Source organism: Leuciscus leuciscus, assembly GCF_965113295.1.
Source record: "Leuciscus leuciscus genome assembly, chromosome: 2".
NCBI classification, from domain to species: Eukaryota; Metazoa; Chordata; class Actinopteri; order Cypriniformes; family Leuciscidae; genus Leuciscus; species Leuciscus leuciscus.
The window spans coordinates 14,912,647-15,030,184 of NC_138726.1; the positions used below are offsets into that span (position 1 = coordinate 14,912,647).

The 117,538-nt window shown below is 42.2% G+C and overlaps 2 protein-coding genes across 3 annotated transcripts; both read right to left on the reverse strand.

Annotated features, from left to right (window-relative positions):
• Positions 1–9,441: 9,441 nt before the first annotated feature.
• LOC309485530 (E3 ubiquitin-protein ligase TRIM21-like) lies at positions 9,442–41,464 on the reverse strand. Its single transcript, XM_082152427.1, has 7 exons — positions 41,359–41,464; positions 23,639–24,231; positions 23,209–23,304; positions 15,335–15,568; positions 15,083–15,224; positions 10,745–10,771; positions 9,442–10,401 (listed from the first exon to the last, which is right to left on the reverse strand). Exons 2-7 carry the CDS (start codon positions 24,191–24,193, stop codon positions 9,845–9,847), a joined length of 1,611 nt encoding a protein of 536 aa, XP_082008553.1. The 5' UTR covers positions 24,194–24,231; positions 41,359–41,464; the 3' UTR covers positions 9,442–9,844.
• Positions 41,465–44,612: 3,148 nt separating this feature from the next.
• On the reverse strand, positions 44,613–103,967 carry casq1b (calsequestrin 1b). 2 transcript variants are annotated; one of them, XM_082152653.1, is made up of 12 exons: positions 103,587–103,967; positions 65,716–65,748; positions 55,431–55,524; positions 53,290–53,390; positions 53,104–53,215; positions 52,883–52,956; positions 51,680–51,810; positions 51,513–51,558; positions 50,635–50,689; positions 50,442–50,542; positions 48,639–48,713; positions 44,613–45,231 (listed from the first exon to the last, which is right to left on the reverse strand). In XM_082152653.1, exons 1-12 carry the CDS (start codon positions 103,821–103,823, stop codon positions 45,034–45,036), a joined length of 1,257 nt encoding a protein of 418 aa, XP_082008779.1. In that variant the 5' UTR covers positions 103,824–103,967; the 3' UTR covers positions 44,613–45,033. The 2 variants fall into 2 exon arrangements, with proteins under 2 accessions (XP_082008779.1, XP_082008780.1); XM_082152654.1 differs by lacking the exon at positions 65,716–65,748 and having other exon boundaries at positions 103,587–103,965.
• Between the last annotated feature and the right edge of the window lie 13,571 nt (positions 103,968–117,538).

The following is a 117,538-nucleotide window of genomic DNA, read 5'->3' on the forward strand; positions in this document are numbered from 1 at the left end:
TGACAGTTTTCAGCATCCCTCCACCACCCCAACTCCTCACTCTTGGCTTTTTCTTTCACAGCCAGGAATACGGGGGGAGTACTCTGGGTTCGGGCCGAATACCGAGCCCGGAGCCCTCTCCTCGGACAGCACGCCAAATACGCATTTATTCTATCTGATTTATTTGTAAGTGTGAACTCGTGAAATAGGGCTTATTCATCTTCTTTCCTACATTTAGATAGGTGGGCAAATGCATTTTTGTCTCAGTGCATGCATTGTTTCAGTTTGCGCTAGCTTAGCTTAGCTTAATGAATGGAATCCTTTGTTGCCAGCTAGCATGTCCTGAGTAAAAGTAAAATAAATAAATAAAAAAACACCTAATTACTTCTTGTGGCCTGCGTATTCACAACAAGTACAAATAGCGATGCAGATTAACACAAGGCGATTTCCCAGGCAGATATTGACTTGGGACTATATTAGGGGGAAGCACAGGCGAAGCACTGCTGCTTAGGCGAAGCACTGCTACTTGGGCGCAGAGATATCACACAACACATGAAATGTGAATATGTGCTATAATATGTGAATGTGAATACAGGTATAATATGGGTCGATCTATACATGCGTGTTACGAACTTTTAATGTCTAGAAGGTATTTCGCAACACTTATTTTGAAACCACTGCTGATGTCTGAGTAGGGTGGAATAAACACATGACACACTCGATTTGATGTACAGTAAAACAATAGGTTACTGTCGTAACCCCGGTTCTCTGAAACATCGAGTGGAGAGATCCACCTATGGGAAGGGCATCCGGTACCTGACCTCTGTAGAAGCATCCAATTGCACCAAGTCTGGTTAACAGACAGAAGCGCGCAGCCAATGCCCGGTAAGGCCACACCCCCTTACCTAAGGCATATATACCCCAATGCGCGCTCATGTACCTCAGTAAGTATATTCGCTTCTCGTGCAGCAAGCGGGGCAAAGCTGGTGGATCTCTCCACTCGATGTTTCAGAGAACCGGGGTTACGACAGTAACCTATTGTTCTCTTTCATCATCTCGTTTCGAGATCCACCTATGGGAGACCTGGACAGCTCCCCGATTGCCCAATACACCTACAGTGAAATTCTGCAACCAGAGAAGGACGGTCACCTCCGAGAGGTGGTGCCTGACACGTCCTAAAAGAAAAACATGACCCTGCCAGCATAACGCCACGCTGACTGCAGTGGACAAGCAGAGCATGCACCATGCATGAGACACATACATGAGAATAGCCCCCCATTACCAATGCACATAGCTAAACCCAAGAAGGAATGCAAGTGTTTGGTGACTGGAATGAACATGACTGGCCCGCCCGTTCACTCCTTGTTGGATACCCAACGGAGCTTGAGGGAAAGGGTTAAGAGGACCCTACCCCTAGGACCGAGTGTGCCACCGAGGTTCTAGTGACATCTAACTGGTAGTAACGCACGAAGGTATGAGGAGAGGCCCAGCTGGCAGCGGAGCAGACGTCCTGCAGTGACACTCCCCTGAACAAAGCCCAAGAGGTGGCTAAGCCTCTTGTGGAATGAGCTCTGATGCCCTCTGGGGGCTGCACTCCCTTCGCTTCATACGCCATAGTTATCGCATCCACAAGCCAATGTGAGAGGCGTTGCTTCGAAATGGGACTCCCCCTGTGCGGAGGAGCCCATGAAACAAAGAGCTGGTCGCTCTTACGGAAAGCACTGGTCCTGGTCATATATGCTCGCAGAGCACGGACGGGACACAGAGCATTCAGCCTCTGATCCTCCGGGGAAGCGAAGGGTGGAGGGTGAAAAGCGGACAGCTCCAAAACCTCCGACGTGAACGCAGGGAAGCATTTCGGCATGAAGGCCGGGTTAGGCTTAAGAGAAACCTTATCTCCACTTAGGGAGAATTTAGCGCACGAGGAATGAACCGAGAGTGCGTGTAGCTCACTGACCCGTTTAGCAGATGCCAAGGCCAAGAGCAAAGCTGTCTTGAGGGACAGCAGCTTAATGGAGATACTCCCCAGCGGCTCAAAGGGATGTAGAGACAGCGCTTCCAGCACCATGGAGAGGTCCCACTCCGGAACAAATCTCCTGGTGACCGGTAAAGAGCGGCGTGCACCCTTCATAAACCTGCGGATTAGAGGGTGCTGCCCAACCGACGAGCCCTCAAAACCCACATGGCAGGCTGAAATCGCAGCCAGATAGACCTTAATAGTGGAAAAGGACCTGCCCTTCTCCATGAGGTCCTGCAGGAAACACAGAATATCGGGCACCGAGCACTGATAAGATGTGAGACCACGCCCATCACACCACCCCTCGAACACTTGCCACTTACCACCATACAGGGATCGCGTGGACGCGGCCCTGGCATTCTGGATCGTGGCAATTACACGCGGCGGGAGCCCCAGTGCATTTAGGTTTGTCCTCTCACGGGCCAGGCCCAGAGAGCCACCCTGTCCGGGTGGGGGTGGTAAATCTCCCCGTTGGCTTGGGACAACAGGTCCGTGCGAGGGGGGAGGCGCCATGGCTCGGCGTATAACAGAGGGATTATCTCTGCCAGCCACGGGGCTTTGGGCCACCTGGGTGCTATCAGAATAAGAGACAGGCCATGCTCCCTCACCCTGGCCAGTGTAGGAATTATAAGGCACAGGGGAGGAAAAGCATACAGCAGCACTTTGGGCCATGGGTGGGCCAGTGCGTCCGCCCCGAGGGGCGCGTCCACGTCCTTTAGCGAGAAGAACATAGGACAATGGTGGTTTTCGCGCGAGGCGAATAGATCTACGGCTGCCTGTCCGAATCTCGCCCATAAAATCTCCACTATCTGCGGGTGAAGACGCCAATCCCCGTAGATTGGGTTTCCCCTCGATAGCAGATCCGCGCCTCTGTTCAGAATGCCCGGAACATGAGTCGCGCGTAATGACAGAAACACCCGTCTGCTCCACACCAAAAGCTTGTACGCTAGAGCGTGGAGTTTCGACGAGCGCATGCCGCCCTGACGGTTGATATAAGCCACTGCCGTGGTATTGTCGCACCGTACTAGAACGTGATGTCCCTGCAGGCGAGGCAGAAAATGATTTAGAGCTTTCCAGATGGTCAGGAGCTCTAAATAATTTATGTGCGCTGAACGTAGTCTGCTCGGCCACAGACCGTTCACCGTTCTGCCTTCCTGGGTGGCTCCCCAGCCTGTTAAGGACGCATCTGTCGTCACAACTTTCCGCATCGTAACCGTCCCGAGGGGGGTTCCCCGTGCGTAAAAGTCCTCGCTCTCCCAATGACGCAGGGCCGCCGAGCAGGCGCGCGTCACCGTAACTGAGCGGCAGAGATCGTGAATCGGGCTGAAATGTAGTGACAAAACCCATTTCGTGAACGCTCTCATTCTCAGTAGACCCAATGGCACCACCTGGATAGATGAAGCAATGAGACCCTGCAGCCTGAGGCATGTACGGTATTGTACTCTCGCCCCTTCTCTGAAACGAGACAGACAGTCCATCAGAGAGCGAACGCGCTCTTGAGAGAGACGCGCTCGCATGGAGACTGAGCTCAATTCCAAGCCCAGGAAAATGACATTCTGACTGGGAGTCAGATTGCTCTTCCTCATATTCACATTGAAACCGAGGGATGTGATGTGCGCGAGTACCCGGGTGGTGTCCCGCGACACACTCTCCTTCGATTCGGCTATGATGAGCCAATCGTCTATGTACGTCAGAATTCTCAGCCCTGATAGTCTCAGGGGCGTCAAACCCGCTTCCGCACATAAACAGAACGTTCGGGGACTCAAACTGAGCCCGAACGGCAGAACTGTAAATTCGTAACATGTGCCTTGGTAGGCGAAACGAAGATACTTCCTGTGTGGGGGGTAAATGCTTACGTGAAAGAAAGCGTCTCTCAGATCGACTGATGTGAACCAGTCGTTCTGTTTTATGGCGCGGGCGAGAGAGCCTTGTGTCAACATTCTGAACTTGTATTTCCTCAAGTGCTTGTTCAACACTCGAAGATCCAATATGGGGCGGGGTGGGCCGCATTTCTTTGGAACAAGGAAATACCGGGAATAAAAACCCTGGTTTACCAGATTGGGTGGTACCCTCTGAATCGCTCCCTTGCTTAGAAGAGAGGAGATTTCCTCTTTCAGAATGTGTGCGGCGTTTTCCTCTGTGTGAGAAGAGAGAACACCGTTGAAATGTGGAGGTCTCATTGCAAACTGCAGCCTGTAACCCTTGGTTACGGTACGCAACACCCACTCGGGAGCTGAAATGGCCTGCCAAGCCGCTTCGTGGCTCGCGAGCGCCCCCGCTCGGGCTGGAGCGGAGCTGTGAGCGTCCAGCTGGTTTGTCAATGATGCAATGCCGCCATCCAGTGGGCACACTGGGGGCGGCATGCATGGATTCGGAGGAATTTCCTCTTTCTGCAATGAGATGGGATCTCTCTGCAGAGAGGGGATTTCCCTCCGAAACGAATTTATGTGATTCGTGTTTTTTTGAATTGTGTGTGTTTTGTGCTGGACATGCACTTGGGCCGAAGCCTTTATTGAAAACGTGAGGGGAACAGAGGGCGAGTGGTGCTTTGGTGCCACTACACATGAACGTAACCTCACAGAGTGCCCCCTGAACGTGGGGGGAAAACACACACTTGCACCCGCGAACTGGGCAGTCTCGCGGCGCGGTGAGCCGAGGGCACCCCTGGGTCTTTTCGACGGGGGTCCTGAACAAAGAGGGGAGTCCGACGGGTTTGTGACCCGCGACTGCAGACTCGAAGCCCCCATCGGAAGAACGTCAGGCAGGCCGCTTACGTTTCGAGTCGGTAGAAGTGGGGTTAGCCTGTCTCCCGGCCACGGCCGCGGGGGGATTAGACTTTCCCCAGCGCTTGGCCGGCGCTGGGGCTTGCTGCCGTGGTGGAGGGATGCTGCGGGGTTTTTCCTTGCCCTGAACAAACTGTCGACCTATGGCAGGTGGGTTAGGCCCACGCGCAGGGGGCACCTGGCGTGGGGCAGCCTTCCTGGGAAGGCACAGCTTAAACGCCTCATCTTCTTTCTTTTTATCATCGCACCGTTGTTGCATCAGTGCGACGGCGGGACCGAATAGAGCCCGGCCGGGCTCCACCGGCGCGCCTGCGATGCGCCGCTTCTCGCTGTCTGGCAGTCCTGACAGATTGAGCCACAGCGCGCGCTCTCCCACTACGGAAAGCGCCATGGAGCGCCCGCAAGCTTGGACGGCCTGCCGGGCGTTACGGAGAACGAGGTCGTTCACCGTGAGGATTTCCTTCCAGAGGGTATCCGAAGGATTTCCTTTCGCCAGCTGCTGTCCTAGTTCCTCGAGAATCTCCGCCTGGTAGGCGGAGAGGAGGGAAGAAACGTTCAGCGCCCTGACAGCCACGGCCGAAGATTTATACGTGGCTTGGTGAATGGAAGCAGCAAAACGGTCCATCTTGTTAGGCAGGACCGGCTTAGGCGGGGCGAGTAGCCCACCCTGAGCGGGGTTAAGGTGTCTGGCGATGGACGGCTCGACAGCGGGGGGGTCGCCCATACCGTGAGCCGCCATATCCTTAGCCTCGAGTCCCGAGAGACCGTGTCTGAAGTCGAGCGGGTCGCTCCAGTACGTTCTCATGTGCTTAGCGCACGCCGGGAGGATGGGGAAGAGTTGTTTCCTCGGGCCGGGAGGGGGTCCCAGCACTTTCCCATCATAAATGTCCCTCTCCTGGTCGGTGACGTTCTGGGGAGTTGGCCACTCAACGTTGAGACGAGCGGCCGCTCGCTCACACACTTCCAGGAGAACGGCTTGTGGTAAAGCCGTGTGGGCCGTGCTAGCCTGGGGAACACCGGAGGGCGGGATGGCCTCCTCGTCCTCGAAGACCCCAAGGATAGCCGCATCATCCTCCTCGCCAGAACCGGCCGGTTCGTGGACGAGAGCGAGGCCGCCCTCCTCGAAGATGTCCTCTTCGGGGAAGGCGGGATTGGGCTGGTCAGCCCAAACGAACTGAGTCGCGCCCCGGGAGGCCCCCGGTAGCGCGTCATCACCGTGTCCTCCGTCCGAGTCCGAAGTTAGGGAGAGCTCGGCACACTGTGTCACAGCTACCTTAAAACGGCGCTTCAGCAGCTTCCTCGGCAGCCTTAGACAAAGGCTGCAATTCTCAGGATACTCCAAGGCTTCGCGAGCATGCTTCGGACCCAAGCAAACCACGCACAGCTGGTGAAGGTCCTTCGCGGCAATAAGGGCTCCACACGCGGCCGGGCAGGCCCGTGATAGGGAGTCCCCCGACGAGGCGGCAGGCTTGGACAGCGACATATCCGCAAAAAAGCTGGAGAAATCCGTGGCGAGCAGCCGTTATAGGAGGAAAACGGAGATGGAGAGCGTGGGCGGCTCCGAATGCAACGCAGCAACAGTTGAAAACACGACTGTCACGTCCGGCGGAGGCTGATCGAGTCGATATGTCCTCCTGCAGACACGCGGTGAGCAGTGTGTAAATTTTCACTGAGCTGAGTAATACAGAGATCGCGAGAAGCGAATGACAACTGAGGTACATGAGCGCGCATTGGGGTATATATGCCTTAGGTAAGGGGGTGTGGCCTTACCGGGCATTGGCTGCGCGCTTCTGTCTGTTAACCAGACTTGGTGCAATTGGATGCTTCTACAGAGGTCAGGTACCGGATGCCCTTCCCATAGGTGGATCTCGAAACGAGATGATGAAAGAGAACTGGAATTTATTACAAGAAAAGCCGAAGCCACTAGATCCAATTCGTTAATGTTAATGTAGTGCGCTATGTACAGTTTCGAGGGTAGAAAATAGTGTAAAATAAATTGTTGGTAAGAGAACATAAAGTGGCGCCAAAGAAAAAAACAGAGTATAATAAAACAATCCTTATGCTAATCCTAATCCTAACCAAAGAAAAATGTGGAAAGAAAAACCGAGATCTTCAGTGCATGCGGACACCTAAATAAACTAGCTAAATAACAAAACGTACAGGGAGTGGCGCTCACTCCTAACCTAGTGTGTCTAACAAATTAACACTACGGGCATTATGTATACCGCGGCATACTAACCTGACATTCTCTTACCAAAAGAGCAGCTTGTAGGCAACCTCGTAGTGCTGAACTTGAACACACAGTTCTCAGTTTTGCTATCTCAAAAGTAAACGGGTCAAATTCCAAGACAACAGATGAACAGAGCGACACGTACATATCCCACTAAATTATCAAGTACAGGATTTCACATCGTTCTTAGCTTAAAACAAGTGAGTCATGATCAGAATAGTGACGGTGAGCAGAGCCGCAAACAGAGCGCTCAACACGCTGTGAGAGAGAGAGCATGAATGAACCGGTCGTTCTTTTGAAGTCATCTGGCAAACTCTCATTGGTTCCCAGACGCCGCCCCTAATGATGGAATGATGAGTGACGTACCGCTAGGCCAGTCACAGTAGAGTGAAGACTAAAAACACAGAGAGAAGATAATGAGCACCAATCATTCACACGTGCAAAGCACACTAGCGTGTCGCTAGTCTCTAGACTAAATGAAAACAAAACCCACGTGGAACGTAACAATGCGTCATGTTTAAAATAATCACTTACTCTGTGGACAGTTGTCCATTTGGTCCATTCGGCGTGGGGCTTTTTTTCCAGTTCACTTTATCAATATCTGCCTAGGAAATCACCTAGTGTTAATCTGCATCGCTATTTGTACTCGTTGTGAATACGCAGGCCACAAGAAGTAATTAGGTGTTTTTTTTTGTTGTTTTTTTATCACTTTTACTCAGGCCATGCTAGCTGGCAACAAAGGATTCCATTCATTGTGCTAAGCTAGCGCCGACCCTGTCAAACTAAAACAAAGCATGCACTGAGACAAAAATGCATTTGCCCACCTATCTAAATGTGGTAAAGAAGGTGAATAAGCCCTATTTAAAACAACGGTGGAGTGTTCCTTTAATCTAAATAATCTAACCCAACGTGTGGCTCAAACGCGATATCCGAGCCTCCAGATTCTTTATTGCAGATTAGTTTTCTAGGTGTTGCCTCGGCAAACGCGAGATCTGAGCCACTTCACTCGAGAAGAAAGCCAACAGGAGCGGAGCTAAAAACTCCAGATAGTGCATGCTTCTTTACACGTTCGGAAATTTTCTAAATGACATACATGCTCATACATGCTCCACTCCCAAAAAAACAACACATAAATTGCATTCAATTGATTCAAAATGCTGTTTGCTCATCATTATTGTTTGGTGTGCGCTTTATAGCTGATAAATGATTTTAGTGATAGTTTATGGTTAGGGTTGGTGACGATACTGTTAAATGTTTATTTGATAAGGAACAACAAAACATGTTTATCTAACTACGCAAAATCATGGTGACAAAGTGAATGTGATAATATTGTCATGATGAACAGTCTCACCTAACCTGACCCTGATGCAGCTTCTACACAGAATCCATCATTCATTCGACTTGCATGGCTGCCAGAAAACCCAAAATAACTCTGTTAGGAGTGCCAAGGACTGGCTGACTCGTCATTTCTCAAAGTAGTTTGCTTCTTGAAGTCTTTAGACGCACTTAAATGCTGACACTTCAAATGCTTTCATCTTGAGACATTGTCAGGATTTTTCCTCAGCAGTCTTATCAAACCTGACACAGATTTTTCCTCATTCAAATGTTAAACTCAAGCACGCATTTCAGAAAGTGACTAATAAAAGTTTTCAAGTTAGAAATAAAAGAAATAATTTTCTTTCAGCACAACATTCAGCACTCTCAAAGCAAACACTTCCCTGTGGATTTGCATGTGTAATTCACTCACCTGCACTGCTTTTGCACAATTTATATGTACAACAAATCACAGTGTGAAAGATGTGAATATCTTGAGTTTCTTGCGAGCATTCAGCACTCTCAAAGCAAACACTTCGCTGTGGATTTGCATGTGTAATTCGCTCACCTGCCCTGCTTTTGCACGACTTACATGGACAACAATGCACAGTGTGAAAGATGTGAATATATTGATTTGTTAATGAGTGTGTGGATAGAAAATATCTTCCTCTTAGTACCTACAATTATTATTTAATCATCAATTATGTCAATATAGAAAATGAGAAAGTAATCATAATAAATGAGTAATGAGAACAATTAACTTCAGTGTCACTTGCATGAACATTGGTCAATTCCATGATGATAATAATACCTGTTTAGCAATCATGTTCAACAAACAATCCTCACTGGTGTTAACTGTACAACTTAGAACAAAAGTAATGTAGGTATAAATCATCTATCCTGTGCAGTTGGTTGACAATCAAAAAGCTGCAAAGCAAAAGGTAGCAATGCTATTGTGCCTCTTCATTTGCTAGATTGTAGATATTACAGTAATAGCAATATTTGGACAGAAAGCATAAAACATACACACACACACACACACACACACACACACACACACACACACACACACACACACACACACACACACACACACACACACACACACACATTCAAAACATCATTTAGCATGCTTTATTTATGTTGGGTTTCCATGGGGACTTTCCATAGACATAATGATTTTCATACTGTACAGACTGTATATTCTATCCACTAACCCTACAACTAAACACAACACCAAGATAAAACTTTCTGCATTTTTTCATTTTCAAAAAAAAAAAAAAAACAATAAAACATAATTAGGATGATTTATAAGCTGTTTTCCCCAAGGTCCCTACAAGATCAAAAAGCAAGTTTAATTTCCATTTAAAGTTACAGGTTAGATAGATAGATAGATAGATAGATAGATAGATAGATAGATAGATAGATAGATAGATAGATAGATAGATTAATTCGATAATTAATTCGATAAATTACTATATCTGATTTCATTTGTTTCAAAATCAAAATTTGCCCTTTCTCTCACACAGAGACGTCAGTTTGATTGACAGCACAAATGACCAATGGACTTGAGTTGTTCCCGTCTTTGTTGGGATGAGGATTAAAGTATGGACGGATTGCACCATGAAAACTACACTTATTAAATGTGTAAATATGTGACTGAGCCACCATATCATAGAAGGAGACCAGAGCCTCCTCACAGTCCACAAACACTCCCAGCTTCTGGGGTTTGGTGTTGAGATGCAGCAGGACTGGAGGGTCTTCAAAAGCTCCATACATGTTTTGACCGCAGAGCACAATGGACCAGTATCCCTCGCTGGGTTTGTAGGAGACTTTCCCTTTCCTGTTCGCGCCTTCTCTGATCACCCCGAGTTCCCAGCCCACCTTCTTCCCCACCTCCACGACCCAGAAAGCTCTTCCCGACGTGATGCGAGGCGTTCCCAGGACTCCTCCAACCAGGTCGAACTGTTGTGGACTGCCTGGGATGTCATGGCTTTTTCCAGTGTCTCTGACCACTTTGCCGTCTCTAGTCACCTCTAAGTGTGGATGTGCCGTTTCTGCATCCAGAGTCACGTCCACTGAGCAAATACAAGATTCTCAGATACTTGATGTTTGAGCTTCATTTCAATTGTTAACATTAGTTAACTGCATTAGTTAACATGAACTAACAATGAACATTACTTTTAAAGCATTTATTAATCATGTTAATTTCAACATTTACTTGTACATAATTTAAATCAAAAGTTTAATGGACCTGAGCTGACACAAACAAACAGTTGTATTTTTTATTAACGAACGTTAACAAAGATGAATAAATACTGCAACAAATGTATTGTACATTGTTAGTTAATGTTAGTTAATGCATTAAAGTTGACTAATGGGACCTTATTGTAAAGTGTTACCAATTATTACTACACATACCTGAAAAGCTGTGAATTCTTCTAATTTCTGTAATGAGAACAGATAACATCACAAAACCAATCATGACAACAGCTTTACATTTAAAGGATTAGTTCACTTCAGAATAAAAATTTCCTGATAATTTACTCACCCCTTTACTTTAATTTACGCTTTCTTTCTTCCATCGAAAAGAAATTAAGGTTTCTGAGGAAAACAATCCAGAATTTTTCACCATATAGTGGACTTCAATGGCAACCAATGGGTTGAAGGTCCAAATTGCTGTTTTAATGCAGGTTCAAAGGGCTCTACACGATCCCAGCTGAGGAATAAGGGTCTTATCTAGAGAAACCATCAGTGATTTTCAAAATAAATATTAAATTTTATATACTTTTTAGCCACAAATTCTCATCTTGCAGAACTCTGTGATGCGCCCCGCATTACGTCATCACGTTGGAAAGGTCACGTGTGACATATGCAGAAGTACCGCGGTAGGGCAAAAATCGTCCAACATCGTTGATTTACCTTCTTTTTTTTGTTTTTGTAAAGGGCATTTGACTTAGTCTTTGCACATTCGCTTTGTAAATATTTGATGGTACTTTCGTCTACGTTGCTATTGACCTTTACAACGTGATTACGTAATGCCTGGTGCATCGCAGAGTTCTGCAAGATGAGCATTTGTGGTTAAAAATTTTTTTTTTTTTTTTGTTTAGAAAATGACAATCGTTTCTCTAGATAAGGATCCCTCGGCTGGGATCGTGTAGCCCTTTGAAGCTGCATTGAAACTGCAATTTGGACCTGCAACCCATTGGTTGCCATTGAAGTCCACTATATGGTGAAAAATCCTAGAATGTTTTCCTCAAAAACCTTAATTTCTTTTCGACTGAAGAAAGACAGACATAAACATCTTGGATGACATGGGGGCGAGTAAATTATCAGGAAATTTTAATTCTGAAGTGAACCAATCCTTTAAAGGTACTGAGCCAGACACACCATGAACAGATATCTGATTTTTTCCATATACATATTCATATGATACATAAATGTTACTCAAAAATACATTAAATAATACCATGGTATTACCATCATTACCACTATCCACCTCTCCTTAACTAAACACAAGATTTGAGGTGTCATTCATGACTGTACACCCATGTGAAAAAGAAGTGCGCTTAATTGTATTGTGCACTTGTAGTGTAGGCTAGAGTTCTCAACGGGCCTGAAAATTACAACCCGACCCGACCCGGCCCGTGGCTTTTAAAGCCCGGACCCGATGTAACCCGACACATCAACATGAATTATCTGCCCGAACCCGGCCCGACGCCGCGTCAGAATTTTTTTTTCTCATACACGTATTATCATGACCAGCAGACGCGAATTCAAATCAACCTTTAATGCCTGTTCACGCCTTTTAACAATACAAACAACTGAAACAATAAACTTTAAATATATAAATAGTCTGTAGTAGCGACGGTGAATTCACCTGCGGCAAGTTTACTTTTCACCAACTCCATCTTCTTCTCCAGGCTAAAGGCGTGCACGCAGCGGCGTCAGGTCTGCCCCCGCCCCTCTCCATGATGTTGCACGCAGCAGCCAGACTTTCTTTACGGTGAACAGCAGCGATGATTAATAAATGTTTTGTTTTTTTACTGAGCAGAAAAGATTAAGCCCGAGGTCCGACCCGACCCGAGTCATTTGCTTATATTTTCGACCCGAACCCGCGGGTCCCGTCGGGTTTGTCGGGCCGACCCGACCCGTTGAGAACTCTAGTGTAGGCCTACTCCAAATCTTTAACCCTACGATGGTCTTCGTTTGGAGTGACACTCGTGGTCTTTGGGGTCTCCAGGGACTCCAGACAATAACATGTAATTTTGTAACAGAATAATAGGTTTTTTTTTGTTGTTTTTTTTACAAATGTAATTTTACTCTGTTTATTAATGTTTTACTCCGCATTTGTGCAGTTTTTGGAGGATTTATGATATATTTTAAATTTATATAAATAAATAAAATAAAAAAAAAATTTTTTTTTAAATAGGTTTTTCAGGGTATATGCAGGAATCATAGAGATGAATTTACTACCTTTTACTACCTTTTTTACCACCTCCACAATATTTTTTACTACCATCACGACATCAAGCAGCAGCCCTTTTTTTGGGGGTGTGGTGGGGTGGGCGGGGTATGTAAAGCACCACTTACTACTTACTATAAGGTATAAGTGTGACACTGTCACACCCATCATACATATTAGGTACACTAATGTTTAATTGTTATCATTAAGTAGGCCTATTGTCATTGTCAATTATGTTTTTTTTGTAGTGTCGAGTTGAGTTTCAGTTGTCCTTATCTTAACCCTAGCCCTTGAGTTATCCTAACCATAGCCCTTAGCCCTAATAAGGTGAATAATAACCTTGGCACTTTGTCATTGCTATCAACTCCGACTCACTCAGGGCTCGACATTAAGCCTTTTCATGTGCTTGTCCTCTGGACAAGTAAATATGTCATTCACTTGTCCGAGTAAAAAAGTTGGTGTCCGGAATGTTTTTGGTGTGTGTGTGCTGTAAATATAATTTATTCTGAAGAAATATCCTCATCTGTGTTCAATCAACTCTGATATATTTAAATCTGCATATTGTCATATCTGCACCTTTAAAGGCTGTGAGATGCGTTACGGTTCTGCTGTGATCTTTGTTTGGAACTATTTTAGCTGCTGAAACAGAACAAAAACAGTCAATATTGTGTCTAAAATGTAAGTAACTTAATTTGAACTGTTTATTGAACTGTTGTATCAAAAGCAATGTCACATTTTCAGTCGTGATGGTACTCAAGAAAACAGCACTCGTCGTGTGAGGTTGCTAAACTGTATCATATGTTAAAAATATTCAAACACATTTTGAATTTTGGCACTGGCAGTAACGTTATGTTGTTAACTGAGTTTAAACTGAGTTTACATTTGTTTGGATTTCTCCTCGAGAGGCTGCGCGAGCCTCAACAGCGCAACCTTGTTACCGTCAGTAGCCTAATACATCCACTATCGATCGCAACTTACAATAAATATAAATACAATCAGAATCATTCTCTCATTTTAGTGATTCCCTAGTTATTTATAATTTTTTTGTTATTGACGTTTAATTAGGCTACTTGTCCGGTCGGGCAAGTAAAATTCTCTTTTACTTGTCCCTTCAAAAAATCCACTTGTCCCGGACAAGCGTTAATGTCGAGCCCGTCAGGTCCTGTTAGCACCGTATATATATTTTTTAATTATGCTAGATGAAGTTAAAATATATGGAGACACAAAAAAATGGAAACTCATATATTGAGGTGGTGATGAAAAATTTACTACCAAGTCAAATTGCGTTTGTTACCTTTTACTACCTTTCAAGGGCCTTAATTTTGGTAGATTATTTTTACTACTTTTACTACCTTTTACTACCGCGCGGACACCCTGTTTTTATACAAAAACAGCTTTTTATGTAAAATTAACTTTATAAAAGACCCAAATTTCTAAATTGCATTTATGGGGATGCAATGGATGCATTGTTTAGTGTACAATTTTTGCCCATATTTTGGAAAATTTATTTTTAAAAGTAAAAAATGATAATATTAGCCACTAGATAGAGCTCCTCTATATGCTATTTGCTAGTTGACTAATTGAAAGATAGCTTTTCACAAGTTTTTCCAGTTGGATTCATATCTAAATATTATGAAATCACAATTCTAACAATAAAAATGACTTTTTTGTCTAAGTTTAGCATTGAGCATAATTAGCAAATAGCATATAGTGGAGCTCTATAGCCATCTAGTTTGAGCATAAAAACGATCTAAAGGGAGACATTTTATTTAAAGGGCCCTATTATGCAAAATTCACTTTTACATGGCGTTTGAACATACATTTGTTTTTGCAGTGTGTGTACACAACCACCCTATAATGATAAAACTCCACCCAGTGCTTTTTCTTTAAATCCCCATAAATCATAAGCACTGTCTCAGAACAAGCCATTCTCAGATTCGGGGCAATGTGACATACTTTTGCACACGACTGTTGACTGACACTCCAGTTTTAGCGTAGACTCGCCCTAAGTGAGCCACATCCGCCATTGTTTATTTTACTTTTTTAATTGTGTTTAGTAATTGCAATTAACATGCAATTAAGTGTTCGAAAACATTACATTCAGTTCATATACTTTTACAGTATTATTACTGTAATAAGTAATATTTTTAAAAGTATGCTGAAGTATACTTCTTTTTCACAAGGGCTCACAAACAGTGCAGGACATCTTGTCCAAATTCTTAACTCTATTTATCAGCAATAACAATAGGGAATGTTTGCTAATTATATCACAGCTCTCAGACATAATCACTCACCAACAGTGCAAAGTTTCTCCAAGTGAGTCTCAATCTCTGCCAATAAGGCTGCCTTTAAATTTCTCATTGTGCCAAAATTTAATTCAGTGTCAATGGAAATCATCCAGTCATCTCTGAACTCAGTTGGTACAGATGGGTAAGACTGAAAAGGGACATAAAATAGTATTATTTGGGACACATATTAACATATTAATATAAATAATATTATTTTGTGTTTGTAAAAAATTAGTCAGTATTTCATGATTAACTGACCAGCAGGAAGAAGATGCCATCTTCCTCATTCATAGTGCGATTCAAAGAGTCGATGGTCTCCTTATACTTGAGAATGTCTTTTTGTATTTGTTGTGTCTTCTCATCCATCTCCTTCTCCAAACAACTCCTTCCGTCCTCCAGAGGAGCCAGCATCACCTGCTCTGATCTCTTCACAGCCTCCATCACTGCAGCAAACACTTCCTTTATCTCCTGCTGCTCTCTTTCTATCAGAGCCTGCAAAGAGTGGAGGCATATAACACCAAAATTAAGCATATTCTTGATCTGGCAAGCTCTAAATCATTTCTCTGAGTCCAGGTCAGTGTTATTATTGTTTAATTTTTTTCACAAATATTTTCCGGGTCAAAATGACCCAAGGGAAGGATGAGGGTTAAGGCTGCTGAAACAAAATAAAATATAAATATTAGATGAAAAACAAACGGAAATAAAAGTGATGTCTTAGCAACTAACTGAAATACATATGTTTAAGTAGGGCCTACAAAATTGCACAAACTTAAAGGGATAGTTCACCAAAAAATGAAAATTAGCCCATGATTTACTCACCCTTAAGCCGTCCTAGGTGTATATGAAATTCTTCTTTCAGACGAATACAATCAGAGTTATATTTAAAAATTCCTTGGTTCTTCCAAGCTTTATAATGGCATTGAATGGAGGATGAATTTTTGAAGTGATGCGTTAGTGTAAGAAAAATGTCCAAAAGAGTAAAGTAATCCTTTAATTTTTGGCCTTTATTACCCCCCATTTTTGAAGTGATGCGTTTGTGTAAGAAAAATGTCCAAAAGAGTAAAGTAAGGCCTTTATTAATAATTCAAAATATTAATAAACACTAATAGTATTGTGAGCTTGAATTGTCTGTAAAATTCAGCTCACAGTCTGACTTTTCTGAACCCTCGGTCTGTAAACTTGCTGACTTTGGAGTAGGCTACAAGTGGAAAATAGGTAGAGGGGAGAAGCCATTTTTTGTTCAAGCACACATCTGTTTTAATGTATTTTTCCATGTATGTGTGTGTGTGATTCTTGGAAGCCAGCACAGATAGGAGATGGATTTGTCCATATACTGCCACATATGCATTTCTCCTTATGGACTTGTTTCTCTCTTTGTCTTGCATTCTATTTGAACTACATACTTTTAAGTATATCTCGATCAAAAGATTGAGTACAAGTACAGGCCAAATATACTCTCTCAGTATAAGTCAAGTACACTTAAGTGTAATTTTAAGTATATTTCTGAGAAGTACATAAAGTATATTTTTGAGAAGTATATAAAATGTAGACTGAAAGTATACTTTCTTATTTATAGTTTAAAAGAAGCACACTAATAGAATACTTAAATTAAACTTATTTTTCGTAAGGGGACACTGCAATTGGAATTTTATTTATTTATTTATGTATTTATTTGTTTGTTTGTTTGTTTGCACTTGAATATTATTGAAGAATATATTTCAGATAATCCCTGCCCCTAAATGGCATTTAAAAACAAAGTGAACTGTCATTGGACTGTGACAGTCTCTTTCTGTCTATATGGGCAGCCCAAACACAAATGTTTGTGAAACTATCTTTGCATGATCTTTGCATATTCTTCTTTACAAGGAACCTGGCTTAAAGATGAATGTAAATACTAACGTTGCCTATCGCATGTGGTTTGCTGAACGAGTTGGTGTTTGTATTGCCACTGAGCTCTTTCTCTTGTCCTTGTCTTGTGTCGAAAACGTGATTCTTCAAATTTAGTGTCTCCAATTCACCTATGTGGCATGTCTTTGGAAACGTACTCGGTTACTAACGTAACCTCGGTTCTCTCTAGAAGAGGGAACGAGTACTTGCATAAGTATCTTACGCTAGGGGAAAACCTCTTTTCCTCGAGATATTGAAGCCAAAAATTATCCTTAATTTTGCAATAATGTAAAACGCATTGCAGCAGCATGCAGACATGGGCGAGACAGCTCGCGCGCCCATTGGCTGCTCTGCTGCAACTGCACCAGCCTATCAATAGAGGCCCCTCAGAACCAATGAGGTCAGAACCAATGAGGGTGCTTCACGCCCATTACGTCATGTCCCGCCGAAAGCGGGTGGGGCTAGGGCTATAAATACGGCCCAGAGAGGCTGGTTTGGTCAGTTTTTCATCTATTCAGCGAATCAGAACATGACGCATGCACGGCAAGATACGCAAGTACTCGTTCCCTCTTCTAGAGAGAACCGAGGTTACGTTAGTAACCGAGTACGTTCTCTTACGAGAGGTCTCTCGTACTTGCGTAAGTATCTTACGCTAGGGGAACACAATGTAAAACGCTGTGCGTGCTTGAGACATAACACTAAAGTCCCAAGGGCAGGTGCCCGGGGCTCATACAGTGCCTAATCACAAGGGACTCACAGAGAATCCGGGAAGAGGGGCTAGAATAGCATCATTCCTGTAATATGGAGCTCTGATAAGAGCATGTTATATCAAGTGTTCCACACAGCCAGGGCGAACTCGGCCTGGACTGGTAAATATGGGGGACTTACGCACTGCCCACAGAAGTATACAGACGATCAGTGATCGACGCTCTAGCAGTTTCAGCATCCTGAGCCGATAGCATCGGGCGGGCAATACTGAAAAATTAAACCGAGAGCAACCTAGCTTGCAAAGCGGGAACCTCGAGGTTATAAAACCTTATAAATGTAGACGGGGAGGCCCAGCCTGCCGCCATACAGATATTTTGCAAGGCAATCCCACTGGACCAAGCCCATGGCGAGGCCATGCCTCTTGTGGAGTGCGCTTTGACACCTATCGGGCATTGCAGGCCCCTGGATGTGTAAGCTAGCGCTATAGCATCAACTATCCATCTGGATAGACTCTGTTTTGACGCAGCTAGTCCCTTAGAACGTCCGCTGAACAAAACAAAGAGCTGCTCCGTCTGACTGAAAACAGATGAGCGAGACACATAGGCCCTTAACGCCCTGACCGGGCAAAGGAAGCCTGCATCCCCTTCCTCTTCAGATACCGGCAGGGCCGACAGGGAGATCACCTGTGCCCTAAACGGTGTATTGAGGGATTTAGGAACATATCCGTGCTTTGGTTCGAGTATGACTCTCGAGTCATTAGGCCCAAACTCCATACACGTCGCGCTCACTGAGAGCGCTTGCAAATCCCCTATGCGAATATAATGTCTAGCACCCACTTCGAAACCCCGGGTAGCCTTGCCCATGCATTTGCACGAATGGCTAGGGGTTGAATGCGAAGTGCGCTCTGGTCGCTCAGCGACAGAGGGGCTTCAGTGTGCTGCAACATAAGCGTCGTGCTTATGACATTTGAGGCAGGGGGCGCGCTGATAACATCGGGCAGATTGCCCGCGCTCGACTCCTCTGCGGTGGTCAACCGAGAGGGGGAGGGCTGGGCGAGTCCCGTAAGACCTGTCATGTCTATGTGTGAATGTGGGCGTGGGATAGCGGGCACATTTACAACACTGAGAGCATTGTCTGCCTGAGCAGAGCGAATGCATGTAGGTTTCGTTTTACAGAAACCTTGAGACATGCAGAACGTAGTGTTTGTGGGCACTGGGCAGTGGGCACATTTACCACATTTAATGCGCAATCGATCTGGGTCGATTTAATGTGCGCGAGCCCTGTGCGACGGGCTGTGTTTCTGTGTAGGAATGAGCACTGGGCAGTGGGCATTTTGTCCACACTCATAACACCATCGGCCGTGGCCGGAACACCAGAAAATACACTCTTATGGGATTTATCTGGGTAGCCGTAAAAGCGGCGTTTGTGTGCAGGCAAGCGGGCTGTGTCGCCGACTTGCTTACTGGGTAGTTGACGTGACGTGGCTTTTTCACCGTCACAGAAGATAAAAAATTATTTTTTTCACATTTTCATCATTTAGAATACTATAAATGGTTAAACATTTTCTTGTTTTACATGAATTTGTTGTTTAAATAAATTATTTTTTTACAACTTTGAGCCAAATCTCAAAATCGTCCTATGGTGTGACGGTAGACAACATTATTTCATAAATATTAACTTTTATAAATAAAGAAAATAATGTTTAAACATCTTAATGAACACTCCTGGCATAATTGTGCAAGTGTCTATTTCACTAAGTGGCCATCACTTTTCCTATACATACTTTTCTAAAAGTGTAGGAATTTAATAAAGTTTGTCACAGAAAAAAATGTCCTTTGGTGTTATGCAATAACCTGATATTAAGTTGGGCAATATCATGGACAACTAAATTTAGTTGAAAGGCCCCATTCAAGGTCATGTGACTGAAGACCCCTATGAAGCCCATGAGCAGTGCACATGGCAAGTATTTCTCTCAGAATTGTTCAAATATTTAACTATGTTTTCAGACCACTGAAATTGTTAAGTTTTTTTGTCCTTTAGTGTGACACTCCTAAATATAATTTTTTTAATAAAAATTTGTATTTTTAACAGCAAGACTATGTAATATTATGCAAATGTATCATGCCAATTGCTAATAACAGTTCAGCTAGTATTAGCATGGTTATTAACTGCCACAAAAGCTCAAATGTCCTTTGGTGTGACAGAAAATGTCACTGGAAATGTCCTTTGGTGTGACACTTTGGCCTGTCACGCCATAGGACAGATGTCACACCATAGGACAAGACCTCCTTAAGAAGCTTTTAAGACGAATATATAAAGTTTCAACAAAAAAAACGATGTCCTCCTTTATTATTGTTACAATAAACACTATATATTCTGACTCTTTTTATGCAATGACTATCTTTGTCCTTTAGTGTGACGTTTTGTCCTATGGTGTGACAAACATAAAACAACAGAAAAATATACTTATTTTAAAATATCTTTTAAAAAAAAAGAGTCAAGTTTGGCATTAGGGGAGTTACAATAATATCTCCTCTTAAATGGGTACAATTTCAAACAGTTTTGTAAGGTTGGCAAAAAAGTTTTATTGACATTCGTAGGGAAAAGTTTATCAGGTTCATCTATCCATGGTGAAAATGATTCTAATTAGTACTTTCATGTAAAATAAATATCACTTTAAGAAAATAATGTTTTAATAATGTTAACAATTCTGTCTCAAGTATTTTTTATGTTATTTAATATAATTTCTTAGTACTTTTTAAATGTCACACCATAGGACACATTTACAGTACTGTTGAGTGAAAACGTGAAAAAAATATGTGAAGTCATTGACAAAATGAGTGACCACTACTATTTTCTGAAACTGCAGTTTTCATACTCCATAAATATATGTATTTTTTCTTAAAAAGTTATGTTTTCCAAAAAAAGTACTTTTTCTTGGCCATTTGTCAACTACCCTACTGCAGAATACACTGGAACAGTCGCATTTACTGGAACTGAACGAGCGAGAAGTTGCCATAGAAACAGAGAGCGTCAACATGCTGGCGTTTGTTTGCAGGTGTGCGTGTATTACAATAGGCTCGTCCACTGCAATATTGACATTTCCAGAGAAATGTGTGAGAATGGAGGTAGTGACGCACGGGAACCATAGAAACGGTGCTTGGGTGCAGGCGAGCGGTGCTTGGGTGCTTGGGTTGTACAACGCGCTCGTTGGCTGCAAAAATACACATCTGCAGTCGCCTTTTCAGGGAACTGACAGAGCGAGCATTGACGGCATACATTTTTTATTTATTTATTTTTTTGCCGGTAGACCCGGGATCGAACACGGGTCTCTCGCGTGAAAACCTGAGAATCTGCCACTGGGCCACAGGGGAAGACACATAGGCATTTAGATAGCGCGAGTATTATCAGAGAGCGTCAACATGCTGGCGTTTGTTTGCAGGCGTGCGTATGACATTTCCAGTCGCCTGAACTTCAGAGGGGAATGAGAAATGTGTGAGAAATAGAATTCGGCCCGGCCGCAGCGGGACATTAACACTCTTTTCTCCTTTCGCCAGTGACGCACGGGAACCATAGAAACGGTGTTTGGGTGCAGGCGAGCGGGTTGTACAACGCGCTCGTTGGCTGCAAAATGCACATCTGCAGTCGCCTTTCAGGGAACTGACAGAGCGAAGCATTGGAGGCATAATTGATCTGCCGTTAGACCGGGATTCGAACACCGGTCTCTCTTGTGAAAAACCAAAAATTCCACCACTGAGCCACAGGGGGGAACACAAAGGCTTTCAGATGCACGAGCATATAAGAGCGTCAACATGTTTTCTTCGGCGTTTGCTTGCAGGCGCTGCAATATTTATATTTCCAGTCGCCTGATCAGGGAACTGAGAAATGTGTGAGAAAATTCAGGTCAGTCCGGCGGGACTAAACACTATTTTCTCCTTTCACCGGTGAGTGACGGGTGAATGGGGCGCAGGGGCAGGGTAGCTTTCTTGTACGTAAAGAAAAACTAACCCCGACCGTCCGCTTCCAGCCTCCCCTGTGAACGGCGCATTTTGCGCGGCTCGAACAGAGGGAGAGAGAAAGCTAGCCCCGTGACCGTCCGCTCCTGACATCCCCTGTGAACGGCGCGGTTTGCGCGGCTCGAACAGAGGGAGAGCAGGTATCATCCTCCAAGCAGGCAAGGCAAGCGGGCGCACCGGCGAGCTTTGCGGGTTGGGGGGGAAAGGGGCGTCTTGAAAAAGACGCCCGGCTCTTTTAGTGCAATGAGAGTGTGTGTCGCGGCGGCGAACACACACACATACACAAAACACAGTAGCAGAGAAAAGGATATGTACACCGGAAAGCGTCAGCAGAAACGGCGACTGAAGGCGGGGAGATGTCGACCAGCAGCTTCAGATGCACTAATCCCGCTGGGTGCTTGACTCAGACGGCGCGGCTTCCTCTCAGGATCCAGCGATGCGAAGGCCCGCAGAAGAGATGAAAAACTGACCAAACCAGCCTCTCTGGGCCGTATTTATAGCCCTAGCCCCACCCGCTTTCGGCGGGACATGACGTAATGGGCGCGAAGCACCCTCATTGGTTCTGACGTCATGAGGGGCCTCTCTCAATAGGCTGGTGCAGTTGCCGCAGAGCAGCCAATGGGCGCGCAAGCTGTCTCGCCCATGTCTGCATGCTGCTGCAATGCGTTTTACATTATTGCAAAATTAAGGATAATTTTTGGCTTCAATATCTCGAGGAAAAGAGGTTTTCCCCTAGCGTAAGATACTTACGCAAGTACGAGAGACCTCTCGTAAGAGAACTCAAACAAACACATGGAGAGCATGCAGACTCCACACAGAACAGCTATATTACAATATCAAAACTCTCATCAACTGTTTATACACAGTATACAATGTGTCAACCATTTAAATCTGCATGATTAATCTTTAAAAGATCACAATCTCGATTCAAACACCTATGCTATCTTATTCCTAAATGACAACAATTCACCTATGTCTTTTAAACATTTGACAAGTATTATGACAATGCAACATTCAAATATATGTTAGCACTGCCGTTGACCCAGAGAGAGCAGTTGTCATGTAGCTATAGGTATGAAACAGCTTTGCAGTATTTTCAACCACACAGTATCATTATTTCTATGTTACAATAATTCAAATTATCACAGCGTGAGTCACTAAATAATTCATTCAAACCCATTTTTAAAAATAATAATTCAAATAAATTAAATATAAAAAAAAAAAAATTGTGATTCTCAGTTTACCCAGAATCGTACAATTTCTTGAATGCTGCTGTTAAATGCTCTGGCGATGAGATAAACATGGCGGACTGTGTACAGCTCACTCATGGCGGGGTCTATGCTAATAGGGCAGAGTCCGTCAGCAGTCGTGGTTAGGGCCTAAGCATTACTAAGTGACGTCACAAAATCTAGAACTGAGAATTTAGCATAATAGGTCCCCTTTAATTTAATGAGTGGTGTCAAGTTATACATTGTAATTTTTTAATACAGATTTGCGTGTTTTGTAGAAAGATGTATGTACCTGGTATTTTTTGGCCGATTCCTTAAGCTCGTCGAGTTTGTTTTCCCTCTGATTGATCATCCTTTCCAGCTCTTCAATAGTTGTTTGCTGCTCAGCCTGTACTCACACACACACACACACACACACACACACACACACACACACACACACACACACACACACACACACACACACACACACACACACACAGCTTTCTGAGTACACTGAAGTGTAATAGATAGTGCTTAATCTAAAGTCAATTAAAATTATATCAAAACCCGGTCGTTAATAAGTTGTTAATTCAATGATTCAATAGTATTTTTTTATTTCTCAATTATTTAAAAAACTTGCCAGTTAAAGTTTTGTTTTATTCTTTTTGGGAAACAATTAAAACCTTATCTCAGGTGAAAAGATGAATCTGTGTTATTTCCCGAGAGCTTGATTTTCTCACCTGTCTCCTTTCTCTCTCTATCTCCACAGGTATCACATCTCCACCCAACTTCACACATAAGGTGCAGATGCAGCGCTCGTTCTGTCTGCAGTAGAGTTCCAGAGGCCTACCGTGCGAATTGCATGCTCTCTGATCCAACTTCTCCATGGGATTCACCAGTTTATGGCCTTTGAATCTCACCATAGACTGGTGCGGCTTCAGGTGTTGATCGCAGTACGAAAGAAGGCAGTTCAAGCAGGACTTCACGGCTCTGAAAGTGAGGTGCTCGTCACAGATGTCACATGGGACCACGCCTCTTTCTCCACAGAAGAGGCTCAGGTCGGGTAACTGCATCTGGTGAAATTCTCGCAGGAGGGCATCGAGCGCTGCGTTCACAGATGGCTTGGTGGACACAGGCTCCTGGCAAAGAGGGCACTGTGGCTCGGACATGCTTATGTGCTGGTCCAGACAACGCTTGCAGAAGGTGTGCCCACATGTGGTTGAGACCGGATCTGAGAACAGGTTTTTACAGATGGGGCAATGAAGGTGGCGAGAGACGTCTACGGCTGTAGTCATTTTGATTGTCTGTCAAAACTAAGGGGAAAACAGAACAGCTGCAACAACAACAGCAGCAACATTAATTATAATATTGATGGCCATGGATTAATTACACCTAAAAAAAAACTGTTCTTGATAAGACTGTTTGCTCAAAGATCTTACATTTAAGATGAAGTAATAACTAGGGGCCAGTTCCAACAAGGCCCTTAAGTCATAAGAAACCTTAAAACCCTAAGTTATGCAACAGTAGTGAAACATCTGTTGCAATAAATAAATAAATAAAATACCTACAGGTCCTTAATGGTCATAAAGGGCTTAAGGTACCTTAAAGGGTTAGTTCACCCAAAAATGAAAATTCTGTCAGTAATTACTCCCCCTCATGTTGTTCAAACCCCGTAAGACCTTCGTTTATCTTCGGAACACAAATTAAGATATTTTTGATTAGCTGTCTCACTCCTCCATAGGCTTCTAAGACATTGTAACTTGCTGGCCCAGAAAATGCATTAAAGACATCGTTAATATAGTCCAAGTGACTACAGTGGCTCAATCTTAAGTTTATAAAGCGATGAGAATACTTTTTGTGCGCAAAAAAAACCTAAAATAATGACTTTATTCCACTATTTATTTCCTTATCTCTGGGCCTCGAGTTTTTTCACGTAGTATAACTGCGTAGCGCTTCTGTGTTGCATGTCACACGCATGGCACACATGACCAGCGTCGGCCAATAGTGAGCCTACGTGGTGACGTGCAACACAGACGTGCTGCGCTAAAACACTACGTGAAAAAACTCGAGGCTCAGAGAGAAGGAAATAAATAATGGAATAAAATCATTCTTTTTTTTTTTTTTTTTGTGCACAAAAAGTAGCCTATTCTTGTCGCTTTATAAACTTAAGATTGAGCCACTGTAGTCACTTGGACTATATTAACGATGTCTTTAATGCATTTTCTGGGCCAGCAAGTTATAATGTCTTAGAAGCCTATGCAGGAGTGAGCCAGCTCTCAGATTTAATCAAAAATATCTTAATTTGTGTTCCGAAGATGAACGAAGGTCTTACGGGGTTGGAACAACATGAGGGTGAGTAATTACTGACAGAATTTTCATTTTTGGGTGAACTAACCCTTTAAGGCCATCATTAAGCCTTTCCCCTTAATTGCTTAAGTGTTCCTTTAGGTTCTGTTATGTGTTGCATAAAAGTTCTTGGAGACCATTTGTTTTTGGTTGTTCCCTGCCGGTCATCCACTTCAGGGCATCGGACATACTTCTCGTAATGCACCAGATGTCAGTCTCAAGAGGACTATCTGGCAACATCGTGACTTCTGCCAAATGTGTCTCAATGGGTCCTGCAGATCATAGGCTACGTTCACACTCCAATTTATGTATCTGATTGGAATCTGATCTAAAATTATTGACGTCCACACTGTGTATCGCAACTGTTTTGTACGATTTGTGTGTCTATGCCTCTCTTTCGTTTTCCGGAATATCTGCATTGGTTTCTATGGTAATGACGTTGGTAAACAACAACAACATGGAGGGGATTGCAATAGAGACGTTGTCTTATTTAAATTTTACAACATGACAATGTTTACTGCATCTTCTGAGGCAGCGGAAGAACCGTAGGAGGCTGGTATGCACAGCTTTTTTCCAAGCTGTCGTTCCGGCCGGTTTAAAACCATGTCTCCATTATATTGTCATTTTCTGCTCGTCATGCACTTTTAGCATGTTTCCTATAACAATGTCTGCTGTGGAAGAAGCCTCAGTTCTTGGTTCTTGTATGTTAGCATTGGGGCCATGGTGGGTCCATAGTGGGCTCTAAGTGGGGCTCAGTTAGATGTTCATTATATGGGCTCACTTAGGTCCCAAATGGGTGATAATAATAATGTGGTCAAGGTGGGCTACACACAAAAATCTTATGGGACCTTTTTTTTTTTTCAAACGAGAAGACGGGATTCGCTGGAAGGCACACGCGCTAATAATTTAGGTTATCCTAAATTATTAGGATAATAGTTTAGGTTAATATTTTAGGTTAGATACAGACAGGGCTTGACTAACTTTTTTGCTCACCAGCCACTGTGGCTAGTGGTTTTCTAAAGTTACATTTTCACTGGCCAATTTTGACACCGATACCATGGGCAAAACTGCCACATATATATTTTTAATATGATCTTTTAGGTCAAGAAGGTCAAGAAGCAGCAAAAAAGAACTCAATTTAGCACTGAGGGGCAGCTTTATGTGTGCACACTTTGGGTGTGACCAAAAAATCTGCGGGAATGAGTTATGCACAATGTGCGCAATCCCATGCAGAAATTCAAGCCCAGTAGCACCAACAATATTCATCCGAAGCAAATTAAATGAGTGGGTGAGGGGAGGCGGGTTTGTGTGTCAACTCGCTGTCGGAAAGAGAGAGCGAGAAAGCACAGCTGGTACCGTGTGTCTATTCTAAGTAAGATACACCAGTGTTTTGCCAGATGAGAAGTTTATTCTATGTATCATCTTTTTACTACTTTAGTTCATTTACTTTAATTCATTTTATAACTGTATAATTTATCTCTTTTAATTCCTTTTATAACTGTTTTAATTACCCTTGCTTTTATTTTGTGTTTATTTTCTATGCAAAGCACTTTGAATTGCCATAGTATGATTATTGTAATCCCTTTCTATGTAAAGCACTTTGAATTGCCATAGTGTATGAAATGTGCTATATAAATAAACTTGCCTTGCCTTGCCTATTCAGCGGAAAATTAGTATTGGAAGCATTTCAGATATTTCAGTATCAATATATATCGAAAAATTTATATTTTTGAAAACATTACATTGCACTCAGTTTATTATTTCAAATGCCTTTTTAAATCACTACAACTGAACAATGTATATATACAGCTTATAAAATTCAACCCGCCAAAGTGGCTAGTAGGAGTGACTGCATTACACGCCACTGCTGAAATCCACCCGCATTTGGCAGTTTGGCCGATGTTAATGTCAAGCCTTGGATACATATAAATAAAAAGAAATGAGTCAAGGATCATGGATTGTTATTTGTATATTAAATTATTATATAATCATATAAAACCAATTAAATACTTAAAATGTTTTCAATTTAAAGGGCACCTATTATGACCCTTTTCACAAGATGTAAAATAAGTCTCTGATGTCCCCAGAGTATGTATGTGAAGTTTTAGCTCAAAATACCCAACAGATATTTTTTTACAGCATGTTTAAATTGTCATTTTTTGGGGGCTCAGAAAAACGTACTCGGTTACTAACGTAACCTCGGTTCTCTCTAGAGAGGAAACGAGTACTGCGTAATATCTTACGCTAGGGGAAATCTCTTTTCCGCGAGATACTGAAGCCAAAAAATTATCCTTAATTTTGAAATAATGTAAAACGCGTTGCGGCAGCATGCAGACATAGGCGAGACAGCTCGCGCGCCTATTGGCTGCCCTGCGGCAACTGCAGCAGCCTATCGATAAGGCCCTATCGTGACGTCATCACCAATGGGGGCGCTTCGCGCCCCATACGTCACGTCCCGCCGAAACGGGCGTGGCCTGGGGCTATAAATATAGCATCGAAAGGCTAGCTTACCGGTTTTTCATCGCCGGAGCGAACCGGAGCGTGCGCAGGCACGGCAAGATACGCAGTACTCGTTTCCTCTCTAGAGAGAACCGAGGTTACGTTAGTAACCGAGTACGTTCTCTTACGAGAGGTACTCTCGTACTGCGTAATATCTTACGCTAGGGGAAACAGTGTAAAACGCCGTGCATGCTATGATCCAGCACCAAAGTCCCAAGGGCAGGTGCCCGGGCTCATGTAGTACATGATCATAAGTGACTCACAGAGAGCCCAGGAAGAGTGGCTAGAATAGCATCATTCCTGTAATGCAGCATCCTATAAGAACAGTTATAGTGATGGTATTTACTCAGTCAGGGCGACCCCGGCCTGGACTGATGAATATAGTGGGTCTTACACATTGCCCATAGAGCTGCGCGATCTAAACGAGCGTTGCTCGCGCTATTTTGGTATTCTGGGCCGGACGTACTCGGGGCAGACAGTACCGATTTCTAGACTGAAAGCAGCTTAGCTTGCAGAGCGGGAACCTCTAGGTTATAAAACCTTATAAATGTAGACGGGGAGGCCCAGCCTGCCGCCATACAGATATCTTGCAAGGCAATCCCACTAGACCAAGCCCACGACGAGGCCACGCCTCTCGTGGAGTGCGCTCTGACACCCAATGGGCACTGCAAGCCCTTAGAGGTGTAAGCCAGCGCTATAGCATCGACTATCCATCTGGATAGGCTCTGTTTCGAAACGGCGAGTCCCTTAGAACGTCCGTAGAGTGAAACAAAGAGCTGCTCCGTCTGTCTGAAAACAGACGTGCGGGACACATAAGCCCTTAGCGCCCTGACTGGGCAAAGGAAGCTGGCGTCCTTCTCCTCGTTAGAGACCGGCAGGGCAGACAGGGAAATTACCTGGGCCCTGAACGGTGTATTGAGGGATTTTGGGACGTACCCGTGCCTTGGTTTGAGTATGACTTTCGAGTCATTTGGCCCAAACTCCATACACGTCGCGCTCACTGAGAGCGCTTGTAAGTCCCCTATGCGCTTCACTGAAGCGAGAGCCAGAAGAAACACCGTTTTGAAAGACAAGTGTTTGATATCTACTGACTGGATAGGCTCAAATGGGGCACCCTTCATGGCCTCCAAGACCGTAGAAAGGTCCCATATGGGGACTGAGGGAGGTCTGGGAGGATTTAACCTCTTAGCTCCTCTAAGGAACCGAATGACCAGATCGTTCCTTCCTAGTGACTGACCAAGCGTTGGTTTGGAAAACGCTGCTATAGCCGCCACATAGACTTTGAGCGTGGATGGGGCTCTGCCTTCATCCAGTAGCTCTTGTAGGAAGGAGAGAACCTCCGTCACTCCACAGTCCAGGGGTGAAAAGCCGCGTGCTGTGCACCAGCTGGAGAACACTGACCATTTTGAGGAATAGAGCCGTCTCGTAGAGGGAGCTCTAGCCTGCATGATCGTGTTTAACACTCCCTCTGGGATATCAGAGGGTACCCGTTGATGGCCCACGCATGTAGGGACCAAAGCTCCGGGCGAGGATGCCAGATCGAGCCCCTGGCTTGAGAGAGGAGGTCCCTCCTCACTGGTATTGGCCATGGGGCAGTGCTCGTCAGCTGCATAAGAACTGGGAACCAAGCCTGGTTCTTCCAGAACGGAGCAACCAGTAACACTGAGCATCTGCTTTCCCTGATCCGCTCTAATACCTGAGGTATGAGCGTGATGGGGGGAAAGGCATAGAGCGGGCAGCGGGGCCAGACGTGGGCCAGCGCATCCCTGCTCTTTGAGTAAAATTCCGGGCAGTGAGCGTTTTCTTGAGACGCAAACAGGTCTATCTTTGCTCTGCCGAATGTCTGCCACAGCAGTTGGACTGTCTGCGGATGCAGTGACCATTCTCCTGCTGGAACATTGTTCCTGGACAGTCTGTCTGGTCCCACATTCAGGTGGCCAGGCACATGCGCTGCTCTGAGCGAGCGCAAATTGTGCTGAGCCCATACCAGGAGGCGTTTCGCTAACCTGTATAGGTTTCGGGATGTGATGCCTCCCTGGCGATTTATGTAGGCTACCACTGACATGTTGTCCGAGCGGACCAAGACGTGGTGTCCTGCTATTTGGGGACGAAAGCGCCTCAGCGCGTTGTCGACTGCCATCATTTCCAGGCAGTTTATGTGCAGAAGCTTTTCCCGTTCTGACCACTGGCCAAAAAACGGTCTGCCCTCGAGCAGTGCTCCCCATCCCGAGGTGGAGGCGTCCGTGGACACCACCTTCACACTCGAGGAAGTCCCCAGGCTTACACCTGACTGGTACCAGTCGGTCGCTCTCCAGGGTATCAGTGCTGAGACGCATTCCTGATCGACCTTGAGACGAAAGAGACCTGAAGTCCATGCTCGACGCGGTACTTGCGCTTGTAGCCAGAACTGCAGTGGGCGCATGCGAAGCAGACCCAGCTGGAGAACTGTGGATGCTGCTGCCATGAGACCGAGCATCCTTTGAAACTTCTTTAGCGGGACTATAGTGCCGCGGCGGAAGGTTTCTGTCATGCGCTGAATAGTCAATCTGCGCTGTAGCGATATTTGAGCTGTCATTGACAGCGAGTCCAGTTCTGTGCCCAGGAAAGATATTCTCTGACTGGGAGACAGTGAACTTTTCGCCCAGTTGACTTTGAGACCCAGATTCTCGAGATGTTCGAGTAAAATGGTTCTGTGTTCTATGAGCTCCGTATGTGACTGAGCTAGAACCAGCCAATCGTCCAAGTAGTTCAAAACTCGCATTCCCCGAAGTTTCAGGGGAGCGAGGGCTGCGTCCATGCACTTCGTGAATGTACGGGGTGCTAGGGACAGGCCAAACGGTAGGACTGTGTATTGATAAGCCTGGCCCTCGAAGGCGAATCTCAAAAATCGCCTGTGACGTGACGCTATTTGTATTTGGAAATACGCGTCTTTCAGATCTATTGACACAAACCAGTCCCCGTGGCGAATTTGCGCGAGGATTTTCTTGGTTGTGAGCATTCTGAACCTGCGTTTTGAAAGCGCTACGTTCAGTTGTCTTAGATCTAGAATGGGTCTGAGACCCCCGTCTTTTTTCGGAACCAGAAAATATCTGCTGTATAGCCCCCCTTCGCTCTGAGCTTGAGATAAAGGCTCTATTGCCCCTTTGCTCAACAGCTTCGCAATTTCGGTACGAAGTACACTTGCTACTTCCTTTTCTACCGTGGTTTCGACTCGCACCGCACAACGGCGGGGACGTCGAGCGAACTGTAGCGAATAGCCTCTTTTTATAATGTTCAGCACCCATTCTGATACACCGGGAAGCTTTGCCCACGCATGTGCGTGCATAGCTAAGGGTTGAATGAGATTGGAGCTCTGGTCGTGACATAGTGGCGACCGGGGAGCTTCGGTATGCTGTATTATAGACACCGCATTTGCAGCGCTCGAGGCGGGGAGTGTTTTGATCACAGCGGGCGGTTCGCCCGCGCTCGGCTCTCTCACGGCAGGTAGCTGAGAGACGGCGAGCGTGGGGGAAACCGAGGGATTCGTCATGTCTGTGAGTGAATGTGGGCGCAGGACAGCGGGCACATTTGCACTGAAAACACCATCGACCTGAGTCGGTTGTATGTGTGTTGGTTTCGTTTTTACAGAAACCAAGAGACATGCAGCGTGTAGTGTTTGTGGGCACTGGGACGTGGGCACGTTCACTACATTCTGTGCGCAATCGACATGAGTCGATTTTATGTGCGCGAGCCCTGTGGGGCGGGCTGTGTCTGTGTGTAGGAATGGGCACTGGGCAGTGGGCATTTTTACTACACTCATAACACCGTCGGCCGTGGCCGGAATACCAGAAAATACGCTCTTTACAGGATTTATCTGGGTCGCCGTGAAAACGGCGTTTGTGTACAGGCAAGCGGGTAATGCAACCGACTTGTTTACTGCAGAGTACACTGGAACAGTCGCATGTAATGGAACTGGACGAGCGGGAAGTTTTGGTGGAAACCCGGCCGCAGCGGGGCTTGAACACCGTCGTTTTCCTAAGCTGGCTAGGAAGACTTTGAGGCCTCGGGCTTCATCTCAACCTTCGGCCGAGTCCCACGCTGTGGGGGGCGGCGGCCGGCAGAGCGAGAGCGTGGTCTCTGGTCCCGGGCCTGTCGACGCTGTGAAGCGGCGGCGGGGGGCGGTGGCTGCGAGCTGCGAGCAGACGGCTGTTTAGAGCGGCCTGATGCGGAGCTAGAGCGCTTTGGCAAAAAGTGCTTCATGGCCTGCGACGTCTTTTGTACCTCAGCGAATCTGTCCGCGAAATCTTTGACGGACGATCCAAAGAGGCCAGTAGCAGAAACGGGGGCGTCGAGGAACACAGAGCGCTCCGAGTCCGGCATTTCTGAAAGCGTCAGCCAGAGGTGTCTCTCAGCAACGGTGAGAGAGGCCATGTTCCGCCCTATGGCCTGTGCAGCGGATTTCGTAGCGCGGAGTGCGAGGTCCGTAGCGCTCCTTAAATCCGCCACGTTGATTGCTTCCGTGCCTTCCTCGTCCAGCTTTCGGAGAAGGTTAGCTTGGAAGATCTGGAGAGTGGCCATAGTGTGTAGCGCTGATGCAGCCTGCCCAGCGGCGGTGTAAGCGCGACTGTGCAGGGTGGAAGTAGCGCGGCAGGCTTTTGAAGGTAGCGCCGTCTTAGTCCGCCGTCCAGCAGAGGGCGGGCAAAGATGGGCTGCTACCGCCTCCTCCACTAGAGGGAGAGCGAGGTATCCTCTGTCTTTGGCACCGTCCACCACGGAGAATGCCGCCGAAGCAGAGGAACGTAGCCTGGCTGAAAAAGGGGCGCTCCAAGACTTTGCCAGTTCTTCATGAAGCTCAGGAAGAAACGGGGCGGGTCTTGAGGGCGTGGAAACGCGGTCCCCTTGCAGAAAACAGCCGTCCAGACGGTTGCGTGTAGGCTCGGCGGGCGCGGACCACTCGAGGCCGAGGCTCTCTGTGGCCTGTGTGAGCAGACGCATCAGCTCAGCTTCAATGCTGGCCCGTTTTCCTGACGACTCGCGGGCAGAAGAAGGGGCGAGGTCCACAGAGCTCGCCCAATCCTCGCTGTCCGAAGCCAGGATAGAGCAGTTGTCCTCCTCGAAAACTGCCGCTTCTTCCTTGTCATCTCCGGCGGAAGCGGCGGCCAGCGGCGGCCACTGTCCGGGAGTGAGAGACTCGAGAGAAGCAGACGGCGAAGCTGGCAGGCGCACCGGCGAGCTTTTCTCGGTGGGAGGCTCAGGGATCCGCTGAGCACGGCGCTTTTTACGGCGCGGCGTCGAAGCGGGGGGTGCAGGCTCGTGGAAAGTTGCCATGCGAGTCCTCAGAGTCGCCATAGGCATAAGCTCGCAGTGAGGGCATCCGCCGTCAGCGAGCGCTAGAGCCGCATGTCCTTCACCCTGGCAGGAAACGCAGATGACATGGCGGTCCCCGTCGCTGAGTGGGGCTCGGCACGAGCCACAGGATGGACGAGACATCTTGAAAAAGACGCTCTGCTCTTTTAGAAAGGGAGTGTGAGTCGCGGCGGCGAACACACACAAAGCAATGAAAGGATATAACGCCGGATAGCGTAGCAGGAACGGTGGTTGAAGGCGGCGCGGCCAGCGACTCCAGGTACCGAACTCGTCCCGCTGAAATGCTGTTTCCACGGCGCGGCTTCTTCTCTCTGGATCCAGCGATGCGTGAGCTCCGCTGAAGAGATGAAAAATCGGTAAGCTAGCCTTTCGATGCTATATTTATAGCCCCAGGCCACGCCCGTTTCGGCGGGACGTGACGTATGGGGCGCGAAGCGCCCCCATTGGTGATGACGTCACGATAGGGCCTTATCGATAGGCTGCTGCAGTTGCCGCAGGGCAGCCAATAGGCGCGCGAGCTGTCTCGCCTATGTCTGCATGCTGCCGCAACGCGTTTTACATTATTTCAAAATTAAGGATAATTTTTTGGCTTCAGTATCTCGCGGAAAAGAGATTTCCCCTAGCGTAAGATATTACGCAGTACGAGAGTACCTCTCGTAAGAGAACACGCTGTTTTAGTGTGTATCCATTTAAATGCAAATTAACTGCTGCTGCCGGACCAGGGGGCGGAGCCTCACGAGCTCGCGCAGCGCTTCAGTCAGAACAATCTCATCTGATAATATCAAAACAGAAACTCTCAGTAGCGTCAGCGTGTTCATTTTGACTCGGGAGTCGGACAATAATGCCCACAGCGCCTGCTTTTATCCACTATTAATACAAGCCTGCTGTAGCAGACCTCGTCTGAATGATGACCAAAATATACTGATGAGTTCAATGAAGTGTATTGTACATCACACAAAAGATGAAGCGTTAGTTTTACTCCAGAGAATCACTGTAAGAACAGCTAAATAAACACAGTATAAGATGTGAGCATTAAAGTCTTATCCATAAACTCTCTCTCTCTCCCTTTCATTTTCATGGAACATACACAGCGAAGTACACAAAACACTCGTTACAACTAACAGCAAACAAATATATACACACCTTTTCAGTCTGTGCTTAATAAACTGGTACACTGTAAATCCGTAAAACTATTCGATGAGCTGTCATAAAATGCGCGCTCTCACTTTCATTTCTGCCATGGGCAGTAACGTTAGTCCTGTCGCTCCGGAGAGTGTAATCTGGATCACGAATAGTACAGATCCACCCTCGAGTAAGAACGAGAGTAAATGAAGACTGATATGTTCATTCTGACATCCAACAACAAAACACCTCAATCGCTTAGGAGACATTCTTGTCTACAGCTGCTCAAGCGTCGAACAATGGCGGACTGTGTCCAGCTCACTCAGGGCGGGTCTATGCTCAAACTGAAGTGTCACTCAACAGTCGTGGGAGGGGCCTGCGCAATTCTACGTCACATTGCGCTGAATCTGAGAACAGCTCATTCTGAGACAGTGCTTATGATTTATTGAGATTGTAAAAAAAACCACTGGGTGGATTTTTATCATTCTAGGGTGGTTTTGCTCACACACTGCCAACACACATTTATGTTCAAACACCATGTAAAAGTGAATTTTGCATAATAGGTGCCCTTTAATTAACTGGTTTAAAACATAGACTGTAAGAAAATATGGACGTAGTGTCCGTGATGTCACCCGTAGGTTTCTGAAGTATGGAAGGCGAACGGGGCCAAAAGTCTTTAAACGAAACGCGTGATTTTTGACCGCGTCAACACGCACTGTTTGTCCGCGTTAATGTACAAATTTTTTATGCGTTTTTTTGTACGTGTAGACACGCCCATTCTGGTCGTGTTTTTTACACGTGTTTTTAACACGACCAGAATGGGCGTGTCTACACGTACAAAAAAACGCGTCAGTTATGGTCGCGTTACTTTAGTACGTGTAAAGACGCACAGTTTTACCATGTTAAGACGACCAATTTGAACATGTTTCTCAATGCGCACATTATAGCCATGTTCGAACTTGTAATATGTTTTTAAAGCAGACTTACTTTTAGATTTACCCACATTTTAATCCTTTAGTTTATTGTGGCCTTTTTTTTTTTTGTTGACTGATATCTTAACTGCTAGAGTACATTAATTCATGTTACATTGTAAATTAAGTAAATGCTATATATTCCATATTATACAATATAATTTATTTATATGGGTTATTAAATGTTTAAGTTATTGGCTTATCATTTTCAAAAGTATATAACTTACACAGCATAGGCTATATTTATAACTGAACACACACACACACAGAGAGAGAGAGAGAGAGAGAGAGAGAGAGAGAGAGAGAGAGAGAGAGAGAGAGAGAGAGAGAGAGAGAGAGAACTTTATTCACTTTAACATAATAATGTTTTTGTAATTTGGTGTTCAACCCAAAACCTTTTATAATCATATTTTTGTCAGAGCTGTTGTGTAAACAAATAAAAATAAAATAAGACAGCAGGTTAAACTATGTCCTCAGAACAAGAGTAGCCTAAAGTGTCTGTTTTATCGGTAAAAGCCAATAACCAACTGGATATACAAACTTCTTAAAATTAATTTTCACTTTGTGAATCACATGTGGTGATAAAAGTTTTTAAAGTCTATAAAATGTAACTGTTTTAAACACAAATTGAGACAGAAATTGAGCCAGAGAATTTTTAACGCATGTGCTGAGATCATTGACAGGGGGAGCTGCGCAATCATATATATATATAGCCTACTATTAATAAATGAGAAACTTGGCCACTAAATATTTAATATTCAATTATTTTAATGATCACAATTAAAGTTTTAATTTTATTAAATTGAACAAGCGCAACAGGCATTCAAGCAAATATTCTAAAAGATGTATTATTAATAATAATGTTATTTCAACATAATATCTCGTTATTTCGACATAATATGTGTGCGTGCAACAAGCAAGATGTGCATTTGTAAATCCGGTGACGCGTGTATTGTTTTTTATTAATAAACGAGTTTTTTCTGACAGTGTCGACTGCAAAGATGAAGTTGATGATCGCCATATTCGTGAACGCGCCTATAGAGAGAAATGCACATAATGGATTACATAATCAGAGAGTAGCCTTTTTCTGTTCGTTTTGAATTATTTCGTTTAAGGACATTTCAAGCTTTGTGTATTTGATGTATTTCTCATGTCTGTGTGAGGCATACACTGAGTTTCGTTAAGTTAGGATGAGATGAGCTCCAGTTAACGTGCAATGCAAGTGACCGCGCGAGCGACTCCATGATTATATTGTCTGCTATATTGGCTTCCTATTTATTAAATCTAGGCAATTGGTTGATGAAAAATTGATTAAAATTAAGATACAATTTATACAAAACGAAATTCACTTTAAAGAAAGGTTTTCTACAAAACAAAACTTAATGAAGTGGTCAAAATCATGTCTCAATCAACCTTTCCATGTCTCTCAATATATTGCGTATCCTATCTGACTCGTGCTGTTCACTTTTTTATAAATCAACATAAATGGAAACAAAATATGAATGGAGAAATGTTCTGCTATGACTATGAGTTTGTTTGTTTGTGCTGTTCTGTCTCTGTGTTTTACAGTAAACATCGTCTTGGATGCTGCAGGCTGATGAGTGCTATAATGAAATTAGTACATTATATTTAAAATATGTAATATATATTTAAAATATGTAATATGTAAAATATGCTCGACATTTACGCGTGTCCGGGCCAAGTGGATTTTTTTGAAGGGGCAAGTGAAAGAGAATTTTACTTGCCCGACCGGACAAATAGCCTGATTAAAACGTCACTAACAAAAAATTACTATTCTGCATTCATTTAGTGTAAGTGGCGACTGATAGTGAATACAATAGCCTATAATATAGGCTTCTGACGATAACAAGTTTCGGCGAGCCTAATTTGGAAACAAATGAAACATTCAAAATGTGTTTTTATATTTATAACATATGATAGGCTACAGTTACAGTTCAATAAACAAGTAATTAATATTAAGTCAGTTGAATGTTAGATACAATATATGTTCTATTTCAGCAGCGAAAATAGTTCCACAGCATGTCTCAAAGGAAAACTCAACTGCGTTTCATTACCGAATGATTCAGTGTTTTGAACGAATCAGTTGAGTCAAAGATTAAATTAATTCCTATTAATTTACAACTGCCTCATCCCTGAATGAATCAGCCGTTTGAATGAATCGTTTGAATAAATGACTCACTCATTAAGACGGTCGCCTGCCGCCTCCTACTGGCGGTTTATAAATATTATTTCTATGTACAAATAATATTTCTTATTTGTATATTCAAAAAAAAATATTTTAAATAATCTTATTACATAATTTAATGCAGTTTAATTTGATTGGTACAGCCCTTTAGCATCTTATTATTCTAATGAAAGATGAAGCATAGGCCTATATTTAAAACGATTAGGGAAAATGCCCTTTATAAAGATTAAAATAGATTAAAAGATTAAAAGATTAAATATGCCGATTTATATATGTTAAAGCTGACTGAACAGTGATGAAAATACTGATTCGTAATATTATATTATGTAATTATATTTACAACACACACACAAAAAAAATCTATTTTCCTGTTCAAACAAATGTTTTTACTCGGACAAGTGAATGACCGACCAAAGGACAAATGAAAAGGCTTAATGTTGAGCCCTGGTATATATTTTTTTTATTATTATTCATTTATTTACCCATAAACCTGTCTTTAGGAAGCCATAAGTTACAGTGGCAAAAATAACTTTGTGAAACATTTGGGGGTGGTGGACAGGGTTTAAATTAAGACAGGGGTATGCCTTAATCTAGTTAAACGTGCATTTCAATTATTTTATTCCACAGCTGATGTGTGCAGTTTTTTATTGCTTACATTAAAATATTTTTCTCTTGTTTTGTTTTTTAATTGCAGTCTTTTTCTTCTGCCATTCATGCTTATCAGCGCTGTGCAATCTTAAGCTTTTCTTAGTTCAGCTGCACACAGTCTGAAAAGTTTTTTTGGGCAGTTTGCTAAAATAAAAGAGCCATTCTAAGAGCCATCGTTTAAGCTGTTGACGTTTCTACCATTAGAAAGAACGTTAAACGAACAACTTAAAAGGGCATGACAAATCATGACATAAGACTGACCTCACTCACAACATACCAATGCATTATCCCTCATGAACAAATATAACGTCTGATGTTTGCATACGTGCATACCAGTATACCATTACGACATCGTTCATGAATCAACATGATGTCTGATGTTTGTATACGTACGCGTCACATATGCAAATATAGTCTCAAATACAGCAATTTCATTGTCTGCTGTGCATGTTGTCGCGTTAACGCGGAAAAACGGTGCGTGTTGACGCGGCCGCTTTTGTCCCCGTCCGCCTGCCATACTGAAGAGCATTTTTGAAGCCTAAAGTGGGCGGAGTCGGCCGTCGCCATCTTGGCCTCGCGTCACCTTGCGTCACTCTCGGATAACAGAAAATGGGCAAAGAGTCGGGGCGTGGGTGAAGCTGGAGGAGCCTGGCTATGAAACCATGCTCGCGGCTCACTGCTCGACGTGATCGAGTTAGCTCAGGCTTGGGAGGTAATGCTATATGCTACTGAAAGTACCCTATGGAAAGTACCAAGTCTGCGACTGCACAGGGCCTCGCGCTAAAGTGACAGTTGATGATGTAAAGCCAATGAAAAGTTCGTGTTTTTGCCCTTCGAAATATTATTAAAAGACATGGCTACAAGTGAGACTGTGTATCGTGATTCTGTACTATTCTGCTAGTTGAAAATGTATTGTGCTGTAACTTAACTATTATTCTGAGAGAGTGTGTGTGTTTATGTGCATAACAGTTACATGTCAGTCACTCTTTTTTTATAGTCTATGGTCCGTCAACGTGGCATCGCTCGTCAAGTTCGTAGAGAGCTTATTCAGTCCATTTTAAATTCTGATTTTGGCCGCCTCTCAAATGGGTTAAACCATAGATATATTACCTATGAAGTTCAAGTAAATGCGCTAGAAAATCCGCGCTCATTCAAGGATGTGCATTTATTGCATGGACGGAGAAAGCGCCGACACCTGCAGGATTTCATCTGACGGTACATAAGCATATTATAATCTATCTGTTCCGTGAGAGCAGAACAAACGAGCCTTTATATCTATAGACGTTTTTAAATCTGAAAACTCCAAAAACCAACGAAATGATCAGACATCCATTAGTGCATGTTCACAGAGGAAAACAACTGAAATACAGCGCTGGTTGTTCTCTTGAACGATACTCGACAACAACGACGGAATCCTAAGCCGTGGGCGAATAATGGGTGTATTAAATTGTATGAAATAATCCAGAAAAAAGCACAAACACTGCAGAGATGGCAAGTTCAGCAGCTAAAATTTGCTGAGGTGAAGTGAATAGTGAGTAGCTAACAGCAAACAAACGGCTAGCTAGCATTGACTTCAGCGGGAATCCACCTGTCACTCAAAAGTGGACACACCCTTAATTATGCAGAACTTTAAATATTAATCAACTAAACGGATGAGTTATAAAAAAATTAATTCCGGGACCCGCTGAGCGCTGCGCTTCTTACGGCGCGGCAACGCAGCGGGCGACGGTGCAGTCTCGGAGAAGGATGCCAGGTGAGTCCGCAGAGTCACCATGGGCATTAGCTCGCAATGAGGGCAGCCGCCTTCAGCGAGCGCGAGAGCTGCATGATCCTCACCCAGGCAGGAAACACAGATGACATGGTGGTCCCCGTCGCTGAGCGGAGCTCCGCATGAGCCACAGGATGTGCAAGGCATCTTGAAAAAGACGCTCGGGCTCTTTTAGATAGCAAAGTGTGTGTCGCGGCGGCGAGCACACACAGCAGAGAAAAGGGTATAAACGCCGGAAAGCGAGAGCAGGAACGGCGACTGAAGGCGGCGAGTAGTCGACTAGCTGCTTCAGGTAGAAGGGCTCGTCCCGCAGAAGGCTTATCAAACGGCGCGGCTTCTTCCTCTCGGGATCCAGCGATGCGTGAGCTTCGCTGAAGAGATGAAAAATCAGCTAGACCAGCCTCCCGAGGCTATATTTATAGCCCAAGGCTCCGCCCATTTCGGCGGGACGTGACGCAGAGATCCTCATTGGATCTGACGTCATGAGGGGTCTCGCTCGATAGGCTGGTGCAGTTGCCGCAGAGCAGCCGTCTCGCCCATGTCTGCACGCTGCCGCAATGCGTTTTACATTATTACAAATTAAGGATATTTTTTTGGGGGGGGCTTCAGTATCTCGTGGAAAAGAGTTTTTCCCCTAGCGTAAGCTATTACGCAGTACGAGAGAACCTCTCGTAAGAGAACCCATGTGGTCATGTTGGCTGGGACATTGCTAGGTCGTTGCTAGGGTCTTGATAAGCAATCCTAGGATGTTCTTTGTAGTTGTTAGGGCATTGCTAGTTGGTTGCTAGGATGTTGCTAAGCATATAATTACCATTTATATTACCATACCATTTATAGGGTGTTCTGTGTAGCTGTTAGGGCATTCCTAAGTGGTTGTAAGCCAGATTGAAAAGAGTCCATTCTCAAGTCTCCATGATACACTGGTCTCTACACACGATATGTGTGTGCATAGTGACAAAAGATATAATGCAGAGGTCTCATTTCTTGTAGAACTTGTTCTTTATACGGCACGGCAATGCAACACATGACGTGAGAGGCTGATAAAACAGCAAGACACAGATGCATCTCAACGACATTTATAGCACATAAAGACAACCAAAACTTAACCCTTAAACCCTGGTGCCATTGATGCTGCATTTTGGCAATCCAATGGTTTTAAATAAAAAAATATTGAAATTGATTCAACAAAAATTGTATTATCGAACAAGTGAACTGCATATTTAATATCTTATCTCTTAAGTCTGATGGCTTAGACAAGTAATATCATGGATTCCTCAACAAGCTGCATGATTTGAGGAATCATTCCCAAGCTGCCAAATTTTAAAACATTTCAATATTTATTGTTTTGAAAAACAACAATACACAAGTAGTATGATTAGCAAGTGTGATGGCTTAGAAAAGCAACATGCAGCGTGATTTCAGGAATAATTCACATATCAAAGTTTAATACTTTTTAATTGTTTTGAAAAACAATAGAATGATGAGCAATAGTAGTGATCCTTTCGTTTGCAAACACCCTAATGATCATGAGAAATAAACAGGAATTCGATTTACCTTAATCAGAAGTATGAATTCTTTATTCTTCTCTTCAGTGACTCTGTTCTATCTCTCTCTCTGTCTCTTTCTCTCCTATTTATGTACAGTAGAGTTTCGTTTCCTCACAATCTCTCTCTGTTGTCACTTTCATTCCCAGAAAAAGAAGCTACACCCTCTGTTCCCACTACACATTTACCACACCCCCTGTTACTACACATTTACACACATTTTCATCATTACTTTGCATGTGCTTTTGACGTGCCTGCATTCAATAAATCAAAAGCAACCGCACTAGTTATTACCAACATCAATCAATGACATTATACATCTTCAAATTCTTTGTCCATAAATGTATTGTATTGCCTGTTGACTAAGTTATAAGGATATTTAGGTAACAGAGCACATTCCCCCCAGACTCTTGGGAGAGTCTAGGGAGTCAGATAAAATGCTTCCAATGAAAAATGATTTACCTGCATAAGGTAATCACATTACAGGATGTCGAGGAAGACCAGGCTGGATGAAGATGAATAGGAAGTGCATATATGGTTAAAGGAATTAGGAGACTTTATAATAATCTGTTCATTTGTTTATTCAATCAATTCCAAAAGTCTTAGTTTATTGATAAATGAATGTGCATAACAAGAAGAGTATAAACTGTGTATTTGACCAATTAACTTTGAAGGACCACAATGTGTGTCTCATACTTTATATGTGGGCTCATATGAAAAAGAATCTGATGTAACATGGATGGAATAGAGCAAAGTTTGTGGGAAAAGATTAACTAATCAATTCATTTTTCTTATGTAAGTGTATGCCCAAAGTGTACCCCTATACTATTATTATACACACAATTATTGTGCTTTATTCTTATATTGAAAGAAACCTGACACCTGAAGCCCTCATTCACTTTTATTGGAAAAGAGCATCCATGATATTATTCAACATTTCTCCTTTTGTTTTGCAGAGGGAACAAAGTCATACTGCTTTGGAACAACACAATTATTACGACTGTGAGTTAATCTGATGTGTTGCTTTACCTTTTTCCCAATCCATGATGTTAAAAAGCAGAAAGTGAAAGTGAAACCAGGTGAGCATGTTGCCAAGAAAAAGAAAGCTTGTGGTGAAATGAAACTAATATGCAGAATGTGAAACTGAGTGAAAAAAAAAAAAAAAGTGAACTGACATTTAAACTAAAAAGGGAAATTTAATCTAAATAAATGTGAAATTTCCGTGAAGGAAGGTGATGAGTAGTTCTCAATCTGAGAATGTATCCTGCTAATAGAAAAACGACTCCAATCATGAGCCCTGGTCTTAGATGTAAAAGGAAATTTAGAAATAAATCCAAAGAGTCTAAGATAGCTGAAGATAATTCGCTTTGGCTGGCGCTGAGCCAGAGACGGACGCGCTCAGTCACAGTGCTTATCACAACTATTCAGTGTTTTCAACCACATAAGGTTTATTTCAGGTTTCAGACATTTAAATACACACAAGTACTAGCAAAACAATAGCCTACATTTGTAGTTTGTAAAATACACAGTGATGTCGGAAGCGGCAATAATAATCCTTGTATTAAAATTTGATGTACCTGTAGTGTTTTATTCATATCAGATACACATTGAAAAGGTAACGTCTCGGGTTACGACTGTAACTCAGGAAACTCGACAGGGGACAGGGAACTCGCACTGTGTCTTGAGACACTTTGGGGAACGCCTCAGCGTGACTGATTCTCAGGGAAAAAGGGTTACAGTCATAACCCGAGACGTTCCCTTTACAAAGGGAACTCGCACTGCGTCCTGAGACACTTTGGGGAACGAAATACCCACACTGCCATGCTAAGGGGATGCCTGTCGATAACTGGCTGTGACAAGCAGAAAAATATTTAACTCCATGGTTACTGAAAGGCGAGACACTACAGGTGAATAGGTAAAATTTGTATCACCATGAAACTTTCCCAGCTGATTACCTACATTAAGATGAGAAAAAAAATTATTACAAGTTTTCTGTAATTTAATGTTTAAATATGCAAATTATGCATTATCTAATTAAATATGTGCTAAATTGCATATATTTAAAAAAACGAAATCTGAGTTTTGTATAAAGCCAGGTTAAAAATTATTTTTTCATTGTGTTCACATAGTAGATGGGGAAAAAAATACAGAGGGATACAGATGCAGATTCTCAGCATGTCGGTTTCCCTGATGGTGGTGACGGTAATGACAGTGCTTTCCAGCCTAAGCTTATCCATAATGGCAAGCATGGCAGAGGCCCCCTCATTAAAAGTTGAAATGGCCATGCTGCTGCCTCAACCCTACTCTTACCCACAAACACTGTTTTTGGACAGCGGACCCATATGACTGAGCTGAGGCACTTATTCGCATTTTTTGTGTCACCATGCTGCATGCGCTGCAGCAGGCTGTCACTTGACATGCGGTGGTACACAGGTATCAGCTTCTGGCCCACCTCCCAAGACAAAAAGTTTCCTGCATGGAGCCTGTGGCTCTCTGGAGTTTCTCCATTTTCCTCTGCTCTCCTATACCAACACCAGGACAGGTTGCACCTGGTGTGCAAGGGGACTTCGTCACAGGACATGCTATGGAGGAGACCAGCCCAGATCTCATTTTTCATTTTGTCTAGGGAACCCTGGTTATTTAGAATTGTTCCCCTATAATAATTTTGTAACGTTTGAAATTTTTTGTCCGTTAATTTTCCCATGACTATAAATTAGAAATTCTACTGACTGCTTCAACTTTTCTGATACAACCCTGTTTCCATAGCCTACCTGTCACTCTCTTGCCGTGTTGTTTTCCTGTTTTCCTCATGGGGACCAAAACATGTCCCCATGCACAAGGTCAAGGATTTCAGACATTTTGTCCCCTTAATGTGGGTATACCTGAACTACACACAGGCTTGTTTTATGATATTAGTGAGGACATTGACTTCCACAGATTTTATCAACTCTTACCCCTATACCAATCACAGAAATATGTGCAAAACACTAGATTTTAAAAAATATATAATTTTGGGCCGATTTTTAACCCTTTTAAACTAGGACCAGTAAAACCAGTCGGTAGTCATTATATTTCACTATATTCTGTAAGTGAGGACATTTGGCCCCTTACAAGTATAGCCAAACACACGCGCACACACGCGCACGCACGCACGCACGCACACACACACACACACACACACACACACACACACACAAATGAAGATTCTTAATCAGTGACAATTTCTTTCTGTCTCTTCTTGTTGCATTTATGTTGGACAAAACCTTTTCCTTTGAATTTTATTTGAGACATTCCAGATTATGGAAGGTTAAGATTTTCCAGTGAGCATTCTTTTTCTGCTCTAAAAAGTCAATAGAAATATCAAAATAGTTGTTACAAGGCTTTTATTGTTTAACAAACACATACTTCTTTAGCACACACACATTCTCATTAGATGTTACATGGGCAGAAAAACAGGTGCAGTGATCCCCAAATACAATGTTTGTTTAGTTTTTTCTGAAGAATGAGTATATTGGTGCAGAGTAGTTAATCAACAAGACAAGAAAAAATGTGTCTCAAGTCATCCAGACTGAAAGACAGAACAGCTCAGTTTGCGAGGGCATGAATATGGAGAGACTGATGAGTTCTTAATGTCACAAAAATGTGCGTATGACAGTGAAGTGATGCCTGAGATAGAGGTAAGAATTTATTCATCATCCTCATCATCATCATCATCATCATCATCCTTGTCATCATCATCATTATCCTCATCCTCATCCTCATCTTCACCATCATCGTCATCAGGGTTGATTTTGCCAGTCATCACGTCTTCGATCCAGGTGTCGAGCTCATCAGCGGTGGGCATGTCCTCTTCATCATCCATCTCCAGCCACACACTGTCAGCCTGAGAACCAGACAGACAAGATGAATCTGTGACAGTACTGAGTAAGAGACAGACAGACCTTTTCCTTTCAAATCATAGTGCTTTAATGTCAAGTACGTCCCTCTTTGTAATGATGGGAAACAATACATAATTATTAATGATATCACAGCGTTTTGTCGATTAGTGATGTTTCTCTTGTAGCAAGGCAAAAATGGCACCAAAATTTATAAAATGCCCTCAAAATTGATTAGGTGGGGAAATGCCACTAGTATGAGTACTTTTTTATGTCCGCATGTCCTCTCTGTCCCCATAGGATATTACGCCCCTGGTTGTATGTAAATTTCTTCCCTGTTTCCCTTCCCTGCATCAAATGTTTTGAAATGAATCGCGTTGATTCGTGTGTAAATGTCAAACATTAAAATTCATAACGATATTTTAATAATTGTTTCACTTGCTGAAGTGGTATATGTTCGGGAGTGAAGAAATCGCGCGCCGACATGCCTATGCGTTTTTCGGGACGGGAGTGAAGACCTATCTCGCGCCTAAATACAGATAGACTGGCTAGCCTAGCTAGCTTCTGCAGCAGTTCAAACACACACATTTGAGCACGTTTCCATCCGACAACCTTGTCCATGAGATAATATAAAACTGCTTGCATTAAGGCAACCATTTTTGGCTTAGATTCACCAAGATACGGACAATATTTGCTTGGTACAGAGAGCTTTAGGAGCTGCGTGAACTTTTAGCTAGCTAGCTAGCTAGACTATGACTTCATTATAGATGAGAGAAACACTATGAACAACCAAATTTAGATGACGAGCTGCTCACAACATTTACCACAAAGCACAACACATGATGATATACATGGAAGTCAAAACCATAGGCAAAGATTAAAGTTGACTCAGCCACTTACTCATTTTTCGTTGACACACCAGCGCCTGCACCCGTACCCGGTGCGTACGCTTTGACAGCTAGTGAAGTGATATCAAAGAACCATAGCAAAGAGCATAGTCTGAACGTACCAGAGAAATGGTACAGCCCAATGGGGAGTGAGGGTTTGAAAATCTTATTTCATTAGATTATTTCCTGAATTGTTGGTATTTGATGGTAATACTGCATTTAAATACATACAAATACAATACAAATTTTGGATAGGCTAACATTATATATTTTATTTTTTCAGTACCACCCCCAAAATATTATTTTCATCCCTTTTGAGAGGGTCCAAGTTTCATCAAGGGGGGTCGGACCCCCCCAAACCCCCGTAATTCGAACCCTGCTCCTGGGGCATATGATGTCCGCAGCGGCAGCTCCGCTCGAACTGCTTCATATGAGACCGCTTCAGTACTGGCTTCGCGATCGAGTCCCGAGATGGGCATGGCAACCAGGCATGCTCCGAGTACCAGTTACTCGTGCCTGCCATCAGACCTTCACCCCGTGGTCGAACCTCTCCTTTCTACGGGCCAGACTACCCTTAGAACGAGTTTCCAGGCATGTTGTTGTCTCAACAGATGCCTCCACCATGGGCTGGGGTGCCATGTGCAAGCGGCATACTGCCACGGGCTCCTGGACAGGACCCCAGCGCCTTTGGCATGTCAATTGCCTCGAGTTGCTGGCAGTATGCTTGGCTCTGTACCGACTCTGGGCGTTGCTCAAGGAACAACACGTACTAGTCCGTTCAGACAACACGGCCACAGTAGCGTACACCAACCGATAAGGTGGTCTACATTCCCGCCATATGTCGCAACTCGCCCGCCATCTCCTCCTATGGAGTCAGAAGCATCTGAGGTCGCTTCGAGCCCTTCACCTCCCGGGAAACCTGAACCGCGCAGCCGACGAGCTCTCACGGTTTCAGCTACTTCCGGGAGAATGGAGACTCCATCCCCAGTCGGTTCAGCTGATTTGGGAACAGTTCGGCGACGCACAGGTAGATCTTTTTGCCTCCCACGACTCTTCCCATTGCCGCCTATTTTACTCCCTGATCGAGGGTACGCTCTGCACGGATGCACTGGCGCACAGCTGGCCACGGGGCCTCCACAAGTATGCGTTTCCCCCAGTGAGCACAGACACTGTGCAAGATCAGGGAGGACGAGAAGCAGTTCATTTTGGCTGCGCCTTTCTTTCCCAGCCTGGCCAATTCCTCTGAGGAAGGACCTCCTTTCTCAGAGACGGGGCACTCTCTGGCACCCTCGTACCGATCTATGGAACCTACATGTGTGGCTTCTGGATGGGACGAGGCAGGTTTGAGTACCCTACCACCTCAGGTGGTGGCTACTATCACTTTCCGCTAGGGCCTTGTCAACTCGACATGCCTATGCGTTGAAGTGGAACCTCTTCGTCAGAGAAGACCCAAGAAAATGAAAAAAAGAAAATGAAAAAGCCAGATCGGGTCTGTGCTCTCCTTCCTACAAGAAGGGTTGGAACGAAGGCTGTCTCCTTCCACCCACAAGGTTTGCATGGCTGCTATCTCAGCTCACCACCTTCTGTATTCTGTAAGTCCTCCCTTCGGGCAGGCATTGTGTTGCATATTTCCACTGATGCTTCCTAGTGTACCTTGGTATTCCTGTGTTAAGTAGGAGTCCTTCATCCGTGCTAGTCTCACGACAGGGAGCTCAGACTTACACAGTGCACTGGAAGACAGCCGAGGTGGCGTGATTAGACTGGGAACCCCATTCGTCAGTCACTGACGTAACTCGGAGTGACTGAACGAAAGGGAACGTCTCGGTTACGTATGTAACCCTCATTCCCTGAGGAGGGAATATTCAACATGTTTAATATTTACGATCAGAAATCCTGGTGTGTGGGGGGAACTCCAAGGACAATGGCGCGCACGTTCTGGAGATTATCACGTGAAACAAAACAATATCCAATCAGAAAGCGAGATGATGGAAGATGGAAGCATAACAAACGCAGTCATGGCGCAGCACAAAGTGAAATTGATGTGGACAGCAGAAATGGAGGATCAGCTTGTTGATAATTCCAACAAGTATTGTTGTTCCTACAACAAAATCATTCCAAACACTATCATCGCAATTTTTTCCTGCATATCGTTCGGTATGCTTATTCTGAAGTCTCGCGAGATTTCCTGTGTTCACACTCAAGACTATGGTTGAAAATCTGTTCGTGTGGTGTGCTGTCTTTGTCACATCATGGCACACCACACACTATAGGAGCAAAACGGTTAAATCTAGGATTTTTTTTCCTCATGTTTGTGGTCTATCACATTTTGAAAATCTTATAAGATGTAAAAAATCTTTTGGTGTGTACCCAGCATTAGGAAATTAGGGTTACATACGTAACCGAGACGTTCTTCTATGACACTGCTGCAAAAACCCTCTTTTAGAACCTTTATTTCCAAAAAGGTATAATTTAAAATGCACTTGAATGATCACCGGCATTAGAGACATTAAAGAAAATTATGTTCTCACATCTTCAACGTCCACCACACCGATTTGAGGGGATGAGAGGTCAATGCCGAAGGTCTTCTCCCAGTACGGCACCATCTGCAGGGATAGAGAGGAGTCAAAGGTCAAACCTCAGTTCATAAGATACAGTACAGTACTGGTACAATAGTTCATTGTGAAATGTCATATTTGTAAATGAGAGTTCACTCTTACTAAACTTTAAAAGGTGGTGACAAAAAAAGGTTTTCACCACCTTTTAAATTGTAATTGTGAGTAGGGGAGCGCGGGGCACAACCTAACGCGGGGCTAGTTGTAACACGCTTGTTTTAAATACTTCCGCACATGCTTGGATGACGAAACTTTGTGTATTTACTAGTTGCCATATCAACACTATATATATAAAAAAAACTCCGCCAAAATTATATATTTTTTTGGAAGATATCCATAGACATTTATTAAACCATAGCAAAAGTAAATTTCTTACTTAAGTTAATTTTTCATCTCTATTTTTTGTGTTTATTTAAAATAAGACAAATCTGATATTATTTTAATCTCCAAGATGTTATTTAACAGTTGAGATAGTTATTTAATGCTTCGCTAACTAGCAGAAGACACTAGCCGGGTTTAAATCCCAGTTGTGCAGGCGGGGGCATGTTGTAACACTGCGTTGCAATGTGCCCCTATTAGAAATATGCTATTATATTCTATACTTTTATTAATTTTATTGGGAAAACGTGAGAAAAAGGTGAATAAAGACTGAGAGTCAATGTTCAGAAATGACTAATTATTTATTTGTTTTGAACTATGTTGTATAGCTGTGTTTTCATGTGTTCGTAGTCAAAACTCAAAAATGTGTTTATATTTAATTATTAAAAATTGCCATTATTTTATATGAAAAAGTTTTTTAATTGTATTTTATTTAGAAAATATTTTAGTTTGTTTTGTATATATTTTTTATTAGATCAGATAACATTTTAAGCTGTCATATGTTATGTTACAATGTGCCCCACACATGTTACAATGTACCCCACCTATGGGGCATGTTGTCACATTTCACTTCCATTCTTTCGGGGTATGTCAAGAAAAAAGTATATACTGTATTAATAAAACAAAACCACATAATTGTACTAGACATGTGGGAAATTAATGTGGGAAAAAAATAAATACTCTGAACCATAAGTAGATTTACACAAACTGAGAAAGTCAAAAAGCGTTAGGTTGTGCCCCGCTCTCCCCTACGCCATTTGTTTCATAAGGGGGAATGGAGGTTTTTTTATGTTGAAATTACACTGCTCCATAAAAATTCCACAAAGATGAATACAACTTATTTGACTGGCTCTAAAAAAGGTTTTTAGAGCTGATGTGTGCTACATACAGTAGCTTACTCATTAAACTCATTCAGTGGTCACTTTTATCCTATAGAGGGCAGCAGAGTCAAACAATGATCGGCAGAGTGCCGAAGTACCTGCTCTCAATGTAATTTATAAGAGTTCATTACATTAGCATGAAATTTTAACAGCTGAACATATTATGTGTTGTATATTTTATATAATGTATTGTGTATGCCATTACATTTATTTGAGGAATTATGAAAGTATGTATCCACTAAATCAACAATAGCACAAATGACAAATGTAAAAATGACATGAAAAATATAGCTCTGTTCAGATCCTGCAGAAAAAAAAGAAAAGAAAAAAAAAATCAGCATTTTATCCAAGGTATCTTATGGCTGTACTGTAAAAGGTACATCATTCAAAAACATGTTCTTGGAGTTATCAAAGGTATATTTCATGTTTCTGGATACAGCATTATAGTGGTTTGTTATACCAGTGGAAAGTCGTCGGGATCAATCCAGATGATGCTTAAATCTGGGTTCTCTGTGTTTTCTTGAGCCACTTCCTTCAGGATCTCCAGGAGCTCATAACCGTCTAGGAAAAGTCAACATTCAATCATTTAGAGTCATGAAAAGTCAGTATATGAAATCCTTCAAAAGGCTTATTATACTCAAATCAGTGTTTACCAGGGTCAGACTCCTCAGCAAAAGCAACAATGTGCTGTCCGTTAATATCATCTTCCTAATGCCAACAGAAAACAGTAACGTTCATGATAATGATAATTACAGGTGTTACAGAAAATAAATGATAAGACATTAACATTTTCTGAGCAATCACTGGATGCTGCCATAATGACTCTCCACTGCCCTTTTCTAATTAAAAACCATTATAAAAACCAGAAACATTACAAACCAGAAACATTTAGATGTAAGTTTTCAAACTGGGGTGCATTTTCAGACAAAAAAACAAAAACATAAAGATAAAAAAAAAAGAAGAAGATTTTAGGACAGTCAAACATAACATGTACACTTAAGATATATATATATATATATATATATATATATATATATATATATATATATATATATATATATATATATATAACAATGTAACATAATAACTGTTACATTCACATTCATCAAATTAAAAAAAAAATTATTTAATAATATTATACAATTAATAATATTACTGTTTTGGTCTTCTTCCTAAAGACTGATCAGAAACCATGAGTCTAACTGACATTATTTTACTCTATTGACATAACTAGTTTATAATGGTGAGAAAAAATGCATATAGTTTTGTACACACACACACAAAATATTAATTTAGAAAAATGTAATTCGTCATAGTATCATACTTATTTTTTTCTCTCACATTAAATGGGTGCACCTGGTCAAAACCTTTTACAATGTCACTCCCTAAATATGATGTCAGTAAGATCAAAACATAATTTATGAGAAAGACTCATATTGCACATAAATGGCAAATAAGATCAAATAAACTATTTTGAATTCCCATATAGACTTTGTTGAAGTTAGTTTTGGATAATGGGACTTTGTCTTACCCAGATCTCATACATGCTGTGGGCCTCCAATTTTCTCAGAGTTGGTCTAAAATAAATACAAAAATAAGTAACAACAAGTAAGATTTTTTTTTTTTTTTTTTTAAGCATCCTTCTGAGAGGACTTTTGAGGAAAAGTGTGATTTTATTTTGTGTTTCTCTGAGTTCACCTGTCGTGTTCCTCAATGTAGCTAATGATGTCCTCCTCCATGTAGGGTTTGCCAGGGATGGTGACAGGTTTGCTCATGAAGGGCTCATAGAAATCCACTTCATTAATCTGCAGTTTTAATTTCTTAGCAATCTGGATACATTCAGAGATTCCACACACCAGACACAATGAATGAATAAAGGGCTCATTAAAGTAACCCTATTATGCTTTTGGGATGTTACCTTTGATAAAGCTGTTTGTGAATGTAAAAGGTTTCAAAGATCAAAGTGCAGATAAATGGAGATATTGTCTCCCAAAAGAAAGAACCGATTCTGAATTGCCTGAAATGAGTCGTCAGTAATTCCAATCATAAGCCCTGTCCCAAATGGCACATTTTATGCACTTTCTTGTGGACTTACAAAGTGCAGACTCATGTAAGACCTCAAGTGTTTAGGGTGCCATTTGGGACAGCGCCTTACTTCCTGCTTGAACCTTTAAAACAAATTTGCATAAAGCCAGCCAATGGTCTTTACTAGCTGCCTGTGAACAGCGTCTACTTTGACCGGCGACCTACTTTGATCGAGTTTGGTTCATGTTGTCGACATGTTGAGAAGATGCTTTCTGCACTGCCAAAGCAAATCTACTTTGATGCACTTCCAAAGGATGAGAACTTGGGCTGGAATTGATAATATAAATTTCACTCTGTATTTGAGCTGCATGATTAGTAGTTAAAAGATCGCGATCTCGATTCAAACACCCACGATTGAAATTCACCCAGAATTTGGTTTCTGACTCAAGCTGTAAGCGGTAGGAACTTTTAAAATAGCAAAACAGGGATACTTTAAAGGTTTCTAGTCTGCTTTCAAGGGTTTATATTTTCAAATTTCATGTTTTCCTACTTAATCCTAATAATAATTTGAATGTGTGTTGTGTTGAAGCCGACAGTCTTGTGGGAAGCTCTGTGACACAGCAGCATTTATTTGAAATGTAAATCTTTTGTAACATTATACATTTCTTTACTATCACTTTTGATCAATTGAAATTAAAAATTTTATATTTAAAATTTTAATTGAGATTTTTACTTGCTGTTTAAGCATACTTTAATTACTTGTCATTTAATAAATAGGGTGTGCAGATACAGGCATCAAAGTCACATGTCAGTTTCCCTTTGTAAATGAATGAATGAATGAATAAATTAAATGAATGAATGTGTGAAAGCACCTACTTTTGGCTCAAAGGTGGCAAAGAACTTGATGAAGGGATGAAATTCCTCAGCTGCGTCATCATACTCAATGAAGTCTGAGAAATAAAAAAATTGGCATTAAGGAAATTGCTTGTTAAAAATGAATTCAGAAAAAAGTATAACCTAAGCTGGAATCATATCTTGAAATGATCTGGAACTTTTATCAGTGTTTGTACACGGCAAACACTCAATGGCATACTAACGTGAAGATTTCTCGCTCTTGAAGTAGCCCATGAGTTTAATGTCCTCCTCGATGTTATGAAAGCCTTTGAGCTCTCTGTCATTACTGATGATCTCCACTGGCTCCTCAATCACCTGATAGAAGAACTACTGAATTACCAGTGACATTTAGGTGTGTGATCTATAATCATGATGTATAAAGCACTCACATCATAGAGGAATTCAAGCAGCGTGTCGGCTGCCAATTCTCCATCGTACTCTATGATCTCATCATCAGCGAAGATGTAGATGCTTTCCACCTCCAGCATGCCTGCAGAAAACAAGTGTCTGATAAATGTTTAAGAGGCGATAGATGGATTGGCTCATTCAACAGATAATAGATGGTCTGGATACTATATAAACATTTGTGCAAAATGATTTGCCCAAGATGGTCTTTATTTATCAAACAATGATAGCCCTAATTTTACTTTTAAAATCAGAAGACAATGTTTTAATGCTTTAATGTTTAGGATAAGAGTGTTGTTCTAGTAACAAAAATGAATATTGATCAAGGAACATGACTGTTCTACTTGTGCAAATTGCATTAAAGAAACAGATCCTTCAACTACCGTGACTGGGAGGGGACGTGTTCGGCTCAATTCCTAGTTTTGTCGTGGCCACGACATATTAACTCATGCGGAACATGATAATATGTTGTGGCCACAAGATATTAATTTGTGGAAATGTCATATTAACTCATGGGAACAGGATAATATGTCATGGCCATGAGATATTATTTCGTGGGAATGTCATATTAACTTGTGGGAGCGTAATAATAAGTTGTGGCCATGAGATCATTTTGCAGAGGTAACAACATCCTTATGTCATGGCCACGCGATGTTAAGTCATATTATGTTAAGGGAATGATAGATTTTTTCTCGTGGCCATGACTTCTTTATGCTGAGGGAATGACATATATTTCTCATGGCCACGAGTTAAATGCATAAACAACCTGTGTGATCAATGGCTCTGGATAGGCCTATAATCAATTATCAATAAATGATGAAAGTATATGTAAGAACATAAAATATAAACATAAAAAGGCCTACAAGAAATCATTTTTATCCATCCGATCTCACAGCATTTTAAATCCATTCACTGATCGTTTCTTTATTTAAGTGAACTTCCCGTAAAATTTCTGTGCACCTATAAAAAAGTCATAAGCCTATAATCAAAGGTTTACTTGCATGACGTTGAGCATTTATAGTATTTACAAAACATTGGCTATAATGGTACTTTATAAAATGGTTAGTTCCGGTTCTATGATGTTAGTTCCAGTGACACTACAATCATTAAAGAACTAGGCGGTGTATTGTGTAGAAAGCTACAAATATCTTGGAACAGTCATAGGTTCTAAATTGACTTATGAAAATAACTGTGAGACTCTATGTAAAAAGAGACATCAGCATGTTTTGCCTCAGAAAGCTGTCCAGATTTCACATTGTTAAATCTATGATGATGACCCTTTTCTATCTGGCTTATATTGAACAGGTCTTGTCATTCTCCCTTGTGTCGTGGTTTGATAATTTGTCTTTGAAGAAAAAAAAAATATTAAGTGGGCTAGTAAGATTATAGGTGAACCACAACTTAACCTAGCAGGTCTTTACTCCAACCAGCTACAGCTTAAGGCAAGTTTTATTATAAGAGATTGTTCCCACCCTTTACATGCTAAGTTTCAACTCCTCCACTGGTTTGTGGCCCAAAGGTGGAGAACTAGACAATATAGGAATAATTTTGTACCTGCAGCTATATAATTAATAAATAAAAATAGCAGGAGATGAGACTCTTTGCTATGCATGGCACTTTATGTATTTTAGTTTTTTATACTTTTGGATTTTTTGTATATTTTATTTGTTTAAATTTTTTATGGATTGTTTTAAGTATGGATTACTGAATCTCCTGTCTGCACAACAAATGTACCCTTTGGTACTAATAAAGACACCTCGACCTTGAGTTCTTGATTCTGATTGACGACTGATTGACGATAAAGCACGGTTATGACCACTTCACCCAATGGTATTTCCCACAGTTTCCGAAGTGTGGAGGGAATATTACTGTATTTAATAGTTTTCGGTTTAATTCATGATACTATATGTCCATCAGTCCAGAGTTATATGGACTATATAATAAGGTCCCATTTTAACATTAGTTTTCTGTGATACAGAGCATTTATTTGCATTTGTTGTTCACTAACAGCGTATACTTCAACAGACTGATGGCTACTGGAAACCAAAGGTAAGAATTGTAATACAGGCTGTAAATGGAAGATTATGTATTTCAGATGCATTCATAGGATGGGATTAGAGATTACCTAGCTTCTTAGCAACAGCTCTGTCTTTCTTTGAATCCACCAGGCCGAATCCAATGTCCTCATCCTCAAGATCATCAAGCACCTGGGCGGCAAGCTGCAGGAACAGCAAAGAGTTTATTGTAACATATACAAATCTACATCAGAAACATAGACTACACACAGATTGTTCAGTCCTTTACTAATTGCAAAAACCTTTAAGAGTAGGCCATTCAGCACTACAGCCATAAAACACAAACACAACCTCTCTCACACTCAATATACTCAAAGCCTAAACGAGACACAAGGCCATCAATGCAAATGCCAAGATTGCTGCCTTTGCACCTTCTAAATCTGTATGAAATAGGACCTAGAGAAAGACAAGAGATCTGACCAATGCAGAGTCTGATCAGGCATGTCAAAGACTGGACACATAGACACAGGTGCAAATGTATGTATGCTGTTGCTCAGGTCAACCACATACATAAACATCAAGAGACAGACCAGTGCACACTATGATTCTCAACACAACATAAGCATGTGACCATTTTATAAGTTCAGCTTGTATACACACATGCTTGAAATAAGTGCATAAGTAAACATAGTAGTAACATCCATTAGTTACATTAAACTAATAAAAATATCATAAATAACTATTTACCTTCAGGCGGATAACTACAATCTCAGTCGCACTGAAATGTCATTCAATAAACACTGAACTAATACATTTGTATTGAACAGCTGATTATTATATCTAATTCCTCCTCCTGTCAGCTTGATCAAATACCTACATACTTACTCAAACACTTTTTGTACCAATCCGTCACACATTTTAAGTCCAATGCAGATGAAAATGGGCGAGGTAGTTCAAAATAGCATCATGGTTTGCTAAATAAAGTAAAACAAATATCCAAAAGGGTGCAAACAAAACGAAACTGCATGCATGGCAAAAACAACCGGATAATGAACTGAATGAACTAAGAAACTTAGTAATACACGAGCATAATGAACTTGAGGATAATGAATACGAGCAGGTGTGCTAATTAATAAAAAAAATCTTATGCTACGTTCAGACTGTCAGTTCAAAGACTATTTTTGTGCATATCCGATTGAAATCTGATCAGATTTAGCAAGTGTGAATGACAAAAAAAAAAACACATGAAATGCAAAATCTTATTCAAATTGCATTTCTGGAAGTCTGTTTCAGTCTGACTGCTCTCATTGGATGTCTCGTGGTTTGTGTGACTTTCTCATAAGGGAGCCTGGTGGAGCCAGAAGAACAATGGACACAGGTGAAGTCGAGGGGGCGAGCAGCCAAGGCGGACCCGACTGGTCGATGAGCCAAGGTGAAGCTGAGGGCTCCACCTTGAGATGAGGCAGAGCCAGGGAATCGCCACAACACTGAACAGATTCTGGGTGAGGAAACAGGCTTGGTGTTGGACTGAACCAGTGGCAACGAAGACAACTCTATGCTGGACAGGAATAGTGGCGACAAAGACAAATCTGTGTTGAATGGGACTAGTGGTGACGAAGATAACTCAGAGCAGGAGAGGCAGAAGAGGTTAGTGAGCGGGAATCGATCAGTCATTCCCACTGGCACAGATGTTATGGCCGGTCCATGGAAACTCCCCATTGGGGCAACGTCAATGGAAGCGATATCCATATGTTTTGGGTCTGGTTTTTTGTCACGCTGTAGTGGATGTAGTAATCGCATGATGCAGAAGAATCCGATACTCAGATTAATGCTTCCTCATTCCCTCGTTCTTCTTTCCTCCAGGAAAAAAACCCCAGAAACCTATCGAACTCAGCCATCTTGAAGGGCATCTCAATTCTCCATTTGCACCCCAAGGAGGTGATGAACGAGGAGTGAGAAAGCTTCCTGAGGAGTAATGAGAGAGGATACACTTCCCTCGCATCCTAAGGGGGTAGAGCTAGGAAGCGAGGAAAGGAAACGAGCAAGCACAAATTAGAAATGAGAAGTACCTAAAATATCCTCTTCCATTTCCTCCAAAAAAATCAAAGGCCAGCTGCAGCTCACTCTCAGTGACAAGAGTTTGGGTGGGGCTTTCCTCCATGCACTTGTACTCCACAAGCAGTCCCACAGCAGTGTATCTGGCAATGTATCTCACACTCCATGTGAGCCATGGGAGACGGCTGGCTGGGCTCTGGGGCTGGAGTGGGGCTGGTGACATCCTCCTTGGGGCAGATGTTGAAAGCTGATTCATTGTTCACCAGCACCCACTCCACAAATGCAAATCTCTTCGGGGACTAACACCAGGCAGGTGTTCCTTGGATTGTTGGATTGCTCGCTAAGGCTAGTATAATAAAACACACAAAGCGAGTGAGCGAGTGATCGGGAGAGTGCGCGAGGCACATCAGATCTAAATAGTCCTTGATGTGGTTCTCTAATTATTGCTCATTCTGCTCTAGGCTGAGTTGGACGGCGGGTAAGGCCATAGTAAGGGGAGGGGAAAAGGAAAAGAACGCAGAAAAAAATCCTTTCTGTTATAGGTCCAGTTTTCTGTCACGTTTTAAGTCCAGTGAAGATGAAGATATAGTTCAAAATAACAGCGTGGTTTATTAAATAAAGCAAAACAGATATCTAAAAGGGTGCAAACACAACTAATTAGTTAGAACAAGCTAAAAAAAACCTCACTCCAGACCTGGATTGACAGAACTCAAAACTCATTCATGTACAATATGTTTTTGTCACGTGTCAGTGTATGTTTGGACTGTCAGTTTGTGTTTTGATTTGTTCCTGTTTTCCTTTGTTCTTTTCCTGCCACTCCTTCGTTTCCATGGTTACGTCATTATCAGTTCAGTTGTATCACCTGTTTTGTCATCATCGTCATCTGTATCACCTGTGTTCTGTTAATCAGTGTAATCTGTGTTTGTATTTAAGTTCTGTCTGTTCTGTCAGTCTTTGACTGATCTCTGTTACATTTAGTGAATGTTGCTACCTGTTCTGATGTCCTGTGTTTAATTACATTAAACCTTCGTTTTGGAAAATATATCCTCGTCTCCGTCTGCCTACCTGCAACCACCTGTGACAGAAGATCGGACCAGCCCATATGGAAGACAGGGCTATATTCGTTGCCATTCGAGCCTGAGCCTGTATCTGTTCCTGAGACCGAGCCTGTTCCCGAGCCCGACCCTGAGATGGTTCCTGAGCCTGTTCTTGAACTCCCTCCCAGCCTCCCTCTCTCACCTCCTCCCATCATAATCTCCTCATCCACGCCTCCACTGCTTCCTGTCAGCCCCTCAGCTCACCTTTATTCCACCATCAGGGATGTGGGGTCGCCGCGCGTCTGCCAGTTTCCAGCTCCATCACAGTCAGTGAATCCCCGATCTTCACGACCAGGACTCCACCTCGGTCCATTAGCTCTACCTTGGCTCTCACCTCCCTCATCTCCACTGTGGTCCATCAGTCCACCAGCTCCGCCGGGCTCCCTCGTCCCTCCGGCTACGCCTTGGTGGTTCGTCGGCCTGCCCTCGCCTCGGGACTACACTCCTCTGGCTTCGCCTCGTCCCTTTGTCCCTCTGGCTCCGTTGGGCTCCTCACTCCCTCCAGCTCCACCTTGGTCCTCTGTCCCTCCGGCTTCACCGCGGCCTTCTGGATCCCTGCCTGCGCCTCGGTCGCCAGAGCCGTCGGCATCGCCATGTCCCTTGGGATCCTCAGCATCGCCTTGGTCCGTCGGCTCTCTGGCTTCATCCGGATATCCTCTTCCACCTGCTCCGCCTCCGTCAGTCGGCCCCCTAGAGTCGCCTGCCCTGCCTCCACCATGCTCCTCCCTCCGCCTGCTCCGCCCTGGCCGCCTGCACCGTCTGCTCTGCCCTGGTCCCTCCTGCCTTCTGTCTGCCCTTTGTCCTCCTCCTGAGCCCCCTCCAACCGCAGTTGGTCTATCTACGGCCCGAGGACGTGCCTACTGGGAGGGGGGAGTACTGTCACGTGTCAGTGTATGTTTGGACCAGAGCATGTGAGCGGAGTGGAGCGGGAGCGGGCGGATCTTGGACAGAGCGCAGAGCGGCATTTTTAAAAGGACGGAGCGTCGCCTTTTTTCCCGCTCCAATTTCGCTCCAATTTCGCTCAGTTCACACCACGAGTCTGAAGCATGCTCAGTCAAACCTAAACCAGGATCCATCTGTCTTGCACAGTCATCAACAGTGGACTATTTTCAGTCAAAACTCGGCTCAATAATGGAGTTAAAAAAGTAGGCTACTTCAAAAAGGAAAATGAGAAGTCATACAGGTGTAGACTACTATTAATATAAAACTAACTAACAATGATAATGTGGTACAAGAAAACGAATGTGGAGACATCGTTTCAGTCAGCAAAGATTCATTTTGGAATCTCAAAAGACACATCTCTCGAAAACATGAATGTGACCTACGCGAACACGCAACAAAAGGTTAGCAAATTGAAATTGAACTTGTAACAAAGTGTAAATTGAATATAGCGTAATATTCAAACAAATTCGTTTTTTCATTCAAGTAGACCTAATGGTTCGTTTTATTTAGCCAAATTTGTGTCGTCCGTAATAATATTGATATTATTAGGCCCATTTATTCGTTTAATTTTACAGCAGTTTGTGTGTATGGAAGCCAATTTAAATTTTTATCGTGCGCGTTGCGCAAAAGTTCACTTATCAAAATTCTGGCCTTATAGTTAATTTACTTAAAAAAATGTACATGTATATTTTTGTTTATATAATTTTTATTTATATTATTAGGCCCATTTATTTGTTTAATTTTACAGGACTTTTTGTTTAGGCTATATTCCTTCTTACATAGGCCTGTAATTTGAAATAAAACATTTCAATTTGAAAAATGTTGTTGTTGCTCATTAGTTGTTTAGGAGGTAAGGCTGTGGTCTAAGCTAAAAGTGATATACATGTAGATTTTTTTTTTTCCTTTTTCGGAGCGAGCGGGGGGCGATTTGAGTGGAGCGCGAAGCAAACCTCGTTGAGCGCTGAGCGATAATGAGCGGAGCGGCCTGATGTAGCTTAGAGCGGGGGAGCGGAGGGGTGAACAGTTCCGTGAACGATGAGCGGTTTAACTAACTAAAAAATTAGTGGTTTGGGGTTTGATAGAAAAATATTGTTTATGCTGAAACGTTGGACTGTGGTTTGGTTTACATGGTTTATAAAAAACACACATTTCCATTGATATCATTCTATAATAATCACCACGGCAACGAATAAAACATCCTGTACAATAACTACCGGTACCAATATAAATGAGCAGATCAAAAATACAGATGTTAGAAAATATCCATCAGTATAACAAACAGGCATCGTGTCAAAAGCAGTTCGTTATCAGCGTATCAGAATATACCTCTTTAAAATTCAAGCATGTTAAAATAGGTTTGTTCTTCAAATATAAAACATGATTCTCTCCGCTGATTCTCTCCGCTCACATGCTCTGGTTTGGACTGCCAGTTTGTGTTTTGATTTGTTCCTGTTTTCCTTTGTTCTTTTCACGCCACTCCTTCATTTCCATGGTTACGTCATTATCAGTTCAGTTGTATCACCTGTTTAGTCATCATCGTCATCTGTATCACCTGTGTTCTGTTAATCAGTGTAATCTGTGTTTGTATTTAAGGTCTGTCTGTTCTGTCTGTCTGTTCTGTCAGTCTTCGTCCGATCTCCGTTACATTTAGAGTGTGTTGCTACATGTTCTGCTGTCCTGTGTTTAATTACATTAAACCTTCGTTTGGGAAAATATATCCTCGTCTCCGTCTGCCTTCCTGCAACCACCCGTGACAGTTTTATTAACTTATTGTTTAATTAAATTTTCAAATCCTTATTTTGGCTATTGTATGTTAAATGATCGTCTGACTGCCTTTTGTTTCCTAATTGTACATCTGTATTATGTGTTTTGTCAAATGTATGTAAAGTGTTATTGAACAGTGCTATATAAATAACTTATTATTACTTATTTTAATGTGTTGACTTGCATATTAAAGCACATTTAAAGGTCCCCTATTATGCCCCTTTTCACAAGATGTAAAATAAGTCTCTGATGTCCCCAGAGTGTGTATGTGAAGTTTTAGCTCAAAATATCCAACAGATCATTTTTTACAACATGTTTAAATTGTCATTTTTTGGGCCTCAGAAAAATGTGCTGTTTTAGTGTGTGCCCTTTAAATGCAAATAAGCTGCTGCTGCATGACACAGCTTCATGAGCTCGCGCTCAGTCTCAGGACAATTTCATCTCACGGAATGATGATAATAATATCAGAAACTCTCAGTAACGGTGTTCATTTCGACCCGGAGTCGGACAATAATGCCTACAGAGTCAGAGTGCTGTATAGAGATGGAACAGGTATAGTTTAGTAGTTTAATTACGGTTATAACGTATTTGTCATCTGCTTGTATGTATCCACTATTAATAGCCTACAAGTCTGCTGTTTCGGACCAGGTCCGAATGATGATCAAACATATCCTGATGAGTTTAATAAAGTTTATTGTACATAACACAAAAGATGAAGCGTCAGTTTTACTTCAGAAAATCACCGTAAGAGCTGAGTAAACACAGTAAGTTATTAAAAACAAAATAAATCCACCTCGTCTTCAGTGGCTGCCTCAGATTTCGGGAGTAAATAGAGAGAGCTATGTGGATTAATACATCCAGCCACACAACACCTACAACGCTTGGGAGACATTTTCGTCAGTGCAGCAGCTGTGAACTCGATCAGGGCGGGTCTATGTTAGAACGGCAGTGTCTGTCAACACTCGTGGGCGGGGCCTGTGCTAGTGACGTCACTAAAACAGCATTCTGAAAACAGGTCGTTGGGAGACACTGCTGATGATTTATGGGGATTAATAAAAAAGGAGTGAGTGGATTTTTATCACTATTGGGTGGTTGTGTACACACACTGCCAACACACATGTATGTCCAAACAGCATGCAAAAGTGAATTTTGCATAATAGGGGACCTTTAAAATATGTGAATAGTGTGTTATTCATTATTACATTTAAAGTTGATATATTTTAAAAGGTTAGTTCACTCAAAACGTCTCAGGTTACGCATGTAACCATGGTTCCCTGAGAAGGGGAATGAGGTGCTGAGTCCCCTGGAGGGAGCTATGGGGAATGCCTCCGGCGTGACCGGTGTCTGAAGCATGAGTCTAAACACGTCCCTAAGGTGCACACCAGCAACGAGATCATAGACCGGAGCTTCTCAAGAACGGAGGCCCCTGTTGTAAACCTCAAAAGTGTGACTCTAAAGAGAGGAAGCCTAACTATGTTCATATTCAGGCCATCTTCCAAGGAGGCTCACAGAGAGCCTAACGCTCTGAAGATCTGTTCAAGACAGCCCTGAAGAGTGAAGGCCTCAAACAAGAGGCCTAGCAAACGTTCCAACCCAAGGGCAGTATTGAGAAAGCTCAGAAAAGGCTATAAACTCTAACTGTCCCGCAAAGCTCTGAAAAAGTGAAGGCCTCAATACAACGACTCTTGTAATGAGAGGAGGCCTGACAAAACTCCACACGAAGGTCAGTAGCTAAGGAAGCTCCAAGAGAGCCTAACAATCTGACATACTACCCTACCGCCTAGCCGAGCTCTAGGAGCGGAGGCCTCTGTATGACGACTCTCTAAATCGAGAGGAGACTTAACAATGCCCCACACTCAGGACATCTTGCAAGGAGGCTCACAGAGAGCCTACAACCCGCAATTGCTATCCTAGCAGTGCTCTGGGGAGCGGAGGCCTCAATAAGATAATTCTCTCTAGCGAGAGGAGGCCTAGTGACACTCGCAGCAGACAAGGAGGATCACAAAAAGCCTAACAACTTAGCAAACATTAGCCGAGCACTAGGGGAGGAGGCCTCAGCATGACAACTCTCTAAATCGAGAGGAGACCTAATGACACCCCATGCTCAGTATATCTTGCAAGGAGACTCACAGAGAGCCTACAACTCGCAATTGATAATCCTAGCGGAGCACTGGGGAGCAGAGGCCTCAATAAAGATAACTCTCTCTAGCAAGAGGAGGCCTTAGAATGCCTGCGGGAGCCAAGGAGGCTCACAGAGAGCCTAACAACTTAGCAAACTGCCTGGCCAAGCTCTAGGAGCCGAAGCCTCAACATGACGACTCTCTAAATCGAGAGGAGACCAAACCACGCCCCACAGAGATCCTAACAACTTAGCAATAGACTGAGCTCAGAAGATGGAGGCCTTATAATAACGTCTCTCTCTCTCTCTCTCTCTCTCTCTCTCTCTCTCAATGCTGCCCCAGGCGGAGCTCTAAGGAGCAATTGCTATACAAGTAAAAGCCAAGGAGGCTCAAAGGGAGCCTAACAACTTGACAATACTGCCTACTAAAAAGCAGGAGCCTCAAAAGACGATTCTCATAACGAGAAGAAGCCTAACAATATTCCAGAGCTAAGAGACAGATAAAGAGGCTCAGAGAGCCCAAAACCGCTTCCTGAGGAGGCTCTGTGGAGCCTAATCAATTCGATCCGGATGCAGGTGAAGCTCAAAGAGTGGAGGCTAAAATAACTTTCTATAGCGAGTGGAGTCCCATGGTCCTAAAGACACTGGCCAAGGAGGCTCAAAAGCCTGACAACTCAGCATTAATGCATGGTGGAGCTCTGCGGATGGAGGCCCCCACATGACAACTCTCTAAAGCGAGAGGAGGCCTAGCAACATCCTACACTCAGAACAGCTTACCAAGGACTACTTGATGACGCTTTCTGAGCAGAGCTCTAGGAAGCGGATGCCCAAAAATACTTCCATAAAATAAACAGTCAGGGAGGCTCCTCAGAACTATCAGAACATTAGCTATTAACATGAGAGAAAGTGAAAACCTGAGCAAAAACACTACTCATTGGTGAGAGGGCATAACATGCTCCATAGAAAGCAGTAACTATGGAGGCTCACTGAGAGCCTACTACTTAGTAAACTGTCCAGTGTCAGACAATGCATTCACAACCAGCCTCTAATGCCAAACCATCAGTAAGGCAGATGTTGGAATAAAAACATACTGCCAAAAACATCATAGGTCCAGCTTCAGGGTCAGATGTAAAAGTGTGTCAGAGTCCCACCTGACCTCAGTCAGGAGACGGGCCAGCCCCCTTTGTGGCTTGAGGTGTAGATCTGGACCGGCGTGGTATAAAGGTCTTAAAAGTCGTGGAGTGTGCCTCCAAGCGCAGGCGAAACTGGTGCATTGAGGATAATTTTTTTTGTTCTCCCCGATGTTGGACAGGTTTACCCAGAGATGTCTCTCCATAGCTACCATGGATCGACCGATCGCGGCGGCAGACAGTCTCCTGAAGACAAGAAAAAGGATGACGTATTTCACAGGTGCCCTTTTCTACTCAAGGTTGCACCAATGGTGACGTCATAGGCTGCCACCTGTCAATGTCATGTCCATTGTCATGTTTAGACTCATCCTCGTAGCACCCTCTAGGGGATGCAGTGAGAGTTCCCTTTTGAAAGGGAAATGAAAATTGTGGTGTTAATTACTCACCCTCTTGTCATTCCACACCCATAAGACCTTTGTTCATCTTCGGAACACAAATGAAGATATTTTTTATCAAATAAGAGAGCTTTCTGTCCCTCCATTGTCCCTTTCTGTCCCTCCATCCCTCCAACGCAACATACACAAAACAAACAAAGCACTTGCGTTGCTTCATTATATTGAGGTTTAAACTACTGGAGTCACATGGATTACTTTAATGATGTCTTTCCTATCGTTCTGGACCTTGAATGTTTAAGTTGCGTTGCTCCCAATGGAGGGACTGAAAACTCTCGTATTTCATCAAAAATATCTTAATTTGCCTTCCGAAGATGAAAACAATAAATCAGCACACAAATGTCAAAGTTACAGCACTCACAACAAGACACTTGAGCTTCATTCCGCCACATTTTTGCTACATCAGAGTTTGTCCCCATCTTCCTGAATGAAATCAACAAGGCTGTGTTTAACACAGCTCATGATGTAGAGGTTGGGACGTGGTGACAAGCTAGAGGGTGAGCAGCACATTCAAAAATAAATAAATAAGTGGACGGATGCATTAATGGCAGCAGCAGGTCACTTGTCTCTGCCTCACAGGAAGTGCTATCCTGTAAAAACTCACTGCGACATCTCTCACTGGCCACATCCAACACGTCTGAAGGAGCATCATTTGTTCTTTCCATGGTTCTTACAAACCACTCATTTGTCATAAAACACCTTTAGAGTGGCTCTAGTGAGGGGGGAAGGATGCTATTCAGATATTTTGGATGAAGCTTTAGTGATAAGCCAGACTTGAGAAACACAGAGATAGAGAGAACAGAACAAAACACAATCATTTGAGGGCTTGAACATACCTGGTAGGTCAAGGCGGCAGGGCTTGTTAGCAACTGCAGAGAAAGGTCAGGTGACTTTAGATTTGAGCATAAAATAACTAACAGAGCATAAAATAAACCATTCTTGCTCTTAGTCACAGTTAAAGATTTAAAAACTAATTTATTTTAGAAATGAGAGAAATTGCTTTGTACAAGCCTCTCTGGACTCCTGCACTTCTGTTCTGTTATTTTGTCTCAGCATGTCAACAGATGTTCAGAAACTAATTCAAACAAACAACCCAGGCTGGAAATACGTGACTGCTAAAACGTATAGGCCTACCTACACACACATTTCTCTGCAGTTTACAGCTGAAATAAACACAAGTGGGCAGTAAAAAAAAACAAAAAAACAATTGTATTTATTTTCACACAAAATTATGATTACAGGTACAGATTATCGATAAATAAATTTTAGCAAGGTTCCTTGCACAATCAAAATACTAAATAATAGTGCATGATTTGTAAACAGATTTTTTTTTTTTATGTTTGCACCACACAATCAACTCCATATGTGCACTCTACTCACACAGTGAGTACACACAGTACTCATAAAAGAGTAGGCAAAAAGAACCCAGATTACCTACTACTTCTGATGAGATTCTGAAGTGCGCATCCGATGGACACTTTACTATCCCATGAGGCCGCAGGAGAGGATTTGTGAATGGCAGTGAAGCACACAACTGACGCTGGTAGGACACATGATAGTGACAACATGGCGAATGTAGTACATTAATATTCATACTATAAATGACGTCACCATTGGTGTGACTGTACTACATACTTTTTTAGGGCTCGCAAAGTAAGCACTTATTAAGAATAAGCGTTTCACTTTTTTTTTTAACACATTCTATTGGCTATAAGGGACGTTGCACCTACATCTACTAACTCTCATTAGAGTGTTAGTAGAGTATTAATAGACTGGTAGGGTTAGGGTTAGAATAAGTTGACATACTTGCAAAGTTACTTATAGTCAGTAGAATGTCTGTTGTAGGATCATCACAATCAAGAGTTAGCAAATATTAAGCAGACAGTCTACTAATACTCTAATAGGAGTTAGTTGACATGTAGTTGCAAAGTTACTTATAGTCAACAGAATGTTCAAAAGGGACCATCAAAATAAGTATCTACTCAAAAGAGTTTAGTCTTAGATATTGTCTTAGAAGAGTTTAGTTTAGAGTTTAGTGACACATCCTTTCTTGTGGATGTGTCACATGAAAAGTGCAGTGAAATATGTACCCAGAAAGCACCAAATTGTCCAATGTTCACAAATAGAGAATATATATATATATATATATATATATATATATTATTTTTTTTAAAGGTATTTAAGGAAAAATTAAATAGTAAAACCATTAAACAATTCTGTTGAATTCTGATAACTATCTTGCTTCATAAAATAAATGTTTTGCTATACTTCTAGCAACAGATTGTTGATGTGAAGTATGCTTATTTGTGAGAATATGACAGCTGAAATGACTCAACTATGATTCATTTCTGACAGCATGTGCTCAGACAGAGAAAGAATCTTATAAAACGAGAAAAAAGAAAAAGAAAAAAAGAAACACATTTCTTTTACCCTTAGGTTGTGGACGGATCATTTTTACCCGGAGAAGATTTTCCTGTACCCGAAAATGCTAGTTCATGTTATGTTCATGTTAGACTTTACTCACCCAGAGTCTAACAACTTTCCAAAAATGTTTTTATACTTTTTGTAATTCTTTGTGTGGTTTCTTCCACATTGTAACAAAAATTACCGGCCTAAAAAAAAAAGTGCTTTTAAATCTCTCATTATGCTACATCATCACCAAATATTGTAACATAATCCACTGGAGGCGAGCTTGAAGAACCCAAGTAAATTTTTATTTAAATCCAATGTAAACAAATAATAAATAAAACTTGACTCGGCAGGACTTGAGTAATCTTGACCAGGCTCAGAAACAAAACTCACCGAACAATGAGTTACACAAACATTACTAGACAAAGTAGCAATTAAGGCAAATATAAGGTATGAAATACACAAGGACGGATGACTTAACAAGACCTGTAGACAACCAAGACAATGAACCAATAGGCTTGTTTGAGATACGCCTTGCTTCGCCTGAAATGTATGCGAGAGTAGGCGGCTGCAGTTAGGGGAGGAGTGAAAAAAGTGCAGGCAAGACGGACAGTTCTCTCTTCTCACAGTGGATCAGACACCTCAAAGACGGATATCGCGGGATTCACAGGATTCACGCTCGTGCACGGTGTTGCCAATAACCTGGATGTAATTTAAGTTCTGTTGCTTTTATATGAGAATAAATATGAACAAGACACCCAACGGGCTACTTGTTATTTAATTCCATTCCAAATAGTTAATCCATAATTTTTACTTTATACAGACATATGTTTATTTATTTATTTTATAAAATGACATCACATAACCCATATAGAGATCACACAGTCAGAAAGTTTGGGAATATTCGCTCAATTTATACACATACAAACATGATATCAGAGTTTTAAAATCAAACATTTTAAAAGAGAACAATACATCATGGTTGTTTAAACCAATGAGCATTAAGCTGTGTCGTCAGCAAGTCGTTTCCCATCATGCTTTTGATCAGCGCAGTCGGTGGAGAGCAACTGCGCTCGACTGCAGAATCCGACACGAGCAAGGCGGACCGCACTCGGACACATTTCTAACCGGCATGCATCTCGCACTGATCACCGCAGATTTTGCTCATCTCATACAAGCCTAATGACAACATAGCCTAACACAAACACATGAGAAAGGCTTGTTTGAGATGAGCAAAATCTGCGCAGAACCGATCACCGGTGATCAGCGCGCGATGCATGCCGGTTTGACAAAAATATCCAAAAATAATGCTTCTTTTTTTTCACTCAAAAACTGAGGTACATAAGCTCAGATAAATAAGGCCTACGATTTACCAGTTCCAAAAATAAATACAAAACATGTCCTAATGGAAAGAAAACAAGCTGACAAAAAGATTGAATCCAATATCTGGTGATAAGGTAGAACAACTAGAGATTTATAAGCATTTTCTTTTTTGCAGGCTGGTCATTTTTGACTATGAACATCACAAGTGTTATAGGGTTTTCAACACAGCACAAGGGTTAAGCTGATTTAACACCAAAATCACTTGTGACACAACCATGGATGTGTGAAAGAATTGTAAGGTCGAAATTACTGTGTTTTTTGATGCTGAAGAGTTGTCCATGCTAATTTGATCACCGGAACGTTTTATTCCTCTTGTTTGTAATGTTTAACATGTTTAGAGAGGTCTGACCTTCACTTCAGAACTCAATGAGTTCAGGAAATCAACAATGAGGAAAACAGTTCATTTAAATATCTAAACCTGCAGCAGAAAAAGCAAATTACATCTTTGACCTTTGGCTTCAGAGGTGAGTTCATAATAGCTACTTTAACAAATAACAAAAAAGTTGCATGGTGTTTTTTGGAGTTCTTTTTTTCCCTTTAGTACATGCCAAAATTGAGCAGTAGTCCTTAACTGGCTTTGCTTACAAGTGACCATTAAAACAGTACTAAATTTGTTTGTTTTTTTATTGGTCAATCTATTGTTCTTTCTGTCTGTAAGGCCTATAAACCTTCAAACTTCAAGGCATTTTAAATGTTTCAAACAAGACTTTGTCAAGTCACCTATATTTCTATAGCGCTTTTTACAATACAGATTGTTTCAAACCAGCTTTATAGTGATAATTGGAAAAGAATGCAACAAAGTTTGTTTTGGCTGTTCAGCAGCTCTAGAAGAAAATAGAGTCATTGTCCAGCTTAAGTAAGTTCAGTGTTGATTAATTTCTGTTGTAAAAAGTTAGCAATTTAGTACATTTATCTATACAGCATCTCTGGAGAAAATAGTGATGTCATCAGTCCGTGTACTTTTTGATCATTTCATTTCCTGTTTGGAATGTTTTTTTAGTTTAGTTTAAAAAACGAAAAATCCATTTTTCATTTTTCGTTTGTGGTTTACAAATCGGTTTATGGGTTCGATATTTCATTTGCACACGTGGGCGGCGCTGAAACGCCCCTTTCATCTGATTGGTCAAACCGCTCTTCCTTCAGTAAGCTACGAGCTTTTCTTTCTGTCAGGCAGAATAAGAGTCAGTACGAGTGCAGCACTGACAAATGCACTTTAATAAAATAATGTCTGAAACCACCACTCACTGTTAACTACACACAATATTTGAAGCAGAAATATGTTGCTGGTCACGTAATTCGTGCTGCTGCGACTTGCAATTAACCCCATTAATGTGAGCCACAGTAATATGACAGATTAATTTAGCATGATGTATTTCCCATTGATAAATACAGTGCAAATAGTTCCATCTCTTTGGATAAAAGGGAAGTGGAAATAAAAATCAATAATAGGATGAACTGTATCATGATAATATGTCCGTAACATTAGATGTCCGTAGATGACCTACCCATAACTGTTACATTAGAATTAGGGGATAATACAGTTTGTAGGCTACAGTATAAAAATCATTATGTCTAAAGTTCCCATTAAACATGAAAACCCAACAACAACCCAATGGGAATATATCATTGTTGTGTAAAACATCTGTTCATAATCTGTGATTACACAATTCCAATACGAATAGCACCGGGAGACGTCTGGAACAACTCTGCAATGATCAATCCGCATTTTTAAGCCAGCTACTTTTACAGTACGCTCATATTCAGAATGTCCTTTTCGTTTAACGCCAACGACCGCACAAATTGACTTCCTTTGTGAAGCATTACAAACTACAATGGCCTAAACAGAACTGGAACCTTTGTAAGATATGCGCTCGTCTTCACAAAAAACGAAATGCAGGGTTTTTAAACGTCTTGTTTATTCTGGACAGTAGGCCTATGGCAAGCCATGGCAAAAACTACAGGATAACTTGTAGGCCATAGCTTACTTGAAAGGAAAACAAATTTGCAGAGTAAAAACAGAGTTTGTGTTGTTGAATCATATTTTGTTTGCAAAAAAAATTCAAAAACCAGTGTGAATAACAATATCTTAAAATAAACTAGAGAGTGGATACACAGATATGGCCTATAGGAATGAAATTCATGCATTTATTTGTCATTTAAACTGATGCAAACAGGGAAAGAGAGTAGAAAACACTTATTATCCTGTCGCCCCCTCTAGTGGACAGCATTAAGTATTAGGTCCTTCATTGCTCAGATAACGCAGCCTGGTCTCATTGTTAATACGTAGTATTAATACGTAATTTTCAAAGATAGAAAACGTACGTTTTATACGTTTGGATAGATGCTGAAACGTATGATATGGACGTATCTGCAACAATTAAACGTAACATTATTATGTTTTTACAGCTACAAAACGCTAAATATTTACGAATCTTTCATATCATTAAGATATCTGTATAATTTAGCTTTTACCGTTTTATAGATAAATGGAAGATCCCTTAACCCTACTCCCAAACGTACTCGGTTACTAACGTAACCTCGGTTCTCTCTAGAGAGGGAACGAGTACTTGCGTAATATCTTACGCTAGGGGAAAACCTCTTTTCCTCGAGATATTGAAGCCAAAAATTATCCTTAATTTTGCAATAATGTAAAACGCATTGCAGCAGCATGCAGACATGGGCGAGACAGCTCGCGCGCCCATTGGCTGCTCTGCTGCAACTGCACCAGCCTATCGATAGAGGCCCCTCATGACGTCAGAACCAATGAGGGTGCTTCGCGCCCACTACGTCATGTCCCGCCGAAAGCGGGTGGGGCTGGGGCTATAAATACGGCCCAGAGAGGCTGGTTTTCATCGCTGAAGCGAATCAGAACATGACGCATGCACGGCAAGATACGCAAGTACTCGTTCCCTCTCTAGAGAGAACCGAGGTTACGTTAGTAACCGAGTACGTTCTCTTACGAGAGGTTCTCTCGTACTTGCGTAATATGTTACGCTAGGGGAACACAGTGTAAAACGCCGTGCGTGCCTGAGATATAACACTAAAGTCCCAAGGGCAGGTGCCCGGGGCTCATACAGTGCCTAATCACAAGGGACTCGCAGAGAATCCGGGAAGAGGGGCTAGAATAGCATCATTCCTGTAATATAGAGCTCTAATAAGAGCAGATTATATCAAGTGTTCCACACAGCCAGGGCGAACTCGGCCTGGACTGATAAATATGGGGGACTTACGCACTGCCCACAGAAGTATACAGACGATCAGTGATCGACGCTCTAGCAGTTCCAGCATCCTGAGCCGATAGCATCGGGCAGGCAATACTGAAAAAAGCGGGAACCTCGAGGTTATAAAACCTTATAAATGTAGACGGGGAGGCCCAGCCCGCCGCCATACAGATATCTTGCAAGGCAATCCCACTAGACCAAGCCCACGACGAGGCCATGCCTCTCGTGGAGTGCGCTTTGACACCTAACGGGCATTGCAGGTCCTTGGATGTGTAAGCTAGCGCTATAGCATCAACTATCCGTCTGGATAAACTCTGTTTTGACGCAGCTAGTCCCTTAGAACGTCCGCTGAACAAAACAAAGAGCTGCTCCGTCTGTCTGGAAACAGATGAGCGAGACACATAGGCTCTTAACGCCCTGACCGGGCAAAGGAAGCCTGCGTCTCCTTCCTCTTCAGATACCGGCAGGGCCGACAGGGAGATCACCTGTGCCCTAAACGGTGTATTGAGGGATTTAGGAACATATCCGTGCTTTGGTTTGAGTATGACTCTCAGGTCATGAGGCCCAAACTCCATACACGTCGCGCTCACTGAGAGCGCTTACAAGTTCCCTATGCGCTTCACTGAAGCGAGAGCCAGAAGAAACACTGTTTTGAGAGACAAGAGTTTCAGGTCTATTGACTGTATTGGCTCGAATGGGGCACCTTTCATGGCTTCCAGAACCGTGGAAAGGTCCCAAACGGAAACCGAGAGAGGTCTGGGAGGATTCAGCCTCTTAGCGAATGCCCAGATTGTTCCTTCCTAATGACTGGCCAAGCGGTGGTTCAGCGAACGCTGCTATGGCCGCCACATAAACTTTGAGCGTGGATGGGGCTCTTCCCTTATCCAGAAGCTCTTGTAAATAGGAAAGAACCTCCGGCACCCCACAGTGTGAGGGTGAAGTGCCACGCGCTGTACACCAGCTAGTGAACACAGCCCATTTTGAGGAATAGAGCCACCTAGTAGATGGAGCTCTAGCCTGCGTGATCGTGTTTAACACTCCCGCTGGGAGGTTAACGGGTACCCGTTGATGGCCCACACATGTAGGGACCAAAGCTGCCAGATCGAGCTGTTTGCCTTCGAGACGAGATCCCTCCTCACCGGTATCGGCCACGGGGCGGTACTCGTCAGCTGCATCAAGACTGGAAACCAGGCTTGGTTCGTCCATAATGGGGCGACGAGTAGCACTGGGCATCCGTTTTTCCTGATTTGCTCTAACACCTGGGGTAGGAGCATGACAGGGGGAAACGCATAGAGCGGGCAGCAGGGCCAGACGTGGGCCAGCGCATCCCTGCTCTTGGGGAAAAATTACCGACAGTGAGCGTTCTCTTGAGACGCACATAGGTCTATTTCGCTCTGCCAAATGTCCTCCATAGCAGTTTGACTGTCTGTGGGTGTAAAGACCATTCTCCTACCGGAAGATTGTTTCTGGACAGTCTGTCTGTTCCCACATTCAGGTGGCCGGGCACATGCGCTGCTCTGAGCGAGCGCAGATTGTGCTGAGCCCAGACCAGGAGGCGTTCCGTCAGCCTGTGAAGGGTTCTGGATCTGATACCTCCTTGGTGATTTATATAAGCCACCACTGACATGTTGTCCGAACGGACCAGGACGTGGTGTCCTCTTATTTGGGGACAAAAACGCGTCAGCGCGTTATCTTCTGCCAACATTTCGAGGCAGTTTATGTGCAGAAGCTTCTCCCGTTCTGACCATTGGCCGAAGAACTGTCTGCTCTCAAGCAGCGCTCCCCATCCCGAGGTGGATGCGTCTGTAGACACCACCCTCACACTCTGGGAAGTCCCCAGGCTTACACCTGATCGGTACCAGTCGTTTGCTTTCCAAGGTTTCAGAGCTGCGATGCATTTCTGATTGACCTTGAGACGAAGCAGACCGGAAGCCCACGCTCGGCGCTGCACTCGCGCTTTCAGCCAGAACTGTAGCGGGCGCATGCGAAGCAAGCCCAGCTGAAGTACTGATGATGCTGAGGCCATGAGACCTAGCATCCTCGAAATTTCTTTAGCGGGACAGATGCGCCGCGGCGGAAAGAGCTTGCTGCGCGCTGAACGTCTAGTATGCGCTGTGGTGACAGTCGCGCTATCATAGACAGCGAGTCCAGTTCTGTGCCCAGAAAAGATATTATCTGCCTGGGGGACAGAGAACTCTTCGCCCAATTGACTCTGAGACCCAGATTCTCGAGGTGATCGAGTAAAATGGTCCTGTGCTCTATGAGCACCGAGTGAGATTGAGCTAGAATCAGCCGATCGTCCAAGTAGTTCAATACTCGCATGCCCTGTAGTCTGAGGGGTGCGAGCGCTGCGTCCATGCGCATCGTAAATGTACGGGGTGCTAGGGACAAGCCGAACGGTAGGACTGTGTACTGATATGCCTGGCCCTCGAAGGCGAATCTCAAATATCGCCTGTGACGTGACGCTATCTGTATTTGAAAATATGCGTCTTTCAGATCTATTGACACAAACCAATCTCCTCGGCGAATGATAACAGATTGCCCGCGCTCGACTCCTCTGCGGTGGTCAACCGAGAGGGGGAGGGCTGGGCGAGTCCCGTAAGACCTGTCATGTCTATGTGTGAATGTGGGCGCGGGATAGCGGGCATTTACAACACTGAGAGCATTGTCCGCCTGAGCAGAGCGAATGCATGTTGGTTTCGTTTTACAGAAACCTTGAGAGATGCAGAACGTAGTGTTTGTGGGCACTGGGCAGTGGGCACATTTACCACATTTAATGCGCAATCGATCTGGGTCGATTTCATGTGCGCGAGCCCTGTGTGACGGGCTGTGTTTCTGTGTAGGAATGAGCACTGGGCAGTGGGCATTTTGTCTACACTCATAACACCATCGGCCGTGGCCGGAACACCAGAAAATACATTCTTATGGGATTTATCTGGGTAGCCGTAAAAGCGGCGTTTGTGTGCAGGCAAGCGCTGGGCTGTGTCGCCGACTTGTTTACAGCAGAATACACTGGAACAGTCGCATTTACTGGAACTGAACGAGCGAGAAGTTGCCATAGAAACAGAGAGCGTCAACATGCTGGCGTTTGTTTGCAGGCGTGCGTGTATTACAACAGGCTCGTCCACTGCAATATTGACATTTCCAGAGAAATGTGTGAGAATGGAGGTCGGTCCAGCCGCAGCTGGACTAGGAACACTCTCTTTTCTCCTTTCGCCAGTGATGCACGGAAACCATAGAAACGGTGCTTGGGTGCAGGCGAGTGGGTTGTACAACGCGCTCGTTGGCTGCAAAATACACATCTGCAGTCGCCTTTTCAGGGAACTGACTGAGCGAGCATTGACGGCATAATTTTATCTGCCGGTAGACCGGGGATCGAACACAGGTCTCTCGCGCGAAAGCCTGAGAATCTGCCGCTGCCGAATTTTAAAGACGTGGCGCTGCGCTTCTCGTCCGGTGTGCTGTTTTCTTTGAAGCCGAAGAACTCTGTTGTTAATACTGGCGAGCTCAGCTTACTTTTTTCGGGTGTGGACAGAGTGTTTCACTCTAGCTGCGCGGGCGCGGACGAGCGCTGCGTCTAGAAAACGCCAATATCGCCAATACCGGTATATTGTCTTGCTCTAAATTAACACGATGTCGATATTTCATGCTTTGAATATCACGATTATCGTCAATACCGGTATATTGCGACACCCCTATTTCAGACATTATTTTATTAAAGTGCATTTGTCAGTGCTGCACTCGTACTGACTCTTATTCTGCCTGACAGAAAGAAAAGCTCGTAGCTTACTGAAGGCGGAGCGGTTTGACCAATCAGATGAAAGGGGCGTTTCAGTGCCGCCCACGTGTGCAAATGAAATATCGAACCCATAAACCGATTTGTAAACATTTTAATTAAAAATATTTTTTTTAACTAAACTAAAAAACGAATAAACGAGCTGGTTTTCATTTCTCGTAATTCCATTCCAAACAGGAAAGGAAATGATCAAAACGTATACGAACCCAGATCAATAATATTGTTGAATATTAAGTGTCCCCAACTAAGCAAGCCGAACAGTGCATGATCATGATTCAGGCTGCATTAAAGGTCAGAAGTCAGATTGGATCGGAACATTCCAAATATTTATCCAGTTCCATCTGGTTTAAGATCACGTTGGTATGGAGATGGGTTTGTTGAGGATCTGTGCCACTGGCTGTTGTGTCGATGAGACCTTTACAGGGGAGAATCTAGTCGACACAATCTCTGCTGGCACTTCAGAGCTGTCAGTATTTAGTTCAATGTTGATTCAATATTACTGAATATTAATATTAACTTCATCAATCCAACATTCAAAATGTGTCTTGGCTGACATGACTTTTTCTAGTTACATTTATGTGAATTTCTTTGAATTCCAAATAAATTCATTTTAAATGGCTGCTGAGAGCTAAAATGTGCAGCTACTGTTTGTAATTTCTTCTGTTGCGATGCACAATACATTTTCTTGGTATTTTTATGAGTGTCTTGGTTTGGGCTTGTGGCTCAGCGAGTGGCACATTCACCACTGACTCATCACCACTGAGCTCGCAGATGCTTTCATCACACTAAACAACAGCGCCTGTTTTTGTCCCCTATAATCCAGCATCTTCCACCCTCCAAAACCTGCACAAACCACAATGGGACTTTCTGACTGCAGCTTGCTGTTTATGTGGACAGCAAAAGGCCAATAGAAAAGAATGATGCTTTTCATTTGATAAACCCAAAATTTTGTATCAACATTTTAGTGAAGCCTAATTTTCTATCTTGCCATTTGAAATCATAAGGGAAATATGAAACAGCTATGATTACAGAGCAAGACTATTAAAATCATAACTACAATCCTAAAGGCACTGTTGTAACATTTTTCTTTTGTCGAAGCAGAAACCAGGAGACTTTTGGGATATCTTTCAGCAGGATTCTTTATTGAGAACACAAGCTGTTTGTTGCTGTAGTTCGTCCAAAATCTAATCTGAAGTAACTTTACAGGGTATCTTTATAGGCATTCAGTGGGCAGTCCTTGAAAGTCACCCTGCCTTAGAGATGACCACTGAATCTAATCATCTAAAAACAATAGAGGCAATTACCCCCAACTGAGATAATGGTACCCCCCAAATGATATAAACAACACATGGTCACGAGAACTAAGACTAGATAACATTCACACACAGTTCAACTCTTAGTAGGAAGATCAAATACTTCCCCAAATGGTATAAACAACACATGGTCACGAGAACTAAGACTATGTAGAATTCACACACAGTTCAACGTTTAGTTTTCTTATGTGATGTTATGTAAGGGAGTAGGATCCGCAGATCTAAAACATATTCTTAAATTTGTAATTCTACAGCACCAATACAATATCTAATGAAACTTGACCGTAAATAATTTTCTCTTTCTTATTCTCTTCCACCAACCACTAATGTCTTTGTTTTACATGGTAATTACATTATCATACCAGATGGTCCTATTCATACATTTCCTAATAGTGATCATTGCTGACATTTAAAACTGGTTTAGCTGTAGTAATGACTATATTAAAATATATACACAAAATATTTAAAAGATATTTAAAAGATATTAGTTTGGGACACTTTGTAAATGAGATTCCCTGAGCAAGTGTCAGTTTTGTTTTGTTTCATCCCTGAAAAAAAAAAAAAAAAAAAATTTCTGAACATTTTTCTGAACGTTCAAAGCATCCAGTTTTAAATGTTTTAAAAAGTCTTTTTTTTTCTTTTTTTCTTGGTTATGTGAACATTGAGGGAATGTTACTTTTGAATGTTTTCTGAACGTTCTGAAACAAGTAGCAACATTTAAAAATGTTACACAAATGTCCAACTAAAACATTTAAAGGTACACTGTGTATTTTTTTTATTTTTTTTTTATTTTTTTTAAACGTACCACTAAAAAAACCCGGATTATATCCAAGACTTCAGTCATAAATTAGTATTAATATTGATAGCATCACTGGTAGCTTCGTTGCTAACTCACTGTCCATCTGTTAAAATGGCGAATATATCAGATGTAAGTAGTCTACCTTTTGGTGCAGGTGAGGACACATTTGAGCTGCACGCACTGCAGTCTGAGCTGGAAGCTGTTGAGAAACAGATCCACGACCTTTTATTGAGACAGGCCGGGTGTTTGGCTCTTGAAACATCACGCGCCGATGCACACAAATCAGTGTTTAACGTTACTAACCCGCTGACTCCGACCGCGTCTACTCCGTGCGTTCCTCAGCATCGGTCGCGATCAGCCATGGTCTCGTTCACTCCGGCTCCAACACGCCACCACGAAGCCTGGGTGGTTCCGCAGCGGAAGACGCGAGTCAGGTTTAGACCAAGACTTTCTCCGACCCTCCCGGTTTTCGAGTTATCCACACAAAACCGCTTCTCCCCTCTTCGCGAAACAGAACGCGATGCTGTGATCATCGGCGATTCCATCGTTCGGCACGTACACGCTACGTTAGGTAAAAGTAAGATGCACAGTCACTGCTTTCCTGGTGCTCGTGTTTCTGAAATCGCTGCTCGCGTTCCCGAGATCCTGAACGGTGACGAGCGCGTCGGAACTGTGGTCCTGCACGCGGGAGTGAACGACATCAGGCTGCGCCAGACGGAGATTCTGAAAAAAGACTTCAGGAATCTGATCGATACGGTACGCAGCACATCGCCTGAAACAACGATCATTGTGTCAGGACCGCTTCCCACATACCGACAAGGGCATGAAAAGTTCAGCAGATTATTTGCGCTAAATGAATGGTTAATGTCATGGTGCAATGAGCAGAAACTGCTCTTTGTAAATAATTGGAATCTGTTTTGGGAGTGTCCTAGGCTTTTCCGTGCTGATGGCTTACACCCAAGCAGATTCGGAGTGGATATTCTGTCTGATAACATCTCCAAAATGTTAAATAACCTTTGACTAGTAACCAAAAGTCCAAATCATAGTCTCATAATCAATTTAACTGATATAAATACTAGTGTAGAACATTGCATAGAAACCATGTCTATTCCTCGTTTAGTGAGATCAAATAAATCTACTGCAGGATCTAGGAAAAATCTAATTGTTATAAAAACAGAAAATGTTGCTATTAGTAAACAAAAACTATTTCTAAAGCTAGGTCTTCTAAACATTAGATCACTCACACCTAAGGCAGTTATTGTAAATGAAATAGTCACAGATAATAGCTTTGATGTACTTTGCCTTACTGAAACCTGGCTTAAACCAAATGATTATTTCGGTATTAATGAGTCTACTCCTCCTGGATACTGCTATAAGCATGAGCCCCGTCTGATTGGTTGTGGCGGCGGTGTTGCAACCATCTATAGAGATATTCTCAATGTTACTCAGAAAACGGGTTATAAGTTTATTTCATTTGAAGTACTTGTACTAAATGTTACGCTCTTAGATGTAAGAAAAACATCCCTATTATCTCTAGCCTTGGCTACCGTATATAGACCGCCAGGACCTTACGCTGATTTCCTAAAAGAGTTTGCAGATTTTCTCTCAGACTTATTAGTCAATGTCGATAAAGCATTAATTGTTGGAGATTTTAACATACACGTAGATAATCCAAATGATGCGTTAGGGGCTGCGTTTACAGATTTATTAAATTCATTTGGGGTCAAGCAAAACGTCACCGGACCAACTCATCGTCTTAATCATACACTCGATTTAATTATATCACATGGAACCGATCCAACCGATATAGATATCATTCCACAAAGTGATGATGTCACTGATCACTACATGGTAACTTGCATATTACGTACTGCTGTAATATGTCATGCGGCGTCGCGTTATCAACCAGGCAGAACAATCCTCCCATCCACCATAGATAATTTCTCAAATTGCTTATCTAATCTGTCTCAGCTGCTGCCTGAACCCAAACAAACAGATGAACTAGAAGAACTAACTAGCACTATGAGCACCATTCTCTCTAGAACATTGGATGTGGTTGCACCTATTAAATTAAAAAAGGTCAGAGAGAAAAATAAAGCACCATGGTACAACAATACTACGCATGTTTTAAAGAGAGAAACCCGTATTTTAGAGCGTAAAGACAGTATGTCACGTTATAAAAAGGCCCTAAAAGCGGCCAGGGCTGAGCACCTCCGCAAACTAATAGAAAACAACCAAAACAATCCAAGGTTTTTATTTAACACCGTGGCTAGACTAACAAATAAACAGACGTCACCCGAACAAAATATCCCGTTACAGTTCAGTAGTAATGATTTCATGAACTTCTTCACTGAGAAAATAGAAAGCATCAGAACCACAATTGTAAACGTTCAATCTTCAATTGCGCCTTATAATTCAGCTTCAATTATCACCCCGCAAGAACAATTACAGTGCTTTACAACTATAGAACAAAAAGAGTTAAATAAACATCACTTCATCTAAAACAACAACATGTTTATTAGATCCTATACCAACTAAACTACTGAAAGAAGTGTTACCTGTAGTGGAAGAGCCTCTCCTCAATTTGATTAACTCGTCTTTATCTTTAGGTCATGTTCCAAGAACATTTAAACTGGCAGTTATAAAACCTCTCATTAAGAAACCACAATTAGATCATAATAATCTAGCAAATTATAGACCCATTTCAAATCTTCCATTTATGTCTAAAATATTAGAAAAAGTGGTGTCCGCTCAACTGGGCTCTTTCTTGCAACAAAATGATATCTATGAAAAGTTTCAGTCTGGATTCAGACCGCATCATAGCACTGAAACTGCGCTCTTTAAAATCACAAATGATTTACTTTTAGCTTCTGACCAAGGCTGTATCTCAATACTAGTTTTACTTGATCTTAGTGCTGCGTTCGATACTATAGATCACACATTACTCTTAGATCGACTACAAAATTATACTGGTGTTCAAGGACAAGCATTAAGCTGGTTCAAATCATACCCATATGACCGCTACCATTTTGTCTATTTAAATGGAGAAAAATCGATCATAACTCCAGTAAACTATGGAGTGCCGCAGGGATCTGTGTTAGGCCCTCTGTTATTCTCAATATATATGATGCCACTTGGAAATATTATAAGGAAACATGGAATTAGTTTCCATTGTTATGCTGATGACACTCAAATATATATTTCATCACGGCCGGATGAAACCGCTAAATTTTCCAAATTGACAGAGTGTGTTAAAGATATAAAAGATTGGATGACGCGTAATTTTCTTTTATTAAATCCAGACAAGACAGAGGTAATACTTATCGGTTCAAAAAACCGCCCACAAAACCTTGCACAATACAACTTTAACATCATAGGATGTCCTGTTACTTTATCCTCTACAGTAAAAGACCTGGGTGTTATACTCGATTGCAACCTGTCTTTTGAAAATCATATTTCATATGTTACAAAAACAGCCTTTTTCCACCTTAGGACAGGTCACCTGATGGAGTTTTAGGACACCATTAGGTCACTTGATGGAGTTTTTCGGTTCCTTGCCACTGTTGCCTTTGGCTTGCTCAGTTGGGGATATTTTGGGGATATTTAATTTAATTTTATCAATCAATAAATTCCTCTTGAAACAAACTTTGTTGTATTATTTTAATGTAATACTGTGAAGCTGCTCTGATACAATCTGTATTGTGAAAAGCGCTATACAAATAAACTTGACTTGACTTGACTTGACTTGACTTGACTGAAGAGTTCGGGAAGAGGGTTGCACAGGTAAGTGTCTCAGAGATAGGTAGTCGGATAAGAGGTTCAGGCTTGAACCACGAGACCAGACAAAGGTGAACTGATATGTCACTGCTTATATATAGTAGTGCATGGGTGATTAGTGAATGCAGGTTCTGCTGGTCAGAACTCTGGTGATTGGGAATGAGTGGGTGGAGTGTAGAGATCTGGTGCTAAAGGTATGGCTGACAGAGGGAACCTTGCCAGATCGTTAACTAATGTTCTGAGAACGTTCCCTATTAGCTGGGATATCTCACACATTTTAATTTGACAGAGATTGTCTCTTTACTTTAAGGCCCCTTCCAGATTGTAATGACACACCACTACAGGAAACGTAGATGAACCCAGGTGTGGAAGTTTTTTCAACAAAACAGTTGAGTAGCTGGAGATGAGTATAGGCTACAGGTAATTGATAGCTTGTACCTCATGAAACTGATTTTGGACAGACTTCTGAGGCAGCATAACTGTTATAATCTTCCGAAAAATAGAGTGGGCTTTGCTGATTACTAAGCAAATATTAATTACTACAATAGTAATTTCTTGTTAGAAATGAGATTGGTCAAAAACTTACATTTATACAAAAACTGAGCACCCACCGCAACTTTCAGATGCCATCTTTTTTTTAGCTCAACTGTCACAGAACGGAAAGCACATGATTGTGGGATATCAAAGGCAGCAAACTATATATGTATGCTGACACTTTGCAATACAGATATTGTCTTATTTACAACATGAAAATCTGAAGCCGATGTGCTGGATTACTGCGTCTTATGAGGCAGCAGCAGAAATTTAGGAGGCTGGTACGCGTGGCATTATTCCGAGCCGTCTTCTCCGCCGGTTTCAAAACATGTCTCCGCTATATTGTCATTTTCTGCTCATCTGGTACTTTGCATCAACTTTTTGCAGTGACTTTCAATATGTTTCCTACAACGTCTGACGTTTACATTTTACGTGGTGTGAGAAAGTCACATAAACCATGTGAAATCCGTTGGGTGCGTTTCCCAAAGCATCGTTAGTCAACTATGGTCGCAAGTTCCGTCGTTATCAGCATAGTTTAATGACTTGGTGTTTTCCGAAACCATCGTTCCAACGAACATTCGCAAACAGCATCGCAAAGTTGTGTGGTTGGAACAACAGCTTTTGACCTGTGGTTAGAAGCATAGTTTCTTGTTTGGATGACATGTGGACTTCATAAATCTTAATAAGCAAGCTGACATTCATTACAATCTGTATCTTTTATTTAGATTACCTACAAATGTAATTTACGTCTTTTAGTTTGTCAAGAGATTTAAAGCACCGTTTTTGAAGAGTGCGCATGTCTGAACGAGCTCTACTATGAAAGAACAAGCCTATGATTGATTCTGGAAATAAAGCAAAATAACGGAGAAAAATTTTAAATAGTCCTCAGATGCCATGTTCGTAATTTATAGCAAAACATCTAGCATTAATTCGATCTCAAACAGATTCATTAAAAGAAGTTATTACCCCAGCACCTGCGTGACATCATTAACCAACTTGGTTGAACGACCAATTTGCGACAATACTGTTTCGGGAAACAGTCGTGACTGGCTAGTTGATTTCTTCAACGATGCATCATACTATGGTAGTGAACTAGCGAGTAACGTCGTTGTACGGGAAACGCACCCCAGATCAGTCAGAGACTTTGTTCACACTGTCCAAATTCTAATATGTGTGTATCCGATTGGAATCTGATCTAAAATTATTGACTGTCCACATTGTGTGTCGCAACTGTTCAGATCCGATTTGTGCCTCCATGCCGCTCTTTCGTTTTCCGGAATATCTGCATTGGTTTCTATGGGAATGGCTTTGCGTTGGTAGGTATATGCCAAAAACAACAACAACAGAAAATTCAACATGGAAGAGTTTGCAATACAGATGTTGTTTTATTTACAACATGACAATGTGAAGCTTCTGCACTGGACTACTGCATCTTCTGAGGCAACAGCAGAAACGTAGGAGGCTGGTATGTGTTGCACATATATGTAACAAGTATTTATCATAATGTACTTTAAGTAACATTACAAGTGTAGTGTTTGAGGGCGAACCAAACACAAATGAATCTTCCAGGTGATTTGTTCAAACATAATTCCACACAGAACTCAACACTCCAGACCCCAAATCACCAATCCAGAACCATAAAATACAGGCTCCAGCCAGTCTACGCTAACCAACGAAAAACCCCAGCTAAGAACTTTATGCCCATGCAAGCAACTAAAGGAAGAACGTTGTCAATGTTAGATAGTTTGGAAAAGACTGATTGGTTCAGAGATGGCAAATCTCAGGGCCCGGCCAAGGTAGAGGTTGCTTGATCCCACGACAGATATACAAAACAGACCTCCTTCTTCTTAAGGACCTCTGAACGACCCCAGGGTTGAAATCTCTTAAAACCACAGAGACTGACACTTTACCAATAAAAATACATCAAATCATCCCAAAACAATTCTTGATGGACTTATAATCAAACATCGTCCAACTACATAATTCTATATTGTGTCTACAACCTATATGTGTGTCTATTATGCTTAGATCACATATAAGTCATGTAATTGTTATAACTATTAGATGTTTGAATGAAAGTGTGTCTTGTTTCCTATCAGTGCGATCGTATGTTCATAATTATGAAGATGGCTTGATTGAAATCTGTGTAAAATGTTTTGTATTCTTATAATAGGAATGATGTCTAAACTGTGGCCTCTGTACTCTCTGCTAGAGCTGGAGAGTAAGGAGATCACAGATAACGCATGATTTATGATGAGAAGTGAAGAAAATGCCACCTCTCAAATAAAGACAGTGTCTAATTGGTCAGAACTCATCCAGGAGGCTGGACAAACATTTGAGTTTAAAATCTTAGGACCCGAACAAAGCTTTTGGGGGAAGAAAAGTAGATTCAAAAACGATCATGGAGAAGCCATGACGGAGTAACCAGACAGACCAGTAACCATGTAGACGAGCAGACTAAAGAACCCAAATCAAGAACAGAAGAACATGGGTTAAACAGCTTCATTCAAGCCATCTAACAACTCTCGTCTCAATTTTCTTTATTTTCTTAGTTTTCTTTTCTTTTCCATTGTGAGTCTTGTGGCAAGTTAAGTTAAGTTTTGTGGCAAAGTTTCGGTCCACTATTCGACTGCAAAGCCCGCTTCCAACTTCAAAGACTTTCCATCCATCCGCCAGCACACCACATGATTGGCCGCCCCAGACATCTATCCAGGCACGGAGACGCCAGCCAATGAACCCGGGAAATCCCTTTTACGCTGACGAAGGGAATCCCCAAAAGCAAAGACAAGCAAGTAGCCTCCAGACTCTTAAGCTGAACTGGTGCATTGATATACAGTAGATTTAATAACCCGCCTAAGAAACGATAGAAGGGTTAAATTAACCCCCTGGGGTCGGCGGTATCGCCGGCGATACCAGCTCGCGTTTTTCCTTATCAGTGCAATAGAAAGTCTAAATACTCTGTTCTCTTTTATCTTCCATACACGTTTCATACATCAATCGATCCTGTTAAGTGTGTATTCTTTTTGTGTATACTAACAATAAAAACAAAGTGTTGTGCTTTTTGCCAAATAAAGAAAAATAAACATGATGCGAGTTCTGCTTTCTCTCTGTCAGTGTAGTCCATTCTGAAACGCGTCCAAAAATGAACTGTAACTCAGCGAATACTCAGTCAAACAGGCATACAGACACACAGGCATGAAGCTTGAATTCCTCTTCTTTTAAACAAAGTAATTTTTATAAAAAAACTAATATTCACAGTTTATGTAATATGTATGAAAAGAGAGAGATGTCAGTCGTTCTCATCTCAGCTCATTAAATTGAATGTGACTCCACCCACGGAGAGCGCGCGCTATTCAAACGCAAATGTGAGGCGATCCCATACAGACCTGTGAAACGCCCACATCAGCTGGATAACACACACCACGAGTTCAATTTCAGACTTGTGTACTTTACTACGCTGTGAGGAATAATACTATCTTGATAATAATCCTGGAAAATTTACCTCAGAAGTTCTGGAAGTTTCATTTCGAGGAGCAAACGGATCCGGCTGAGGAATAGGTCAGTTCTATTTGCTTTGTTCTAATCGCAAGTGTCTGTACACGCAAAAAGACTGTTTAAATATGAATCGCGTTTCTGTGTGTGAATGAATGAACGCACAGATGCGTGCTGTTGTGTAGCTACTACAGCTGGCAAAAAGACTGTTTAAATATGAATCGCGTTTCTGTGTGTGAATGAATGAACGAACGCACAGATGCGCTGTTGTGTACAGTTGGCAAAAATACTGTTTAAAAATGAATCGCGTTTTTGTGTGTGAATGAATGAACAGCTTTTACCAAACTCTATTGCTATACTGAGATGAGTAAAAATCGACTACAAAATCGGATAGATTATAACGTTTTTACTGTAAAATACTGCCACATCAAATAAGTTTATAATGTTGCCAATTTCTGCTCATATGAATTGAATTACGTATGATAAAATGTATACTTTAGTTTTTACAAAGAAAGATTACACTGGAAATATTGTTACAATTTTAAATGTTGTTGTAATTGTATAACCTTTTTAATAAAAAAAAAAAAAAAATTTTTATTATGCTTTATTAGTGACACATTTGGGTAGAGAATATATTCCAAATCTGAAAATACAGTATGAGAACTATGAAATGCTAATTAAGTATGCAGCCTCATTATGCGGGCCCCATTGTCTCCTCAGGTATGAACCACGCCCACCCGCATATTGCCTTTCCAAACAAAAAGTGTCTTACAAAATTTAAATCAATGTATTGTTTTATGTGAATGATAAGGGCAGGATGATTTTCACATCATTTTGAAGAAAAAACTCTAGGCGACAAAATGCATTATTCAGAAGTCTTATTGACACATATTTAGTATGTGTTTTGTGGCCTTATTTCAGAAATTTTTTGTTTTTTCAATAACCATGCATAAACATTATTTTCTCAAAAATACAAACATGTACATACATGTTGCTCACATATTATGGTAGCCCTGTTTGTGCTAAATAGAGTGTAATTATACCTTTGCCATTAATATGTTTATAAGCAACTGAAAAAAGCACAAATGTAAGGGCATGTCAGAACATCTCAAGGACCCCAAAAACACCTTAGACCCCAGAGGGTTAATGATTGATGGTTCGTTCAGGTCATGTCTTATAAGTGCATATAGAAACTTGGGAATTCATCATCTTACTCTTAAAACTCATTCTTTCCTCACTCTCTTTCTTTCTGCAACTCGCATGAGTGTGTGTGCGTGTGTTTGTGTTAGATATTAGTTTTATGTGTTAGAATAATCAATAAAGTCTTGTTTGTATTTTAAAGAGAAGTGTTACTTGTGTTATGTGCTTACGAATTTAATGTCTTAAACTGCTGATCTAAGTTACCTTGCTAATAAATAGTGTTTCACTATATATATCGATATTTATATCCGCTGCAGAGCTGATAGTTACGGCCAGTTCAAATGAACGCTGGACGAGTCATTTGCATTGCCGTAATAAGTGATTCTTTCGAATTCCCTATAAATTAATTAATAATTCCTTTTTAGCTAAATTGACCTGTCGGAATCACTACATTACATTACACAAGTAATGTCAGAAAGACATCAGTTCTGCTGTTGTTCATAAACACCAGTAGTGATGTTGTACAATGAGGACATGGCCATTTTGCTGGAAATAGAGTCATCAGTGTTCTTTACGGTCTTTACCAATGCCCGAACAGGATATACTGATTCATGAACTTGGGAGCTGGGGAGCTGATCGAGACCTATGTTTGAGAAATGCAAGTGCTTTTATGAGTGTGATTCAGCTTTAATATGAACACTGAAGTCTCAGGCTTCTCATTTCACTGTGCAAATCTCACTCTCCAGCAGCAATGATGAGAAACATAGAGAGAAAGTTAATGAAGCACGTGAAGCTGTGCTTCATAAGTGATTACTCATTCATAAAGCCTCTATGGAGTCCAGATGCATCCAATTCATCTGGTTATAGCTCTGTAGCTATAGTTTAGATGAATATGAAGACTCACATACAGGTGCGAACAGGAAAAATACTAGCGGGTAAGAGCATGTGGTTAAAATAAAATATATGACATAATTTACAGGGGAAGTCCTGATTGCAGCTAATTTGTCACAATGAAATACACTTTGTTAAGAAAAGGTGCCATTACACTATATACAATCCATTGGTTAAAAACTGGGATTACAGGGATTTTTTTTTGCATAATCAAACATATATTGCACTGTGTAACACACTGCTACGGAAAGCAGACACAGGAGAGGAAGATGGTAGGTGAACAGTTACCCCTTTTCCACCAAGGCAGAGCTGGTGCTGGTTCGGAGCCAGAGCCTAGTTTCAAATCGGTTCTTTGTTTTTCCACCGCCAAAGCACCAGCTCCGAACCAGTAAAACTGGTTCTTAAGTAGCACCAAATCATTGCAGGGTCTAGAACGGAGCCAAGAAAGAACCGCTTGCGTCAGAGGCTGGGGGCGGGGTTACCGTGGCCAACAAGACTGAAGAGAAACTTGTGACCGCCATTTTTAAATAGCAGCTAGTCGAGCTAATAGCAGCTCGATTATAATATCCGTCTATGTAAGTTACGGCGAGCTGCACGAACGCGTAGGATTTACCGTGTTTGGATGCCAATTTATTTTCGCAAACCAATGAGCATCCATAGTAACGCAACGTCTATTATTGTTGATGCCTTGTTCGAGATGCATCGGAGCAGCGTGGACCGATCAGAGCTGCGGGAGTGTTTGGAGATCATACGACTCCTTGTGCTTTTTGATCGCTTTCGCAGTGCTTTGATTTCATGTGCTGATCGTTCTGCGAGAAGCCGATGCATCTCGAACAAGTCTGGTGTGTTTGTGTTTGGCGCTGCCGCACTAGCGTCGCTGAGCAACATGATACGTATGCAGTGACGTAAGATATAGCTCTGTTGTGGCTCTCTGGCTGGTGGAAACGCAAACCGGTTCGTCAGTCGAACCAACTCTGAACTGGCAATAGCTCTAGCTCTGAACCAGCACCCGGTTCTTGTTGGTGGAAAAGGGGTAAGTGAGGTTTATTTATAACAGTGGGGTAGTGAAGAAGTGAGCAGATAAATGGAGTCCAAAGTATGATCTTGACGGAGACTCAGAGGAAAGTAAGACGCTGGAGACGGGGAATAGTCCACTTTGTGAAAATGAGATCGGACCCTGAGTTGTGGTGAAGTGTGTGCTTTAGTGGTGGTGATGAGGTGCAGGTGTGAGTGATTGAGAACGATGTGCAGGTGGGAACCAAGGAGAGTGATGGGAAATGAAGTGCAGAGGATGGTGACTAGGTTCATATGTGACAGAACATAGAACCGGAAGGCGCGTCATCGGGCCGTATAAGGCTGCGTATAATGTATAACGCCCTGGAGGCTGACGAGGACATGGTCTATTTAGAGCAGGTAGCCTCCAGAGTGGTGCTGGTTCAGGCGGCCAGGGCGGAGACAGCCCTTCAGGCGACCAGAGTGGAGCAGGCCCTTCAGGAGACTAGGGTGGAGCAGGCAGCCAGGGTAGAGACGGCAGCTCAGGAGACCAGGGCAGAGCCAGCAGTTCAGGTATATATTGGGACGAGGCTCTGGAATGGTGGCGGCCATCTTGGGACGAGACTCTGGGACGGCGACAACCATCTTGAGACGAGGCTTTGAAATGGCGGCGGCCATCTTGGGATGAGGCTCTGGAACGGCGGCGGCCATTTTGGGACGAGGCTCTGGAATGGCGGTGAGTTCACCATCGCTGGGATGGCCGATGGTGAACGGGGACTCACCGCTGGCCAATACCCACTTCACAAAAGTCTCGAAGTTCTCAAGGCCCCACACCAGGCAGGTGTGCCTTTGTCTCAGCATTGAGGCTTGTATAATAAAATACACTCAATGATCGGTCTGGGTAGGAGGTAAGGCACGCCAGATCGAAGAACGCCATGGTGTGGGCCTCGAGAGAAAGCTGGTCCTGGTCGATGCAGAGGAAAAGCACAGCAGGATCCATCTTTAACGATATAGGTCCAATCTTGTGTTACAGAAAGCAGACACAGGAGAGGAAGATGACAGGTGAACAGTGAGGTTTATTTGCAACAATGTGTAGTGAAGAAGTGAGCAGGTAAATGGAGTCCAAAGGATGATCTTGACAGAGACACAGGGCAAAGGAAGACGCTGGAGACAGGGAGATCGCTGGAGACAGGGGGAATAGTCCACTTTGTGAAAACAAGAACAGACCCTGAGTTGTGGTGAAGTGTGTGCTTAAGTAGTGGTGGTGTCAGTGGTTTTGATATGTGCACATTGATATGTGTGCTTAAGTAGTGGTGGTGATGAGGGTGATGATGAGGTGCAGGTGTGAGTGATTGGGAACGATGTGCAGGTGGGAACCGAGGAGAGTGATGGGAAATGAAGTGCAGAGGATGGTGACTAGATTGATATGTGACACACAATGATAAAACACTTATTTTGCAGCAAAAAAGAAAGGATTCAGACTTCAAAGGCCACGCCTTCGAAGGCCCTGAAGGTCGGACTGAACGTTGTTAAATGGGACGGTCTAGCCTACGGAGGACTGTTCTTGTCACCTAGCAACTGTGACAGCTGCTGTTGATGAGTGACAGTAACGATTGTACTAGACTTTTTCGAAAGTTATATTAAACTGTCTGAAAACAAAACAGGGTTCACAAACTGTCTAAATATGTCCACGATGGTCCATTTCTGTATATATAAAAAGTATTTACTATACAATTGCATCTGAGTAAGATATAAGTCAACATTTGAACCTGTTTAAAGTTTATTTCATTTTTACATTTGTATCAGATATTTGAGTGAGTTGAAACCCAATAAGTACTTTTAAAAGTGTAATTTGGCAGTTTCTCAAAAAAAAATCCTGTCGTCACTGGCGTGCAATGAATTATGGGGTAGGCAAGGCCGCGAAAGATCCATCCATTGTATCCTTAATTTAACGAATGAAGCATTTGGAGGCTGCATTTGAAGGAGCCTTTGATTTGGGACAGCCTTAGTCGTGCCGCAGCGACGCAATCGGCCTTCGATCAGCCAAACAAATATTTTTCTATAGAAACAGTAATTAGCATATGTGCACATGTCTGACAGATTGGGCCACCCACATGAGTTTACTTACAAGATACAGAAAAATAAGATGAAGATCATCTTTTCCTCTGAAGTGTTATTGTGTGTCCTTACCATAGAGCTTAGTAATTGTGTATTTTGCACTACATTTTAAAAATCCATTTATATTACTGCTGAATACATGTATATTAGTTTGCTAAAAGTCAAAACTAATGTATCAGATCTTGCTAGCTGCCAGTTATCTGCAATATTAGTAAAAATGTTATTTACACAACGTCTTTACCACAGTTGTCACGGTTAAGACCTTGTGTTGTGGTAAAATTCATGGTTTATGTATATTACACTGATTGGCCACAACACTAAAACCACTGACAGATGAAGTGCATATCATTTTTATATCATTACAATGGCACCTGTCAAGGTATGGAATATATTAGGCAGCAAGTAAACAGTCAGTTCTTGAATTTCTTGTGTTGGAACTGAACTGGCATCAGGGTCATAGACGCCTAAGGCTCACTGATGCACATAGGGAGATAAGGCTAGCCTGTCTGGTCCAATCACACAGAAGAGCTACTGTACCTTTAAAAAATCTGCTGAAAAACGTAATGCTGCCCATGTTAGAATTAGAAAAAATATCAGACCACTCAGTACAGAGCAGTTTGCTGCATAGACGCAGACCGTACAGAGTGCCCATGATGACCCCTGTCCGCTGCCGAAAGTGCCTTCAATAGGCCTTTTTCACGGAAGTTAGAACGCACATCCGGTTCAGCGTTTGTTGTGTAAAGCGACTTCCGGTCGAAACAACAATGGCTGAAGCAACATCGAGGTGTCACTGTAGCATCCCTCATTGCACAAATAATAAGCAGTGACAACCATATTTGAGTTAATGCTTTTCCAAGCAATGACTGTCTGACAAAGAAGTGGATGCATGCTATTTGACACGTAGAAGTCCCAACGTTTAAGATCCCTATAAGTATCACATTTGTTTGTAGCCGACGCTAATTACACTGCCGCTACTGGCAGTACACATTTTTTTTAATATAATATACTATAAGATTTATTTTTTGTTAATAGGCTATCTTCAATACCTAGAGATATAATTAAATTAATATTTACTAATTAATTAATAAGTATTAAACAAGTTAAATTAAACAAGTAGCCTAGTCAAAACACATCTAACAGAACAATGTTTATTTTTTACATTGTGTTCTTATTTTTTATTAACGAAATGTCAATTTTCGTCTAAGAGACGACACAAAAATCTTCAAGATAGCCTATACAGCCTACAATCTTCAAATGTAGCCTATAACGGATTGTCACCTTATAAACAATCCTTTGGAATTGTGGTGGAATAAGCAATGCTATATTGAAATACTTTATTTTATTAGTTCATTAACTATGCCAACTCAACTAATGTATGTAAAGAGCTGGATACTAATTACTAATTAATGTCAACTATTAAATGTAGGCTACTGATAAGAGTTGCCATAGACTAAAGATTTTTTCTAGACTAGTAGTCATTCATTTAAGCAATTACTAATCGCACATTTATATTCAATCCTTGGTATAGCCTATATATTCCGCGCTCAAGCGCATACATAAAACTTGCCGCAAAGCACCGGCAAAAGTAGGCTAATGATAATAAATTTGTCTGAAAAAATAACAAAGTATTTTAATTGTTTATTAATAAACGAGTGTTTTCTAAATCAGTGTCGACTGCAAACATCTCCATACATCTCCGCTGTAAAGTAGATGCACCTTTCATCGGACAGGATTACATCATCAGATAGTAGGCTACTGTACGTATTGGCTTTCCATTGGATTTTTTTCGTTGGTGAACATTTCAAGTTTTATAGATATATTTCTCATGTCTGTGAGGCTAGTGATACGCTGTTTTTTCAGTTCATTTTTGAGATACGCTCCAATTCACAGAGATCATGAAAGCGCGTCCTGTTTCTTTTATTTTACAAATGCACAACGTTTTCTTGTTGTTGTGAGTTTACACAAATAAAAGTAGTTGTGACTGATGTATTATTATTTTCTGTATGACCAGAAATGATGGAGTATTTTAAGTTGTTTCCACTGTTGATAGGAAAATGCGAGTGATGGCACCGGCGCGTCCATGTCATGCAGTGCGCGCTCCACACTCCGCACAAACACCTGGATATGTGCTTAATAATAGCGAACATTTATAGGTTAACGTTAGGGCGAGCGGCCATGCCAGACGGATAAGTCCTCTTCGTGTCTAACAAATTAAATCATACATTTTCTACGGCGAGTAAGCGCTGTGCCAGTGGGCGGCTGAAACACAACACTAGAGAAAGCTGGTGTTTTTCTTTAAATAAATTCGTTTAGGCTTTAAAATAAATATTGTTTGTGGGCTAATTAATGCCACAATTATTTGTTTATTTTATAGGCTACTTATATATTTTCATTTTTGTTTTGCATTGAATACCATTTAAAGGATTTGTTGCACTGCAATTCCATCCTCCCATAAAGCCACGTTAAGATTTTTCTTTATAATAAAGGGTTTCTATGGGAGGAAAACGCTTAACGTGTGCGTTGCGTTCATATTCTGGACTCATCTGCTTTTCTGTTGGATAGTATGGTTTAGTAATAAGGTGTGTACAGAATTTGATCTTTTATCATGTCCATTGGGGGCTGCTATATCAGCTTTTTGAACGTAGATGTATGATAGACATGAAAGGCTTAGGCTATATCAATTTTATGTGGATAAAGGCATATTTTGTAGGCTACATAAAATTGATATAGCCTATATCAATAGCGGAAATAATATGTGGCAGCAATGTGGCACCGTAGCCTACTCTGACGACACCCAAGACGACAAAATAGTTAGTGAGGTAACAGCGCTGGAGCAGATCATGACTATATGCAGTCTCCTCTTCCAGGTATGTTTATGCATTTCTGAAAACAAATTACGAAGCTACTTTCCCGTCATATTTTATTAAATCTATTATTGAAGCCTTTACATTTATGTCCTTTCACTTTCAAGTCATAATATCATTTTAGTTAATGTTGACACAAATTAAATTAGGCTACTGTTCAAGGAAGATATCACCATACTTTATTTCTCCAAATAAGCTGCCACAACTGCAGTAATAAAATTAAGATAAACAAAGTCTTAAAATTATCTAAAATGACTATTACAATAAAGATTTGTTTTGTTTTGAGTGCGGAGAAGCTCGACAAGTCAAAAAACATCCGCTGATGTAATCGCCGGTAGATTCTTCAGGGAAGTTGTGTGAAGAGTAACGTTAGCGCGTCTGACTCTTTTTCACCGGAAGTCGCTTTACACAACAAACGCTGAACCGGATGTGCGTTCTAACTTACGTGAAAAAGGCCTATGGGCACGTAAGTGTCAGAACTCAACCACTCAACCAAGAGATGGCAGCATGATGCACTGTGGGAAGAAGGCAGGGCAGTGGATGCAGTGTAATGCTCAGGGCAATGTTCTGCTGGGAAACCTTTGGTCCTGGCATTCATGTGGATGTTACTTTGACACGTACCACCTACCAGAAGATTGTTGCAGACCATGGCAATGGTGTTTCCTGATGGCAGTGGCCTGTTAAAGCAGGCTAATGCACCCTGCCACACTGCAATTGTTCTGGAATGGTTAGCGGAGCATGACAAAGACTTCAAGGCATTGCCTCAGCCTCCAAATTTCCCATATCTCAATCAGAATGAGCATCTGAGATGTGCTTGATGAAAAAAATCTGATCCATGGAGGCCTCACCTCGCAACCTGATACCACAGGACCTTAGTTATTTACAATTATTGTATTTTACCTCTTTAAAACCAATAGGTTACATATTTGATACATCTGATTGAAAAATATTAGGATAATATTGTTTATCGTCCATCTCTCGCCATGAATCCTCTTGTGCCAAATCCACAATAAATGAGAAATAAAACAGCCATGATTGTCTGAAATAGGTATAAGGCTCTGTTGGTGTCTTGGAAAACAACCTATGGTGTGAGCCTGTACTTTCCGCATTAATAAGTCAGATGTGCCATGAAGCACACAAAGATTATTATGCAAGACTCCACTGGGCGGCCATAAAAAATTCACACAGCTAGTCTATATATGCAAACTACAAGAGAACAACACACTCTCAGAAAAAAAGGTACAAAAGCTGTCACGGGATGGTCCCTTTTCAAAAGGTACACTTTTTTACCCGTAAAGGGTGCATATATTTGTACTTTAAAGGTATGTAGTAGTAACTAAATGGTACATAATAGTACCTTTTGAATGGGTACAGGCGCATAGTCTTTCTTTACAAAGTGACATCGACAACTACTAACCTGACATGCATAATATAACGCTTTTAGCCTTTTTCGCGGATCCGCATGAATGGGGATCATTTTATCAAGTTGTCATCTGTACAAAGAAAATACCTTTCCATTTTAAGTACATTGTTGTCGTGTAAATGTACCCATAGTCTGCATAAAAATAGCCCTCAGTTTCAGTTGATCTTTGTCCCTCATCAAAATTGATTCTCATCTGTACGGGAATGTGGTGAATTACCCTCTAGAGTTGGCTAACATTCAATTCAAGGGAAAAATGCATAGATTACAGGTGGCGGTTAACTCCCACCTTAGGCATCCGCTGATTTTGGTAATGGATAGGCCTGCTTTTAAACAATTATTGGGAATTCTTTGTGTAGATGCCTCTTGGGCAAGAGGGCTGGGGAGAGGAGAGGCTGTTGCACAGACTGGGTAGGCTGTTGCTAGTGACGGTAGTTTCGGTAGAGGATGATCTCGGACCAGAAGCGACTGTCCCAATCAATCCGCTCGCTCTGGTCCCAGGGGGAGATCACCTCTCGCCAGTGCAGCTTCGCCGATGTGACAGGTCGCACAGACCTTGTACAGCACCATATCGAAACGGTCCCATAGGTGGGGGTGCGCACCCAACCCTATCGTTTACCTGAACGCAAGAAAAAAGTGGTACAGGAAGAATTAAAGGCCATGCTGGGGTTGGGTGTAATAGAAGAATCGTACAGCGATTGGGCGAGCCCGATAGTTTTGGTTCCCAAATGTTTCTGTGTCGATTACAGAAAGGTGAATGCAGTATCGAAGTGCGATGCTCATCCAATGCTTCGGGTTGACAAACTGCTTGATCGTTAGGTTCGGCTTGATTTTATTCAACACTGGATTTGACAAAAGGGTATAGGCAGATCCTCTTATCGCCATTATCTAAAAACAGCTTTCACAACGCCGTTTGGATTACTCCAATTTGTTACTTTTCTGTTCAGTTTGTTTGGGCTTCCGCTTACCTTCCAGCGTCTCATGTACAAATTCCTCTGGCCACATACTGCGTATGCCGCTGCCTACCTGGATGATATCAATATCAATAGTTATGATTGGCAGCGGCATCTGGAACATCTGCGCACTGTCCTGAGACCGCTGAGGGAGGACTCACAGCGAACCCGAGGAAGTGTGCTGTTGGGCATGTGAAAGTACGGTATCTGGGCTTCCACTTGGAACATCCCCAAATTGACAAGACTGCCGCAATTGCAGCCTGCCCACGTCCTACGACTAAATAAGGAGGTGTGACAGTTTCTGGTGATGGTGGGATATTATAGGAGGTTTGTACCTAATTATTCGGAGCTCACCAGCCTGCTGACTGATCTCACTAAAAAGGAATCTCCAGATACAGTCCAGTGGTCAAAACTGTGCCAACAGGCTCTAACCAAAGTGAAGGCTGCTCTTTTTTTGTCGGGCTGGTCTTGCATTCTCCTGACTTTGATCTGTCAGACAAATGCGTCAGACAGGGGTCTGGGGGCCGTCCTGCCCCAGGTGGTCGGAGAAGAGGTAGGGACAGTGCTGTATCTAAGCCGTAAGCTCTCTAATAGAGAGGCTAGATACAGCACCATTGAGGCCGTTCTCACCCTCCGTTATTACCTCCTTGTACAGGAGTTCACTCTCTGTTCGGACTACACCCCCCTCATATTGCCCCACCGTATAAAGGATACCAATGCACGGATCACCCATTAGTATCTGCCTTATAAATTCAAGGAATGTGAATCGGGGGTGCAGATGGTTGTGGCCGACTTCCTCTCTTGAAATTGAGACGGGCAGTGGAGGTATGTGCCGAAGAGGGCGTGGTAAAGCTGTGTGTGTGGAGACGAGCGGTGAGCGGGTCAAGTGAATGATGATTAACACCTGTGTCTAATTACAGTAACTGGCGGAGAGAAGGGATTAAAATGGCCCGCAGACCTGGGAATGGGAGAGAAACCTTGAGGACACAGTTTATGTCGTTTAAAAAAAAACTTTTTTATTGTGAATGCGCAAGAGCGCTATTTTGGTTTATTTTCTGTTTGAGAGAGACAATAAAAGACACTGAAAACTCTCTGACTTTTTTATTTTTTAACCTTGTTACACTATAGTAAACTGTAGTAAATTGTAGTATACTTTAGCATATTATAGTCTTTACTATACTTTGTTCATTTATTCTACAGCATGCTTATTAGCTGATAAACTGTACTTAATACTGCAGTATACTTTAGTATTTACTATATTGCATTGTAGTGTATTGTAGTATTCTTTATTATATTATAGAATATTATAGTATTTACTACACTTTGTTAATATATACTACATCATTAACTAAAGTAAATAAAATGTTCAAGCCAAAGGATAAAAAAAATATTGATCAAAAATGAAATAAACCATTTTTCACATAATCATAGTATACTACAGAAGTAGCCTACTACAGACATTTAATAAAGTAAATGTAAAAAATGTAACTGCATAATCTAAACTGCATTAAATATAAATGATTATTAAAGTTACTCAGTGTTGTGTTTGGTAAGGATCACACCGAAACAGAGAGTAGCATCAACTTATCATATCTTTTTACTTCATCTCACTCTCCTTCAGACCCAAGTAAACAAACACATTCATTGGTCAGGCATAACATAATGCTTCCAGCACAATCAAACTCTATGCATCACTGAACACTAACTCAATGCATTATTAAACCCCAGTTGAGAGAACACAACACTCAGTCAAGAGCAGTGAATTTCTCTTTGTCTTTGGTTGTTTGATTATCATTATTGGACACCAAATGCAGCAGGTTTATTAGGCTGTGTCACTTTAAGATCTGATGCACGGATCCCATATACTGACACATCCCCCAACTGTTTATGTTCACTTAAAGGAGTAGTTCATTTTCAAATAAAAATGTCCTGATAATTAACTCACCCCCATGTCATCCAAGATGTCCATGTCTTTCTTTCTTCAGTCGAAAAGAAATTAAGCTTTTTGAGGAAAACTTTCCAGGATTTTTCTCCATATAATGGACTTCAATGGCAACCAACGGTTTGGAGGTTCAAATGTCAGTCTAAATGCAGCTTCAAAGACTCGACACGATCCCAGCCGAGAAATAAGGGTCTTATCTAGCGAAATGATCGGTAATTAAAAAATAAAATAAATAAAAAAGATATACTTTTTAACCACAAATGCCCGTCTTGTACTATCTCTGAGATGCATTACATCATCACGTTGGAAAACTTCACCCCTACTAAGCAAAACTACTTTGTTTCACCCCTGCCTTCATCTTCAGGCAGGATATGCAGATTCCATTACCCTCGGATTGCGAGCTACGGACGGGGCCTACGCCAAAGAACTTTATAACTCAATATTTGCTTGCTGGGCTGTTAATAAATTTATGCTTTGCTATGTAATTTTGCCTCCTGAGTCTTTTTTGGTAGAAGTGTATACATTTGTGTTTATTGCTATAAATGATAGATTATACCATGGGGTCTGAGATACAGTCCTCAAATTTAAATTTAAATACTGAAATTAATGATTTTATTGACACTGTTTTATTATTTTGCACAAAAAATACCAAAAAAGAAACCTTCTTAAACATTGATGTCAGTTGTCTCTAGGTTTACTTTTGGCAGAGAAACACCTATTGATTACAATAAGAAATTGCAAACGGACCTTAATATCAATCCGCACGAGCGACAATCAGGTCATTCTAGGGAAAGGCAAGAAAATAGCGACTTAAGCTGGGTTCCGATTTCTGCATGGATTTCTTTGTGTCATCACCGAAATTTCAGGAACAGCTTAATTGTTTTGTAACTCCACATTCTCCCAAGATAACCAGCTTATTTTAAGGACATTTTATGCCTGCTACGTGTCAAAAAAATTGTTTTTTGGATTCTGATGCGCTGGGTTGATGAATTCCCTATCTGACATGGAGGCAGAGGAAGCGTGAGGAACAGAAGATAGCTGAATGTTTAAACAGCTTGTATACTAGGCCTTTACATTTCGGTGGAATTGCCTCATAGAGGATTACTTTCTGGAGGATGATGGTGATGACTAGAGCTCTGAATATAATCGTTTTTCCGATGCATCACGATGCATGTTGATGTAAAAGATTCTGCAACGGTGCACAAAAAAAAAAGAATAGGCCTATCATACATATTAACATACTGTTTTTTGTAGGCTAAATAAAGAATGCGTATTATATATATATAAAAAAAAAAAAAGTTGCGTATGTCATTTGTCCGTCTGATGTTTTGGTTTCGGTTTGTATGAAAATAACGTGTATGAATGAGAAGGGCATTTTTTCCCTGTGTAGTCCCAGATTTACTACAAATGTTACATAATAGCCCAGAAAGAGAATAATAAGATTTTCTATGTTAAAAAAAAGAAATACTATGGAAGTCATTAGGGTATATCAACTGTTTGGCTACCAACATTCTTCAAAATATATTACTTTGTGTTCAGCAGAAGAAATAAATGTATTCAGGTTTGAAACAACTTGAGGGTGAGTAAATGATGACAGAATTTTCATTTTTAACTAAACGATTCCTTTAAGCTCAATAAGCAGCGAAAAAGAACTCAAAAAGAACAGAAGAACTTTAGTATGATGTGGATTTATGTGCATGCACTTTGGGTGTGAGCAAAAAATCTGCAGGTAAAATTATGCACAATACGCACAGTCCCATACAGAAATTCTAGCCCTATAACACCAACAATATTCATCCAGAGCTAATGAAATGAGTCGGGAATGGGGGTGGCGAGTTAATGTGTCAACTCGCTGTCAGAGAGATGAGAGAGCGAGAAAGCACAGCTGGTGATGTGTATCTATTTTGCGGAAAATGAGTATTGGAAGTGTTTCAGATATTTTCGTATACAGTAGATATGCATAAAAAAAAAACACTATTTTTGACAACACAACATTGCACTTATTTTATTATTTCAGATGCCTTTTTTAATTAAAAACAAATTCACTACGTTACACGCCACTGCTGAAATCCACCCACATTTGGCAGGTTGGCAGGTGTTTATGTGAAGCCCTATCACCATAACACTTCTTATGGCTCGTGACCAACATACATGACAGTTGCATGAAATGTATGATCATATGCATGTAGTTCAAAGCAGCAGGTTTGTTATGCAGCAGCTTGGGTCATATGTTTCTGGAGCCACAGCACCGGATAGGCCTTTCATTACCATGGCATCTGTGAGGCAGGGACTTTAAAGTTACTGTACATAACCATGGGGCAGTTACTCAGGGTCAAAATAGACCATGAATCACTTTGAGACTCCCTATAGGAAACCTAGTGTTTCCTGATTTAGAACAGGACAGAAAATACAGGCACTTTCCCACCCAATCTGAATTGTTTAAATTCGCCTGCACAGTCAGATTTGGAAAGCACTTGCCTCACTTCCACTGCTATAGTTTTACTGCCAGCTCATAAGAAACATCCAAATCACGACACTAATGCCTTTTCAGTGATGGAGTATTAGCAGGTAGTGTCTCAGATGGTAACCATGACAGATCTGCATGTGATATCTTAAGAGATTAAACATGCAGTGTTTTCAGATGTCACATCCTGATGAAGAGGCAAATCAGGAATAACACAATGAAGCACTGCAAGCGGCAAGAGAATTGGGGCTCAATGGGAATAAGGGGGCTGTAAAATAAGTACCGTTTCCTTATTTATGAAGGCTGTGCCTTTTATATTAACATCGCAAGGGTTATCAAAAGATTTAAGGTAAGAAACAAGTCCAAAATCTGAGGGTAAATTCTCAAAAAATATTCTCAATCTCAATGGCAACCAGATCCATGACAAATATTAACTAATAAGACCTTACTAATAGACCTTAGTCAGGGTATACAACCTAAAGTTTTTGCTATCTTAAATGACAATGCAATTGATGGAAGTACAGAGACAATTACAATTTTGTACCATTTTGATGCCAATAAAAGCCAATTAAGCATTTAAATTGCTTGTTACAAATTTTTGATTATTGTTTTTTGATAATCGTGACTGAGGTTGTGTCCGTACACGTTTCCCCTGATCGCTCTGCTCCCGGGAGAAATCTAGAGAGGGTCCGTCGCGACGGGGTCTGTCTACTGCTAGTAGCCCCATTGTGGCCAGCCTGAGTATGGTTCTCAGACATAATATCACTCCTAGAGAGCCCTCCATGGGAGATCCCCATCAGGAGGGGCCTGCTGTTGCGGGCAGAGGGTTCAATATTTCACCCTCGGCCAGAGTTATGGAAACTGTGGGTCTGGCCCCTGAGGGTCCGGTTCTGCAGGCTTTTCATCCCCCACCTCACGTGACAGCGGATGAAGAAAGACTTAATTTGCTCTGCCCTGTCACAGCTCTCAAGATTTTTGTCCAGAGGTCTTCTTCAAGGCAGATGTCAGATCAGTTGCTGGTGTGCTTCGGGTCGCCCATGAAGGGGCTTCCCGCATCCAAACAGACCATCATTAACTGGATCGTTCAGGCTATCTTTATAGCCTATCAGGTGCGCAGTTTTCCTTCACCTTTGGCTGTGAGGGTTCATTCAACCAGAGGCATGGCGTCCTCTAGAGCCCTCTTTTCAGAGGCCCCGATCCCCTCATACTTTTATCAGATTCTATAGCCTGCACATTCCTTCTACACCAGGCACTCTAGTGCTCTCATCCTAAGTGTGCCTGTGCTCAGCTTCACACTGGGACAGGCAGGGCTCGTTGTGGCATAGTGGGTACTCGTTCCCCAAAGTCTCGTCATCGACGCAGTGCGAGTTCCCTCGAAAGGGAACGTCTCAAGTTATGACTGTAACCATTGTACCCTGAGAAGGGAACGAGACACTGTGTCCCTTCGCCACGCCTTCCCCTGCCTGGAAGTGACTTGCTTCATCGCAAAAGCTAACTCTGTTGTGTGCCGGCGTCCCTTTGTAGCTTCCGTGTATGCCGTCACATGTTACGTCATGACGCAATACCAATCAGGATTGGAATAGTTTCATTCATGCTTCAGACGCGCTACGCTGGGGGCATTCCCCAAAGTCTCGTCATTGACGCAGTGTCTCATTCTCTTCTCAGGGAACAAGGGTTACAGTCGTAACCCGAGACGATTTTCATGTATTAAGGTTAATTAAGGATAACTGGGCCATTTTTTCCCAGTCATCTCAATGGCGAAAAGTCTCAATTTGAGCAGAATTCACCCTATATTAGAGAGGTAATGTAGATATATCAACATATTTTACTGAATTGACAGCCTTAGTTTCTGGTAGTGGAAAGTTTGACCTCTATCATCATTTCAAAAGGAAATGTCAAATCCCTCACAGGAAAGCATTTGAATGTTATTTTGCAAGAGGGATGGGAAACCTTGGAGTTACAAGCACTGAAAACCAAAATAAAAAATAAATGACAGAGAGAGTCATAAAAGCACTCAACCCTTGATAGATTTTTCTTTTTGGTGGGTGCACTACAGTTACTCGCTGAGGGACTAACAGTAGCTCAGCTGAACTGTAAGAGGACACTTACAGCAGTGATCTAAAAACGTCAACACCGACAACAGCTGAGAAGAGCTAGCTGATCTTCAGTTAGCATTATCACGTCTATCAAAAAATCACAGCAGGAAACACGTTTGTAAGTATATCAATAATAAATCATAGACCACATCAGAGAGATATCAGGTATAAATGGCAGCGCTTTCATCATTCCAGGACAGGTCAGAGTCCAGAGCCTCATTCATAAAACGCATACAATTAAATGGCATGGATATTATCCTACATCAAAAAGGAGGAACATACTGGGATTTAAAAAGGCAGAAACTGACATGAAAATGTTCTTATGTGTACATAAGAGTGTATGTGTGAGTGTACATGCGAACTAAAGAGAATGTTTTTTTTATTTTTGTTTAAAAACTTTTTACATTACTTGTTAAAATGTAAAAATCTTATTTGACACTGCTAGAATGTTCATACAAATTTGTTGGTGCTTTTATACCATTAATTCAATTAATTCAACATTGTTTATGAAAATATAGATAAATGTAAAGATAAATGGGTGATCACAATATGCATTCATATAATTATATGCACAAATGAGCAATATATATATGAGTGAGTGAGTGCCATACTTCTGAACCAAAAAGAAAATTTTGCCATCTGTAGCTGATGCACTTGTACAGATTGCACTTGAATTTAAGATGAACTTTGTTATATAAAAAAAGATGAATTCAGAAACATTTCATAGACGTTATCACAACTTAAAATTTAGAGTTAAAATAACTTTCCTGGATTTATTTTAAGATAACTAAAATAGCTGTAATACAACTTAATTTTATTACAACAACATTTTCAGGCAGCACAAACACCTACTTTTTTATTTATTTATTTGTTTATTTGTTTGTTTATTTGTTTATTTGTTTGTTATTTATTATCATTTAAAATTTCGAAAACTGTCATACATTCATATTTAGGATCATTGTATGCACATCTTTATAAATGAAGCCCCAGAACCCTACTCGCCTCTCTGTGATTCAACCCCATCACCCAATGGTTCACTGAAGGTCACTTCATTCTTTGAATCTTTCCCAATTTTATTCCTTTCTCATAATTCTCCACGCACCTCCAAAGCAAGTTCTTCCACTTCAAACTGCTTTCTGGACATGCGGTCCTCGCCAACAGGTTTGTGGAAGTAGATCACCATAACATCATATTTCTTCATCACAGACTTGTAATTCTTGCTGGTCAGCTGATGGACACGGTCCTTCCCGTCATATTCAGGGAACTCCAGGCCCTTTTCGCTCCAACACAGATAAGCAAAAGATAGTAGAACCCCTAAATGCACCCAACCCCACTTCATGTCACTGTTATGTCTCACTTGAAAAGGTTAAAAATTAGTTGCTTGTTTTTACTTTGTTCCTAACTAAAGTCAAACTATTAGGAACAAGGTCCAATCCATGTGCTCACCACCCAGAGAAGAGCAGGTCTCAGTCCCTACACTCCCTTTTAAAAAGGCACATGCACAAGCTTATGGGGAGGGTGGGGATGTCACTCAGAACACGGGTAAGATATGGGTTGCAGCAACTAGTGTGAAACTCGAATTACATCCAGACCAGCCAAGCAATCCACTTGTTAAGTCATGACGTAAAGACTGCTGTTTCCGGTTCCAAGCCTCTACTCATTTCACTTGAGAAAACTATCTAAACAGCGATTTATGAGCACTCACTCCTGCTTAATTTTTACTTTTTCAACACGTACATCCCTTAACAATAAAATACCATTATGACTAAAAGTTTTCAAAGAAGTATTTCCTTCGAAAGCATATCCCAAATATAAAAACTCAAAATATGACACTCCCATACTTAAAATATATATTTTACAGTCACTGTTATGCAAATTGAAAACCACTATATGCCAGTGGTGAAGTACCCCTTTAATCTAAGGATTTAAAAAAATGATGGTATACACTACAGTCTCCGTTTTCATGGCGTCTCCGACACAAATATTTTAATGATTTATAAAAGATAAATCATTGTCTGGCCATCTGGGATTTTAGTATGAGACAAAGTTTAGGATCATGATTTTTTCAGTAGTATTACATTATAGTGTGAGTGTATATTAGCACTGTTTGTTGTTTTCTTTTGGCATCTGATAGAGCGTTTGGACCCGTAAGAGGTGACACATGATATCAGACTTACTGATCGGATTGAAATGTTCGTAAAATTTGACAGTTTTTACCTGCTGCTAAACTTAGGGTGCTTTCGTTGAAAGACGACAGGTATTAAAGTGGGCAACAGGATTCCATTGCCATATTAAGTTTTGCAGGGCTTTGACCCTTTCTAAAAATAAGATGATGTTTGGACACTGAGAACAAGATGGCATTGAGCCATTACATGGTCAAGCTGGCACAACTGAAATGAAGTGTCTAATTTCACTCTGATTTTGTTGGCCAAGGCAAACACTCTAAAAGCTTGTGTTCTTCATGGTGACATGAATCTATAAAGGAATATGGGAGGAACTGTCTGAAAATACAAACAAATTGGCTATTTATGACTTTAGAACAATGTATTATAATTTTAGCATAACCTACATACAAATAACATTTACTTTTAATGCATTGTAAGTGTCTGCCAAGTCCATTAATATAAAAGTAATGACAAATTCATGAACATAAATCATATACATTTGTGCATATTGTAAAGATGCATATTATTTTGATTTATTTTTAATTTTGATTTCTTTTGCATATTTTACATTAATCTGCCTAGAATGAGATTCATAAAAAGCAGCAGATGGATAGAAAAAGAGATGAAGCATTGAAACAGTCCCTCAAATATTCATTTACAAAGTAAAATCATTCAGTTGGGATATTGCTTAAGTTTGACACTTGACCTCAGTTCTTATATTTCATGTGTTACCAGCTAAAACAGATTGAGGAATTTGAAGGGCGTTATGTTTGGGCAAGTGAAGTGTAAAGGACTGTAAATATTAATTTTTTCTTTATTTTTTCTTTTACAAAAAAAATAAAAAAATAAATATCAGCTGCCAATTATTTGGATTGCAGTGCTTTTGCTTTCAAGTAGACCACAGTATCAAAATCATATTTTGATCATATTGCTTATTGGCAATTCAGATTTTGTTTTGTAGATGACGTATGCTGTGTATTTTTGTTTTGTATTAAAAGCTTTTTACATTATTTAACATAAAAGTTTGAAAATCTCATTTGACTGATAGAATGTCTACGTTCACATTTTCAGTTTTTGGGATTGACAACCAAATTTACTTACAGGTGTGAGTCTCGAAATGTTCTGTTCAAACAGCAACTTACATAGCTCCTCAAATGCTGTACATTTTTTGCCACCGCCTGCTTCTTAGCTTCCTGAAGCCTCTCAACGATGTCAACGACATAAGAAAGTATTTTTCCTTCTCCTTAATCAATGACAGATTTAGCCAAAGATGTCTCTCTGTGGTCACCAATGCTGCAATTAACTGACCTATTGCTCTGGCTGTCTTTTTGGTGGCCCTACGCAGTTCTTTAATAGCGTCAAGCCCCACCACCTCGCCTTCATAATCGATGAGTAGACTTGGGGACTGAACACAGGCAGAGAAAGGCTTATTCCACAACCTCGACACCTTGGTTTGGGAAAAAATTGAAGGCCCCAACGTGGAGATTGCACTTTACTTGATATAAAATGCTTATCAAGTTTCTTATTACTACAAACTTTTCTTTTTTTATGTTGGCCTGTCAATATTTAGATTGGTCACAGCATGAGTGACAACCAACACCAACTCCTCATAAGCAGGGGAGGGAGGTGGTGAGCCCTCAATCTCCCCTGCCTCGATACTAGACCATATCTACCTCCTCAACTCTGGATAGCATCAGCACCTGGCACTCACTTGGGATGGAGGAAACCGCAGAGCATGCTTCCAATTCCCTAGTGAAGGTGCTGGATCTAGGACAAAGCCCGTCTCAAGCTCCTCCACTAGATCAATTTGCGAACCCCATGATCTGAGCCACTGTTCTGCCTTGGCAGAAGCGGCACCTGAACCAGGAACGCAAGCCTGGCCGGTCTCCTCGGAAACTGCCAGGTGGGAGCGGAGTGTCCACAGCGGCAAACATTCACAATGAACACAGCCAGCCCCCTCGAGAGCTGACTGTGCATGCTTCTCTCCCAAACAAAAACGCAAAGATCATGAGTATCTTAGTGCAGGCAGGGAGACACACACAATCTGAACTGCTGTTTACTCACCATAATCATTCAATATAGTTCCTTTATGATATCCTTTACAGCTTCCTGTTCACGACATAACATGGTACGCAATGATGTTCCACCAATGAGTGATTACACATTTGCTTCAGGCGCTATGACACAGAGACGTTGCCATAGCGTGATCTCTGATGCTGCATAGAAGTTCTCTCAAAAGGGAACTGATGGGAGCAGTGGAGAACAGTGACTTGTTCACAGCGCAGGTTTTCCACGAATGTGGTGGTGAGTTCTGAAAATGTAAGGGTGTGAGTTCAAATGTTATAGAATACGGATGTCACTCCAGTAAGTAACTGAACTGTGTGTGAACGTAACCATATTAAGGACTCAAATACAGGCCTGACAACCGTATTCTGCTGCTGTGTGAACATGGCCAATATAGCAATTCAAAATCAGTCCAGTGGGGATCTCATATACCCCTTTTCCACCAAAAAAAGAACTGGTTCGGAACTGGTGCTGGTTCAAAGTTGGTTCAACTTGCGAACCTTCTTAGAACCTGTTTGTTTTTCCACTGACTAGAGAGCCCAGCGAACGGCGTCATCTCTGTGTACGTTGCCATAGGCTACGTCTTAAGGGGGTGTACACCACCTGAAAATCCAATAACATCAGCAATTTTCTGATTTCTGTAAATGAATATAAAACTTGCAGCACAGGGTGAAGTCAGTATACATTAACTACGATATGAGACACATGCAAATTTAATATAAAACTTTGAAACGTCGGTTAAATGGCGCTCTGTTGCGCGGCAGGATTTTGAACACGGTCCTGAGCCGTTGCTGGGCGCCGCGGACAGACGCCGAAAGGCACCGCCGGTGTGTGTACACTTCTAGAGAATAATGCGTTCGAATTTAAAAGACGCGGCGCGTCGCTGAGCTGAGCTGCGCGTCTGGTGTGCGACCCCCTTTAGCTTTCCTAGAAACACTTCCGCCAAATTCAAACATAACAATTACAATGGCGGAATACATCGTCTTTCTGCAAATGTTTCTCCTTGCTTTGCGATCCTATATTGGGGTCAGAAGAAGACGTTTAGAACACATTCGTGCTGTTCGGACGGAGGTTACGTTCGAGAAGAAGTTCGACAATAACCCCGCCTCCAGCATGACGTGGTTAAAGAACGGTTCTAGTCCAGCAAAGAGTTGGTGCCGCTTTGGAACCAATTTTCCTGGCCGAGAACCGGTTCTTTGGCTGTCGAAACACAAAGAACTGGTTCGCGAGTAGGCACCGGCTCCGAACCGGCACCAGCACTGCCTTGGTGGAAAAGGGGAAATAATGACTCTGTAGTTTAACTGTAAAGCAAGAGAAAGAAATATAGGACATCATATATCCAAACTTTATGACAGCGCCCTCTTGTGGCATGGTCATTAATAAGCATTTACATTTGTACATCAATTTATATTTATGCATCTGACAAACATTTTTATCCTAAGCCACTTGCATTGGATCACTGGAAACACATCTTAATACCAAGTTGACATAGGCCTTTTTTTTTTTTTTTTTACTTGTAAGATCACAGTAATTGCTTCATTTTTTAAATTTATTTTTTATTTTGTTCATGTGAAATAATAATCAGGTTATTATTATATCATTATTATATCATGAAAACCTGTTGGCAGAGTGACAGAGGAAGAGATTATTGCACATGTAAACATAACAAAACATGACAGCTATTCACTTACAAATATGACTTACAAGATCCAGGCTTCCGTCTGCCACGGAACAGCCAATTTATTTTCACGTTTTGCAATCAAGTACAGTAAATGTCAGTCAAATGTACATTAAGATACAAAAGACCTGCAATGCTTTTATACTCTCAAAAATCCTTTTGGTGAATTTTGTTGCTTGGCAACTACAAACCTGACAGACTGTTGGTTATTGGTTTGAATCTATTTCAGGATTCAAATTGATTCATTGTTTGAGGTGAGGGTCATCCAAAAGTTTTCACATTTAAGTTGTAGAGTGCATATGATTGAGTATTCAACTGACCATTGAAAAGCCCAGACCCTTTTGACCCCTATTTAGAAAAATGTAGGAAGCAAAGTGTTGCTGCAATCAAGTCCAACATCCTAAAGCCCTCCCTGTGACTGCTTCTCCTCTGCCAGTCTTTCAGTGCACTGTTGCTGATTCATGCTTGCCCTTACCTACTTCTCCTGGAGATAATGATGTTTCTCCAGTTCCTGTTAATGATGTTGATAAAGAAAGTGGCTGTGGATATTGTCAGGCCATTTGACACTGCTGCATCAGACTGCTGGTTTGCTATAACATTAACTGATTATTACAGCAAATGGACTGAGGTCTCCTTTTCTCTCACTGTCACTACTGATTATGTGGTTATGTCTGTCATCAGTCTTCAGCCACCATGGAAATCCATTGAGTATACGTAGTAACTGATAATGGTGTTCAGTTTACATTATCTTGTTTGCTTTATTGATGTTTACTAACTTCTGCCTGTGATAGAGACCTGAGTGGTCACCAGGAGAAACTCACCAAGATGTGAAAAACGGTGCGCTGTTGGCATCCAAAACAATGTTTATTCACCGGGATGTGCAAAATGTGAAAAAGAAATATGGTTAAGAGAAATTAAACAGGTTATCAATAAAAACAGTCTAAAAACTAGATCTGCTATGTACTAAAACAGTAAACTCTGCTCATCAACTTTTGAGGCCAGTTACAGTGTGCTTATGCAGCGCTTCAAAAACATTGTTCACTATCTCAAAAACCATGATCCCTCCTCCAAACCTCTTGTGATGGCTGCTTTATACACACACACAGTTTCCTGCTTGATAATTGGAACATACCATTTTATTCAAATTAACTCTTACCTCACCATATGATTAATAAATAGATACACAAGATGATTAAGACAAAAGTTAAATCAAATAAATAAATACAATAAATAGGATGGATAAAACCAACACATACATTTGCACAAACATTTCCATAAATAGCTCAAATGAGCACTCCCCTGAAGTTCACGCTTTCAATAAGGCCACGCCCTCTCCGCTAAAACAAACAATAAATAAAACAGCAAACCTCATGTAAATATTATGCACAGGAACAGTAAGAACACAGTAAAAACAGTGATGGAAGACAAATTCCAGGTGTCTCCATCACACTGCCACATACCAAACATATGAAACAGAAATAAATTCATAAAACAGCAAACAATTTAAAATTATTTTTGTGGCTTACAGTGTCATGATTATGTTCCTATTTAGTTGTCATATTGTTCCTGGGTTCCATTTCAGTTCGTTCACGTTCGACGTGAGACGGATGTACCGTACTGATTGGGATCACACTTAGGGAGCCTGTCATCTTCGAGTATTGATAAAACGAGCCAATGCACATTGGCGTGCAAGATCTGCATCTCGCGCTCCGCCCCGCAGTGTGGGTATAAAAATGGAAGCGGATGCACAAACCATTTGTCTTTGGCTTTGGTGCTCCTTCTGGAAGTTTCCTCTGGTACGGGTGTTTCTACAGCGTGAGTGCAGCGGTGGCCGCGAGCTTCTGAGCTCTCAACTGCTGTTATAACAGCATTTATTTGTGTGTTTGTTTGACGGTTGGTTAGAGGGCGAAGAAGTGAGTGTTTCACTGTAACAGGCTGCACCACCTCCTGTCAGTGTTGCCGCGGCCATTCCCCTGTGTGTTCCGGCACGAGAGAGAGCTATTTCCTGGAAGAGCAACACAGGTGTGTCTGCATCTTTTTCAAGATTTTATTCCACCCGTGCGTTTCTGGATGTGGTCGTTCCCTGTCCCCAGCTGACGGTCACAATCGCTGAATCACGTGCTGGGGCATTCAGCACACTGAAGCAGCTTTTGTGGATTGTTCATGTTCTCATTGCGGGAACATGACTAACTTGGCGTTGAGATCGAGACTCGCATACATCCATAAGGGTGGAGTCCCCATTCCTATGCCCCGCTCTAGCGCTCCTTCTGGCCAACCCCAGAAGAGAGCTACTGCGCCATGTGGTATGGGTGATCTGAGGATTACAGTGAGGGCTTACCCACCCGGTAACCAGTCCCCATGGGCCCCTCACTCCTCTGTCATGCCGCAGATGGTGGAGCTTCCGACAGAACGTGCTGGTCCCTCTGTAGTGGACCGACCAGTCGTTTTGTTCGGGGCTCCTCCTGAGGACAGGATGTCGATCACTGCAATGGAAGGGGAGCTGGACTCTGGAAATGACGACTCGGTTGCATTTCCTCCCTCTGGGAGGGTAGCGTTGCCTGAGCTGGATCCAGAAATGTCAGCTGTGCTGAAACGGGCCGCCGAGATGGTCACCGTGTCCCGAACCGTCTCGGTTGGATGAGTGGTATCTCGGGGCGGGCCGTGCTGGTCCTCAGCGCACCACAGCAGTGCCCTTCTTTCCCGAAGTGCATGAGGAGGTTACGAGGTGGTGGACGGCACCTTTTTCTGCCCGAAACCGGCTTAGTACCTCCTCCCCCCTCACTACCCTTGATGGAGGAACGTCTAAGGGGCACGCGGCTATCCCTCCAGTGGAGCGATCTGTCGTGATGCAGTTGTGTCCGGCGACCGCTACCTCTAGGAAAGGTGATCCGCGTCTCCCATCCAAGGTCTGTAAGTTCTCATCCGTACTCATGGCCAAGGCTTACAAAGCCTGTGGGCAAGCCGCTTCCTCTCTGCATGCCATGCCGTTGCTGCAGGTCCACCAGGCCAAGGCACTCATGGACATGCAAGAGGGTAGACGGTCTGTGAGCTCGTGAGTGAGCTCCGCACTGCAACCGACCTCGCCCTCCAGGGCACAAAGGTTGGGGCTCGTGCAGTCGGTCTGGTGATGTCCACCTTAGCGGTCCAGGAGTGCCACTGACTCAACCTAGCCGATATGAGGGAGACCGACAAGTCTCGGTTCCTGGACTCCCCCATTTGGGCTCTTCGGCGAAGTGCTGGAGAACTTCGCCTAACAGTTCTCCGCCGCCCAGAAATAGATGGAGGCGATCTGGCACATCATGCCCCGGCGGCCCGCTGCTGCCTCCACCCGTCTGCCTGTGGCAGATCCTCCGCCTGCTCATCGCCGAGAGTGTCCCCCTGCCGCTGCCTCCGCTCCCGCTAGGCCACATCTCAGCCACTCCCAGGCCAGGTGGCAAATGGAAGAACTGAGACAGGCCACCCAGGGATGGAGGAATGAGCTCTTTGGTGGATGGTAACCGCACCACTCCCTACCCCGGAGGAGGGCTGGGTGGAGAATCTTTGTTTTGTTTCTGTTCCACCGCTGGCTCCCCGGCACCCACATTTTCAAAAAAAGAGCAAATTCCTCTGTTACTGGGTCCCAGGACGGCCAGACTGGCGGTGTACGACCCTGCAAAGCCTTGCCACCCTCAGCCCCCTCTTGTATTGCCAGCCGGCAGCCAGGTGCAGTTCAATGACCCAACTACGCCTTCTCACGCACCCCCCTGCCAAGCTGTTGAGACAGGTAAGTGTTGCACCGCACCCTCAGACCCCACTTCGGGCCGCCCCCGGACCTTCCAAGTCGGGTCCCTGTCATCCACTTCGCTGCCCCATCCCGAGTACGTCAGTTGTGCCCCTGGTCCCCCTCGCTCAGTTTGTGATAGCCTGGAAAGCACTTCCCAATCTGTCCAGCGGGCTCCTCCGTACCATCAGACTCATCTATGCGATTCAGTTCCTTCGGCACCCACCTAGGTACAGGGGTGTTCACTTCACTTCAGTGTTGAGCAAACGTGCCCGTCATGCTTCGTAGTCCTACTGGCGAAGGACGCGATAGAGCCAGTCCCTCCAGCCAATATAAAGCAGCCAATATGAAGTACTTCTACAGCCTGTACTTCATTGTACCCAAGAAAGAGGGTGGGTTATGGCCAATCTTGGAACGGAAGTCTTGAATCGGGCCCTTTACAAGCTTCTGTTCAAGATGCTAACGCAGAAACACATTTTCGAATGCATCCGTCGCTGAGATTGATTTGCAGCGATCGACCTGAAGGACGCGTGCTTTCATGTCTCCATCCTCCCGCGACACAGGCCATTCCTGCGCTTTGTGTTCGAGGGTTGAGTGTATCAGTTCAAAGTCCTACCCTTCAGGCTGTCACCTGTTGCGGAGGCGGCCATTGCTCCCATGAGAGAGCATGGTGTTCGTATCCTCAACTATCTCGACGACTGGCTGATACAAGCTCAGTCTCGGGAGCAGTTGTGCGAGCACAGGGACCTGGTTGGGTCTTCGGGTCAACTGGGAAAAGAGCAAACTCGCCCCCATGCAGAGGATCTCTTTTCTCGGTATAGAGCTGGACTCGGTCCACCAGACAGCACGCCTCACAGAGGAACGTGCCCAGTCAGTGCTGAACTGCTTGAATACTGTCAAGAGCAGAACAGTGGTCCCACTGAAACTTTTTCAGAGGCTCCTGGGGCATATGGCATTCCCAGCCACAGTAACGTCACTGGGTTTGCTTCATATGAGACTGCTTCAGCACTGGCTTCATGGCCGAGTCCCGAGATGGGCGTGGCAGAGCGGCACATTCCGTGTGACAGTCACCCTGGCCTGCCGCCAAATCCTCAGCTTGTGGTCAGACCCTTCATTTCTCCGGGCCAGAGTGCCCCTAGAACAAGTGGCCAGGTACTGTATGCTGTGGTCTCCACAGATGCCTCCAACACCGGCTGCTGGGTCACGTACAACGGGCATGCAGTAGCGGGGATCTAGACGGGCCCCCAACTGCATTGGCACGCCGCTGCACGGCAAGCATGTGCTGGTCCATACGGACAACACTGCGACTTTTGCGTACATCAACCAGCAAGGTGATCTACGCTTCCCTCGCATGTCGCAACTCGCCCGCCATCTCCTCCTATGGAGTCAGAAGCATCTGAGGTCACTTCGTGCCACTTATATCCCCGGCCTGCCCAGCCTGAACCATTCATAAGGCAGAATGGAGTCATGTTTTCATGTTGTTTACGCCAAATGTTGACCCTACCATCTGAATGTCACAGAAGAAATTGAGACTCATCAGACCATACGATGTTTTTCCAATCTTCTATTTTCCAATTTTGGTGAGCCACTGAGCCTGTACGAATTGTAGTCTCAATTTCCGGTAGTTGAAAGGATTGCCACCCAGTGTGGTCTTCTGCTGCTGTAGGCCATCTTCTTCAAGGTTTGATGTGTGTTCAGATATGTTCTTCTGCACACCTCGGTTGTAACAAGTGTTTAAGTTACTGTTGCTTTTCTATCAGCTCGGATAATCTGGCCATTCTCAACTTTCCTCTGGAATCAACAAGGCATTTTTGCCCACAGAACTGCGACACACTGGATATTTTCTCCTTTTCGGATCATTTTTGGTAAACCCTAGAGATGGTTCTGTATGAAAACCACTCAGACCAGTCCGTCCAGCTGGCAACAACCATGTCACGTTCAAAGTCATTTAAATCAAATTTTTTCCTCATTCTGATGCTCAATGTAAACTTCAGCAGATCATCTTGACCATGTCTACATGCCTCAATGCATGGAGTTGCTGTCATGTAAATGGCTGATTAGATATTTGCATTAAGGAATATTTGAACAGATGTACCTATAAAGTTGCCATTGTGTATAAAACTTTATAAATCGTTTTGGTTCAAATCTATCATCATCATATAGTTGACTCTTGTCTGCCTTCACTTTTTTTTTTAACCAACAGCTATAAAAAATAAATAAAAAAATGTATGAATGATATCGGAATAATAGTTTGAATGCTCAAAAATGAGAGATTTAAAACCAATGTTAGACCTAAACCTCCCCCATTTTACAAGTGAATGGATGACATCTGCCCTCACATTAGCAGTCTTTTTTTCCTGTTGATTTCTCTTTGTGTCTGAAGGCACAGTTAAACTGTGGCTCGGCTCTGGGCCTAATTGGGTGGGTAATTATGGTTTGACACAAACGGACAGCCTAAGAGTTAATTAACCACAGTCTGGCAAATGACATTGAGAAGCATACTGGGAATAACGTTGCCTTCAAGTCATGTTGGAATTATGATATTTACGAGATGAGAAGTCATGAATGTAATTTCAAGTGGGAAACTCTGGATTTCCAACTTTCTGTGTTTGGGGCGTGTCAGTTAAAGAATCATGTCAGAAGCTAATTGGTATTGACCATAATAATTAATGTTGTCATTATGAATGTTGACAGTATAACTATTTTTGTGCACTGTTGATGAAGAATAGTGATAGAGTTTGCAGGCCTTTTTTTTTTTTTTTTTTTTTGAGAAACATACTTCTGCATGTTGGCCTAAAGTAAAATATTTATTTGTAGGACAGCTGTGATTACCATACTGCGACATTAGTTTGAGTTGTGGTAGTTTTATTGAAAATCTTTTACAGGGAAGCAAGAGAGTGCAAGAGAAACAGAGAGCGAGAGAGGTAAAATGACTCCGCATTTTCTTTGTTTCTTTGTTGACTCACACACTCACTCACACACACACACACACACACACACACGCACGCACGCACGCACGCACACACACACACACACACACACACACACACACACACACACACACACACACACACACACACACACACACAAACACAAACAACAACCAGTTCCTTTCAGCGACATCACAGCATGAGTCCAGCAGAACAGATCTTTCCAGAACCATCAGATGACACACAGGCATGTGCTCTCTGTCTGTGAATAGTGCTTTCCATAAATAGGGCACAAAACAGGGTCTCTTAAAAAGTGTATTATTTCGGGACTGTTTCTTAACACACTTCAGTACACTACTGGTTCTATTTTCACAAGTAAGGTGTACATTTTAAAAACTTTTATTACAAAAATCCATACTGATCACACTTGTTATACACAGCTAGTCATTCTTTCAAAACCTGATCGCATTGCATTCAGTTATACACATTTTCAGTCCACATAATCATTGTTCCAAACACAATATTATTGTAATATGTAATGAGAACATTTGGTTTAATCAACGAAACACAGCAGTGTGATCTTCTTTCAATTTAGTACTTTTAACAATCAATTAATTTAAAAGCAAACACTGCAAGATACAAATTTCAAATCATCCTTGTTGCTAAAATAATTACAGTAATACAGGCCACAGATACCACATTAGAAAATACACTTACATTATCTAATTTATGTAATTGAATCCATATTGTTGGTAATAGTATATATCCAGTGTGTTATCAAAAGGTGTGATGAAGTATGACACAGCAATGAGGTTTTAGATAGAACAGAGTTTGCTGCCAATACAGCAAATGTTCTCAATGTACCATATGACTTAATCTATACTGTAGTTATAAGAGTGATATCCAGTAATATGGAAGTCTCTACCATGGTAATCTGTTTACAATATCACATGTGGCATACTGTAATGTTTGATGCCATTTGTCTCCCTTCTTCTGATCTCTCTCTCACACACACACACACACACACACACACACACACACACACACACACACACACACACACGCGCGCGCGCGCACGCGCACACACACTTTGAATAGAGTGGTTATAATCTAAGATAAATCGCTTTTAATGGAAAAAGAATTCATTACATTTTGGTTATCCATATCGGAAAAAAATGTCTATAGAATCAATATCACTAGAAATCTATGGGGTACAAAATTATTCATTGATTAACTTTATGAAAGACATGTTACTGAGAATGAAACGTTTATATAGATGAAACATATTTTGTTGTGAAAAGGTTAATTTGTGATTGTGTGTTTTTTACTAAAGCACACTTTTGATAGCCTGGATGCCAGCCGAACTTAGCCCCGCCCACAACATTTGAGGGCGGGAAGAATCTGAGTATCTAGAATCTCAGTATGACGATGTCAGGCAACACTTTTGATGATCTGTTGTGATATTACTTTGAGTTTTGAAAATGTTAATGTTAAAATGTCATTTTAATTGTCCAGAAGATCAAGACCTCAGCGGAGATGTAACAGCCTAAAATTCTCATTATAAGGGGAAATGTAGATTTCCATGTGAAATTAAATGACCTACTTTTCATGATGGGTTAGATTTATGTTACATAATAAGCACATCTAATAAAAACATGGGATTTGAGCCTTTAAAGGGACAGTTCACCCAAACAATTTTGTTATCATTTACTCACCCTCATTTACTCACCCTCATTTTGTTCCAAACCTGTATGAGTTTCTTTCTTCTGTTGAACACAAAATAAGATTTTTTAAAGAATGTCAGTAACCAGACATGGCACCCATTGACTTTCATAGTATTTCCCCCCCTACTATGTGTAACCGGGGCAGGAATAGCCTGATATTTGATTAATTTCTCAGGTGATTCATCCTTATGTATGCTTTGACTCAGCCACGCGTGTGCATGCGCAAAAGAGAGAGAGAGTGCGTCAGACTGAAAGAGAGCACAGTTCAAAACAGAGTTACACAGAGGGAGAAATAGTTGATAAAACTGTTAACCCCTTACCAGTCAGGGATCACTGGTGATCCCTGATTATTGTAGTTCAAAATATGTTTGAGCTTATATATCTCAATATTAATAACAGTCTGGTTAATTTTGAGTCTTGAACTATAAACTCTCAAGGGTTGGCTTTCTAAATGTATGTGTGTTATGTTTCTATTCAGAATTACTTATGAGCAGTAACCTTTTTATTTTGGGTATGTCATGTATGCAGCACTTGCCAAAATTGGGGGTGATGACGAAGGGGTTTTAAAGAGAGAACATTCCCAGTTTGATATTGACATGTGAATCTGTGGTGATAACAGTCGTGTGATTTTTATCGAGTGTATGGTTTAATTCGCTGCGAGTGTTGTGTTCCTGCACGTGAGAGATCTTCCGTGGGGAATGTTGGGGAACGCTGATGGAGATTGAGCGTGAGT

Bases quoted from the DNA above. Each gene is read 5' to 3' on its own strand.
- LOC309485530 (XM_082152427.1), bottom strand. From the start codon at position 24,193: ATGACTACAGCCGTAGACGTCTCTCGCCACCTTCATTGCCCCATCTGT. The intron at 10,772-15,082 runs GTGAGTGATTAT...TTCTCATTACAG, and splicing joins GGAGAAACTTTGCACTGTTG to AAATTAGAAGAATTCACAGC. The intron at 10,402-10,744 runs GTATGTGTAGTA...GTATTTGCTCAG, and splicing joins AAGAATTCACAGCTTTTCAG to TGGACGTGACTCTGGATGCA.
- casq1b (XM_082152653.1), bottom strand. From the start codon at position 103,823: ATGAAGTGGGGTTGGGTGCATTTAGGGGTTCTACTATCTTTTGCTTAT. The intron at 53,216-53,289 runs GTGAGTGCTTTA...TTCTTCTATCAG, and splicing joins TGCTTGAATTCCTCTATGAT to GTGATTGAGGAGCCAGTGGA. The intron at 50,690-51,512 runs GTAAGACAAAGT...TGTTGGCATTAG, and splicing joins ACAGCATGTATGAGATCTGG to GAAGATGATATTAACGGACA.